Raw genomic sequence first — 106,111 nt, forward strand, 5'->3', positions numbered from 1 at the left:
GTTCTGGTCACTCATCTTTGCAGAATTGTTTTATTTCTTTGATTGAAGGTTTTCAACCACAAACAGTCTGTTTTAAGTTCGTGTCAAAGCATCTCAATCGGATTTAAGGCTGGACTCTGACTAGACCACTCCTTTTTTTTGTGTGTTTGTCCCATTTGGATCTTTAGCCATCAGAATTGTTGTCTTAAGGCCAAGAAAGATGCCAAGTGGATTTATTTTACAAAGTGGATCATCATGGCCTTGCCATATTGGTCCATTTGATTGACCTTCATTATAATTATGTATTTATTTTACAAATGGGACAGACATGACTGGGGGATAGGACAGGGAGAAAGAATGAAAGAAAGAGAGGGAGAGAAAGAAAACCAGAGGGGAGAAGAGACGGTGAGAAAGGGGGGAAGAAAGAAAGAAAAACAAACAAAACACCTGGATCACCTGTATGGAGAAAAAAAAACAGAAGAGAAAGCAAACAAAAAAAGAGCAACATAATAAATACAGCACCATCACAATAAACTAGCTAGTAGTAGATAACAGTAGATACTAAACATTAAACGATATTGTGCAGCACGCAAGATAGACAGCGCACAATGTGCTTTGAGGATGAGCAGCCAAGAAACGTGTAGTCCGCGTCTGTGAACACCCGTGTGTACACCTGTGTGCACACCTGTGTGGATCAGCATGCTTGTATTCCAAAGGTTTCTCCATGTAACGATCTGGTAGGGAGTGTGGGGAGCCATAGCCCCGTCCCCCAGGGCATGAAGCAGGTATGGAGGAGATCCAGGCCCCAGACATCCAGAGTGACTAGGCCACTCCTAAACCTTTATTTTGTGTTTAAGACATTCAGAGGTGGATTTGCTGGTGAGTTTCAGATAATTGTCTTGCTGCGTAGCCTGAGTGCCCTTGAGCTTCAGGTCAGAACTGATGGCCGGACATTCTCCTTTCTTCTCTTTCAAGATTTTCTGGTAAAGAGCAGAATTCATGGTTCCATCATTTACAGCTGCCGAAAGAGCAAAACAGCCCCAGACCATCGCACTACTTCCACCATGGTGGATTGTTGGTATGATGTTCTTTTTATGAAATGCTGTATTAGTTTAACACCAGCTATAACGGGACTCAAACGTTCCAACAAGTTCCGCTTTTGTGTTGTCAGTCCACAGAATATTGTCCCAAAAGTCTTGGGGATAACCAAAATGTTTTTTTGGCAAATGTGAGATGAAGATTTGTGTTTTAGTTCTTTGAGGGTTTCGCCTTGGAACTCTCCCATGGAGGTCATTTTTGGTCGGTCTCTTTCTAATTGTTGAATCATGAACTCTGATCTTAACTGAGGCAAATGAGCCCTGCAATTCTTTAGATATTGTGATTCTTTTGTGACCTTCTTGATGAGCCATTGATGCGCTTTTGGAGTAATTGTGGTTGGCTGGCCACTTCTGGGAAGCTTCACCGCTGTTCCATTTGTGGATAATGGCTCTCACTGTGGTTTATTGGAGTCCCAAAGCCTTAGAAATGGCTTTTTAACTCTTTCAGACTGATAGATGACAACGACTTTGTTTGTCACCTTTTCTTCAGTTTCTTTAGATCACAAGCTCATCAGCCTGCTTCACAGTCAGGTTCTACTACAGGTGTGGTAGAAATCAGGCCTGAGTATGGCCACTGAAACTGAACAAAAAAGAAAAACAAGTGGCAAATCATAGTTGATGACTTATTCAACAAAGGGCCAATTACTTTTCACATAGGTCCGGGTAGGTTTGGGTAGCTTTTTTCCCTTTGATAAATGAAACGTCATGGTTCTGTACTGCTCTGGGGCTCCTGCATCACACTTTTTACTGGCCTCAGACCCCAAACCAGTCGCTTGAGCCGCTGAGCTTCCTTTGGAAGGAGAAAGTAAGCACATTCCTCAGTCTCTCTGATAAATTACTCACTCCACACTTGGACTAACCTACTTCTCTCTCCCAGAGCAACTTACCTGCAGTGCAAGTCCCAGTTCCTGAGAATGCCCTTGCCTTCTTCAAAGTTTCATTTGTGTCTGATTCAGTAAACCATTTGAACTGTGCTCATCTGTTCCTCGGGTGCTGCTTTAGAGTCTCCCAAAACCTTGTATGTCTTATATTTGTCGCATCAAGTCATCATATAAAAACTACCTTTTGTATTTACTCGATTATCTTTGTATGTTAAAATCTGATGTTAAAATTTGATGATCTGAAACATTTAAGTGTGACAACCTTTAAATCGGGGAGTAGTCAAATACTTTCCAGTTCTGTACATGCACAGAATTTCTTCCAACTGAAATATATGCATTTCAAGGTCCTGCTGACTTAGATTGAAAATGGGACGTTTCATGTCCATGCAAACGGGCAAATAGATCTAGATAGATCTTGATAACTATTTAATGTTTTGAGAGGATATACATTCCTACTGCAGACATAAATGGCACAAATCTGATTTTATTTTATTTTTATTGTCCATATGAAAGCCCTGGAGATTCAGAAAAACTGTTTTAGTAAAGACATTCATGGCACAATGCTACCACTCCCGGCTGCCACTTATCCACAAAAAAACCCATGCTGAGGAGCTTTCTCTTAAACCTCACTGTCGTCTGTTCAAAAAAAGGAAAAAGAAAAAGAAACTGATGTTTGTGATGTCTTTGTTTTTGTTCTTTTGTGTGAATCAGTTCAGGCTCTATTAAAGAATACTCTCTGACCAAAACAAATCACCCACCTCCATACCATCCTCTTCCCCCACACTGACCCTCTGCATGTCCCCCTTCACTACATCCATGAACCCTCTTTGTTCTTGCCTGGCAGATCCATCTTTAATATCTTTTGTCCAATATATCCACTATCCCTCCTCTGCACAGCTGAAAAATTATATGATCCAAATAGGAAAAAAGTGACTCGATCAATAAATTGACTACTGACCTTGAAGAGTGAAGGCACAAAGCACGGAGAGAGAAAAACACAAGAACAAAGCTGTAGAGCTGCAGCTCACCCTAACGTAATGGTGGCAAAGACCCACTGAGAGACAGAACCTATAACTAATTTAGAATCAGCAATTAAACACAACATGAATGAGTCTGACTGGAAACACTGGGAGAGCAACAGTTATAGCATTAATTAAACTGTTTCAGAAAGGTCATGATTACACATGAAAAGATTGGCGAATATTTTAAGAATGTGTGCACACAGTATCCAGAGGTGCACATCTGTCACTGGATGCTGTGTGGTTATAGAGTTTAAAGCATCCAAGATGCAGAATATAGGCACATATATAATCATCTCCAAAAATCAGAAGTTTAAAGGGAAAATCAAAAGTCCACAAGCATAAGGAGCAAAAGTAATCCAAGGCACAGGGAGACTGAACACAGCAGCATAAGGAGAGGACGTGACAACGACAAGACACACAAGCTGAAGGCTGACTGGGGATGGGACACAGCTGGAAGAAACGAGACACATGTGCAAACAATCAAGGCAATCGGGAGGAAGTAAAACCAGCACTGGATGTGAAAATAAACAAGCCTTGAGACCGATACCAGCATGAATACTAACACCAAACAAGGTGTTCAGGACAAGGAATGGGCACAGGGACCTGACATGAAGCACAAGTTCAGAAAACACCAAGAAAGTGAAAGCAGGGATCCAAAACTTCAAACAAGAGAACAATAAAACCAAACACCTTATTACTAATTATGGAAATAAATGTGCTGGATGCTAATAAGAAACGACTTACTTTACCATTCAGATCTGGATCAGTAAGGTGATCAAAATACCCTTAAATTAAAAGTCAATTCTTCTTCTTCTTGTGCTTCTTCTGTCCGGTCACAGCCATGGTGGTGGTTATATATACAGTACATTATCATGGCTAATACAAAGGACCATAGAGATTATGGAGATTAATAGTTTTCCTCAGACAGTAGCAGTTTATAAATAATATATATGCAGTCATGAACTTGATCTGTGAAATGTAAAACATTAAAATATTACTTATTGAATACAAAAACTAAATTGCAAGTCTGTAACAATGATTTCTTATTCTAAAACAGTACCATACATGTAAATATTAAATTGGCCATTCAATTAGGCATTCACTTTCTTTCTATTATTCTTTCCTGACACTGTACGTGAAGCGAAGTAATTAACTGGACACCCTCTTACTTTCCTAAGTATGATTTCTTTGTGTTGAAGACTGATATTCCTCCTCCTTCCAAGAACTCGCTTCACTCGTGCCCAAATTATTGATGTCTTTCCAAATCAATTGTAGCAACAGCGTCCGAGGCTTTTCTCAACACGTTCGAAAAAAGGGGAAGAGAAATTGCTTTTCAGCCTCGGTGTGAATATAACAGATATGACAAGGAGAGAGGGGCATTTTTCTAGCAAACACAATAAATCTGCCGCTCTGTGTGCAGCAGTCACTTTCTCTCTTTACCTTTGAGTTTTTAGTTATTTTTTGTTTAATGTCTCTGTGAAATGAGTTTGCGGTGATCTTGACCCTTTTTCCCCCGTGACCTCATCGTTAACAGACCCCTGACTCGCTTTAATGATGTGTTAAAACTGAAGAGCGAGTAGAACTACCCTAATTGCATTATATACAATGGGATAATTAATGAGGCAATCTGTGCTGCCTTGTATTTTGGGGCGTTAGTGCAATTAATGAGACAGAGCTGTTGTTTCTGTCTTCCTCTGCTTTGAGAAGAGTGAATCACTTTTCTTTTGCAAACTCAAAGCACTCAGATTGGCACTCCTGGAGTCAAATCCCAAAAAGAAAGAAAAAAAGACCTCAAAGCTGCTAGTTTTCAAAGCATCTCATCTTTTTTCATGATGTATTATCTTTGACAAGGAGTGGATGGCTCTCTCAGTGGGCTTCCTGTTTGCTTCATAAAAGCTGTTTCTCTCCTCAGCCGTTTTAATGACAAACAACATGCATCCAGTCATATCCTGTTACCAGCCACGCTGATTATTCGAGATTACCCTGGCAACATAGGCGTGTGTATTTACACCAGATGCAAAGCAACCACTTCAGTCTGCGTGGAACACGTTTTAATCACCTCTTGGAAAACAGCGGTGTGTGTTTTGCACCCCAATCAAACTTTGTCTCTGCTTTACAGAAATGAGAACGGGCTCACAGTTTGTGATAAGAAATCCAGAGCCGGGCGCTGTCGGTAGTATAAGCGGTGACCGTGATTCACTTCTTCATTTCATTCACAGGGGTGCGCAGTATGACTCACTCAGGTCTCGACTCGTGTTACATATGTCTAAGATTTTCAGTTCATTTCTATTTTCAGCCTATATCTCTGCCTCCCTCCTCGCTCAGTCAGTGCAGAAACCAGTGGATGCAGTGGTGGAGCAAATCATAATATCATGTATTATAGATTGTTTTCTGTTGCTGTGTAATTTTAAACACTTCATTATACCACTGAGCACTGAATAAATAGAGTAATAGTACTGGAAGCATTAAATGAAAATACTCCCCTTACCTGATACAAAACATGACTATTAATATTGATATATTTATTAAATTTAAATCCTCATTTCTAATCTAGCTAATGATTTTATGTATGTGTGTCGCAAAGTAACTCAACTGTACTTACAGACCTTTGTAGTAGTTGTGTAGTAGTTTTGTACTCCCAGAACCTCTTAGGTGCCTCCATGGCTGATGGCAATGCCAAGGGTGCTCAGGTGAGAAAAAGCTCAGGCACTGACTTTATCTGTCAGTGCAGCGAGGCACAAAGTTTCAAAAATCTTCCAGTGGTGGAGACAGTATAAAGGATGTCACCAATTGGTTTTGGGATGTGCTTTTTGAAGCCTCAACTTCAGTGTTTTGTCTACCAACGTTCAGTTTTTTGTTTTTGGAGCAAAAAGTCACCGCATGCTAAGTCACCAGCTAACCCTAGTAAGCTACATTCATGAACTGTATGAGAGCAGTACACAGAGAAAGACATATGCAAAATATGGCTTAGTAATGACTGATAAATGCTACAAAAGGCACTACTGGGAAGAGGTCCAGTTCCAGAGAAGACCGGTTCAGGTCCAGTTAGCCAAGGTGAGGGCTAGCAGACACTGAAATGCTACAGCTGCCTGGAAGGATTCCTCTCAGTAAAAATTAAGGGCCCTAACACCAGAGGTGGGTGGATTGATACTGACAGTATTAATACCAGCGCTGGTATTGGTATCGGATCAAATAAAGTTTAACATTCAGCATCCATGAAAACAAGGATTTACAAGGCTGAACAGAATTAGCAGGAAGTTAGCTACAAAGTTTCCATTTAAGATGCTATACCATGTTCTGACTGAGGGATTTCTAAATGAAGTCAGAAAACTAAACAACAGCAATGTTTTTGTGGTTATTGAAATTTGGCTAGCAGGCTTATTATGGTTTTAGCTGGTGGCTACCTACAGAGCTATAGTTAAGATAATATTAACACATTAGCGCAGTGAAGAAAGCGGATGAGGGTTAACTTTCTTTCCCTCAATAAAAGTTAACGTGACGGTCCCCGATGGGCAGAGACAAATGCAATAATGTGGCAAGAAAACGACGCTGAAAACGAAGCAAAGTTCAGTCAAAATAACATCTGAGGTGATCCCTCCACATCACAAGGTTACTCACTGATATAATGTTCAGCACTGCAGCCCACACATTAAAGCCGAACACTCTCCCTATCCGGTGTTGTGTTTTCATAGTTTCACTACCACAAGCAGAGTAGTTGGAGTGTTTGCAGACAAGTTGTAAGAAAGAATATCACACCGTGGTCAGCTGTGTTACACCACTTTTCTATTGGACCATAAAGATGCTTTTAAATGCTTTAAAGCATTTTAACATGGGCCTCCACGTTGGAGCTAGCCCCTTTGTTAATACTATATTGGTGTTTGGCCTTGGAGGTTGAAGTGCAGGTGGAGCAAAACAATTTTCAAATGATTTTCCAGACTGAAACCACAACTTACATTGTTGTGACAGACCAACCGATGCCTTGTTTTCTGTTATATTTTGTTTCCAGTACCTCATTTATTTGGAGGCTCATTCTTAAAGCATGCTTATGTATGCATGACAGACACTTTGAGGATCCGTATTGGATAAACATAACCCAAATAAAAGCATCTGGAAGCACTGCTAAACTGATTCTTTTTAATTGCTTATAAAGCCCACAAAGTAAATACAGTTTAAAATGGTTGGCTGCACTTTTATAACATGACTGATGTTTGTTGTGTGGTTGTGTGGGGTGGCAGGAAGCATTGCTTTGTCTCCACCCTACTGCAGCAAGCCACTACTGAATAGGCTCAACCCTCTAGTGACAGGGTATACTGTAGCTGACAGTTATAAAAGAAGGAGGCCAGCAAAACAAATTGAAATCACTAACCTCCTGTATGGTCTGAGATCACTGCAGCTTCAGACAGCACAAAAAGTGAGGTAAAGAAAATGTGTGCTATTTGTAGAAAAGCCTGTTTTGCATACTGGACACTTCAAGTTAAAAAAAATAAGTTAAAATACACATTCAATACATGCCCGGGGCATAGATGTCAATCACGTGGTGCTCAGAAGTCAAGTGCAAGCTGTAAGTGTTTGTCCATAACTCTTCTTGGTGTCGTCTTCCACTCACTCCCATCCAATAATATAAAATAAATGCATTTTCAAACTTTATCCAAACCACCATAAGACCAAATTTTGCCTGCAGGTTAAAAAGAAGAAAACATAACACGAGAAAAACTAAAACAAGCAGATGTTTGATACTCAAGAAGAAAAAAACAGCTGAAAAAATGATATATTAATAGAATACAATTTGTTTCTTGCTTGTTTTTTAATTAAGTAATGCATAATTTAGTTATAATTTAGTTTCTCCCAGATTTGCATCTCAGTTTCACCCACTCCTTATGTAATCTACTGCCTGTGAGTCTAAACTGCTGAAGGGCCTCACTTGACACAAAGTAAACGGTCGTTGCTACAAAAGACGGCGTTGTGGCTCCAAATAAAACGGATTTATCGACATTACAAAAGAAAAGAAAAGTAACAAAACAAAGAACTGCAATGGATGAAAGGACCGAGGCTGGTTCTTTAATCGCAGCGTGGAGTGAGGGGACTTAGTGACGGGACGGGCTGTTTTGTCAATAATATAAAATCTATGCCCCAGCAGGTGTCTTAAATACCCTTCACACTAATCGAGATGCTGACTGGAGGGTGCTCACCGAGCAGGGCTGTAAACGAAAGCATTGATGGGAGCTGTTTCCTACGTTATTGTTGGTTGGTTGTTAAATGTCACGGCTATTAGGTGGGCAGCTTACGGCTTCCTGAAAGAACAGAGAGCATTGCACTGTTCTGTTTGTGATCTCAGAGAAGAAAATAATCTTTGCTCGTCTTAGCCAAATAAGGAACTATTAAAATGTTGCATTCGAGACAATGCAGGAAATCATCTCCCATGTCCACCTTGCAATGTTGATTTTGCTGCCTTCCTCTGTCAGTGAGTTTGCGGTGAACATGAATCATCTTTACAGAGCCGGTAGCTGTAATTCCTCTGTCACAGCTGCACCTCTTGTTTCCCCACTTATTACAGAAACTCATTAGCAGATAATTGAAAGTAACGACACTGATTATGAGAAGCGCTTGAACAGCATCCCCGGGGTCTTTGCAATTTACAAGCTGGCAATGACATGTACATGATTGCTGCCACAATCCAAAAGGGAGCACTGCTGTTTACAGGCAAGAGGGAAAAAATATGTTGGTTGTGATTAATAATTGTGTTTTGTTTCAGCATGTCTATCTCCATATCACCTCCCAAGACGAACCATGGACTTTGCTTTTCCCATGTTGATTAATAAACAAAAATACTAAGTGGCTGAGGGATTTAAATAAATAAAACTTCAATATTACAAAAGAAAAATCCCTCCAAAGGAGTTGAAATCAATTCAGTAAACAAATATCCCAGGTAATTTCAATGTCAATAAAGTTCAGAGCAGTAATATTCGAAGGAATATTATGAACTTTCTGTAGCAATTTGCCGAAAGTGTGCATTTGCTTGATTGTTCCTAAAGACCAAAATAACAGCCCACCTAGCAAAAAACCTTCCTACTGGGCAACCAGCAGAGATTTCTTGCATTCAAGAAATTTTAATAACTAAGACCAATCTGTAAAATTGAAATGTTAACACAATTAGTGGCACAGCCCATAAAATCTTGCATTCTGCTAATGCATGTTGATTGGGTGGCTTATGAAGGGCATAGTCCCTTGATGGCACGCTATTGTCACCCTATGACAGATGGCAAGAATGCAATTCCAAAACACAAACTTAGCTGTGAGTATGAGAAGCAGCTGGTTGTAGTGGTTCAAAGTGATTGCTATCAGATGGCTGCCACTAGAAATTCTGTGCTGCTGCTTGCCTGATGTATGAAATCAAAACGGCAAATGTCATGAAGTGTCTCACAGTGCTGTGCATAAACAGTAAAAGACACTAATGTGGCTCCCAGGTCTCAAAGCTGAAGCCAATATTTAAGTGCCTTAAGTCTCCATTCTATTTAATGGCCACCAGTGCACCACCCCTGGTTTTTCTGTTTATATAGAAGTCAATGGGAAAACATTCCTTGGTTCTTTTGTTCTGTGACCACGTCTGTAAACCCTTTCTTAAGGAATTTTCAATTATAATCATTATATGAGTCAAAAAGGAGGATCCAAGGATCCAAGGTATGCTAATTGGCTGACAACTTGCCACCCATATAATAAAATATTTATAAATATTATATAAATATATAATATAACTAAATATTACAAAACCTATAAGATTCAGTAGAATATAAACGGACTATAGAACATAATAAATGCCAAAGAAAACCTATGAGCAACACAAAGTCCTGGGTCCAAGACCCAAAGACCCTCACACAAAACGATTTCACTACAACTGAAAACCCCTGGGAAAAAATCAGCACCACCTATCAGAAGACAAGAATATGATCATGTGACTGACTGTTATTATCATAATGCCATTTGCCAGTTTCATACACTACGTGGTTTCTTACTTTTACATGATAACAATACACTGTTGTTATAGTTACTAATTTTTGGATTGTTTATTTATTTATTTTGATATATCATTTATATCATCAATTTTTCACAAGTTTCATAACTTATTTATCTTAGCAAAGTGTATGTTGCAGTTATTATGTCATGTTTCTATTTATCTTGATTTTGAACCTGTCATGGTTCTGGGTCGGTTTCGACCCAGTATTTTGAGTTTTGATTGTTAGTTTATTTTTGAATGATTGTTGTGGTTTTGGGTGCTATGAGTATTATTATTATGATGATGATGATGATGATTATTAGATTTCAATGTTTCTGTTTATTTGTGTTTAAGATTTGTGTTCTCATTTTTTGTGTGGGTTTAGTTCCATGTGTCATTTTCTGTCTGTCTCTCAGTGTCGAGTCTGCGTCTTTGTGTAGTGTTCTTGTTTCCTGTTTTATTGTGAAGGTCTGCGTCTCATGTGAGTGTGTTCAGTTTTACCTCTGTCTCGTCTTGTTGATTACTTCCAGCTGTGTTCCCCACCTGTGTGTAATCTCCCTGTGTTTCTCTGTGTGTATTTAAGTCGTGTCTTCTGTCATTGTAGTTGCTGGTCCTTCTGTGTATCCACCCTGCTTCATTCTGTGTGTTTCCCTGCTGTCAACCGCCATCTGTTTCTGCTCGTTCATGTTCATGTTCATGTTCAGGTTCAGGTTCGTGTTCTGTAGTCAGTTTGTTCCCAGTATAGTTTAGTCTTTGTTCCGTTCGCCTTTTGTCCATTTTTATTTTGTGCTTAATAAACCACCCTCACACCTTTACAAGTGCCTGCGTTTGGATCCTCCTTTATTTCCCACACGGCTCATCTCACTCGCCGTGACAGAACATTTGAATTGTTTCCAATCATACCTATTGTGATTTTGTAACCCCTTTCCTATAGTGTGCTAAAAGAGCTGGACTTGAAGGTTTCTGAAAAACAAGTGGGTTTAGCAGCAAAAGGTTTGTTAAAATTCAATGATCAGACTTAAGTTAAATTTTTGAAAGTAAAATGTTTCACTCAACAACTAATAAACTTATAATTGTAATTAAAATGAACGTATCAAAGCTGGACATAGAGGGTTTTCCACCTACACTCTCAATCCACCCTTTTGAAAAATAGTAAAAGCTGGCAAAGAAAGAAAAATACGATAACGCCACCGACACCCTTTTTTTTAAACTTCTCTATCTTACAAGCACCACCTATGAAAACAAACTCTTTGAGAAAATGAGCTCTTCTGTTAATTCTCTAATATTATACTTTTACAGTTTAAAATTCTGAAGTCATTAATAAATATGTTCTGACATTTGGTTAAGACACCGAGATATCCATCAAAATCCTGGTCCACACTCTTGGATGATGTACTGAGTCTGTAACACTGCCAACAGATAACAGAAAAAACAGCAGTTAGTCAATTAATGATTGCATCTGCAAGGTCGTGGAGCCATTGTCCCTTTTAAAAAAACAGTATTAAAAACCTGTGGTGTAGAAAAGAGAACAAAAAAGTCATGTTTTTCCTAGAGAAGGGACTGAGCGCCATGCATAGGAAGTATGGGAATGCTATAACTGTGTAAAGTGTACGGACAACATCAATTTGAAGTCACTGCAAATAGCACTTTATAAATAAATGTTACTTACTTAGGGATTAAGTCTTATTTTACATGAGAGCAGATATAGAAAATATATTCAGTCTATCATGACAGATCAAAGCATCAAGTAACAATGCCACAGGCTCAGCAATACTAATCATTTAAATCAGACCTTCTAAAAATATAAGCCACACTAGAGCTATATGTAATTTTACTGGCTTTAGGGTGGATGAAACAAAGTCGGGGAAGCAAAGCACTGGTAAACAGTGACACTGTTTGTGCACTGGGCAACTTTAAATCAGTCTCACATCATAATATCAGCGCTTATATGAGATAATGCTAATATATTCATGTCGGTTCATATAGGCAATAATAAGAGACAAAGGCTGGCCATGCAAACTGCTAAAAAAGGAGAGACAAAGAGAGAAAGTAGATATTAATATCAAATTCTCTATATCAGAGGCTAAAGGTAGCTGTGTGGAATCAAATTAATAAAAGCTAACATTAATACTGGGCTCAGCAGACAAAGGGAAGCAGTAGAAAAGAGACTAATACTAAGACTAATAATATGTCAGCTACCTTAACAGTACCTCTATTCCATAGAAAATTATGATTATGTGAAACAATAGAGCGTGTTCTCATACTTGCAGAAGAAATATGTGGTAGAGAGTATAGTAATGCTAACAGGAACTGGAAGTTTTATTTTCTTCATATAAGTGGTCTTCTAAGGAGAACTGGGGGGATTTCAGTCTGTGACTAAATACAGAAAAATGGCAGTGATTCAGCTCCATGGATGCAAACAGCTATGTAAAACAAAGAAGCTGAACTGTTAACTTTAGTCAGGCTACTCGGCTTGGTTGTCGAGCTAAGCTAAGATAGGATAAGCTAAGCTAACAGGTTAGCTGTAACCTCTATTTAGCAAGATTAGCATCAATCTTCTCATCAATCTCTTTGGTCAGAAAAATCTGTAGTTTTTCCTCAAAAACAAGTATTATTTCTTTAAAACAAGTCCTAACCAAGCACATTACTTTACATATGAGCAGCTTAAAACGCTATGCTGCTAATTAGCACTGCACAACTGATCAAATTTTAAACTCAATCTTGATGTTGCCATTGCACAATAAAATAGATATGATCAAATGATCTTGAAATAGCATGCTTCACAAAAAATAAAATCAAATTAAATCAAGCACTCCCTAAATCAACACCTGCCCTTACCTGCATTACCTTAATCACAGCAGTCCCTATATTAATCTGGAGGAAGAACCAGACATTAAATTAGATGTACATTAGATGTACCTGTTGTTTAGAAGTACTGTAGATTTAGGGTAGGTGATGTTAACCAAGAAGAAATCATATGGAAAGAGTGCTATGTGCCTACAACGCAAAGCAACTCAATTTATTCAATCACATTGAAACACACTACAAACTGCAACATAATTATTGAATGGAAGACAAGAAACACAAATTAATGGTTGCTAACAGGAAGCATCTGTAACAGTGATCCTGTATGGCACATCAGCATATCCATCCAACTCACTGAAACCAATGCAATCACATTCCAATGGGCCAAAGATATGTGCTCGTTAAACACAGTAGGTAACAAATGCTTTAGGGAAGTAGTGATAGGTTATTCCCTTGAACAGTTACATTTCCAGAGTGGCAATACCTGCACTGTATGCAAAATATGGCAGCAAGCACCTAGATATGCAGCTTACATCCATCATCCAGCTACAATGAATAGGGTGCTTCTAAGAGGTGAATTAGCACCTAATTGCCTGCAAAGGTTTTTAATTAAGAGGAATATAGCACAACTTAAAAGTGAGAACTGTGCTGTGTTGACTGTGAGTGCTAAATATCCTCAACATGTATGTTAATTTTTGAGTAGGGTCATGTTTTAAATCTTGCTACACAAGCTGACATAACCTCCTTTTAGTTTCAAAGAGTCATGAAGGGGAATTCCCAAAGTCTGGGTCGACCCATCCACTCAGTGTCCTCTTCAGTCAAGCTGCTTACTATGATTGCTGGAAACTCACTAAGGTACTTTGAACCAAATAATGAAACTGAGCTCGCTCTGCAATAACTTATGAGTGAAATGGGTGTTTTAGATTTTCATTACCAAATTGTATGAATTAGTGTAACTTATAGTTGAAGTGCATCACTAGAATTCAGTTGGACCCCCGAGGTCCATTCACAATTAAGTCATTTATTAACATTTATGTGACTTTCAGGCAATATTCTGAAAGCTGGAATTAATCATGTATTATTTAAGGTCTTATTATTATTCAAGGGAGCATAGAAAGAAAGCGACTGGACTTCTCTAAGTTTCTGGAAGACATTGCACCTCTCATCCGAGAAGCTTCTTTGGTTCTAAGACCAAATGATAGAGAGTCCCGTGCATATAAATCCTAGTGGGGGTTGTCCCTTAAGAAGGTCACTGACTCACTATTAATCCCGTGCATCATCACATGGCCCAAAGTGTGAAAAAAGGCGTGTGTCATTATCACCAGAGGTTTCAGGTAAAACCATTGAGACCTTGCCTCACCCTATCACATGACCCATTGAGGTCACCTGACGCAAGACCACCCCCTCTGTTCAAGATGGTCATTCACAGTAAGCATACATGGACCTCACAACCCTCTTAAGGGACAACCCCCACTATGGGAGCCACCATTCGGTTTTAGAACTGAAGAAGCTTCTCGGATGAGAGATGGTGAAACATCTTCACAAAACTTAAAGAAGTTCTTTCCTAGCTCCTTAGACTACCATGACCTGAATGACTGAGAACCTGTACAGTCTTATTATTATGACAATCGTACCACTTTTTTCCAGTTTATTCATAATAACAGGCATTATAGAAATAAAATGTCACAAAACTTATGATTACTGCTTCTCAAAGTAGAAGTGAGGGAGGCAAAAGTCTGGAGGCATTTTTGAACTTAAAGTTTTATAAGTGTGATTGCCTGATATTCATAAAACTAACAGTAAATTTCTCTGTTGTAAGCATGCGTGGTGGTATTTATCCTCTGGGCTGGGTGTGAAGAGATGGAAGAATCGAAGCGTGGAAGATGACAGATGTTGGTGGGTGGCACACTCAGGTCTCGTGGCAACTGACAGTACACATTCAGGCTTCAAAATGCAGGGAGAATTTCTGCCCTGAGAGTTGACAGCATGAATATGAATGAAAATATGCAGCTTATGAGGTTCTTCGACAAAGTGGAATGTTTAAAAAAAAACAGGACTCATTAATGACTGGCAATATTTGAATTCAGACAATTTGTGGCCATCGGGGCCCAGATGTGAGCACTTCATGTGATGATTTCATTGAACACACCAGCCTTCTTATCATTATGTTTACATCTTACCGTGGTTTGTCCCTGGGCTCACATAAACACCAGCTGTTGTGCAACTTTTCTGCCCTTTGATTTTGAGCTGTGTTTATTTTAGGATTTAATTAAATTACATTGTATTAGACTTCCACAGTGCATGTAAGATAAATCTAAAAAGCTATTAAACAAACACAATTTGCAATTTGACTGTTAGAATGTGATGGATTGTGTTGTGTTTGGAGATCTGAGGGTGCCGTGCAGACTTAATAACTGATGATAGAGTGTGCAATGTTTTTAGCTTCGGGGTGAGCATGGATGATTAATTTTATGGCAACCTTTCAATTAGATTAAGTCTGATAGTGCCACTGAGGGAAGATCAGGAGGTAGAGTCGGATCAAAATCTAGATGGAAAGTCAAAGGGTCACTAGATTCATTATGTTTCATACTTCCTTAGAAGTTTGTGAGATATTTGATTCACGGCATACTGTATAGGATATACCGAGACAGCACTGGATGCTTGCCTGCACCAGGGAAGCTAGTTGTGTATATGGGAAAATGCAGCACCAGCGGAAGCCCTCCAGCTTAACAATCCATCTGAGTGGGAGACAATACACTAACAGAAATAAACAAGATTTTTTAGTATCATAAACCGAGATAAAAATACACAATGAAAAGCGCCTTAAGTGCTCGCAGCACCTCCACAAGAAGAAATGTGCTGCGGGTTTCTAAAACAAGGAGACAATTTCAGAGCTCTTCTAAAACGGGATCATCTCAGTTGCTATAGCAATAGTGGCAGACGACCACACACTGAGAATTTATGTCTGGCACAAACAAAATTTAGTAGCACACCGCAATCAAAGCACATACCATATTCACAAATGGAAATATCCAAAAACATCTGACAAATTTAAGATAAACGTGGTGGTTACGCTTTATATTATTGGGCGGAAACTCCACTTTGTCCTCTAGCACACAAACACATTTCCTTTTTCTTTTTTTTTCCTCACACACTTGACACATCTCTTCCTGCTTGTAGCTCTCTGTCTTCTCTGCACTCTGACATTCTTTTCCTCCGCTGTCCTTTTTCATCCTGCTGTGATCAGACACTATTTCCACATCATGTTTGAGTGCAGATCTGAGGGAGTGGGTATCATCCCTTCGCACTCAACCCCTGCTGAGATCACTATCACAATCAGAGTTTTCCGACTTTCAAATCTACAGCTGCTTCTCCGGTGCGATGCCCGTGGCTGTTTTGGAAAATGCATCACGGGACGAAAGGAATAGGTAGCGGTGCAGCTGACAGTTTCAAAGTGAATCGTCTGTAAGGTGCAGAGGCAGGATGCTGAGGAGATACGGGAGGTTCAGCTCGGTACAGTGTGTTCCTCGTGGTGTTAAAATGAGAAGAAAACGATCCTACTCTGCAGCCTTCAATATGGAAAACTAAAAAAACACAATACCTCCCCTCATTGTTTACTATGCATTTAATATGCAGAGTGCTTCTCCTGTACTTGTTTGCAAACAGCTGAATTGAAGGAAATGGTGGCTAATGTAAAAATGTAACAGCTGAAGCAGAGAGTAATTATTCTTTGTACCTAAAGCCTCTGTCTGCACAATTGTTTATCTTTATTGAAACCAAGCACTATAAGTCACTGTCCCATCTCAGCTGTCACGGGGCAAGAGGTAGTGCCGTGCAATACTCCAGATTTTGGTATGATCCAATACCAAGTAAATATAGGTATACCAATGCTTTAACCTATAAGGTTTACAGTAGGGTACAGCAGTAGAGGTGGTGGGATCAATCCTAATATTGATAGTACACTTTTTATACTCTCTAAGTTGAGTATGTAGGCCACTGAATTTTGTTTAAAAAAAAAATTGGGGGGGGGGGGAATAGAATACTATCGATAGAATCAATATTTGGATCAATCTGCTCACTTTGAGCGATAGATGGTGCAACCTGGACAGGTCAGCAATCTAGTTGCATCCACCCACATGCAACTTTTAGGATTAACTTGTGCCGTGTTTTCTGTTTTTTATGTTAAGCCATTCAGCTGCACCTGGTTTACATGCTGCAAGTGCACCTGTCCAGCGCTTTGATTCAATGAAACTGCAAGGTTCTGCCAGCCTCTTTTTTTCTGAGAACCATTTCACGCTGTGATAACATAAAGCTGCCGACACTTTGAAATCTTGCCACGTCTGCTTGAGCGGTGTATAGAGGAGGTGAAACCTGGTAGTTAGTGGTTGAGATCCGGTATTCTGACACAAATCTGTGAATGGTCTCCTTGTCAGTCAAACGCACAGGCCCCTCACGCTGACATTAGCTCTTGCTGAGGAAGCATAACCAAAGAGGATTTAACACTTGATCTCACAGAGACAGCTGCATCCAGGGAAGATCACTTTCCTTTGTGAACTACCTACTGAAGGCTTAACATCCAGCCATCTCCAGCCCTGGGATTCAATTTAGTTTAGCTGGCAGTCTTTTAAAAAACTACAGTTAAGGAATAATCTGGAAAGAAAAAAATGCTTTTGGTATTTAGCCTCTCAGATTGTTGTGGAGACAGCTGATAATGAAAAAGTGCATGTCCTCAGAAAGCCCAGCAAGTCGCTGTGAGGGATAATGTCCTGTCTTGTGCATTACATTCTTCAACTTTGAGTCAGTTTGACTGTTGCAGGTAACACAATTACCACACCACCACTAGGGCTGCTGTAGGCTTTTACAGGTGGATAATAGGCCATCACAAAGGACAACCTTCCCCCTACTACACAGGCACAGTGTGCCAAGGCTGACCTTTCCTTTTTCTTGCAGTGTCTGAACTGATTAGCTTCGCTCTGTGACAGATATGCCACCCCTTGCCGCCCCACTGTCTAAAGTCAGCCTGATAACAACTTGAGCCAACTCCTCCACTCTGACACAACAGTTGAGATGCAGCATGGACGGCTGGTGGGCTGATAACGGTTCCCATCTTCATATTCTAACCGTCCTTGAACTCACTTGCTCTTTGAGGGCCGTAGATAGCTCCTATCTACTGATGTGTTAATTGAGCTTTTTCAGAATGAAGTCAGCATATTCAAGTAGTCTGGGGGGCTCGCTGGCAAACCAGACGAAAGCCAGAGCCTTGGGAAATCACATGATTGTAGCTGACCTTCATCTAATGGTCTTGGGACAACACAAAACTGCGGTGAATAAGCTTTGCCTGCAGTGACAGAAAAAAAAAACCCACAGTATTTTAAATTACCCTCAGAAATATCCAGCAGCCATTGCATGTGGTGCATAAATTTATTTCAACATATATTAACATTTTGTATATTCCTTTTTAAATTTTGTTAAAGACACAGTACATACAGTATTTACATGAGCTTCTACAATTTTTCAACAAAAAAACAAAAAACAGGCTAAGACGAAGGCTACTCTCTCTAGAGCTAAAATAAAACTCGATAGATTTTGACACCTCATCATTAAACTTGACAATTCCTGTCATAACAGTCCATGAGAAACAACAGTACACATTAGAACAATAGATAGCAGTTTGATGATGCTAATGGCTCTGATTTAAAACAAAGCAGCAGCTGCTCACGTCTGAAATTCGCCCCAGTTTACGCACTGTAATGCCGTGTTTCACTTTGCAATACACCTTACTCGGTGTTGTGCTGTTATACTACTACTTTACATTTCCTAATGCACACTGAAGGTCAGTCTAATCCCTGTCTTTTTCTTTTATGTAGATCCTACATAGAGTAAACAACAAGTTCTAAGGCAGAGCAAATTTACATTTCACTACCATCTACTCTAGGATTACCCTTTGATTAATTCTTTGAGGCAGCCAACATCTCAGTATACAGTACATCCTTCTGAGAGGCCTTGATATGGTCAACTCTACAGAACCACAAGTAAAGATGGAAAGAGACAAGGAAACTGATAGGGACCATCATCAGCTTTGATTATTTGCTGGAGGAAAATGTGTCATTCAGTACAATAAGTTAAGTCAGTGGTTCCCAACCCTGTTTCATATGACGTGACCCTATAGCCTCTGAAAAACACTTCAAATCCATAGCTTTCAAAATCAGTCCGCTTTTATATTTAAAGGTATTCACCTGAAATAAATGAAACTGGACAACTTTAGCTTGCTATACGCTCAGCTAGTCAGTTAGCTATTTTGGCCATCCATTACTACTATCGTCGTACTTTAATCCTACATTTCAGTACATTCATTTGCTACTTGTTTACTACTTTTAGCAAAACGATTTAAATGCTATTATCTACCAGTTTCACAAATTATCCATTATGTTTAAGTAACAATTTTGTTGCTACTTTTAGCTAACAGATTCAACTGTGAATTATACTTTCATCATGCTATTCCAGTTGATACTCAGTGCTGTTATCTAACAATATAACTGCTAGTAACAATTTTAGCATTGACAGTTTAAAAAATTAGCACAGCTTCTAAAAGCCTGCATTCTATCGGAACGCCAGCAGGTGGCGCTAGCCGTGGCTGCAAAAAGACTACCAGTCGTGTAGAAGTCTATTTACCTGCTGAGTTTAGGGACTCCATCATTTACTTTGGCTTATGCTGAACAAAAAATTAAGTCTGTTTTGTAAATCTTCCTCATACTATGTTTCAAAATTAAGATTAAGTTTGGCGTGAAACCGAAAACTTATTAGCTAGCGACCTGGCAATCACAAGTCACATCTGTTACTTTGCAACCAAGATGACAGCAGCTCAACTCGAGGCTTCAAAAAGGACTTCAGCAACCAGGAGGTGATGTAGCAATAACCACATCCATCATACACAGTTTTTAGTAATTTTTTAGAAGGTACTTTTTTGTTGTAATCTTGCTAGCTACTGTATTCATTAGCTAACTGATAAATTGTTATCCAATATACTTGGCAAAATATTTGTCTTTTTTTTACTTCTCTTAACTAATAATTCATCCCTTAGCTTTTTAAGCAATCTATTTTAATCATTTACTTTTCTATTTTTAGCTTATCTGGCCCAAGAACCACTGAGCTTATGTAATCCCCCAGGCCCTCCATAATTAACCAAAATTACTACTCCTCTTAAAGTATTGGTCAGGTTATAGTTAAACTTGTACATTGATGTGTTTTAACCCAAATTGTGCTCAAGACTAAATTAACAATTGTTGTTTGACATTCACTTATCCAGTTTAATAAGAATTGCGACTCCTCTTAGAGTAGTGGCCAGATTTTGTCCAGGATACGATTAATTGTGAGCCTTTTCAGATTATTTTAATTCATAGTGTGTGAAACACAACCAACAGATTAATTTAATGCATGATTTGTGATGGGTCATGGGCCGGATGAGCTACTATATCAATGATAATCTGGTGATAATTTATACATTCTGTTTGGTTTCCATTTACTTCTCAGTCCTCTTCAGCTTCTTCACCTAATATTTCTATGTACCCTGTGACTACCGCAGAAGTAGCCAGGGTTCATGAACTCAAGGTTGGGACTCACTGAGCTAAATCATTGTCATGAGGAGCTGTGGATGAGCACTTTTTTCCTCTTTTTTTTTTGTTCACTGGAGCTCAATTAGTCTTCGAGAAGCGGGCAGAAGCTATTAAACCTGAGGAGCGCTGGTACCGACATTACAGGGACAGAGGTGATGAGCTGTCACAGGAGGAGTCGTTACATGAGACAGAACACATTCGCACAAAGCTGAGGTGGATACACACACCTGACTGACATAAGAGTGAAGCAGTTCAAGCAGAGAGAAAAAAAGGTAATTAGCACGCAGTGAAGCGTAGAACACACTGCTCCTGTTAGATGCATTCCTAATAAGCAGTATCTCGATGGAAGCTGAAGCCGGGGCTCTGCTCCGGTCGGGAACAATCAACAGCTCGCTCATTGTTAATGGCTGAGACTTAGGTCATCCTTCCAGACAATGTTTAAGTAAGCAGAGGGGCTGCGGCGACATATACCGAGTAACAATTGCAAGGTGTCGACCTGCACAGGGGCTCTCGTTAGCCTTAACTGATCAAATTAAGACAGTCTGCTGCTGCAATTGACAAACGGGAAGCATAATGATTTTTTTTTACACAGGGAATGTGTGTTGCCCGTGATTAGGCTGGGGTGAAAGGACACGGCAGGAATAAATTAATTTGTGTGTCTGGCCAGGGTGAAGACCCAGTCAAATTAAAACCCAAAACAGTCAAAGAAAAAAAACAAAAAAGGGGACCAGCAGCTGCTACGATGATTTAGAAAGTGATATTTCTACATAGCACATCTATTTTTTTAATGATAGACTCTACACTCTGTCATGTTTTGATGCTACATATGATGCATTGACCCCGACAGTAACCGTAAAACCCTTTCTTGTTGTAGAAAATTAGTACAGCTACATCATTGAACTACCTGATATTACGGTGCGCTCCTATCAAATTATGTACAATATCGACTTTTTCTCCAAGAGTTCATTTACAAAAAAATCTTGTGCTTTTTTTCCTGTTGTTGTATTCATCCGAAACACACATACACGTCCAAAAACGCACACGGCTGGTAGAAAAGAAACAATAAAAAGCCTTTTCTCCTCCTCGCCTCCTGTGTTCGCCACCATTTTCACTCAGAAAATGCACAATCCCTGCATTCAGTTGCGTTTAATTGGAAATGAATCTCACTGAGAGCAGTTCAAGATGTGGCAGATGTGTCTTCCAGCCACTCAAAGGATTCTCGTTAATAATAAAACAGGAAGTGACCCACTGAAGTGTCCTGAGCTGATGCCTTTTCGCTGAGAGTCTGCCTCTCAGTCTAGACACCTACATGAAAAGATGCTTCATACAGACTGCTACATTTTTTTTTTTTTCATTTTTATCTTTGTAAAACTTTATCTTGAAAACATCTATGAGTTTTATGCACTGGAAGTTTGCGGGAAGTCCGAGAAATGGCAGTTGAATGTAATTGCGTAGATTGCCTTCTGATAACAAGCTTCCATCTGAAAAGGTCGCCTGTTCAGAAGAATTTGGGGGATCTCCTGGACATAAATAAACACTAAAGTAAAGAGACACGGAGTAAATCTCAATATAATATCATAAGCACCACCACAGTGTATGGGCAGGAGAACACAAATGTTAGGGTGGCAATAATGAGCTGCCTTGAGGAGTGACAACAGACTCTTAAACACGGCTTCTCAGCTTGGGAAGCAGTCTTTGGTCACAAATCAAAAGCTGAATAGTATTGAATGTCAGTGTAAGCTGTCCCAGTGTGCATCACTGACTGATGATGTCCATTTCCACTGCTTGGGATTGGATCCTGAGCTTCTCTTTCATGTCTAAATTCTCCTTTTTCACTGGGCTCTCTGTGCTAGTTATTAACACCTCTTCACAGCTTGTTATTACTGTGAAAAGCCCTCTAGTCTCCAGTGCTAGCGCTAGTGTGATCACACACAGATTTCTATGGCCGTTGCCATCACCATCTGGCTTTTGTTCTTGTCTCTTCCCGGAGACTGGTGCTGTCCGGACTCCTCTCTGGGAGACAACGGGTCGGAGAGGACGCTCCTTTTGAGGGGAGCCGGGCGCAGGCAGGATGTTCCCGGAGGCGTGGAAGGCTCGGGGTGTCTGTGGGAGGAACGCGAAGAAGTGGACGTCGAAGAGGTGCAGCTGCCAGTGCACACTCCAGAGCTTGACCTCTCACCTCTCTTGGCTCGGCAAGACGCTCTGCGCCTGAGCTCGCTGACCAGCTCGTACTTGACAAAACAGAAGACATCCTTGACGCCGCAGCGTTTTTCCGGCTCAGCAGCGAGCAGCCTCTGAAACATGCGCAGAGCATCGTCGGTGAAGCGGCGCCACTGAGACGGGTAAGTTCCCACGGGACACCCCGCTTTCTGCCAGCGTCGGAACTCCTCGTAGAAGGCGTCGGCGGGCATAGCTGCCTCCCAGGGGAAGTTGCCCGTCAGCATACAGAACACCAGCACGCCAAACGCCCACACATCCAGGCTGGTGGTCACCAAAAAACCCTCTGACCGGTTAGCGCGGCAAACCTCCGGAGCCGTGTAGGGGATGGTGCCACTCACCCGTTTCACACGGCAGCCCACACGTCGGGTCATGCCAAAGTCAGCCAGCTTGATGCGGCGACACTCGCGGTCAAACAGGAGCACGTTCTCGGGTTTGACGTCGCGGTGCACCAGGTTTTTACTGTGCATAAAGTCCAGGGCCAACCCCAGCTGCTGCATGCAGCGTTTGACCATTTCTTCTGGAAGACCCACCTAAGAGACACATACAGAAAAGAAAATCAGGCAACGTTGATTAATACAATCTGACGGGTGCATTACATGGAGGAGGTGAGAGGTGACAAAGAGAAAAGAGCCTTATGGTGAGAATACAGTACCAATAAAACATCGATGTTATATAAAGAAAAACTGAAACACGCAGAACCTCAGTTCTAAGTCCCGGTCCAGCCATTTTTAATGAGTCTTCAGAAGAACCTTGAAGTCGAGCATTCCCTGCACATCAGCCGGAAAAGCACTAAAGGAAAGTGAACCGCTTTGCACAGAGAGGAAACCGGGACAAAGACGAGGCTCCAACCCCAAGAGAGCTTGTTAAAACTGCCGTGACTGAACATCGTGACTGATTGGAGCAGCTCAGGCTGACTGTGAGGACAGTGATTGGTGGAAGGATGAATGATGGCGTTACCTGTGGGGGTATGATGTCGAAAAGGTCCCCGGCGGGGGCATACTCTTGTCCAAACACGTAGCTGTCCTCCGTTTCAAAAAGCACGTCCAGGACTTTGATGATAAAAGGACTGCAGCTAAGTGAGCCTGTTAGGCTGTATTCCCGCAGGAAACTTTTCAGCTTTGTCTTGTTCTTGGTAACAAACTTCAGGGCCATTTTGGTGCCTAAAAAATAAATGAAAAAAACAAAATCACACATTAACACAGAGAGCACACAAACACAGTTAAACTCTGGTGTACTAAACCTGTGTCTCACATAAGTACTGCCAACAATTTGCTGTCCAACACTGTCCATGTGTTACCCAAAAAGCACTTAATGTGAATTTGGAAATGTTTCCCGATACTCTCGGGGACTAGAAATATTTCTGACTACTCAACCCTTTCTTTGTGACAGCTGCTGTGTTCATTCATCATTCACGCAAACGGTGCACGGTGAAGGAAACTCACCTCCGTCACACACATAACCAGCTGTTCACAATCACAGCTGGAGGATCTCTTTAATACTCGCACAGCTCGATAAATCTCCGACACATTGTCATTCTGCTCCACGCCGCTTTAAACACTCCCTTATACTGCGCTTATACTGAGCCAATTCTCTAATCTTGGGTTTCTTACAACAAAAGATTAAAACCTAAACCTGAGAAATCCTCAACCAACCCTTCTAACTCTGCCGAAATTAATTCCTAGCAAAGTGCCTCGAGACTTTGCAGCGTGCTGATCAGCCTTAAGTGGTTATGCTCAACTGTGAGGCCTGCTGGCACACCGTGGATGCTGAGATTATAACAATCTGCTATCCTAAATTTCAATTTTTACGCTTGATTCGTTTGGAGACGGGAATGGCGGCTGGAAGAGCTTTTGCACCAACTCACCCTGCGTCCTGTGCACCACCAGGTCCACCTTCCCGTAGGTGCCCTTCCCCAGCTCACGGATGTGCTCGTACTGTTTGGTTACGTCTGCGGCTGATAGAGAAGTGATGGCCAGGGCCTGCATATCCTCCACGGGCACCCCTCCGCAGTAGCCCATTTTTGACGTAGGGGAGCCTCCGCCGCTGCCCACCCGCCCCGGTCCAGACGGAGAAAGAGACAGGCTCGCCTTGACGCTGTGGGACAGACTGATGGGAGAGGAGAAATCCGATTAGAATCAGATTACTATGATGATGCTTAGCACTTTATACATGTGCTATACTGCACGTGTTTATCCTTCTTCTTCATCCATGCATTACCCATCTAGACGGCCCATCCCAAGGGATGGTTAAATCAGGAACGCCTTAATGGACCTTAATTTCCATACAATCAATGCAGGGAAGGCATCTGAAGGGGGAAACTTTCAGTAAATGTATCGTACTTCCTGCTGTCTCTCTGGATCACTTTGTCCAGCTATCAAATGTGGCTGTACTCAGACAGCACTTACTGGCAGACAGCAATGGGAAAATCAATAACAACAGGTAGAAGGAAAAGGAAACATATCGAGAGGGCTGACAGCTTAAAGGTGTAAACATGCTGGTAAGACATGCATGCCTATCTGAGACGGCTCTGAACTGATCGTCGTCCGTATAAGTAATTAGCTTCGCCTCGACAACACATCTTACTTTTGCGCCACAGTCGCCCCGAGCATTTCTGTCAAACTGCTCAAAGTGAGGAATAAATGACTGCAACGGTGAAGTTTTGGCCGCTTTTCAAAAGCACTAAGTTTGAAATAGGTCAATGCGATCCTGCGAGAGTTAAAAAAAATATATAGGCGGTTTAATTGAGTGTTCAGACACACATCGCTGGTAACAAATTAAATATCAGGGATGAGTGGATGCACACGTATTGGTTACAAGGTTTGAGCGAATCAAAGGAAAGTGAAAGAAAACCGAAGCTATCAAATAAAGTACACAAAATTGAGCTTTTGGTGAAATGAAGCAGAACACCTTAATGAGCCCATCCATTGTCTCAGTCTCTGTTCAGCCCCCTCCTCCCGACACACACAATCAAATTTAATCATCCAATCATGCACAGTGAGCACACACACACACACACAAACACTAGTAGGAACCAAATCAGCACAAACAATTTTTGCTGATGGCCTTTTTCATCCGTCATTCAAAGCCAGCTGCCTTGCTCTTTGTTCTTTTTCCCCCTGCAGCCTGGTTTCTCAGCGCCGCTGCTTTAAAACCAGGCTCAGAATAAAGAGCATCAACTCTGTGTTTCCATTAACATTTTGGTACACTTTTGGTGAGAAACAAAAAAAAAGACTCTGACTTATTGCACAGTACTAGATGTTCAGCTGATGAAAATATGGCATGGGGTATATTTTTGAGGCATTTGGTTGGTGCTGCTCTTGTGGGTAGAATGTGATAAATATAGCTATTAGACAATGAAGCCTAAAATAAGATGCAGCCATTTGCAGCTTTGTGTTCTTGGCTCAACACCCTTTCTCAAAAGAAGAAGAAGAAAAAAAAACCAAGACTGCAAATAGAACGAGTGCCCTGTGTACCCCATGTACTGTGCAGATAACACTTGTTTCTTGATTTTATCATAACCGTGGAGACGGTTATATAAGAAGCTATGAATATTGTAGCCATCTCGTGCTGAGCGTCCTCGCCGCATGTAGCCTTCAGCAAGTCGACGCACGAGGCGATGACTTCCAGATCAGAGTGCAGTCCGGGTTTGGTGATACACAACACAGAACATTTCCTCTGACTGCCCACCCCACGTGGTCCCCACAGCCCTCGATCGGGGCTTGTTTACCCGCACCTTCCAGTCAGCTCCACAGGCCGAATGTGGAGCATTTCAGCATGGATCCATAATCGCGTTACTCAGCAGCTCCCACAAAGACATCTTCCCCCATCCTGCATTTCCCTTTGCAGTAGTGAATTAAGAAGCCTAAAAATGCGACGGTGGATGGTTGGAAGATGCCCCCCCCAACTGCGCTCTGCAGAGATGTTGTAAATGTGAACAACAGGAAAAAGGCAGTGCAGTGAAGCCGGAGGTGGAGGTGAGGTGTGGGGATGAGGCTGTGTGTTTTTTTTCCGTGTGAGTGTTTGCATGCGAGTGTCTGGGAGGGGAGGCAGGTGTATCAGTCCCACAGTGACACTCTATTAAAGGCTCTTTGTGTTCCTACCTCTGAGAGGGAGCAGCTGTCAGCCTCAGCACGACTCAGCGTTTGTGCCCGACCTACTGATCTGCCCCGCCGCCCTCTGCTCCCTCCTCGTCCTCTCAGGCGGCCACAGACAAGGTAACGCGCACATGCTCCACATACAGATGAAGATTGGGCTCGAGACGAATTTGCATATCTGGGGATTTTTGGAGCCAGTCTTATTCATTTCAATCAAAATAAAACAGCTCCCTAGATTGGCTGCTTGTTCTCATATTTGTGTTTCCGTTTTGTGAGAGGCCTAAAGACAACTGCAAAAAACAAATGATGTTTTTTATGTAAGAAACAATCTGTTTTCCAGATTTATTCTTATTCTGTTTGGGAGATATTGTACTGTAACAAGCTGTTTCCCCTTCTTACTGTTTTACTTCATTATCACCACAGCGATGGACTGACATTTCATGTCTCCTCATCCAAGATTAAAAAGGGAGCTGTTCACCTTTTGTTCTAGCTGGAGACAAACATAGTTGAACCCTGTGACAGATGCTCCTAGCTTTTTCTTCCACTGTCAAATGCTCAGAGGGTGTAGCCCTAAAAGCCAGGGTTGGCACTGTTAGTCCATCTGTAGGCCCACTGCATCAGATTAGACTGATGTCTCTCCTGTGTGCAATAATAGTGTAAATCCTACTGGGGTGATCCTTTGATTTTAGCTTTTAGCTCTCATATAGTACCTTCAGCAGGTCTTAAATCTTACCAGTCATTCCAAAGGAAGTACAGCCAGCTAACATTACAGCTCAGCTAAGGTGTCACACACAGGTAGATGCAGGCAATTTTTTTTCTTGGAGTATCCAAGTTGGAGCTCCTGACATTGATAAACACTGCTGGAGAGCTTTTCAAATATATTTTTATGGCACTTTGAGCACCGTCACGCAAGCAGGAAAGCAGACATCTCTACTCAGACGGAGTGACAAATTTCATATTAGGTTAAATCCCTGCAAAACTGAACTCCATCCTCTGCCTGCGTTTGTGTTTAGTGTCACCGTGCAAACAGGGTATGCCAGCAGGTCAACAGGGCAAACGTTTTGTTGGCGTTGATCTGAGCATTTCAGCGTTTGCTTCTTCAAGTGCAGCTTCACAGAGATGTCTGGAGACTCTTAACGGAGCGATTTGTCCTCCAAAGATAAACTGTAATAATGTCAACAATTCATTACCATAAGAAATCAGAGCTCGGAAGCAGACAAATCCTATCTGTCACATTAACATGGGGCTCATTAGGGAGAATTATTGTGTATTCAGTGAGCTACTGGGTCTCCTGGTGTGATGAGTGTGAACGGCACAGCTGCAATGAACTGTGGCCTGACTTTGATCAGGACATGGAGACTTTATGAAGGTAAGATTCAGATATAAATAGATATAAATAAACATCATATATTATATATAATAATAATAATGATATTTTTTAAGATGAAAATGTATTAATCAATCTCCAATTAATATGTTAATGTGCATAAAGCGTATATATTATGGAGAGCAGAAACAAATCCAGCAGCTTTACACACACACACACACACACACACACACACACACAGTTTGTGCTTTTAAGTCCGTCCCTGCTTCCTCCCTCCTCTCCTTCATCTCTTTTGTCTATTGATGAAAATGTAAACAAGGGGCTAATGAAAGAATAAATAGATTGCAGAGCCTGCCTCGCAGCTTTACCTCTCTGTGTTACTAATGGACTAGTTGCTTGGCTCTCGGCAGAAGAGTCATTATGGGTGAGGACTGATCTCTTGTGTCCAATTTACTGTCAAAATGCCCAACGTGCCTCGCCTCTGGGTCAAAGTGAAACCAGCGAGTGAAACGCGACGTGACTAATGCGGTTTCTCCTGCTGTCTGTCTGGGGAAAAAAAGCAACTGCACGCAGCGAACAACATGTACAATATCTGTTGGTCTGTCTGCATTTCCTTCCTCCTTGTCTCGCTATAGGTGGGCAGAATAAAAACACTGATCATTCAATCTAAACTAAATGGCTTCCTCCTGACAGCCACTTGCAGGGAGGACACTCTGTTCTTTGCCCAGACTTTTTTAAAAAAAGAAGCTGAATCTCCTTCGTCAGCAAAACAAAACTTCATGCCCAGTGAGTTGGTGGGTTTAGTGCCTCCGTCCTGCTGTGCTGTGATAGGTGAACCAGTATCCACAGACTGCAGACGCTCACTTTGACAAATCACCTGCTCTCAGCCCTGCACAGCTGCCCATATGGACGAACCCCTGCTGGGACCGAGCCTGCAGTAACCTGCTCCTGGCTTGCCTCGCTTCTGCCCTCTTTCCCCCATCATCCCTCCCTCCCTCTGCTGTATGTCACACAGCCTGGAACAAAAGCTGCCTCCTGCTGGAAAGACCAAAGACTCTGTATGGGATAACCCAAGGTTAAACCTTCCCTAACAAGAACTGAGAGCGGTGGTTAGCTGTGAGGGGTGACACTGCAAAGGACATGTCATTCAAAGACGACAACCAAGGCCTATCTGTGACATAAAAGGGCAAAAAATATGAAAAAAACAACCTTAAGAATAGCAGCTATCATTATTGCAGTTTACGATTAAGGCCTGAGGTATAAGAACTTGTAAACATCTGATTATAAACGCCAATCAAAAATCAACGTCACCCTCGCTGTGATGTCCGTCAGCGGTGCAATAAGCTGCCTATGGGAGAAGCTGTAAGCTACCCTCACTCTCTTACAGCCTCACAATCCAGTAACCTAAAGTGATGAGAATGAGAGAGAGAAAGATGGTGTGGAAATCCAGTGAGAGAACTGAAGCATTGCCTCCTCAGTAACCACACAGCTCGTGTCCCTGTGATGTCACAAAGATGGGGGAATGTGACTTTAATATGAGCTCGGTAAAATGGGGTTTAAACGGGGGTGTAGCTAAATGATGTAACAGCTCCGTTAAGGAGGATGTTGCTTTTTTTTCTCCCCCCAACCCTGAAAAAAACAACCTCTACTTCAAGGCAAGCTAACTGTATATGGTGCTTTGTTATCTTGCACAAACACAATAGCCTCTAAGCACAATTACTAATGCTGATTGCTCAGGCTGCATTCACTAACTCTGCTTTATCTCTCTCTAAATACATCGGTGACAGATTATTCGTTTAAATCTGAAGCTGAAGACAAGAACAGACACAATTCAAGAATTGACTGACCAGTTACTAGAATAACGCCATATTAACGCAAACTGAAAAAAGGCCTTAAATAACAGAGTCTATACAGTGTTATTCGCACAGGACGAAGAAGGAAAAGAAGCCAACAGAGAAAACACAAGCACATGTGTCACAATATGTGCACTAATTGGGTGTCATTAGATGTTCTAGGATGTAATCTGCATGTAATTGTTTTGTTTGTGTATTTTTTATACCCAGCAGGGGCCAGACATCTGAGCAAGGGGAGTAAAGAGCTTCATGTCTTCTATGCATTTTAATTGACAATCCATTTGCATTCTTTGTGTCCTCTGGGCAGCCATGTTTTACCGTGACAACCACTGCACAGGCAAACCGTGCCTGCTTAAACGGGATCTTTTGATAAAGAGATCTAAATCGGGCAAAACTTTATTAAAGACGGCGTATTAGTCACGTGCACGTGGGTGTCAATGGGCGGAGATGGGTTTAGTTGGAGCTGGAGCTGGTTATTGCCCATTATAGCCTAATGTAGCTATCTGTGGAAGCTGGAGAAGTTCTGCAGGGTTTGTTTGGAACATTTTGGGTGACTTCACGCTGCTTTTTCTGTTTCAGCTAAGAGCGTGGAGCCCAACTTTAAGATCACATCATCTCTGGGGTGTTTTGTTTTCACACCGTTCAGGTCAATAATGTGCATCTCCTACTTTACCAGAAAAAATTTAATAAATCTGCCAAAGCAGAAAGAAATCTCAGCCATTGCAGCTCCTTTATATACAACCGTTGGCTGCTGTTGTGTTTCAGTTAGAGTCCATTACCAGCCTCCAGCTTGTGCTTTATATGGGATTTTCAAGTCAGCTTCTCATTTAAATGCATTAGACAGCATTAAGGATGAGATATCACCTGTCTGCTCTGGACAAAGTCTGAAAGGGCCATTAAAGACCAGGATGCCCTCACATCCACAGTGCGACTGAATAACAAAAAGAAGGGGGGGGGGGGGGGGGGGGGGGGTAGATATATGCAGGTATCACAAATAATGTGGATAAAAACACAAATCGGGTCGCTTCTCAACCATTAATACCAGTTAGAGTGACTCATAGCCTGGTGGTGGGGAAAAGATAAAGCTGCTGTGCTGTATAATAAGTGCTGACACCGGGATATTTTTATGTGCTCCTGTATTATTCATGCACGGATATGTTGTGAGTGGGTCAAAGTTGAAAGTCGCTCAGAGTGGGGAGCACCAGATTTTAATTGCACGAGCGTTTTATTACATTTAAAGTATCGCAAATAAAAATTGGGACACTAAAAGGAAAAATAAAGATTTTCTACTTCAGCTGTTTCTTTCCTTCCTCTCTCATTTGCAGTGTCATGCATCATGCAGGCTGACCCGGTTTCAGGCACCTCGGGGTGCATGTAAGGTGTTACTCACTCACCTGCTGGCGACCTGTCTCTCTCCTCCATGGTCCTGCATCCGCTCGGCGAGCAGAGCCTCTGCGCTCTGCTCTGCTCAGCGCCGATCCGTTTGATCCGGTTCTCCTCGTTGTTATCGATCACTCAGAAGCGCCACAGAGTTCTTAAAAAACAACAACAACAAGAAAAAAAAAACACCTTAAAGCCTTCGCAGTTTCACAACGGGCAGCCTGCTGGCCAAAATAAGACGCCTTTCTGGAGATGCTCTTCAGTTTGAGACTTTCTTTGGAGGCGGATGGAATCAAAGCAGCATCTGATGCTCAGTGCTGAGATGGGGACACATGCTGGGATCCCTCCTCTGTGCGCCCACCATCTGAACCTGCCGTGCAGCGGGAGGATGAGGACGAGGAGAAGGATGAGGAGGGTGCGTGTTTATCTTTCGCTCCTCCAGCGGTCCGCATGACCCAGTTCAGCACCACACACACATACACACTCAGAGGCGAACCCATTCATTCGCATCCACGCAGGAACCTCAGCGCAGCTCCGCTCTGCACGCACGGACGCGTTTGCGTGCTTCCTGCGCTCCTCTCTGAACTCAGCCCAGCGGCCCCGCTGTCACTGACGGCCGGTCAGTCCGTACTGTCCGTCGCTCTAGACTTGGACAGTGGGTGTAGGGGAGTTGAGGGGAGGGGAGGGGGGTGTCTCAGATGTTTCTCCTTTGCAGGTCCTACCAGTCAGTTTCTTCATTGTTCGCCGTCTCCACCCCTCCGGCAAACTAATACGCTCACGTGTCCTAGGTCCTAGCGCCGGACGTGCCCACCCAACGAGCCTAAAATCACTCCAGAGGCTTCTTTAACTTTTGATTCATGCTTTGAACGAGCAGGCTTCTCCGCTCTTGCGTAATTCAACAGCTTATGGCCCTAATTGCGTGTACTTCACACGGTGACTTTGCCAACTGTCCTTATTAGGTAACAGCGAGGCAAGACTTTCGATTAATTCACTGCCCGGCAGCTCCCCCTTTACTGTACATGTTAATCAACAGGCCTCCCGCCACACTTGTTTGCCAACCACAACAGATTGGACTGAGGAAAACGCCGTGATGTAATGGGAATGACTTTAATGCATCATCAGGGAAGAGCAGACATAGCTGGGTTTGTTTGGAGAATGCAATGCTTTCACACGTTTATGATTTTTTAGTGACATCCACTATTGATCCATGGGGTTTAATTAGATGTTGGTGTTCTCTCAGGTTTAGGTCAGGACTCTCAAGTCAAGTTCTTCCAAACCAAATTAGCTCATCCATGTCTTTGTGGACCTTGCTTTGGGCACTGGTGCGTAGTCATGTTGGAACATGAAGGGGCCATCGGCAAACTGTTCCCGCAAAGTTGGGAGCTTGAAATAGTCCAAAAGTTCTTGATATACGGAGGCATTAAGAGTTCCTTTCGCTGGAATGAAGGGGCCGAGCCCAACCTCTAAAAAACAGCCCGACACCAAACTTTACACATGCCACAATGCAGTCAACTGCCAAACCCAGACTCATCCATCGGATTGGCAGACAGGAAAGTGTTATTCATCACTCCATAGAACACGTCGTCACGGCTCCAGAGTCCAGTGGTCATGTACTTTGCAACACTACAACCAACACTTTGCATTGGTGATGTAAGGTTTTCATGCAGCTGCTTGGCCATGGAAACATATTCCATGAAGCTCTCTATGTGCCATTCTTGATCTAATCTGAAGGCCACATGAAGTTTGGAGGTCTGTAGCCAAAGACTGCAGAAAGTTGTTGACCTCTCGGTATTATGTCCCTCAGCACACCGTGGCTGAGTTACTGTCGTTCCCAATCACTTCCACTTTGCTTTATACCACTAACAGTTGACTATAGGATATTTGGTATTAGGCATTCACTAAACTCCTTAATAGTGAGCTTTACAAGATTGATTTTCGTGCCAAAGGCTGGCTCGCTTATGACCACTAGAGCTCGAAACAAGACCTCAAGCAATTGCTAAGGCTAATTAGCATGGCTAGCATTTTAAAAACATTTGTTAAATGTTGTCATTGCTAACATATAACTGTTTAAAAGCATGGTGAGTAGCGAGAACGCTAAGTTATTGTTAGCTTTGAAAAGAAAAATGTGAAGATGTAATATTAGCATGAGCTATATGCTAATGTTAGTCACCAGATGTTTGCTTGAGCTTTCTAATATCTGTGTTTATTTCCTGGTATACCTACATGGTTAGTATACATGCTACATAAAGGCTGACAAAGGTAGTAAGTATAAATGATCATGAATTAACTGTGAATTACATTGCGGTGAGCTCCATTTATATAGTTGTATCACGTGCATGTGCACGCGCATGTTGGCAACCATAACCATGGCCTGCAGAGGGTATAAATGCTGCACAATGTTCCATTCGTCCCTTTACGCTTGCTATTGGACTTGTTTTGACTTGCTCCAACCTCAGCCTGTGGAAAGCTAAGTTTTAGAAAATATTTTTCTGAAAGCGGATTTTACTTGCAAGCGACAACAAGTACTTCATCTTTGGATCGTTTGTACTTGTTTTTCATCTCAGCAGCAAAGCCTGAAAATGGCTCGTCGTGGACCCCGACTTCTCGACAGTCCCCTGGACTTCGCTGCAGGTACTTTTAACATTTCTTCAGTTATTTTAAGAGTCACTAAATGACTGTAATAATGTAATAAGTTCCAGTGTGAATGTCACGTTTTAATGTTATCAAAATATGTGTATTCCAAGATTTTCCCCCGTAAATTGTTTGTATGCTTTAAGTTTTCCGGGAGAGGTGTAGAAATTATTAACGACTGGTGTATGAATTTGGGGAAAAAAAGGTGTTACTTTGATTTGAAGGCTTCAAATTTGGCACTATCTTAATGGACAAAAATTTGTAAAATGCCCCAAAATCAGTCTCTTTGGTAACAGCATCTTCAGGGTGTCATGACGTCAGAACACACAGGTGTAAACACACCAGATCCCGGTCTTCTCCTAACATCCTGTTCTTCTCTGGATCAAAGGCTTTATTGAAATAAACTATAACCTTTTCCCTGCTACAAAACGTGATGATAAAAAATAATAAAAATAAAAGAATATAAAAAAGAATATGAAAACAGTAATCATAGTATAGTAGTAATAATGGTATTAAGACCTATCTTATGTTATGGTAATACTTTATAATATATCTTATTATATAGCAGACTACGGTGGCTGGGAAGTGCAAATCGCAACAAATTAAAAAACCACAACAAATTAAAAACCCGCAACAAATTAAAAAAACCCACAACAAATTACAAAAACCCGCAACAAATTACAAAAACCCACAACAAATTAAAAAACCTCACAACAAATTACAAAAACCCGCAACAAATTACAAAAACCCGCAACAAATTAAAAAAACCCGCAACAAATTACAAAAACCCGCAACAAATTACAAAAACCCCACAACAAATTACAAAAACCCGCAACAAATTATAAAACCCCACAACAAATTAAAAAACCCCACAACAAATTACAAAAACCCACAACAAATTACAAAAACCCGCAACAAATTACAGAACCCCACAACAAATTACAAAAACCCACAACAAATTACAAAAACCCACAACAAATTACAAAAACCCGCAACAAATTACAAAACCCCACAACAAATTAAAAAACCCCACAACAAATTACAAAAACCCGCAACAAATTAAAAAACCCCACAACAAATTACAAAAACCCACAACAAATTAAAAAAACCCACAACAAATTACAAAAACCCACAACAAATTACAAAAACCCGCAACAAATTACAAAACCCCACAACAAATTAAAAAACCCCACAACAAATTACAAAAACCCGCAACAAATTAAAAAAACCCACAACAAATTACAAAAACCCACAACAAATTACAAAAACCCACAACAAATTACAAAAATCCACAACAAATTACAAAAACCCACAACAAATTAAAAATCCTTGACGGAAAGGGATTGTCTGAAATACCGGAAGTGCCGCAACGATTAGCCTAATAGGGCTTTTGGAGCGTGATGTCACGGGAGGGGGCGTGGCCATGATTTTTGGTTGAGGCGCCATGTTTCTGGACCAAACAAAGCGCTAGCGAAAGAGGAGCGAATGTACACGGATAACACCAGCTATGGTTCGTACTTGCTGTGCGGTCGGTTGTAAAGTTAGATCGCACGACCGGCAAGGGAATAAGGTTGAAAATGGTTTATCTTTTCATTCTTTCCCCACCTGGAAGCAACATGAGGCAGCTCTTGTATGGGATGTTACCAAAAGAAGGCGTCTAGTCTGGATAGCAGCTGTGAGGCGAGCTGATATCTCTTCTCTTCCATCTCCAAATATCTGTTGGTGTGCTCCAGACATTTTCATTCCGGTAAGTTATAGATATGTTCATATCGCTCTTTATCCGGTCTTTAAGTCTGACGTCACTAGCCATGTCTGGGGTCTAACGCTGCTGCAGGTCCATAAATCACTGAGAGTTGAAAAACTATTTAAAGTCTTTCATCTGTAATAAAATGATCAGCGTTCTGCTCTACCATGTGTAACAATTGAGTTTATCATCCAGGCAACCATGAAAACAAAACGTAATTTATGACATTTAACAGAGTTAGAAATTAGCAGGAAGTTAGCTCACTAGCTTCCATCTAAATGAGGGATTTTGGAAACAAATTCAAACGTACAGCTCTGCTATCACTTCCAACATAAATGAAGACAGAAAACTAAACAGCAGTGACGTTTGTAGGGTACTGTGAGTAAAATGTGTTTGATTTTCTCTTGAACATTCAAATTAGTGCAATCATAAATTCATTCATGAGGGGCAAATTACAGTGAGAACATGTGGAGGCTCTGGCTAAGTTCACACTGCACGCGAAAGCGCATCAAATCCGACTTTTTTTACCCTATGCGACCCACATCCAATCATGGTATGACAGTGTAAAAACAGCACAAATCCGATCTGGGTCACTTTCGTATGTGGTACTGAATCCGATACATATCTGATGTTTTAGAAAGCAATTGCTGTTTTAATGGTCATGTCGCATTAAATCTGTCTTTTATGTCACTGACACAAAACATATGCCAATTATCAGCGCTGGAGAAGCGCCCGAGAAGACATTGAGAACACTTGAGCGCTTTGTGTCCATCCCATGTAGATGTTAGTGAAACTGTTGGGAAGATAATGTGAACATTTATTTATACTGTATAATCTGCAGATTCTGACAGAAATCTGCAACTATCCTTTGAAGCACCGCTCCTCTCTAAAACAGCAATAAGGATAATTATTAGGCCATATATAAATAACAAAATAACTTAAAGCAAAGTCTGAAACAAGTCTTTATATTAAGGGCCATCAGTCACACAATACTGTTTGGTCTGGGTCTGAACAGAGCGTGTTGTGTGTGACGTCTGCTTTTGCGCATGCGGGCCACTTTGAGTGTTCACAAAGGAGCGCTTTTCACATTTTATTTGTAGTGTGAACAAGCAGACACAAAAAATCAGATTTAAATATAAAAATCGGAATTGAGCATTAAGACCTGCAGTGTGAACGTAGCCATAGTGAGTTCAGTGCACTGATGTGACATTGTCCTGAAGGATTTAGTTATTCTCAATGGTTAAAGAAATTGCAATTATTTATTCATATTTATTATAAATAATCCTAATTATATATCTTGCTTCCATGTTTGTGTCCTGTGTCACAAAAAATACATTTTTTACTATAATACATTGATTAATGACCTGCAGAATCTCCTTATCATATTACGTGTCCATAATTGTCACCTAGTCTTTATGCTTTCTCCATCTTGAAAGTGATGACATCCTTGCATTACATACTTTAGGTTCATTTTCTGAAGGCAGGTTTCTGAGAGAGAACAGGCAGATTTGGAATATAACATGCAACGTTCTATAGATGGATACATAAAAAAAATGAAAAATTACATGTATGTGCTAAGTTTCTAAATACTTTGTTACATTTATGATAAATGGATTTGAAAGTAGATAAAACACATTTATGTCGGCCTTGGCTCATTAGAGTCCTTGTCTTTAAATTAACTTTGTATGTTTCAGGTACTGCACTCTCAAAGACTGAATGAACCAGCATTGCAGCCATGGGTCACTGTGAGCATCACAGGGAAGGTTAAAGCCGCCCACTGCACCTGTAAGGCCGGAGTCGTGGAGACCTGCAGCCATGTCACTGTTCTTCTTTTTAAAGTAGAAGCAGCAGTGCGAATCCGTGACACAAGGACTGTTACAGATGAACCTGCATACCGGGTTTTGCTGGGTAATATGACCAAGATACAGCCAGAGGTTGGCCATAAGATAGACTTCTCCTCTTCAGCTGCCCAAAAACTGCTCTGGATCAAAACATAAACAGACCATCCATATTGAAAGGTAAAAGGAGCCGTCCCCAAAAACGAAGAATACCACCTGCTAATGTGGAGGAGTTGTCACTGCTATTGGATACTTTGCTGGAACACAGTAAAGCTGTGGGTTGTGGGAATGACCCATAATGTTTTATATATGGGTCTAGATTTATGCCTGTAGTGCACTGCCATGTAAAGAATTTGCATTTACTGAATATGTACTGACTGAGTACCACTGTTCAAAAGTTCAATAAAGAAACAATGTAATTTTTACCTCTTTTATTATAGAACATCACATCAGTTACAATGTAGAATCCATGTCATTTATAGTTTATAAAAGACAAAATGTTTACACAAAATCATGACAGCATTTACAAGATATCACCCACTACTAACATTACTTTATTTACTATCAATTACTTCAATTTATCTTTTGAAAAATTACCGCTATCTATACAGCACAAGACTTAATATTTAACAGGAGCAAATTTCACTTTTCCCTGGTTTTACTACCACACTGTTCACCAAAACGGCAGCAAACCTTCACCATCTTATCCAGAAGGGTCACCTCTTCACCCTCACATGGAAGAAGTAATCTGATTGGCATGGTGGTATGTCTGAAGCAGGTCCCTTGTGTAGCGCTGGAACCCAGTCACGATGTTTCATCCATTTCATAAGGTTGGTTTGCCTGCAATAATGCCACACAATTAGCAAGTCTATAAATAGAATTTTTTTTTTTCCTAATTTGATCTGACCTCAGAGTGCATCGAAAACAAAACTAATAGGCTATCTGGTCTTTAAGTGATGGCGTGACGAATCCTGCTTAGTCCTACACTTAAAGTAGTCTGCGTTTAATATGGGTTTTGTGTTGTTAACATGTTTAATGTTTTGTATTGTCTTCTCTTTAATCTCAAAAAGCTCCTAAAAGCAGTCAGTGATCACTGTTGGCCTCCCTCTGCTTTTATCACCACTAATCATTTGAAAGCTCAGTTTTTAAAACCTTACGATGTAGCTACAGCCCAGCCCATGCAGCAGTATATGAATGACTAATCCTATTCATCCTTGTGGATGAATTATCTCAGTTGTTCTCCTGGCTGAAGTTTGGTCCGTTTACAGCAACCTGCCATGAGATTATTTGTTCCAGACCACCGAGAATCCTCACGATAACTTTTATCAAGTGGAAAAAAGTTAGCCTGTTTATATTATGCTAACATAGCTGTGTCGCTAGCGGTCACGTAGCACATGTTATATACCAGCTAGCCAAACTTCAGTAACCCTACAAACGTCACTGCTGTTTAGTTTTCTGTCTTCATTTATGTTGGAAGTGATAGCAGAGCTGTACGTTTGAATTTGTTTCCAAAATCCCTCATTTAGATGGAAGCTAGTGAGCTAACTTCCTGCTAATTTCTAACTCTGATAAATGTCATAAATTACGTTTTGTTTTCATGGTTGCCTGGATGATAAACTCAATTGTTACACATGGTAGAGCAGAACGCTGATCATTTTATTACAGATGAAAGACTTTAGATAGCTTTTCAACTCTCAGTGATTTATGGACCTGCAGCAGCGTTAGACCCCAGACATGGCTAGTGACGTCAGACTTAAAGACCGGATAAAGAGTGATATGAACATATCTATAACTTACCGGAATGAAAATGTCTGGAGCACCAACAGATATTTGGAGATGGAAGAGAACTGGATATCAGCTCGCCTCACAGCTGCTATCCAGACTAGACGCCTTCTTTTGGTAACATCCCATACAAGAGCTGCCTCATGTTGCTTCCAGGTGGGGAAAGAATGAAAAGATAAACCATTTTCAACCTTATTCCCTTGCCGGTCGTGCGATCTAACTTTACAACCGACCGCACAGCAAGTACGAACCATAGCTGGTGTTATCCGTGTACATTCGCTCCTCTTTCGCTAGCGCTTTGTTCGGCCCAGAAACATGGCGCCTCAACCCAAAATCATGGCCACGCCCCCTCCCGTGACATCACGCTCCAAAAGCCCTATTAGGCTAATCGTTGCGGCACTTCCGGTATTTCAGACAATCCCTTTCCGTCAAGGATTTTTAATTTGTTGTGGATTTTTGTAATTTGTTGTGGGTTTTTGTAATTTGTTGTGGGGTTTTTTAATTTGTTGTGGGTTTTTGTAATTTGTTGTGGGGTTTTGTAATTTGTTGCGGGTTTTTGTAATTTGTTGTGGGGTTTTTGTAATTTGTTGTGGGTTTTTGTAATTTGTTGCGGGTTTTTTTAATTTGTTGCGGGTTTTTTTAATTTGTTGTGGGTTTTTGTAATTTGTTGCGGGTTTTTGTAATTTGTTGTGAGGTTTTTGTAATTTGTTGTGGGTTTTTTTAATTTGTTGCGGGTTTTTAATTTGTTGTGGTTTTTTAATTTGTTGCGATTTGCACTTCCCAGCCACCGTAGCAGACAGATATATTGTATTACACAGGGATAGCATGTGGTAAAAAGATTTCATGTATCTGTCCTTATGGCAGATACAGTCCTTGTGCACATTCCTAATAATGCAGATTTTGTATTAAGAGTTTTTATTTGTTTGTTTTTTGCTTGACCATGGTTTTGAGACATACCTGCACAGCTTTGTGTGTTTGCAATTTTTACTTCTGCCAAGGAGGTTATGTTTTTAGTAACTTTTGCTTGCCTGTTATTTGTTTTGTAAACATCATAGCTGAAAAAAATTTAATTAATCCTGATCAAACTTTGTAGGGGTGTAGAGTGGGGTTATGTAAATTTAGCTTACATCTACTTCAAGGTTAACTTTATTATTGGTCAAAAATGAACAAAAAACTTTATAATTTAGAAGCTATGATTCTTAAAAGTGTGGAGTCTGTGGTCAATATATAAAAGTACTGTGTAAAGATTTAAAATATCACATTACATCTGACCTCTGACCTCTCCTTCAAGGTCAAATAAAGTCAAACTTGTGTCATTCAGTCTGACATAAATGTAGCCTAAAATGCTTTTCTCTCATCATCTGCTGAAACTAACAGATGTAGCTCAGTTCCTTTAGCACTTGGTGTTTATTACATTCCTAATGTTATTTTAAACTTGTTTCCTCACATGTCGTCTTGACTACGTGGTTGAACGTCCCGCAGAAGAAGGCCTTCCTGAAGTCATCAGGATCCTGGATGACAGTCTCCCGAGCACCATCTCTTCTGATGAAGAACAGGACACTGATATCCAGCGTGTCAGTGAAGGTGAGTATGGTGAGTATATCCTTCTCTCATCCTCCCCCTCTTCTGATGAAGAACAGGGCACTGATACCCAGAGTGTCAGTGAAGGTGAGTATGGTGAGTATGTCCTTCTCTCATCCTCCCCCTCTTCTCACGAAGCTTCTCCTTCAACCTCAGTTCTCACCTCCTCAGCAAAGAGAAGCAGAGAAGACATCTGCACTGAAGAGGTAAGTGCAAAGAGGTGCAAGGTAAGTGATGACACGTTCTGTGGCCCTTCAACATCTTCGTTTGGTGTCAGACGCTTCTGGGAAAGGCCTTTTAACCTTTCACTTGATGACAATGACTCTGACTAGGTGATGTTAGAACTTGTTTTTAAACTTTAAACGTTTAAGTTGGCCTTTGCGTCTTGCAGTGTTTGTAAGACACTTTCTTGCTTTGAGGACAGCTTCTTGTAAATATCCTTTACTTTTTAATTAACTTTGTAATGTTTAAGTTAAGCCTTTGTGTCTTGTGATGTTTGTAACACAGCTAACTAAGAATATCTGACTTTTAAAGAATATTAACTAACACATGTGAAATGTATTGTTTTTTTCTTAATATGTGACATTGCCTGTGTGACTGTAAGGTAGTGTTTTAGGTGTTGTTACTTCTATTTTTGTTAATATCACAGGTAACTGTTTAAATGACTCACATATTTTTTTCTCAAGCTCTAGCTCACCATGCAGGACAAAGGTAAGTCCGTACTTAATGTCAACACAAATAAGTAGAAAAGGTTTAAAAATGATGTCGTGAACTGACTGTAGTCTCTTGTTTTTACATAAGGTATAGCCTGTGGCTAAGGGATCAGAGGTAAGGTAAAAACACATAACAGAAGAAAAGTAAATTGAACAAATCAGTGATCTGTGAATTCATCCTTTTCTCTTTGTCTTTTTGTCTTCAGGTGCTTTACACTTGTCCTCTCCCAACATTTCAGATGGTGCTAACACAGAGAGATGCTCCACCCAGAAGACAGCCTTACCCCAACCCGATGAGAAGGATGGATGACCAAATGACAAACTGGAGAGTGGTGCTGTGTTCCAGCTATGTAAGTTATCACCTCACATTGGCTACAAACTGTCTTGAAGACTAAATCCTTCCAATAGCTGGTATAAATCATCGTCCTACAGTACTGTAGGTCTAAGTTTATTTATAGTTATTGTGTGTATAGGTTGAGTTTAAAATAGAATTTTAAAAACATGTTGCAGCTACCTACTATGGAAATGTTTTGTGTTAAAATTACGTCTTTCTTGTGTTATTGCTTTGCAGGGCAGCTGAGAGTGGACAGAGCTGCACAGAGGACCAAAGATCCACTCTCAGCACTTCATACCTGACTGGCCACAGCACCACCCCTCTTCACCCAGGGTGAGGAGGGTCCTGACCCTGCCTGCACAGAGGGAGTTGTGAACATGCACTTCTGTGTCGGTGGGTTTAGGAGCCTCCTCACACTCACACGGATGAAGACTGTCACTGGAAGATGTCTCCATTGCATCAGCAGGACGGGACGTAAGCATTTGTATAATATTACAGTTTGTGATGTTTTATACATGTTTTTATTGCTTCATTTCAAACTAGGAGATATAAAATAAACCAGATTTCATAATAATTTCTGTCTCTTTAGTTGTTTTCTTAAAGCAATCCATTCTTTCACAAATGTTTGTAGAAGCAGTCTGCACGTCTAGGTGTTTGGTTTTATACACCCGCTTGTTTTTATGCGTGGAAGGGATTGGACTGTTAATTTATATCAGACCAGCAAACTGTGCTCCTTATACTTTTCCTTATTTTCCCTTTTCACCCAGCATCGAAATAACAAAGAGAGGCAAGTTAGACTCAGATTACATATTGACAGTGAAAAATAAGCTGTTATGGCAGCTAAGGTTTTAGGAAAAAGAAGAATGACTCGTATAAAAAGGGGCAGCACAGGGGAATGTGATCTTTAGTTTCCTGAAAGTGAGAAAATCTGACCCATGTTGTTTTAATCCTTGTTGGGGAAGTGCTGGATATTGAATAGCTGCTTCTTCAGCAGCTCTCGGAGGCATTCAGGTGTCTCACAGTGCGCTGCACCATTAGGCCAACAGGCAGCGAGGCGAAGACTTTCCTCGGGGTTATCGTGGGAACCGAGCTGTCATAAATCATCGTGAAGGTCAAGAACTGTGCGCCGACAGCAGAGAGCATGAAGGGTCAAATACACTGAGGACACAAACACACACACACACCTCCAAGCTGTGAACAACTAGGGCTGCTACTCCTCCCCTCCTCACTCCTTTTTTTTCCAGGCACAAAACTCACGTCCCAGTTTTCACTTTTTTGTGTGTCACCTAAAGTTTTCCGCCTCTTGAAAGATGATGGCCTTGTTTTTTTTTTCCATGTTCTCAAATTCATCTTCATGTAGTGTTTACTGCATTACTTTGTATCCTAGCTTCACTTCGAACCGCAGTGTCCTAAGAGGAATTTACACAAGGCCTCAAGAACCAGAAAAGCCTTCTTCCACCCACAATCCAAAGACAGTTGATTAGGTTAACTGGTGATTCTAAACTGACCATTGGTGTGGCCGCAAATGTTTTTTTTTTTTTTGCCTCTCTCTGTGAACCTTGTGACAGGCTGTTAACCTGTCCAGGATGTGCCCTCTCACCCAACAGCTAGAATAGGCTCCAGCCCCCCGTGACCCAAATTGGGTAATTGGATCAGCCAAGAAGAAGGAAAAGTACAAAAGCAGAAAGTTCCCTCAGAGATGGGAAAAACTGTTCTGGTTCCACATGAATATGAAGACTAGTTAGCGACCTTAACAACCCTTTCCGTCAACTAAATATCTGGGAACTGTTGCAACATTTGCTTTGAGTGGTAATAAAGTATTTTAAAGAAGAAGATTTTCTTATTTAATATCATACCCTATTAAAATGTTAGATGCTCATATATAAAACATGGACGTTTTAAATAATGACATCAGCATATGTCTTCTTAGGCAAAAGCACAGGTTTTAGACTCCTGCAAACATGTAATTTCAGATCTTTTTTTCTACTTTTGGTCCTGTGTGATGTCAAAGAAGTACAGCTGTTTGTGAGGAGCAGCCAATCAGAAGAAAGCTGGCTTAAAGGGAGTGTGGCCTTAAAATAAGAGAAGCCAAAGTGAGTAGCTGAAGACAAACTACTTTTTGGCTTCGTGTAGGTTAAAAGGGGATTATTTTGAACTGTGGAAAACCAAAACGTGTGGAAACTTGACCTTTAAATAAATACTGGAGAAAAGTACCCTACTGAATTGAAACTTAGGCTGGTGCATTCTTGCTGTCTGCTGACTCTTATTCCTTATATTCCCACTTTATGCCATTTCCCCAGTCTTTTATTTTGTCATCAGAAAGTACTATTTTATTTTTAAGCGAAATAAAACCGATCAATGTTGACTATTGACGCGTTCACAGACATTAAGAAGATTTTAATGTCATAATCAAAGTGATACAAACCAGACTGTCCAAGTTTCAAGCCGTTTCCTTGTCTCAGAAACTACATTTCCCACATTGCAACGGGCCCGTCACAGGGCGATGACGCAAAATTTACGCGCGTGTAACCTTGTCTTCCTACTCAGTAGTGTTTTTAAATCAGGCGTGGATACGTTAGTTCGTTTTTGATTGTTTTTTCTTATTCCGAAGTTATGAGCAGATATATTTTACCCGTGTCTGTCTTTGGAACAGTGTTTGGATGCGCTGTTTTACTGAAGTGAGTAACTAATCATCATCATGATGACACTGATGTTTCTGGGTGCTTAATTTACACTGGAAATGTGTCATTTGCTGCTCAAGTGCATTCAATTCAGTGACAGAGAGTCGTCGTACTGGGTATTGTCACGTTATTTAGTAGTTTTTGGAGTAACTGAAAGGGAAACACTTCACTCTTACACAACCCCACAAGGTACAGCCTTCTTGGCTAAATGGTATAGCTGAATATAGCAGATTTTACAGATTCAAAAGGTGTTAATGAAATTCTGTTCGCACATTAAAGAGTGTGAAGGCAGGGTGATTTTTCATTTTCTGCCTTACTTAGTTAGACAGAACAAAAACAAGAACATTTTGGGTAGTGCTGTGCAATACTTTTAACCTATGAAGGAAGCTTATTATAAGCAATTTATTTATCCAACACAATTCATCGGGCTATATACTGAACTTAGAGCGGCCAATAAAATATCAAGCCGATACCGGATCAGGTTCTTTTCTGGTTATGTGATGAAACACAAATAAAACTGGCAGAATGAACATTTCAGACACCGTGGTAATGCAGGCTCCCCTCTCAGACTGACACACTGTAAAGCCTCTCTGATTTCATTTCATTAACCTAACCCATGCATGTGTTTGGACTGTGGGAGGAAACCAGAGAAGCCAGAGAGCTTGTAAACTCCCCATTTCAACCCAGGACCTTCTCACTGTGAGGAACGTCCTGTTAAATAAGTACAAAGCACTTCACAGGCAATAATCCTGTGTGGTGGCATGTTCTCCCTGGGTACCCTGCCCTTCAGCCAGTTTAGAATCATAGATTAACATAAACCCATGCAGGTCTTGGGACTGAGGAAAGAACCCAGGGCAGGGTACCCTGCCCTGGGTTCTTTCCTCAGGTTTGAATGTCAGCATCTATGTTGGTCTATTTTTTTCTTTGTGTTTGATCAAATATAGCCTCATAGCTATGTCCAGAGTGTTCCTTACCTCTTGCACTATAACAGCTGGGATAGCCTCCAGCCCTCCCACGACCCTGACTTGCCCAGTGGTTAAGAAAATCGATGGCTGGATAGAAAAACAACAGTAATGCTGAGTTATAAAAGCAGCTGTGTAGATTAACTGCTGCAGGCCAATTAAGCTGTGAACTGAGATCTGAGGGTGGTTATGTAATGTTCACAGGTGTGACGACCTCTGGTTGTTTGCTCAAGTGAAATAAATCTCGCCGCTCTTCTCATTTCTTACTTTCTGCATGCCCTCGCCTCCTCTCCTTGTGTTTTAGGCTTACGATGTTGATTTATTCGCCTGAACTGAAGAAAAACCCACTTTAGGTCAAGTCTTGTTGTTTTTAAACGTGGCGTATCGATAAAATTGACTTGACTTAACCTCCCACCTGAGATGCAAGCAGAGCAGGCGAGAAAGGAGTCAGGGCCTTTAACAAACTTAGATGTTGCTTCAGAGCTGTCATTCTAAAGCAGTCCCAGCATAACGTGAGGTGCACCTGAATCATCTGCTCACTGTTTTGCTGATGCTGCCAGATGAGTTGGCAGAACGTTTTGACACTCAGTGATCTTTGTGTCATGCTCACGGCTTCTTTTTGCTCCTTCTCAAGATACATTTAAAGAACTGAGACATCCTTCAGGAGGGTGAGTGGCAGTCTCCAGTGTTTGAATAAGATACCAATAAACCTTTGTTTAATTATTTTTCATAGAGACCGTATGACTGGAGGCCGGTGTCCTAGTAAGGCTACCATTAATGAAAAGACTGTGGTTATAACAGGAGCTAACACAGGCATTGGGAAAGAGACTGCCCGAGAACTGGCTAGAAGAGGTATGGAGAACCTGATTCCCCTCTGATTTGGTGCAAAAAGGTGCAACTACTTCTCTCTCACTGACACACCTTGCTTTTTAAAAAAAAATTTAAAAAATAAAATTTCTCAACATCATCAGGTGGTCGGATTATTATGGGATGTCGCGATATGGAGAAGTGCGAAGCAGCTGCAAAGGAAATTCGGGGGAAAACCCTGAATCCCCACGTTTATGCACGTCGCCTCGACCTGGCCTCCATGAAGTCAATCCGAGAGTTTGCAGAGAGGATCAAACAAGGTGATGAACCCAGAACAGTTCAGTTTTAGGTACGGGAGTAAAGCCTGCTTCTGTAACACTGTTTCTACTGTAGAGGAGCCGCATGTGGACATACTGATAAACAATGCCGGGGTCATGAGGTGTCCACAGTGGAAGACAGAGGACGGCTTTGACATGCAGTTTGGAGTGAATCACTTAGGTACACACTAACCTCTGAAAATCACAAGCTAGACTGACTATCCGTCACGAGCTGATTCTGAGTTTGTCTCCCACCAGGCCATTTCTTACTGACGAATCTTCTGCTGGATAAGTTGAAAGAGTCCGCCCCCAGCAGAGTGATCAACCTGGCCTCTCTCGCCCACATTGTTGGAAAGCTTGACTTTGAGGACTTGAACTGGGAGAAAAAGAAGTTTGATACCAAGCAGGCGTACTGTCAGAGCAAGCTTGCCAATGTTCTGTTCACCAGAGAGCTCGCCAAGCGATTACAAGGCAAGTCTACTGGCTGCTGTATATGTGGGCATGAGTGGGAGAGAGTACGGCCTGTGTTCTTGTTTGTAATTGGCCAGTGGACACGTATATGTGCGGTATGTATTTTTAAACAGTGCTGTGTGCAACAGGCACAGGAGTCACAGTGAATGCGGTGCACCCGGGAGTTGTTGCCACGGAGCTCGGGAGGCACACTGGCCTTCACCAATCACAGTTCTCGAGCTCTCTGCTCAGTGAGTATCCCATTTTCTCACTGGATCCCGAATCAATAAAAGCTCACCACACTTAGCCCAGTCTGTGTAGACGCTAACACATCAGGAGAGTAACTTTTCTTTTTTTCTTATTAATTGGGGGAACATTTAAAATAATGTAACACACATCTAAAATAAGTTCTATTTAATTTTGGTTGCATAGCTCAACACTGTGACAAATGAATTTTAACTGTAACTCATGTTACCGCTCAAAGTCATGTAGTTTTTAATAGCACAATTACAGACAGTGTAAAACATGGTTGTAGCTTCTGGGTTGGAAAAATAAAGCTGATGCAGAAAGCTGATGCAATCTGTCTGAACACCACCAGATGGCGATAGATGTGGTTGCAAAAAGACATCTGAGGGAAATCTGCTTTCTGTCTTCACCTATGTAAATGCTTTCCTGCTAAATTCATGGGTTTAGTTATACTGAATACAAACTTAAATCTATTTTGTAAATCTTGGTCATGCCATGTTTCAAAAAGTAGGATTATCTGTGGTATTTTCCACTTGCTTATTGACTAACGACAAATTCATCATAAGCTGTTACCCAAAATGGGACTTTTGGATGTCACAGTAGCTATGTTCATCTTTTATACTGTTTAAAACTAAAATGCAGATGTTGCACATTTATTTCTGGTTCTCGACTTACAGTGCTGTGCAAAAGTCTTGAGCCACTTCCCATTTCTTTATATTTTGCTTTCAATGAGCCAGACTTGCTCTTTTATTATGGTGGTCTTGAGAAATACTTCCCGAGGATTTCTAAAAGACTTCTTTGAACACAGAAAAGTGCCATCAGATTTCAATCCACCACGCAATACCATCTGGAAAACATCTGAGTGGTAATGGCTTTGTTTTTCAGCACAGCAGTGATCCTAAACACACCGCCAATGCAGTAAAAGCATAGCTGGATAGAAAAACACACAGGGGAACACAATCGGTCGTGGATTGGCCTCAGCAGAGCCCGGACCTCAACGTTATTGAGCTAGTGTGAGATCATCCTGACAGAGAACAGAACCAAAGCAGCCAACATCCAAGAAAATTATGTTTGCAGGTGTTTCAATAAGTCGCTGCACATATTTCACATTTTCCAGCAAAATATAAAGAAGTGAAGGCTTGCTCAAGACTTTTTCACAGTACTGTAAAATAATCTGAAATATTAATCAACAAAGAAATGACATCCCAGTTCTATTCAAGCCTCTTAAATCAAACACCAGCAGTGTGGCAATGTTGTTCACTTACACTGTATATAAAACACTGACGCAGCCCCCTCCCTATATTCTTTCTAAGTGTATAGTGTTACCCTGGCAACTCCAACATAGGAGATGAGGATTTCAGTGCTCACATTAAAGTGGTAAATTAGCATACCTCATGTCTTATCAGAACATGTGCTAATTATTTGAGTAAAAGACTGAGGTGAAGGAGTTTCTTGCAGCTACTCATTGTCTGCTCCCCAAAGCCTTCCCTACTACCTCTTCATTTTCACTCTTATTAGCCAACCTGAAGAATACCAAATGAAAAGATTTTGGTTAACGACAACTTCCTTCTATATTTTTAACTGCTGGATATTTTTTAAAGCTGTGAATGTACTTTACAGCTAAGGGAATGCAAATTAAAGCCCTTATCTGTGGATAAGGGTTAGGCTACAATACTAATACTTCAAAAATAAATAAATAAAAATAAAAACACCTTAAAACCTAAGAAAGAGGGCCTGCAAGTTCCCGGTTGCAAGTTGCATCTGATAGAGGATGATGTTGTAGGAGGATAAAGCGGCGTGTGTTTAAAGCTAATGTTACTCAGTCAGATCCACCTCCTGCTTTTTTACATCTGGTTTGAATCTCCTTGGCTACATAAACATTTTCTACTGTGGAAAGCAAAGTTTTTGGTGTTGAATTAAAATGAACCTTTCCTCCCAGGTCCCTTTTTCTCATTGTTGGTGAAAAGCCCAGAGCACGGGGCCCAGCCCAGCGTCTACCTGGCCGTGTCTGAGGAGCTGGAGGGGGTGACGGGGCGGTACTATGATGTTATGACTGAAAAGGAACCAGCGCCCCAGGCCCTGGACGATGAGGCAGCTTGTAGGCTGTGGGAAGTCAGCAGCAGGCTGGTGGGTCTGGAGCACGAAGGACAGCCCAGCGTGTCAAACCCATCAGCGGAAGGCCAGAACAAAGCTGCACAGACAAACCCAGCGCAGACACTCGGGCAGAATGTAGGAGCAGCTGTCAGCACTGTAGGCCTGTAGGTCCTCTGAGCCAGCAGGAAATAATGGACCTTTATCACTTGAGCTGTGCCAGACACAGGAACAATTCTCTGTCTCAGACTTTGAGTCTGAGTGTCTCTATAATGGCAGTTCATTTATGTTCCTGCCTCAGGATGTTCTCTCTTTTAAAGAGAATCTAACTTTGAAACACACTTACGGATTCAAAGTTATATCCAGTTTGTATTTCTGACTTTTCTCTGCTTGTTCTAGTGATAAAATGCAAGAAGTGCTAAAATAAAGTGCTACCATGTCATTATGAGCAAGAAAGTGAAAGAGGGTTTTCAACATACTCCTAAAAACCTACCATAAAACATGTTGTTTTGTGTTTTTATGTCAAAATCACACCAACTTCCTGCTTTTTGTGGAGTTGAAACCTTGCACATTAAAATACACACCAGCAGAGGCTGTGTTTGGTATGCTTTCTTTCACAAAGAGAGCACAAAATCAAATCTCCTTTGGTTGAATCATGTCTGTAATTGGAGAAGAAAGCATTGTTATGCAGTCTTACTGGAGGACTGGAGCTTTGAAACTTTTTTTTTTTGTGAATTCCGTCATGAAAAGTTGAAATAAAGCGCCATCTGCCTGCTTAAGATTAAAATACATGTGCTGAAATCCACATGAAACCCTATTTAAGAGTTTGTGTTTTTTCTTTTTTTTATTCATACATGCAGATTTGGCAATAATTTCTTCAGCTGTACAGCTGTGTTAATTATTTTTCCTTCAAATTAATTTGGCTTAGAAAGCATTTTTTTGTGCACTGAAACTTTATATTAAAAGAACTTTAAAAACGTAACTGACGGATTTACATACTAACCTTAAATGGTTCCAATTTATTATTGGAAGTATTAGAAAATATCTAAAAATACAAAGTATGGCACTAAAGTTAAATGCAGGATCGCTTATTTTAATGCAAACTCTTATGAGTTCTGCTTCATCGTCCTCACAAAAACAAATCAAGTTACCAAAGAACTCACAGTGCAGGTCTGATCCTCTCAGACATGCAGCCTGAGTGCAAAGAAAAATATCCATCCCTTAAGTATTTAGAGGATCCATTGCACGGGGTCCTCTCCAACAGTGTTTTCCAAAGTAAAGATCAATAGGGGGTGAGGGAGGAGGACACTGCACTAATGCACACTGATCAGCATCAGCCGTGAAACCGTAAACCCTCGATCGTTTAATTCGGGGTTGGTTTACAGATGGAAACCCTCGCTGGTGCCATCCTAGAAGCTGATGGCGATTGTAGACGAGCAGCAGAATAATAACAGGGTTTTCCTTTGCTGGGGAGGAGACTGCCTCCAGAGGATGGTGCCATCTGAATCAAACCAGCTTTGACCTCTAAAGTTTAGGACTCACAGCAGCTTTTGAATTTTAACTTTGCTTTATTTGTATATTCATATATATATCCCCCCTGTCTACCGTTTTTAACGTGTTTCGACCGGGATGTATTCATTGTCTTGAATGCACCCTTGTCGGACTTCATTGCCCACAATGCACCACTAAAGTAAACGTCCAAGGTACAAATCGTTCCTACCAGAGAAAAAGTGCTAATGAGTGAACTATAAATGCAGATACGGGTGGGCCTGGTTGTGTGTTAGTGTTTCGTGTTCCAGTCCGGGTTCAGCACAGAGGCATTGGACTGTTGTTCTGTCAGCGCTACTAACCAGCTCGTCGTCTTCTTCAGGTAACACGACGAAGTGCTGCAAGTACACGGAGCCATACTGTTAATTAAAGGTGTTGGCAAAAACAACAACAATAGTAAACTCTATTTTAAAGAGACGAACAGCTCACAGTACTCTGGGGCAGAGGTAGACCACTGTTTTGACAGAGGCATGTTATTTTGCAAGTCCTCGGCTTGCCGTTTTTTTTCTTTTTTTAAATGACAGTATTTTATTAAAAACGTTTATTAGTGACTTTAAATGACAGCCTGCTTCAAAATTTTCACTGTTCCGCTTTGGTAATGCAGTTTTCTTCTAGTATGACCTCTCACCTTGCCAGGAATTACGCAAACGTGTGTTTAAATATGCTACTAACTAGCATTAAAGTCTCTGAACTCTGCAAGAGCGTGAAAAGATTTCAAAATAAGAGCGCCATACTGGATAAAACTCGTTTGAATACATGACAGTCCCAATTTTTAAAAAAAATATATATTATTTGTTTTTATTTTGCATTTCTTTTCGCTATTTATCTTACAGACAATCAGCATGGCAGAGTCGAAAAGAAAGGCAGAGTTGCTGCCTGAAGATGTTGACACAGATGACTGTCTGACTTCATACACTTACATCTACAGTCCGGATTTACTGAAGTAAGCATTAAAATATGCGTTTCCATCAGCACGTGTGATTTTGTCTCTTTCCTGACCGTTACATGGGATGTACTGTATTTTACAGAGACCAGGTTGCTTTTATCACAGGTGGAGGATCTGGAATCGGTCTGCGCATAGCTGAAATCTTCATGAGGTGAGAACATCTGCCTGCTCATCTCCGTAACAGCCAATCCTGTTGCAGTCAGTAAAATATCACATTGAATTCTAACAACATTTTAATTATTGATCTGTGCATGGTAATGTGCAGAGGTCTCGAGCAAACCCTCAATTTGTTATATTTTGCTTAGTTTACTCACAGTTCTCCAGGCTTTCTGAAGGTCTTTGAAAGGTTTTCTTTGGACATTGGCTCCTGTCTCACTCATTTTCAGTCCACTCCTTGCACCAGGCCATTTTCTGAAGGATGTTTTTAAGTGTTTAAGCCACTTAACACTAACCAAAGGTGGTGATGGGGTTTTTTTTGTTTGTTTGTTTTTTTGCTTTAATGATTCAGACTAAAGCAATGAAAGTTGTTTATACATAAAATAAAACTGTGCAAAGAAGCAACTTTAAATTGCATCTTTAAGGGTGGTAGACAAAAACCCTGTCTACAGCAGATGAACGGTATCTAAAAATCCAGCAAAGAACTGACAAAGCACCAGAGAGATGACCCTTCAGTTCATTCTTCTACTGTTTACTTGAGCCTCAGTTGAAGGTTCAGTGGTCTCAGTGAAAGGGTGACTTATAAGGAAGGGCAACTGGGCGAAAACACCAAGGTATTCCTGATTACACAAGAACTAGACTGAAAATCAGGTGCATTTTCATAGCAAAATACACAGAAATGAGAGGGGGCCCAAATGAAGCTCACACCATGATGAAGCTACATTTGCCTAACCTTGTGCTCTTGTACCCTTTGTTACCTTACTTTCCATCCTGCCTGCCTCATATCTACCTTCTTTCTTTATGGATTGATGATCTTTTCCGGTTCTGATCGGCACAATGCAGCATGTGTTCTCTCTGCAGTGTTATACATTTTCTGTCTTCCAGGCATGGCTGTGACACAGTGATTGCCAGCAGGAACTTAGACAAGCTCAATGAGGTTCCCTTTTCCTACTCTTTCCGCAATCATAGAAGATCATTATATAACACCAAGACGCCAGTGTTAATGAATATTTATCCCTAGGCTGCTAAAAAGCTGTCAGCTGTATCAGGGCGGCGCTGTCTTCCACTGTGTATCGACGTGAGGCAGCCCGACAGCATCATGGCTGCTGTGGATGAGATCCTGAAAGAGTTTGGCCGTGTGGACATCCTTGTTAACAGTATGTGATGCCTCGTGCACAAAGACCAGCTTTATATATCTCATGCATCTTATGGAAAAAAACACACACAAAAAAAGGCGGGGTACCCTGCCACAAACAATTCCTGACCTTTGCAATCCGACCACTGAAGGTCCAAATGGTTTTTAAAGCCAAAATAAGTGCAAATGTACTCTGTTCAAAGGTCAAGTGTGAAAGGTTTTTGTTTAATCATCAACCTTCCTGATACTTCATCTCTTTATCTTGTATTTTTCCCCTGTTGCATCACTGTAGCATGATTAAGTGTTAGATACAGGTCGTCTGTGCAAACTGATCTTTATGTCAGCAATTAGGCACTGCAGAGTTCTTTGCCTTGGAGTTGTCATAATTACTGTGCTGGTTTCAATCACAGATGCTGCTGGGAACTTCCTCTGCCCTGCTACCGCACTCTCCTTCAATGCCTTCAAGACCGTTCTGGAAATAGACACGTTGGGTACATTCAACACCAGCAAGGTGGTTTATGAGAAGTGGTTCAAGGTACGGCGCTCGTTCTGTTTGTGTGATGCAGCGTTTCTGAGCACTGCTTAAAGAGCCACAAGTGCAGTTGTTGATAATGCTTTATCTGCCACAACATCAAAGCCTTCAATAAGATTGTTTTCCTGCAATACGTGCTAGTCACCAGAAGAGGGCAGTGCACATTAAATTACTTATTGCATTACGATTCACTCAGGATCATGGTGGCAGCGTAGTCAACATCTCTGCAACGCTTGGATACAGAGGACAGGCCCTGCAGGTGCACGCTGGCTCTGCCAAAGCAGCAAATGGTGAGGTGTTTTGTGTGTGTGTGTGTGTGTTGTGTAGTGATATTAAAATGCAAATCTAATATCTCCATGCTGTCTTACTTGTACCCAGATGCCATGACCAAGCACCTGGCTGTGGAGTGGGGGCCCAGTGGAGTGAGAGTCAATGCTGTGGCTCCAGGTCCCATCTCTGGGACAGAGGGCTACCGCAGGCTGGGTAAACACTGAGCTTAAATAATGATCCGTCAGTTTAAGGGATCTGTATTTGATCTTATAAAGTCTAAAACGACTTCAGGCAAAGCATTGATACTGTTGCCACTGTGCAGGCTTCTGCTGGAAACAAGCATTTATTCTTGATTTTGTCCATTTTCCACTATAGAAAGTTTTTGTACAAAGCCACTCTTTGGGATGAGCTGCCTCTGCAGTGTTAAATCTACAGCATTGATTCTCATGGGTACTTCAGATTAAAAGCCCTGAAGAATTTCATTTGGCTAGAAACGCTCTGTGAATCACGTGCACCAGCATGATCAATTTAATTTTTAGTTAAGGGAGTATGATGTTTATTATGGTGTGATGCTATGTTTGCTGTATCCAGTTAAAGGAATTCTAGGAAGTGTCAGAAATTGCTAATTAGAGTAAAGCATATTCAGGCACATTTTTATAACAGATTTTATCTTAGAATTCTTTAAAGAAATCACTACCTCATGATGATGATATCAATCTTTACAAAATTATTTAAAAGCATGAGCTCTTGAGGTCACTTAAGGGCTGTTGGGTCAACACAAACATAAAAATACTGTAACCTTGGTGTATAAGTGTAGCTTACATCATCTGAGGATGCTCGTTTCTTCTTAAAACTTTCAGGTGGTCTTAGCAGGGAAGCTGCTGTTGCTTTGCAGTCCATTCCTTTGCAGCGAGCTGGCAACAAGACAGAAATGGCCCACTGCGCTCTCTTCCTGGCGAGCCGGGCGTCGTCTTACACGACTGGAGCCATCCTGGTGGCGGATGGTGGGGCCTGGCTGACCTCAGCCAACGATGTCTCCATGCTGTTGGGTATAGCTTCCTCTAAATCTGCTAGACTCTGAACGGGGGCTCTCCTTTCCTCCTCCTGACGATTCTCTCCCCAGGTGTGTGGGAGGAGGTGAAGAGAGAGTACAACTAGGAATGTGATTGTGTTGTTTTCTGTTGCAGGAATGCAGTGAAACCTGTAATAATTGATGTGTATGTTATTGTCTTTCAGGTTATTGGTCAGCTGAACAGAAAAGAGACAAGTAATTGCTGAAACAAAGAAATATTGCAGCCATCTGTAGTACTGAAATGCTACGTGTACAGTATTTGTAGTTCATGTAATCTACTGGTGCCTTAAGTCAGTATTGAGACTCATGGAGTTGAACACTAATGTACTATATTTGCTGTACTATAGTAGTTTACAGTCTTAGAAATTAAAAAAATACTTTATTACAAATAACCAACTTTGTTTCTCTCCATTCCACTGCTGTAAGTGTGCATTTAATGAAATCATGTTAAATAAAATATTAACCTAATATCTAAGGGTGCTGTTTGTATTTGTGGTCAAAAATCTGGTAACTGTATCACTCTGTCAGATTGTGCCTGCACCATGGAGCAAACTTTTAATTTTAAGTTACAACTGTTTAAGTTTGGGTCTTCGTGGCTGATTCAAGGGGGACAAAAACTATGCTCATACAATGATTTTTATTTCTTTAAAGTCTTACATGGCTCTAAAGGCTTATCCAACAGGTGCCCAACGCAAGAGTGAACACAAGGTCAGTAGGTGGGGAAAGAGTTTCTGAAGCACTCTGTTTAGTAAGATTTTTTATTTATTATTATTATTATTATTAATGTTATTATCTGCAATCCATCTGCAGATGGATTCTAAACTTCCTCACAAACAGGCCCCAGATGGTGAGAGTTGGTAAGCACACCTCCTCATCACTCATCTTAAACACAGGTACGCCACAGGGTTGTGTGCTTAGCCCCCTCCTATATTCCCTGTTCACACACGACTGTGTTGCTAAACACGAGTCCAACACCATCATCGAGTTTGCTGATGACACAACCATCATAGGCCTCATCACAGACAATGATGAGACGGCCTATAGAGAGGAGGTGATGGCACTGTACGAGTGGTGCCTGGAAAATAACCTGACTCTCAACATCAGCAAAACTAGAGAGATGATAGTGGACTACCAGAAACGACCAGTCAGAGAACACCAGCCCATCCACATCAACAGTGTCAAGGTCGAAAGGGTCAGCAGCTTCAAGTTCCTTGGAGTCAACATCACCGAGGACTTCTCCTGGACCCTTCACACAGACACTGCTATCAGGAAAGCTCGCCAGCGGCTTTACTTCCTGAGGAGGCTGAGGAAGTTTAGCATGAACGCCAACATCACCTCAAATTTTTACAGGTGTGCAATTGAGAGCTTGCTGACGAGCTGCATCACAGTTTGGTACGGAAGCTGCTCTGCCAGCAGCCATAAAGAACTACAGAGGGTGGTGAAGGCAGCAGAGCACATCACTGGCACGAGGCTTCCTGCCATTCAGGTCATTTACCTCCAGCGATGCCTCCGTAAAGCACACAGCATCATCAAGGACCACAGCCACCCAGCACATCAGCTGTTCTCCTTGTTACCATCTGGCAGACGTTACAGGAGTCTGTCTGCTCGGACTACAAGACTTAAAAACAGTTTTTACCACCAAGCCGTACGACACCTCAACCACAACACTTAAACACACACAACACAGCACTCAGAAGCTACCCTGCAGCTTCACAAGTACTCTGTTTAATCTGCACTGGTCATTTCACTTTATTGTCATTGATATTTATATTTAAAGTGCAATACTGTAATTTTCTGCTGCTCATTCCTGTGCAATATCCCATCTGCCCTCCCGTCATATTTCTTTTCAAGATTTTCTTATTTAATCACTAGTGTACATATATTTATATTTATAGATACATATATATTTAGTCATCTTTTCTCTTTTACCATGTCTCTCTAATATTTAGCTCCTTACTATTTTTATATTTTTATATTTTATTTTATTATATTTTACTATATTTTCTGTACTGTATCATGCTGCTGAGTGACTGCTGCTCGTCAAACACATTTCATTGCAATGTTGACCCTGTGCTAACTTGCATATGACAAATAAACTTGAAACTTGAAACTTGAAACTATTATTGCTGGAGCAGTTCTGCAAGTAAAACTGACCAATGTGTAATGACTTAAAGTCTTCATCAAGGCCTGACAAATGCACCATACCAGCTCTGGGACGTTATGTGTGTGTGTGTGTGTGTGTGTGCGAATATATATTTCATACACAAATTTAACCAGTTTGACAGGGATTCACAGTACCGCTGAGAGTCAGATGGGGGCGCCAAAACATTACTTTACATCCAATAAACAATTCTCCACAATCGTTTGTAATTTATAAACATATGGGTTAATATGTTATATGAGGAATATTTGTTTTACCCAGACAACCGTGCAGCCTGCTGACTCTCGCTGATCACGGCACTCTGATCTATGTATAATGTGGAAGCTCCTCTGCTGAACCTTAACTTTGACCTCCGTGTAAATAAACATGAGTGCGGACCAGTGTTTTGAAAACTGGCTGTGGGCTTTCCAAGCAACGAGAAGACAGAAAAATAAATCCCAGTTGGTGGCTGCTCATGATGCCAGTGATACTGCGGGGTGTTTAGTACGCGTGCGTGAAACGTCAGTGGTGTGTATGCGGCTGGAGGAGGAGGATGGGACACTGCTGATGCTGATGCGAGAGCTTTCGGCGTCTGTAATCAACATCGGTGGCCTGACTGCCAAAACGATGGAGTTTCTTGGCCTCATTTGACACCCTGTTGGTTTCACTGTGGTCATCAGCGGGGGACGCTAGCGCAGGTGTGCTTTTGAGGACAGCGGAGGGATTTGATGAGGGAAAGAAAACGGTTTCGTCTCGTCACTCGTCTGGCCTGGCTTCTGAGGGACACAGGTGGACCGCCGCTGGAAAACGGCATCAGAATTAGGCAGTGATATTTTACTGCGAAGAGGACGATACTTCGCGTAATTACCTTTTGAACCCCGAAGCTAGCATTTTGGTATTGTTTTATCAAGAGAGGAAGAGAGTTAAGCTTGAGGGTTTTTTTGGTGTGTTAGCCAGCTAATAGGCTAATTTCGTTAGCAAGCCTGTTAGCAGCTTCCCCGACCAATGGCACGGGAGAAGTGGGATGCTCGAAGGAGGAGTTAACGGTAGTTGCTGGCTTAAATTCATTCGAAGGAAAGACAGTCGGTGACACATGTGGGAAGCCGCTTTGCAACAACAGATTTGGCGTTAACGTTTTACAGCTTGGTGTTAATTCAGCTTCGAGTAACGCTGCTTACGTCGCTTCCCTCCGAGGCGATTGATAAGATTAGATAATCGGCTAATAAGGCTAATGTTGACAAACACTCTTGACCTAACGCGTTAATTCGTAACTCTAGTGTTTCATATCACTTCGTTGTCAGAGATGCTGTAAAGTCGTGTGCTTGTCGGTTCAGTTTTGAGACGTTATTGAGCAACTTTCAGGCCGCAAGTGAAGCATGCTGAAGCTGGAACATCTGACAACTACCAGGAGCGGACCTGCCATGGCAGAAAGGGATATAGTGAGTCCAGACGCATTTCCATCAGCACCATATTCAGTATGGCCAGGAAATCAGTATGATTTCTAGATTTAGGTAATGCTGTTCTCGAGATGTGGGGGGCAACCACTGAATTTAAAGTCAGAAATAGAGTCTTAGGCGTTTTTTCTAAACCTGCATATCTTCTTAAAACTATTGTAGTTTGTACTTCGTAAAATCCCAATATCTGATAGCATCTTTTAAATGATAAATGTGGAGAGCGCTTGTGGGGGCTCTCCACACTTGACTCACAATTTCACTAGAGATGTGCTGTGCCATATAGAAGCATGGCATTAAAATTGAAGGATTGGATCTTGACAGTAGTGAGATAAAAATAAATAAATAAATAGATACAAATCAGCAGCTTTCATAGGTTTCCAAAGGTGAACAGCCAGCATAAATGGAGCCGACAGTTGTGTCTGGCCCTTTGGGGCACACACAGTGGGAGCCAGATCAGCCATTTCCTCTTGGATTTGAGACACTGGATTCAGACAATGCAGGTGTGCCCTGTCAAAACAAGAGTGAACAGACGGGTTTGGACTTCAGGAATGGCGACCAGAACAACATATCCCAACAGAGTCAGAAGGAAAAGGATTTAGTGGACAACCACCTGAATGTCTCAAATCTTTCTTTTGGAGATTTGCAGTTTGAGGGAGATCACACCACTATCTCCCAAACCTTTCTCCACAGTACTCACATTAAGGATTTGTCTTGCACAGAAAAAACAGAGGGACTTGATGAAATTAGTGACTGCACATTGTCCTGGCTATTTTCTCCCAACTTCGCTGATGTGATTGGAAAAAACTCTGCTCAAAAGCAGCTGACTCTTAAACGGGATTCCCCTCTGGAGGACTTAGAAGTCCTCAGTAGTCAGGTTGCGCTAATAACCCTCAGCGTGCCATCATCTCCAGTGAAGACCGATACAGGGGATCCATTTTTGCTTGTAGATCTCTCCAATGAACATCCTGCTCCCAACTCAGAGTCTTCAGGCGAGTTAAACCCACAGGGTGTCAGTGAGGAGCTGGTAAAGGTGCCATGTAAGGAGCAGGCCGACCTCCCTCCCTTACAGAGCAGGGAGACTTTGTCACCTGAAATTGGAGACAAAGGTTTATTCCCTGATCAAGTGACCGATCTGCCTGTAACCAGTAGCGCTACCCTACAAGGTTTACCTGAGAACTGCCTCCTTCATAACACACACAGCACACCGCTGGAGTGTTTTGAAGGATCTGTGCCTTTGTTGGATTTAAACGTTCCAGATTTTGACAGCAGCCTAAGCCTGTGGCCTGCCAGTGCTGCCTCTGTTATCTACACAGGAACTCCATTAGATGTATCATCAGAGGAGTCAGAAGTGGTACATGAAGAAGCTGCTGTTATTAGGAATCTTTCTTTGGAGCAACAAGGTGAGAATGACCTGCTTGCTCTGGGTTTATTAAACGAACCTTCATCACTGACACTGCCTCTGGTTGAAGATGCCCTCATCCAGGGTGATCTCAGCAGTCAGAGTTCCTCTGTGGAAAACACGCCTAAGGATTTGATGGAAGACAAAATCTGTTCTGAAGTCAAAAATCAGGGAAATGAGGCAATGGCTTTGGATCCGTGCTTGACTGTTGAAGAGGTCCACGATGACGAATCTTGGGACTTGAAACCCCAGGAGGGTGTGCGGAATGAAAACAGTCCAGCAGCTGAGGAGAGGGTGGCTGACGCTACACAGCTCCAGGGTTCAGGCTGTGACGAAGTGGCCTCTTTTGATTTTTCAGTTCAGGATTTAAATACAACTTCTTCTGAGCCTGAGTGGACTAGTGAGCAGGCCGTGGAGACGATCTCCCTCTCCAACATGGTGGTAGATGACTCACTGCCGATGGTCTCAGCTGTGAGTGCAGGGGAGGAAGACGTCTCCCCTCTGAAAGCTGTGTTCGATGCTTTAGACCAAGATGGTGATGGCTTCGTCCGCATTGAGGAGTTCATGGAGTTCGCCGCTGCCTATGGGGCCGATCAGGTGAGAAGCTTGGTTTTTTTTTTTTTTTATTTATTTTTTTAGTCTTGCCATTTTTGAGCAGGCAGCTTCTTTGTACCGTATGTTGGGTAAGATTCAGTGTAACACAATAAACGGCTCCATATGTGTAAACTCTTTAGTATTGATTTTTAGCAGGAACTTGGAGTGCTTCCTGTAAAACACTGGTAATTAAATCAACTAAAATCCATCTACTGAAGACTGTCTCATGTCTGTGTTTTAGAATGTGTATGATCCAGATTTATTTCAGATAAAACAAGTCTTCTGTCAAAATGGGGTCATTTCTCTGATAGGTTTTTGGGTGAATGTTTAAAACCTTCATACAGACATGAAAGCTGGCTCAGGTGATGTTACAGTGTCACGTAATGGAGTGGTAACTTAACCCCTGCTGAGGTGCTGGTATGTTTCTCTGCAGTTTCCAACACTTAGTGTAACAGACTGAACAATACTAAAATAATATAATACTAAAATAATAACAATACTGAAAGTGCAACTTCTTATGAAAACCATGCCTGGATTAGTTTGTCTCTCTCTGCCCTGATAAATCTGTTAAACATGCTGTCTGTAATGAGTTATGTCAGGCCTGAAACTCCATATGTCAAATGACAGAATGCTCACTTCTTCATTTGTACACTCTGTGGCTAGGGGATTACCCCTTGTGGTATAGCTGCTGTGTGTCTCTGTACCCATTAGCCTCACTGGTTTGATGGTATCTTCCCCTTTACATCAGGTATTCAGTTTTATTTCCACAAAAATAGGCCTGTCTGTCAGGGGTACCTAAGTGAGTATACATTAATATTAGAATTTTAACATGATCTTCTTTAGCAGTTTTTGATATGTATATATCAGCATGAAAATAGCCAGCTCAAAAGATGTAGGTCAAAAAATTTGGGCAATAAGTTAATTTCCGCTACTTTAACCAGCTTGTTTTTAACACTGTGAACCTTTGGTTCACTCACACACACACACACACACACACACACACACACACACACACACACACACACACACACACAACGTAATGCGTGCTCACTAATGCTTTTTAATCCCTTCTTTCTCAGTTCAAAGCACCTCTATTGCTGCTGCTCTGTCCCGTGTCTAGCCATAGGTATCTGCAGCTCTCCAGGCAGGGAATTGTGAAGGATTAAGAATTAAATGTATTTTCCTGAGTCGGAGGGACTTCGTGCTTTGTGTGCAGTTCACCAGCCGCCGATGACCTTGTTTCGAGTGACACAGGAGCACAAGGTCTCATGTTTGGTGTAATTTAAATAAGTTGCACCTGCTGATTGAGAGAGTGCTAAAGTTGACACATCTATGACACTGAGAGTTAATTTTTTTCCCAGAGGTGTGGTCTGTTTGACTGTTATTTCCTGCCAAAAGGTGCTATCCAGATTGTGCAGATGGATTACTTTTTTGTTTTTTTTTGTTTTTTCATTGTGTTAGCTATCCAATATCTGGTTTGTAAGAGCTCCATGAGCTAAATGTGCCCTCACAGGGAGCTCCTCTCAGATTTCTGTCCTTTCCTGAGACCAAGGAGACAAACGTTTAGGCGCGCTTGTTATTTCTGACCTTATTTTTTTTATTTACAGTTGTCGAGCAGTCAGCAGACAGACTTATCTATAGAATTTGTGGAATGTTTTAAGCATGTTACCTTTAGGTGAGTTTATCATTCAGTAGCTCACACAAGGATCTGTAGAAAAGTCAGCTCTGCTTCAACAAGGCAAACATATTCACTTTATAATTGTTTCTTTGCTGAGTGTTGAAAGTGTTTTTCTCCTCCCATATCAGTGCGAACCACATATAAATGTGCTGTTAATATTTGACTAAGCCTTTCCCTGATATGTCCTTGTATTTCAGCTATCTGGAGATAAAAGCAGTTTGAATAAGCTGTATACCTGACCGAGTCCAAATGGGGAAATTATGACCTGGGCCTTGGTGGTAACAGAAGTGTTTTAATATGTTGGTTCAAAAACCACAAGGCAAAAAGTTATACAGATCCATAAAAAAATGCCCATTGAGAATTTATGATAAGCTCATCATGTCATGTTTGTTATGTCATAGTTTAGCTGGCAGCTAGGACTGCAACTTGGGTTTCTCTTTGCAAATACCCCCGACACCTGATAAACACCAGGAAGGTATTCATAAGACATTTGCATGAATGTTCAGATGGCGTTCGTATGCTAAGCATGCAAATGTTTCCTCTAGAATTATTCCAGGATGTGATACCGACCATAATCGCACACAAATGTAGTGTGTTGTGAATAACATGAAAATATGGCGGGGGAAACACTGAGCACCAAATGTCTCTCTGCAGTAGTGAATCCACTCTGAAACCTTTTTGACTATTTAAAAAAATTAAAAATAAATGTCCTGTCTATCAGGTCTTAGTATGGTGCTATTGAAAAGACTTTTCTAACTCCCACTCACTCTCTGGTTTTGACCCTGATTCTGCACAAAAGCCACACTGAACCTCATTGAGTTTGGGACTCTCTTCTGAGTCGACATCACCAAACCTACTTTGGTCAGCCTCCCTCCCATCACCCACTGCTGTTATGCACCACCCCTCTAATCCTCAGTGGAATGCCCCAAGCCCTGAAACATCCCCTCTCTTTAGTTCCCTTTTGTTTTCATCTGTGTTTTATTTACAAAGACTACTTATTTATTTTCATCCGAACCTGCCAAACTTATGATTATGGCTATCAAAGTTTCGTTTGGCAACTGACTATTGCGAAATGCCCTTTAGGAAACGCTCTCACCAAAGGGTATTCTTCTCAGCGGGGTTATGCACAAAAGTGGTCTGTGTGGAGGCGGTCAGGCGTGCCCCGGCACTGATTAGACACAAATGGAGGAAAGAGAAAAACCACAGTGCTTTGCTCCGCTGAGCAGTGGAACCGTTGAGCTGCATCTGACTTTTTATCTCAGTCTTTCCTCTGGGTCTCAGGGCTGTACATCTGTCTAAAAAAAGACACTGTAAAAGCTAAAAATGTAAGTTACCTTTTAGAAACGGAAGAAAGGATTAACACAGACACAAATAAACATGAAAAGTGCTTAAATCTATTTAATATAAAATCTTTCTGGAAAATAAGTGTTTAAAGAAATTACTTTTCAGAGAGATTTTGTATTAAATAGATTTATCAAGTTGTATGAAATGCTTGTTCCATGTAAATAAACTATGTTATTGTTTAATATGTTATTGTATCAGGCTTAAAATAGTAAAACAGGTCATATAGAGAACATAGCAACAGTCAAAACAAGGACAATGATAAAAGTTATGTGAGTCTTAGAAGAGGATAATCTGATTTCTTTGCCCGGTTAATAGGTTGATGCAAAAATGAAATCACATTCACCTTTCAGTTTTTAGGTTAGACCTAGGAATAGCCAGCAGGCTCCACTAACAAGACCTGAGGGGCCTGGCACTGCTGTACAGACTTAACAGCTGAAATGTAGGCCATGGACACTTTCCACAGGATAGTAGCTTAAAACTGATCTGGGAGCTTTGGCACTGGAGGTTTTTACAGTAGCGTATCCTACTCGGCTCAGTGGTGCATTTTTTTTTTTCTCTTCTTTCTAATGCTACAGAAACGATACCCAGAAGCTGTTCTTTGCTTTTTATATCAGACGTGCAAAAAAACGTCACTGAAACCACTGATGCTCGTTAACTCCCCGCTCACACCTCAGTTTTCTCGCCTTGCCCAGAAAGAGGTGTTTGTGAAGAGCTGCGTGGAATAAACCCGTTTCCTCTGAGCTGTGATGTTCTGTGATGTTGGGATGTGGAAAAAGCTTCAGTAAAACACCTTACGCTGACCTAAAGCACACTTTGTTTTTCTTCTTCCGTGGACTTGCATACATGAAATCACTTGCTGTTTTGTGGTTGTGTTTTGAAGCCCCAGTTTTTACACTACAGCTGTCACAGTCTTGGTTTTGTTTAGTTAGAAGTGTTCGAGAGTGTGTAGAGTGTCAATTTATCAGGTAATTCAGATAACTTCTAATTTGGGCCCGATAGCATGCAAATAAAATGGTAGAATTTCTACCATCAAAGGAGTATTTTTGCATGGTCTGTTAGAACAACCAGCGGGCATTACAACCTACAGCCTTTCTGTCAGTTAAAGCAGTCACTACTGTAAAATGTGTAAATGGATACAATGTAAATGGATGAAGTTATAAACCAAGTTCTCCCTTATGAAAGGAGTAATAACCTATGGAACCTAAAAGCAGCAGGCTGGTTATTTATGCTGTAGAGATGGGAAAGTTAATCTCATGCATTGTAGGTACTTTGTCCATGTTGTTGTTTTTTTGTTTGTTTGTTTTTTTTAATGCACAAAGCCACTGTGATGCCTGAGGTTTTGGATTCTACATTTTGAAGCGTCAATGTTAGCATTTTAGCTGTTGTAGCACATAGATGTTACTATATATGGATGAAAGGTTGCTAAGCTATCAGCTAACTCTAGCAGTCTTGGTTAGAAAGCTGTATTCATTAACTGTGCAGGGTGCAGTGAAGACAGTCTGTGTGGATTGATTTTTGGTCATTTAAGGAACGGCAGTTTTTCGCACTTATGCTTCGGCCCTTGGGGTCCTATTGATCAGCATTTCTGACAAACAATACTTTGATGTATTTAGTGAGGATTGGCCCTGCTTTCATGTGACTGTGCATAGTTGTAGCACACATGTGTTATGCTAGCTATACCCAGTATTTTTTGCCTTTGCATGTTTGTCTTGTTTGAACAGAGCATTTAATCACGCATGATTTGCCTGGGAAGTTGGTAATCTATCCTTCTGTTTTTTGTTATTGTCCAATAACTTTTTAGTGCATAAGTACCAAAGAGGCACGGATAAAAACTTTTTTTTTAAATTAATGTAAGGGGGGAAACCTAACGATTCCTAGTTGCTAGGGTTCAATACTAGAAAACTATGTCTTCATCTGTGCTCTTTTTAAACCTAGAAAATGGTGAGCGTATCAAATCTGCTGTAAGAAAAAGGTTTCACCATAGCAGACATGCTTGCTGGATGAGCTGGATGCTTGAACTCAACATTGCTGCATGAACTCTTATTTAGCGATACCACTCACTCCCCTTCTCTCACCCAGTACAGCTGGATTTAATTCATCAAACCCAGATCATAAGCCACAGGCTTGACAGAGTCAGTTTATGAGTAGTTTCAGCCTTCTCAGCCTCTTGAGTAGGAGCTCAGTATTGCTAAGAAGATCAAGTTATTTTTACGTGTAACTGATATAAAAAGTGTTCCAGAGACGCCACGCACAGAACAGCAATCCCTTTAACATGTTCACACTCTGTGCTGACGTTCTCAGAGAAGAAGTGATCCCAAACCACAGAAACCTCACGTCGCTGGTGCTCCCACCCAGCTGCTCTAATTCTGTTACATGCTTGAAAGTATGCTGTAATCATGTGTTAGTCATTTTTTTCCCCATGTGTGACATTTTATGCTCAGAGGGTGAGATACTTTTGCTGATAGCTAGTTCCCAAGTTAAATCTCTGGAAGCCAGATAACCTATTCAAACAAGCCCTCTTGGTAAATTAAAAAGATTTTTTTTTTTTTTAAAAAGAAGAAGAAGCTATAAAGCTAACATCCTTATAAACTTGTCCAGAATTCAATAAAGTGAAGCTCTTTACATCTGCAAAAGTTGATTTTTCTTCTCAAGCTCTAAAGTGTTTTATTGGTGACTTTCTGCTCCTGTAATCAAAAATGGAGCTTGTGTAATTGTGCAATTAAACTGTCAAATGAGTTGAATGATCCTGAGTATGACTTCTTAACAGTTTTATGAAGCCCAAAGCAAAAATACTGTCCTGTTATTTTGAATGCAGTGTGCTTTTCCCACTGAAGTCAGTATGCAAACATTGTAGCTAAGTAGTTTGTCGTTCTTTGTGGAAAACTTCCCCTTATGTCAGTCATTACATCTCCCTGAAGCATCTATGCTGAACAAATGGTAGGTTTATGAAAGAGCCTTTATGATGTCAGTGTAGTGAAATCTTTCTTGTTTGTGTCCCTCTTTAGGTGAAGGATCTGACAAAGTTTTTGGATCCAAGTGGGCTCGGTGTCATCAGCTTTGAAGATTTCCACCGTGGAATCTCTGCCATTAGCAATGGAGGTGAGTCATCGCGCATCTCCTTTTATTGTTTTCCTTGTAAACTTGTTCCTTAGTACCCTCTTTTTGTGGACCCACTACATCTGTTTGTTTCAGACACTTGTGGTACAAAAATCTCTTGAGCTACCCCTTGCCCCCATTTCTTTACATTTTGTTTCCAAAGAGGCAGACTTGTCCATTTCAGTCCAGTCTGACCTTTATTTTGTGTGTATGTGTGAAGCCACTTAACAATAATCTATGAATTATTCAAGCATTAAAAAAACCTGCTTCATACCTGGGCACACATCATTAGAGATGGCATGTTGCATCCTGAGTTTCTCATTCAGATCAGACACAGCTCCTAATCCTCTCTTTGTGGGTTTGTTATAACATCAAAATCAAATCTTATCCAAATATTGAATTAACGTTCACATTTGCTCAAAAGTGGACATCAATTCAAAGAAAGAGTGCTGGGTGTGTGGTGATGTCATTGCAGCAGTGAAACTGATGCCTCAATCTGCCCGGCCTATTGATTTGAAGAACTCATTCCCAAGGCTTTCTAGGTTGCACATATCCAGTTTCTCAAACCATTAATAAGTCATGCACTGGAAAGTGTTAGATGCACAGACACATGGGCTGACTGGTGAGGTTTCAGAGCGGGATTGGCAGAGAGAGAGATGAGGTTTGGGCAGAGCGTCCTGTTCATCTTAATTATTTACCGTCTTCTCTCTCTGCCCTGTCCTCTCAGTTTTCTCCCACTAGTCACTACTGTTGATGCAGAGTACAGTGATGAAAACACAAAGAAAGGACAGATACTGCCTATATTTGCATGCAAGGATAAATATCTCAACGTAAACTCTGCTTTTGTGTACATTTTCTTACTAGATGCTCTTATTTCACTGCTCAAGCAGTCTCAAGTAACTGGTTTAATAGGCAGTTTTTGTGCTCCTGTCATTTGAGCAGAGTCGTTCTGGTTTGTTTTGGTGTTTTTGTTTGATTAGTGCACATAGGGTATTCAAGGAACAAGGATGATATTGTTGAAACTGGCCACTAGTATTGTCCTGTGTTTCCCTTACTGCCTCTCCATTACTTTAGGTGCGTCTAGCTCTGTGGTTAATGAATCAGTTTTTTCCTCCTAGGAGAAAGTTTCTCATTGGTGTGTGAAGATCTAACTTCCCAAGTTGCTCACACACTGCTAACAAAATCACAGTGTGCTTGTCATTTTTCAGCTAAACTATTCCTATTTAGAGCCACTGCATCCATGTCGTATTCATTACCCCAGCAGTGACCTCCTCTTGTTGTAAACAGAGGCCAAAATCTGCTCCCTCGGGTCCCAGCCTGGAGTATACGTTCATCATAAGCTTCACTCAACTTTCTTCTTTTGTTTCCACCTCATTTTTGGATCACTCCTCACGGAAAATTGTACCTTTTTAATAAAGGGAAGTCTGCAGGCTATGGAAATGCTTTGTATCCGAGTGGCTGTGGCATGTCTGGAACAACAAAACATTGCCTAGAAATATTTGTGCTCTGAAATTTTTACATGATGCCAAGAGACTACAGGTGGGCAGCCAGCTTCTCAGGCCCATTCTTTGTGCACTCCTTTCGCTTCAATAGCCCACAATGTCTGAGTCTCCAAGAGCAAAGGGTTGCATAAAAACCCTTGGGTCTACTGCCAGGACACTGTTTGTGTTCTGTTCTCCCAGCAGGGCGCTATTCATTCCTCTGTTTACTAGATACGAGAGCTGCAATGGCTGATGGGACTGTCGTTGGTCGGTCTCAGGTTGCACTGTTGGTGCTTTCAGTGGAGGGTTTTATTGACAAATATAAAGTGGATATGGTTGCTTGTTGCCCTTTTTACAGTTTTATTGTACCAGTCGCTTGACATTCTGTAGCCCCTCGAACATCTGTAAAAGTTACATAATGTTTGCTGTCACATCACTCTTAGATTGCTGACTGTAAATATACAAGTAGGGCAGCTAAGGTGTAGACTCTGAAATGTGCTGATTAAAATGCTTAAGTCAGCACAACTTTTTTCTCCCCCCTCTAAAAGTCAACATTTAAAATGAATCTTTGTTAACGGTGACACCTTTACTCATTTGCAAATTGAGGCTAATAATTTCATTAAATGGAGGTTTGTTCTTTTTACCACTGGTAGGGAATAACAGGTTTCATGGTTTATTTAAAAAAAAAAAAAAAAAAAAAAAGAGTGTTAATGTAAACTGAAGACTGACATTTTTAATAGAACCAAAGTAAGGCATGAATAGATTAAATAAATGCAGTTTTGTTATCGTGCTGTGCATGTAAGGGGAAACAAAACAAATGCTGACAGGCTCTTCAATTTTAATGCCAAATTGTGCACAACATATGTTACATAAACACCTGAATCCCTTGGTGATAATTTATCTGCACACTTGCAGGTATTTAGTATAATGTCTTTTTTTTTTTTTTTTTTTTTTTTTTGGATGATATATTCCTTCAGTTGTTTCATACACCTGCAGAGACATAATCCTGCATCCTGGCTCTCTGCTTCCTCATGGACATTGTACTGTGCAGACCTGTCTCGTGTTTGTTGAGCCTTCTTTTCTGTTTGGCTTTGTTTGTTCTGTACACATTAAACCTGTCTTCCTCCTGTCACATCTGCAGGCCCGGAGCCACAGCTATACAGTGTAAACTACAGTCCAGGGGATGGAGCTGTCGGCTGTCAAGAGGAGTACGATGAGGTGAGGAGCCATACAGGGAGGCTTAGTTGCTCTCAACTTGTACATGCGGTCCAGCTGTTGTGCTGTCAGTTCCTGGTGGTGCATGCAGCAGCACAGTGTGAAGCTTGCAGGCTGAACTCCCTGTGCACTCTCACGCTTCCCACTGTAATTCACCAAGTGGCTTGCAGAGCTATCATTACTGCTCTATGAATGCTCCACGGGTTGAACACCCTGGTTTGGCTGACACTAAATAGCATCTGGCAGACGAGGCTTTTGAGTATTCTTTGACAAATATTGAATTAGCTGGAATGTGAGTTTGTTTTCATGTCTCTGGAGACTTTTTTTTTACTGTTGTGGGCAGCATATCTAGAATTCCTGTCTTCTCTGGTGTATGAAACTTGTATATTTAACGATCATTTTTGCTGGCCTCTGCAGAATTGAAAGGTTTCTGCTATTATGTGTGCCTCGAGCTGTGCTGGAGGACGACTGTTGTTTTAGTGGCTTCACAATGCATGGTATCGGCGCCCTCTCTTGATGTTGTGTAGAAGTGCAGTCACGTATGTGAGAGACTGATTGAATAAATATTTAAGCATTATTCACAAATACTAGGATATAAAAAAATAATAAAAACAGAATGGATCTTTGTGTACTTTTTGTTTTGGCTAATCTAATTTGAGCACAATAACTGTTATAGAGCTTCACTTGATTGACAGCTGAGGCTTAAAATTACAGTCATGGCCTTGTTGCAAACTACATTTAAATGCATTAAATGAATCCACTAGGTTGACAAGTTGCTCTGCACAGTAAGGGCTTTACATGTGAAAGCTCTCAAAAGCTTGGTTTTCACCTGAGTTGCTTAAGGTTTATTTTCAGATGAGGTTTTGCTTTTCGTAGATGTGAGACTTCTCTATAGATGACAAGAATTGCCAGCCAGTCAAAGGGAAGGAAGCGAGAGGGCTCTACATGTTTGCAAAGAGAGGGGGGGAAAAGATAAGAGATACTGCTGGTGGGAGCAGTGTTTTATTGTCTGGCCATCTGTGAGTCTAGATGGATTCACACTTGTTGGAAAGCTTTTAGTTGTAGTTAAGAAAGCAACTTGTTATATACTTTAAGGAAATGAGTGCACATAAACTGGGTAGGTGACATACTTGCATGTGAATTATACTTCTGCATCAGGTCTACACTGTGACTTAAGCCATAACCAGAACCACATTTTAATCCCACACCACAACCTTCTCTAAACCTGATGTGGACATCCTGAGAAATGCAACTACACGTCAGGTCGACATATACCAGAACAACTTGAGTAAAAGGTTGCAGTGTAAGGATAAGAGGAGTTTCTGGTTGCTACATTAGTTATGACATAGATTTCCAACAGAAGTCTTATCAAGCTTCAAAGTACTTTTTTAACAGGGACAAAGCCTGTTATGAATTGTATTATTTCTCAGTGTTTTTGTTGATTCCTTGGATGTTTATGGGTGATTTCTTTTTATTATTTTACAAAAATAGCCATTTGAATTACTTATTACCTAATTACTACCAATAGATGCGACTATTTGAAAATAACTGCAAATTATCATCACCGAGGTGACTATATCCTAGCTGTAGCAGTCCACACAGTGTTAACTGTTTTGTTTTATTCTCTTTAGACTTTGGTTCCTTGTTTTTATCCTTGATGCAATTATCTATAATATTTTTTCTACTTAAAATATCCCAGCCGCTTTGGCTGCAAGTTTCTGGAACCCATAAGCAGAGTCTGGGGGTTTATTCTGTGAATGTTTGAAGGCGACGCCACACCTGTGTCCATGGCCTTCTTTTTTTTCCTCGAGTTTCTGGCAGGAAAAAGTTCCCCTTGCTCTCGCTCTCTGTCAATGGCCGTGCTGTTCTGTCCCTGTTTGCTTTCAAAACAGGCAAGGTGAGGCTGTTCAACTCGAGCCTGGCATGAGAGAAAAATGCAACACCCAGTCCACCACATTTTTCCTTTATTAAATAACTTCTGCCCTTGCTGATGTTCACATTTCCACCTCAGCTTTAATTGCTTTACAGTGACAATGACAGGTGTTGTTGAGCTGAAACTCACTGCCCCCTCAGTGTTTGCACACAAACTGTTTAATGTAGGTGGTTGTAATGTGGAGACATCGTTCGCTGTACAGTCTTAGACATGCAGAACGTGGCGTGATCATTTAAACTTTAACACTGTGGCACTAAGTGAAGTTCAGAGGGTCGAGCCGGGAATGATTAAATTGTTAATCTTAACTGTTAGCTGATTGTGTGGCATTTTCACTCAGAGCTGTTAGCAGCTGATTGAGCATTACAGCTGACTTCTGTTGCTCTTTGGACTTTGTCACTGTCTCCACCCCTCTGACCACCCAGTGTGCAACAGTATTATTATTTTTTTCCATTCCCTGACGCTCTCTGCACTCTCTCTGAGAGTGAAGGTGAGGAAGGAATAGTAGGAGTTATAAGTGGGCTCTTATGGCAGGCCAGCTTTTCCGTGAGTGAGCCTGGGCAGGAAAAAATGGTTTTTGGCATGGTGGATACCCCTCAGGGTCCCTCATCTTCTGACACTCCATGTAGACTGGTATGTTAAATTTTCCAACATGACTCACCTTTTGCCTTATTATCGCTTAACAGCTCTGATACCTGGTGAGTCTCTGGTTGCTGATGACTTCAGATGTCTATTTTCTGGCGTGTATCAGTTTTAAGCAGTTGGTATTTGTTGTTTGCAAAGCATTTTGTTTGAACATGTTGCTTAGAGGTGTTGATGCAGCAGGTTTTGCTTGGAACTGCCATCAGAAGCACAGAAAACTGTCTCTGAAGTCTGTTTATGTGCTGAGATTTATTTGCTCGCTGCTTTAATTGGCATCAGTACCTGCTGGCTAGACAGGAATATTCCAGATTAGGTTATCTTCAAAATGACTGCCTTGTTGACAGCTGTAGTTTGTGTGTGTCAAATAAACAACAACTGACAATCTTATTCATCTTCCCCAAAACAACCAAACCACCATGGTGGTTAGTCTCATTAAAATTCATAATCATAACAAATGTGTAGAGCACTGTGAGTGCTTTGTATTGGTGCAGTGGGGCAGTGTTTGCTCGATGTTAATACTTACATTCGGCCAACTAAAATAATATTTGCGCATATTAAATTCCATCCATAAATATACCTAGCTAGTACTCCGGTAAATTATTAAAATTGTGATGGATGTGGAAGTTTACTGCCTGAGTGCTTTCCTGTAATGCAACCTTATTCTGTTTTTGTGACTGCAGCAAAATGAGGTGACAGACAGTGCATACCTGGGCTCCGAGAGCACTTACAGTGAGTGCGAGACCTTCACTGATGAGGACACGGGGGCACTCGTAGCTCCTGAGATGCACGAGGATGTGGAGACGGACAGTGGCATTGAGGCCACGCTACACGACCCTGAAGATGGCAGCAACAGGTTGGTATATAAATTTCATGTCAGTGTTGGCTGCTTTGCCTTTATTTCCTGGAAAAAAAATAAAAACTTTTGTGTTTGTTCAAGGCTGAGAAAATTGGATTGTAAACTTCAGTGTCTTGAGTCATACATCATCCCTTTATTCCACTTGTCATGAGATGTAGAAATCATGTTTGTAATGGCTCCTGGCTACAGAAATCTCCCCCAGAAATGTGTGTTAAATCTCTAGCTGAGGGTTAGCCCTGGAGCTGCCCTGCACTGCCCTTTTACACTGATCATGTGGTTTATGGGTCTTTCGTGCGTGACACTGGATCACTTGGGTTCTATGTGGGTCAGCAGACAGGCAGATTAAAGAGAGGCAGTAGACTGCCACCACTAACTTAATGCCTTCAGTTCCCCTGAGGTCATCCATGCGTTACTGTGTTTGTTGTCCTTAATGGAGACACCTGTATTTCAGCAAAATATCAGTATAGATGTCAGTGGTTGATTTACTTGCTATGACATAAATTATGTGTTGGTAAATTTCAAAAATGGTTTCATCCATACAGGAGACAAAAGGTTAGTTAATAACTCTCTGTAATAAAGACTTTTGTTGTTTTGGCCAAATTGTTGTTCTAAGCTTCGGTATTGCCTCAAAACTCCACCGGGAGAACATCAGTAATGTTCTTTAGCTTTTTTCTTTCTTTCTTTTATTTTTCCTAGTGAAATCATACATGCTATAGAGTATTTGGGGCAAAAGTTCATAATCAGTGAGAACATTCACTGTTAGTGTTTTTAGTATGACTGAACCGGAAAGCTTATTCAGAGATAACTTGGAATCTGCACAGTGTAAGCACAAGAAACCTTGAACACAGAAAGCCCTTCTGCTATTCTTTACCTACGGTGGTCAGAGTGAGGGAGTCTTTTTACTGACCTGAAAAGAGGCTGAGATCCACTCCTCTTCTCTGGTTATTTAGTAAAGCTGTTTCTAATAACAGCAGGTGAGTTGTTTTAAAAGTTCTCTTTGCTAAAATTGGTCATTGTGTGTTTTCAAAAATAGTTTTTTCATTTTTTTAAAATCCATTCATGGTGAATGTGGGTTTAATCGTTTTGCTCTGTGGACTTTCTTTTAATTGGTTTTACTGTTAAATTTGAGGTTGTGCTCTGTAAAGCGTTCAGTTATCTCAGCACCAGTGCAGCCCACTCACAGTTGACAAAATTAGTAAAGTCTGCATTCCAGATCTACAGACTAGCGGGAGGTGAGGGTTGGTGTCTGATTCTCACATTAATATCGTCAGTAGTCCGTGTTTAATTGAATTAAAGACTGTAAGATCAGTTTTTTTGTCTCAAACAGTCAGACACTTCAAATGACGGCCCACATAAATAACAGTGCCGGTGGCAGATGAAATTTGTCGGCATGCAAGCGTTCTTGTTGATACAGTTTTTAGGGTAAACACGAGAGAGGAAGTGCACAGCTATGTGGCTTCATCTGCTGACTGTGTGACCTGTCTGTCCGGCTTGGTGACGGATCGGAGTGGACTGCCTGACATGGATGTGTTTGGACTTCCCATTCCATGTGTGAACCTTGAATTCCAGGAAGTGTTGAGTTGGCTCTTTTTTTTTGTGTTGTTTCCCCTCCATTTTTTTTTCTTTAGCAAGGCTAATCTGATTCTCCCTCTCCATTTACTCAAGTCATCACCCACACCTCTAAAATGTAACTTTGAGTCAGACTTAAAGTGTTTCTATTCACTCACCTGCTTACTAAAAACTGGAAATGCATTAATTGCCAAAAAAAAGGACCCTTCTGTAATACCAGTGATATCATCAATCCTGTGAAAGGAGATTAGGTCCTATTTAAAATGTTATTACTGTCCAACACTGATGTCTATATAAGCTTTTTTTTAATACAGCTTCCTTGTCAAATACAATCTTTGGCTTACTGTGAGCATTACTGATGAAATGAAATGAAGTGGACGCTACATCAGCTGAGGTTTTGCCATGTAGCATGGTTAGCTGAGCAAACCCTAGCTCGGCTATGCATTCAAAAGAGATTTTAGGATAGGAGTATATGCACTGAAGTGGGGATTAAGAATCTAACAGGATTAGCCACCTCCTCCCTTCTCTGTCCTACCCCTGTGTCCCCCACACACATTTGGCCCTTGGACAGTCAGCAGGGCTGTCTGTTGGTCATTGCTTAGCTTCAAATCTGATTAAGCCACTCACAGTCAGCCCTTAAGTCTTTGCGGCAGAAGCATCCATCATGTAGCGCTGGCAACTTGCAGCTCCGCAGGATTTGTTTTCTCCACACTGGAGAGTGGTGGTTGTTGTTTTTAGATTGAGGTAAACTGTGAAAATTCAGGATTCCACTCTGGTTGTCAGGGGTTTTAACTCCAGTTGCTCCGAGGCTTTCACGCCAGGGCAGCGGAGGGCGTTTAAAAATGCGTTCTCTCTCGTCACCGTCTCTCTGTGCGAGGGACCTCAATATGGGGCCAAGTAGCAAGAGCCTGAATAAAGGGTGAGTAACAATAACATTGGTTTTGTTAAAATTTAATCCGTTCAGCCCGATGCGTTTTTGTTTTGTTGTTTTCGCTAAAACTGAATTATTACTTCTTAAGAGTGCTTAGGAGTGTTGGCTTTGAATTAGACAATAAGCAAAACAAATCATGTCACGATGCGCTGAAAAAGCAGAGATTTCTGCTGATTTAGGCATCCTCTTCCTGTAAGAGTGTGTTTGTGCACATTTAAGACATCCAACATCCTGCTGGACTACAGGAAAGCCCTTCTCTGAACCTTTCCTGGTACATGAAACTAAATCTTGTTTTGTAACTCAAATTTACTATAAAGTCCTCAAGACCAGCCCTCCAGCTGAATTATGTTTTGCTGCACACAACAGCCAGAGCAGTCATGTGGGTGAAAGTCTCAGGTTTTTCAGTAAGCTTGACCCACATTAAACACTACAAAGACTCCAGTCACGTCTCAGGTGTTGCCCTTGAGGTTTTCCATTAACAGAGTACAAGACATGTTGTTTCAGCCGAAAGCAGGCCTCGGGATTAATGTGAATTAACAGATTACCTTTGAAGACGAGCGATCGAACTCGTCCAGACTGTTGCTCTTCTCGGGGAAAGATTAATTGTGCTTGTTTTGATCTGGTTAGATCCAAGATTCTGAGCTTTAGAGATTAAGGTTTGTTAAGTTTATGGAAGTGTGGCTATTTATGCTCAGACAGATGTTACTTATTTAATCTGTCTTAACCTTTTTTTTTTTTCCTCTTTTCTCTTTTTTTAACTTGGACTTGACATTAACAGTGTTGTTGTTTACGCCTGTGGGCACGCTCAGCAACTCTTCCACTGTGTGTTTCAGGTTTTCCCTGAACTCAGAGCTCCATAATCACTCCCTGGTGACGGTCATTGGTGGAGAGGAGGAGCACTTTGAGGACTTTGGGGAAAGTAACACTTCAGAGTTGCTGCTGGAGAGCACCACAGAAGGGCCTGAGGGAGAGGGCGACTCCCATCTCACACAGACCCCTGAGCAAGTCAATGGCTCAGCATTGCGCTCCCCCAGGTATGAGCTTGTCTTCCCTACACAACTCAACTCAGGCTTAAGAAATGTAAGTTATTTGTAGTGCAAGTTATTTCAAATTTTAACCCAAAGTCTGTAGAACTGAGATCCATTAATAAGTGTAACCTGCACAAAGGTTATTTCTAAATGACATGAATCTATGAGAATTTAGGCTGTGAAATCATGGCTTTATTTTTATCAGCCCTTCCTGATAAGAGGTGTGAGACTGTCACATTCTCAGATGTGCTGTCCAGGCCCTGATGCGTATCTTTACATTCTTCAGAGAAAATGTTTCTCTTTTAACAAAGACACTGAGGTCAAGCATTGATAAGACATATCTGGAGACATCCTTGCCACCACTGTCTGCCTTCTTTTCTTGCCAAGGGAAAGATAAGATGGCCTGAACACAAAGTTCATTCTGGTTTAACTCTGCTTGTTGTAACAAAACTGAAAATGTGGATTTATTTCTCTTTTGGATGCTTCTTGGTATCCTTGGACTAAATGTGTTTTCAGTCAGTGTGTCTTAAAGGTGGCATCTGTTAGTGCAGGTCAGACAAAGATGGATGTTTTTGTTGCACTGAGTTTAGACGTCTTTAAGAGGCTCCAGCTGTGTAAAGTGCCCATTTAAAAACAGAAACGGCACCAGACACAAACGTATTCACGCTCTGCACCTTTATGTTGAATAAAGCTCCTGTTTTAGCCTTTTCCCGCTCATTTGTTCCCTTCCCCCCTCCTCTTTTTCTCATCAGAGACTCTAAGCCGGATAATGTGTAATATCCGCTTGGGTGATATTTCAGTGACTTGACTTGCCAGGAAGCTCTTAACAGCCAACTGCCTCGTTGTTGTAGCCTACTGACAATGCAGAAATAAGATGGGGTAACTGGATTGGCACTAATAATACCATTTCAGTTATCACTATTAAAGACATCAAGTACAGCCTCACTTAGTTCCTGCTGTTTTAGTAAAGCCTTTGTTAACATTAGAGGAAGGCTACATCACTATAGATGTATTATAATTCTTAGATTTTTGTTAAGTATATAAGCTCTAAAGAAATATTATATAATATTTTTAAACAGAAAGTGCATCTTTCCCTTACAAGTTGAGCAAAAATCTGTTTAGTGGATAGACTCGAATCTCATACACAGAAAATAACTGCATCCCACAAGCTTCACCCACTCGGTGTGAATGCGTCACCGTGTTTTGAGCAAATCATGCTCATTGTTGGCGCATGTATCACTGCTGCCTACACACACACACGCCCCCACATTTATCTACATATTACCGTACTGAGTACATGTGCACACTCTGTCGGGTTTGTCCTGTTCTGCACAAACACACATCGCTGTGGGCATCGTTTAACACGCTGTCAGGAGAAAATTGCTCAGTATGATGCTGCATATGGCCATCGAGTGACTCTCAGTCTGTCGTGTAACGCAGCCTCTCTGCCTCCAGGAACCGAAACAGGTGCCAGTTTATTAGGTAATTCAGGTCTGACTCTCCCTGAATAAACAGCAGCTGGTAGACGTGATGTGAAGAGAGCAGCAGAGAGCAGCAAGGAAATAAAATTCAGGCAGGCGACAAATTAATGGAAAAACTGTGTATTATTAGGGTGTTGGATCAGATTTGTGAATCTCTGATTCGATGTGTTTTGAAGTTGCATCGGGGGGGGGGGATCTAATCACTCAATAAAGATAAGCACAGTCGTTATCTAAGAGATGTTTTGTTTCCTTACACTATCCAGAGCACGAGTCACAGCCACACTGCAGTCTGTCTCACGTCTCCTCTCAGCACTGCAGCCTTCACTCGTCACTCTTTTCAAACTCTTCTGTGGATTTCTCTGATACCCCAGTGGTGTCCCTTCCCACCTGTTCACCCCCTTACTTGTCCAGCACTCACCACATCCTCCCCTTCCTTTTCTTCCTCCTTGTTTCCTCTTTCCAGTGCACCCACTTCTCCCCCTGGCTGCTTTCAGAGCTTCCTCAGGGAGGAGGCGCTGGACTTTTTCTGTAGCCAGTGTCACAAACAAATAAGTCGTCTCGAGGACCTCTCCACTCGCCTCAGTTTCCTAGAGATGACTAGGTAACACGTCATTCACAACCTCCTCTGGGTATAAGCTGTGTGACTGTGTGTGCAGTGCTGATTAGATGCAGTGTCACGCATGTCGTCATGATGTTGCATGACATTGGCATGATAGATAGCAGCGTTAGCATGTAGTATATATTAATGGAATAACATTGCTGATTTCTTTTTCTTTTTTTTCCATCGTTGCCATCTTAACAAATGATTTGTGACTCTTAAAGAATGCTCATTTGAAAATAAGCATCATAGTCTGATTTTCACGTTTCATTCATTTGATTGAGACATTAGCAGTATGAAATAATAATCACAGGTGAGTGGTGTCTGTTTCAGAGTTTCTTTTTGTTCCTCACATCATTGACTTCATGCTTCATTTGACTTTGTACTGAATCCTTCTGCTAGTCAAGTGAAAGATCCTGCTTTTATTCCGACTTACTCGGATCCATATTACAGAAACACAGTAATTCCCAAACTTGGTTTATTTACAAACTGTAAATTCACAAGTATGTAATTCATTTTTGCCAAGTGCTGAAATTGATATTTTATTTTAAAGGTTTCTGTAATACTCACATGGGTGTGTGTTAATCTGTTTGATCCTACATCAGCACCTGTTGGGTACGATTGATACATGCTGGTTTGTTGGTGTTCAGCGTGCTGTGGTGTGTGAATGCCTTGTAGCTTTAGTTATTATTCATCAACATGTTTTGTTTTGCTAGTAGATCTGCTAGTAGACAGAGGGATGAGGGGTTGGATAGGGATACCAAGCTGCGGTGTCTCTTTCCTTTTCATCGTTTTCTCTTCCTGACCATTTTTCCTGTTGTTCTGTCTCCCCATCCAGCGCTGGCAAGCGGCTATCCAGCAAGAAAGTGGCGAGGTAAGCCAAACTTTAGCTCTGTATTCTGTAGATATCAGCTTGTTTTTCTAGTATTATTGTAATTAATGGTTGTTTTTGGAAGCAGTTGTTTACCAAATATGAGTGGATAAGATGGAGTGACGTTTTTGACCTTTACATGCAGACACCTCCTCCAGAACAGCTCGATGACTCTGGACACCATGAGCGACTTGACGCGGGACATCCTGGAGCTGGCTGACAACGACATCACAGACAAGGTGACAGTTGTGGTTACGCCGAGTGAGCTGCAACAGTTTTCACCTGTTACAGTTGTTGTGAAAGAAAGGAGGAAATTTTTTTATTGGCAGCCAGATCGATAGGTGTAATTGTTAATAAGTCAAAACAAGTGTTTTTAATTTTTAATAACTGTGAAATGTGTATACTGTCCAGGTGCTCCTCCTTGAGCGCCGAGTGGCAGAGCTGGAGAAGGAGTCCGAGGCTTCAGGGGAGCAGCACGCACGCTTGCGCCAGGAGAACCTTCAGCTGGTGCATCGGGCCAATGCCTTTGAGGAGCAGCTTAAGGAGCAGGAGCTCGAAGCTGACGAGGAACTGCAGCAGGAAACCCGGCGTCACAAGGAGGCCCTCAGCAAGCTGGAGAGAGAGAGAGGGTTGGAGATCGAAAACATGCAGGCGAGGTGAGGAGACTGCGAGGGGGGGAAATGGGTGTTTTTTACACCTTTGTGGCTCCACGAAATATCAAAATATAGATTTTTACTGTATTTAATTTACTGCTTGTAATTATAATTATAAATTCACTTTGATCCCTTGTGCCTGCAACAGATGGGTTTTTGCGTCATTTATATTTAATGGTGTTTTATAACAGCCTTGCTCGTTGTGAGAAGAGGTTGTCTTTTTTTATTGGAGGACTCATGGCTCTGCACTGCCACCATATGGCAATAATCTTCCACTGACGCTACTTTTTTTTTTTCTTTTTTTTTTTTTCCCCCTTGTGCAGTCAGATTGTTAAATATTAATCAACTGAGCTGTTGTGGAGTTTTTGGTTTTGGTGTGTACTTTTGACAGATCTGTGCTTGCTCCTCAGGCTTCAGCAGATGGACGAGGAGAACAGTGAGCTGAGGTCCTGCGTTCCTTGTCTTCGAGCAAACATCGAGAGACTAGAGGAGGTGATGACATCATAGTCACGTTGCTTTGTCTTTTCTCTTTTGTGCTCCTATCATAATCTTATCTCCCTGTAGGGACCGTAGCTCCAAAATGACAACACAGGCACGGCTTCCTCAAGACAGGCGCTTTGCTTCTATTTATTGAACGCTGTGAAAACTATAAACATAAAACACAAAGGCTGTAGGCATTTCAGTCACTTAAAAGTAACACATGTGCTTTAACAAAAATTACCTTGTGGCCTCCTGTCACTTCAGATGTCCTGCACGAATAACCTTATAGTCTTGTGCTTTCTAAATTAAATAAATAATTAGAACACCATACATTACAAATTTGTACAATATTACAATACACTTATAACAAATACCTTGTACAGCTAGTAGACAAGCCAGACTTCTGCAGATGGCTCACTAAAATCCTTTGTGTGATTATCAAACCCAGGCCTCACAGCGATCACACCCAAACCTCGTGATAATAGCGGCGCAACACAAAATTGTTCTTTGTGCCAAGACAACTCATACACCAGATAAAACACACCTTCACAATATGTTCCACAGAAATTTACAAGCAAAAACATTTTAACTGCTGGAACCAACTATTAACCTCTTTTATGCATAAGCCATTTCTGTGACACTTGCAGGGAATTATTTTATAATTGTTTTTGTCTCTTCTTGCTAACACTTCCCCACATCTTTATTTTTTATTTTATTTCCTTCTCCAGGAGAAGCAGAAGCTGCAAGATGAGGCCGAAGCCATGGCCGACAGGCTGATGGACGAGACAGAGTCTCGCAGGAAGATGGCCGACAAGCTGAGCCATGAGCGCCACCAGAACCAGAAGGAGAAGGAGTCCACGCAGGAGGTCAGACATGTTTTGTTTCTTTTCTCTGTTTGAAATACGTAGCACAAAAATATAAAAAACAGAATACAGCTAGATCACATCCATATTAAAATTTTACATCATCTAGTTTTTTTGTCATTAACATCATTTTTCCTCACATCCTTGATCTGTTTGTGCCACAGCTGATTGAAGATCTGCGAAAACAGCTTGAGCACCTACAGCTGTACAAATTGGAGGCTGAGGCAAAGAGAGGACGTTCACCTGGAGCAGGGCTGCAGGAGTACCAGACCCGCACCCGTGAAGCCGAGCTGGAGCAAGAGATAAAACGACTCAAACAGGTAGCAAAAGAATCCTCATTCTGCTGTTTTTGTCGTCTTTGCGGTTTTGAGATGGAGAGGGGAATAATTTGGCAGCTGCATGGATTCACAGTGTGATACGTCTGACTTAATCTCTGCAGGACAACCGTACTCTTAAGGAGCAGAATGACGAATTAAACGGCCAGATTATCAACCTGAGCATCCAAGGAGCAAAGAATTTGATGTCTGCATCCTTCTCTGACTCCCTGGCTGCAGAGATCAACTCTGTGTCTCGCACAGAGGTAGGTTGAGGAAATGGGGAAAGAAGTCATGAACCGCATTCGCTGTCGGCTTTTCCCTCACTTCTGCTTCTCTCTGTTTCCAGCTGATGGAGGCCATTCACAAGCAGGAGGAGATCAACTACAGGCTCCAGGACTATATTGACAAAATCATCGTGGCCATCATGGAGTCCAACCCCTCCATCCTCGAGGTCAAATAAACAGCCAGAGGAACTCTACGGACTGCAATTAAGAAAATTGGAGATATTTCTAATAGAGGATATAAAAATATTCTGGAAGGAGAAAATAAACAGTAACGCCCAACTCCCCCCATCAGAGAGGATTTGACAAACAGTTCATGGCTGTCGTTGACAAATAAGCTAGTTTATTTTTGGTTAAGTACCCATCGAGTCTGTGCTTTTTGTGAGCGTCTGTGTCGGCCTTCCTGATAACACTTGGGTTCTGATGACGTCCATGTTCGTGGCTAGAGGGACCCAAGATTCCCCGTTTGAGTGAATGAATGTGTAAATGTGTGTGAGAGGGAAATATCCTACAAAGTAGAAACCCCTTTTCCAAACGATGCTAGAGCTAAAACCTGATCAGTTATACCTGAAGGCCTTAAGTAAAAGGCGATCAAAGTCTTCATTAGTTATGCCTCAGTTCAGTCAGCAAAGGCTTGCTGGGATGGTGGCAGCATGATGGCTCAGATCATCTGAGCCGCGCTGAATCGTGTTTTTAAACAAAAGCCGTATGAAGCGCCGCTCAGGAGCCGAGTAGAATCTGTCCTTAACATTTTAAAAGTTTGCAGTGCTTCGTAGCCCCGCGCGCTTCTCTCCTTTAACAGAGTTCAGCCGTCTTTTCCAGGGAACTTCTGCTGGGTCGCAGACAAGGAATGCCTCAAGGGGTTTTGTGTGTGTGTGTGTGTGTGTGTGTGTGTATTTGATGTGTTCACCATTCCCCTTTTTTGCTCTGGTTTTGGAAGAAGCTTGGCAACACTAGGAGTGGAAAACATTCTTGAAACCTTTAAGTAAAGGATCTGTGTGCTTTATAAGTTGCTTAATCATTTATTTTTACAATGAAACAGGGTCCTGCGGGTCTTCAGGTGGGCTGGAAACACTACATTTCCCCTCACTCACTGGCACAAACATTTAGATATCTCCCATTTATTGCACAAAGTATAGGCTGGGTATACTGACTTTAACTCTCCAGACACTTGAACTGAACTTGAAGGGAAGCTGGCGAGTGATGGTGGAAACTGTAGTTTGGCTTCAGTGAAGTCCAGCCCACCTGACCTCTGCGTTCTCTTGCTGAGTGAAAGCGACAGGGAAGCTTATCAGTTTTTGTTTTTCCTTCACGAGCGATTTGTTGTCAGTGGAAATGTCGTTGTGACTGAAACGCTTACAAATGACAACTGAGAAGAATCCAGACTTTGTCTTTTGCACTACATTTTGATTTAAATATTGTTTTTGTTGATGGAATAGAAAAAAAAATTATTGTAAAGGGATGAAATCATAAATGAAGATTGTTAAGTGTGGGATTTGTTCCTGAAGGAATCTCACTCGTGCTGTATTGGGGGAGGGTGTTACATTGCTCTAATATAATTACATTAAATTGAGTTTATTTAGGAAAAATCCTGCAGCCATGACTTCAGATTAGTTTGTCATTGAGAGCTCAGATGAGCTTTCTGTTGACTGTCAGCCAGACCTAATCTGCATATAACATTGAGGAGAAGTGGCAGACCTTGGTAGCAATAATGCTGGCCCATGAAGTGGACATTGATGGGTGGGTTGAAGGGACAGGATAAAGAAAAGCTGCTCTCCATTTCCTCTGCTTAAAACGTTTCTCCTTATTGCTGTAAATGAGAAGGACGGCAAGAAGGAACAAGGACTGATTCTGTGCTCATCGGTACTCTGCAGCCATCTTCAAACACATGGACATTTTTTTCCCCCTCTGACCTGGAAAGTGGATGTTTAAGTTGGATTTACATGCCAGGCATCTTGTTGGACTCGTATCATGAAGACTGGGGGGAGGGGGTTATTTTTGTCCAAACAGCATGGCGTTCTGCACACACACATGCTAAAATGAATTCCTGTTTTTCACACGTTCACCTCTGAAGTCTATCTCACCGCTCCTCTTCTTCACCTGCCACTCCATGAAAAATGGCCTTGGATGTAAATGACTTGTACATGTAAAGTTTTTTCTACACTCATTCTAGATTCTAGGTATTTTTATAGTCAGGAGAAAAAAAATAAGAGCGTTTCTTTTTCTTGTCTTATGCTGAGAGACAGCTGCCTGTACTCTTCTCTAGCATGTAGCGTGTACAGTATCGTTTGGGTTTCTCTTTTCTCTCATTTTAAATCACATGCAGATATTTATTCGACTTACACTCTGATCTGTGATCTGTTCTGCTGAAAATATATTTGTACATTTTTGAATTCATGAGGGGAGGTGATTAATTCACAGTGAATGAATCTGTGGGCGAATTTACCGAATTCAGAGAGTTTAAAGCAAAGTTATATAATGTTTGGGGCAGTCAGCAAACACACAAAACAAAGCTTGAATGTGACCTGCTCAGTGCGGTGATCTGTTGAGGTCTGGGCTCTCTTCCATTGTGCTGATGCTGCTCTGACCTCTTGGGTGTTGTGATTTAGATACGGCTGAGTCTGCAGTTTTCTACTGTCGTCTTCCCAGATGGAGTCAGGTACTGCATGGAAACACAGATTTCTTAATGTATATTTTACTTGTTTGACTTGTTCTCACTGAAGAATCATACGCTGAAACATCGGTCGGCAGAGCTGTAGGTTGAGACCTCGACGTGACACACAAAACCTCGTATCCAGGCTCTCTGTTCAGCTTCCTGCCCTTTTTTTTTTCTTTCTTTTTCTGTGGTTCTGGTTTTTTGTTTCTTTTGGGGGGGGTTTCCACAACAGATTCTTTATAATACTGAACCATTATTATGCTATAATGTAGAAACAGGACGACAACTGCGCACAGCGGGATACATGACACTCGATTGGTGTTTTATTGTCTTTCTGACAGACAGTTTGATGACTGGCGACAGTTTGATTAGTCGGTGAAGCCACAGAGCTGACAAAATCTTTTCTTTCAGCAGAGCTGAAGGTGATTGCACTTTAACCAGATCTCTCTTCATTTTACTCCTGCCTTTTAAAAATGACCAAAGACATATTTAAACATTGACAGATCAAGTTATCCATTAGGATTCACTTTTATTAACACTTCTCCTGTTCTAGTAAATGATCAAAACAAGCTCTCGGCTTGGAAAGGAAAGAAGAAGAAACTGGCCTGCTAGTCTAAACACTGTGCCTCTGTCTCAAACTTTGCCTCTAAACAAACCTGATCATGAGCCCTGGGGAAAGCACTGACCACGTGACTGTCAGTTTGTTAAATTATAATGATGAAATCTAAACTGTAAATATGAATTGTCTTTTTTTTTTTCTCCTCTTTTTGTGGATTTCTTTTATTTTTGTTTCTTTCATCTCACGCTCACTTCCAGTGTCCAAAGAAAGTTTGCTCAAGGCACAAACGTCACTACTGGAGTAGTGCATGGCTTACCATTATGTGACATGGGAAGATTAAAAGAGAATATTGTAGAGGAAAAGAATAAACTGTAAAACTATTTTCGAAGATAAATGTATAAATTATAACAGTATTGGTTACAGCTGTATTTTTTTTTTTTTTTTTTTTTTTCTGAGATCCCCAAAATGATCTAATCCTAATTGTTCTTGGGGAGCTATAATTCAGTCATTGTAAACAGAGAAAATTTAAAGGTAAAGGTGAAAGTAAGATTAGAAAATAAAGGAATAAAATGATCTGTGTGGTATTGGCTCATTTTGTTCGCAGACTCGATGCCTTGTCTGATCAACACACCACAGACGCCTCCAACCGGCCATTCACCCCCAGCTGCTGGAGTCGGACTCCTCCTCACCTTTCAGCACCATCTGCTGGTTATGCTCAAAACAACACAAATCTCTCATGCTCAGTGTTTACAAACTGCCCAAACTCAGTGTGTCTGTTTTATTGTATTTTACACTGCTCAAAAATATTTGAGTACTTGATCACCACAGTATAGCATAAATCAGTTAAACTCCATGTAGGTGGTATGAGGTGCCAATGTCCTGTGCTGACACCCCAACACCATTTCTCTCAGAACACACCAAAATTGGAGCGGTTGTCTCCTTGTTCCCCCAAATAGCGACCAAGACACCAACAAAGAGACCTGTACAAACATAAAATTGTCCAGTTCTAATGAAAGTCTGTATTTGACATGACCACCTTTACTCAGCACAGCGAAAGGTCACGCTTAGCTTAATTTGTCGTTTCTTTAAGTAGTCTTCAGAAATGGTTCTCCAGGCTTCTTGAGACCATTTCTGAAGATGTGATGAACCGTAATGATCAACTGAAAGTCCAGATGCTTGGTTTAACTACAGATACAATTTAAAACTCGTTTGCTGACCACAAATCTTTTGCAGTTTTCAATAATACTTGTGTACTATTACTTATGTAGCATAAAGACTTTTACTTAGATAAATTACGTGAAGATTCGTCAGTTTCCTACACAATATTTATCTCGGATCAGATACTCTAGTTACCAGCTGCTGAAACGTCAGTAATGTTGAAATGTACTTTTATATCTTCGCCTTTTGCTGTTGGCATTAAGGCACGAAGTCATAGTTTCTTTTCTTGTTATATTTACAATAAATTATGCGTATCCAAGTGTGTTGTTAATCGATATGAGGGAGGTTATCCACTGATTAGACAATCTGCAACGTTACCAAAATAGATTAAATAAATCGTAGGTTTCTTGAACGCCACATCGGACTGTTTATACCCGGAACCAATTCTATCCTGCTCACCACGAGCGTATTTTGGTGCTGCACTCTCGGAGTCACAAACAGCTGCGGCGGCATGATTCTCTCGCTGAATCCACAGCTGTCCGTGGGGACGGATAATTTCCCCTGAAAATAAAGTCCTCATTTTACTGTGAGTGTAAATCGTGCTCATGAAAGCTCGTGTCGTTATAAAAATGTGCGGCTGCACATCAGCTTGACAGGCTAACAGCTGAAGCTAACCCATTCAACATATGGGACTCGAGTAGACTTCATTCTTTGTAGCACAAGTTTTTATTTCTCTACTTTTCTTCGTAAGTTGGAGGCTAGACCTTTGTAGAAACACTGCTGCTTGTCATTATAATACAGTTAAAAAATAAATAAATGGAGTCGCTAACTACAAATACTGACGTGCGACTAACGGTGACCCGGTGTTTCCGCACACTCAAGTCATCCACGGACAGCTCAGACATCATTACGGCTCTTCGGACACTCCACTCCTACTTGGATGAAGGACCGGACAGCACAGCCACCTCAGCTGAGCGTGCAGAGTTCAGGAGAGCTCACTACTCTTCCGCTCTGCAGCTGCTGGTCAGCAACATTCAGGCTGACTGGTTACACCAGCTGACAGCAGCCCAGCGCGCAGAGCTGTGGGACGGCCTCTTCCTCGCAGGACCTCCAGAGCAGGCGCTCCTGGTGCTGATGGATGCAATAGGAGAGCTGAGGTGGGTGGTGCTGGGTGTGACGTGCTTATCATCATCTTGTTTAATAACCTTAATGCCTGTGTCTCGCCCCTGCAGACCCACCTCAAATCTGGACCACGTGGTCAGCATCACTGAGAAGTTCCTTCAGCGTGGTCGCCTGGCTGAGCTGCTCTGGTCCTACTGTCTGGAGGCAGCGCCCTCTGACTCGCCACAGCTCAGAGAGACGCTGCTGGGGCGTATTAGCGCGTTGCCAGACATTACCGCCAACAAGCTACAGCTAAACAACAGAGCTCTTTTCCGTCCTCAGCAGTACTACCCACTGCTGGCCACAGAAATGCTCACGGCCCTGGAGCACACCTGCCAGGCACTCAGAGGTGAGGGGCATCTGTAAAGCAATGATGACACATTATTAGGAATACTACAGTGTGTGCCAGGAGACATCGTAATCTCTCATTCTGTGTGTTTGTAATTTGTAGCTGGAACGGACTGTAATTTGACTTTTGTGGCTCAAACACTTGGAAAAGTGTGTATCCAGGGGCACAGCGGTGAGTTTAAGGATGTATTTGGTTATAGTTGTTTGTCTCTGTACTGCAGGAGTCCTTAAGCTTTTTCGGGTTGAAAGCCAGCCTTCAGAACCTGAAAAAAATTCATACTCCCGCTAAATTAAATAAAGATCAGCGCATTAGAAAACATGTTTTTCCTAAAATAAACATATCAGTTTATTTTTCACCTGGTTTTCCAGTGGCTCTGCTCCCCACACTTTGCTCAGTGTGTCCTCCCATTGTTCCACAACCTCCTGCATGTCTTTTGCTGTCAGAACATCCTATTATTACTTATTCTCCCCCAGCTACTTTATTAAATGCACCTTGCTACTACTCGCTTTGCTCTCTTTTGCCATCAGAACTTGTATAAATTCTGACCATTCTCATTTTTTTTCTTCACTTTTGTCCTGCTGCAGGTTTGGTCTTGGCTGTGATGGCTCCTCGTCTGTCCGCGTGCACGCGCTCAGACATGGTGTGGCAGAGGGTTTGCTGGAAGCTGCTGGAAAATGTTCCCCAGCGATGGATGGAGAGCGTGCTCACTGGGCTGGTGCAGGCTATTAGTGGGTGAGACTGTTGCAGATTCGGAGAATCTGGGAAAGTCTTTTTAATTTATCCAGCTGTCAGATCTGTGTTTAATGGCGCACGTTTGTTGTGTTTTTGTTTCTTCAGGCCGGACGCACTGGGCAGGATCATCGGAAACCTAGTGCTGACAAATAAAAAGGCTCAGTTTGTCATCACTCATAAACTTCTGTTACTGCAATATAAGTATGAGGTACTACAGTAACTTCCTCCCTGACAGTTATACGTGTTATGAATATCGTGCTTTAATCTGCGGCTCTTTTCCTAGACTCGTGTTCTGAGAATTATTCTTGGTTACCTCGCAGCAGACAGGGATCGCAGACCTCTTCTTATCCAGGTGGGTGGATGGGAAGTTAAGCAGCCTAATATTATAAACATATTAGAATATAAATAACCACTTCACACCCTCACTCAGCAGTGCTAATGTGTTAGTTAATGATTTTGGTATATGTGCGTTTTCAGGTTTTACGGTCTGTGTCCCAGGCCTGGTCTAACTCCAGCGCAGTGAAACACACGCCTCTGGAGCAGCAGTTATACGTCAGCAAAGCCCTCCTGCTGAGTGTGAGCCTGCTGAAAGACTCTGAGATACAGGAGCTACGCTCAGGTATAACAAAGCCTCCTGCTTTGTGACTCTGAGGACGATGAAATTAAACCATGAATGTTGGTCTGTTTTTGTTTATTTGTTTTTTAATTAAGAAAGACCTCACGGAGCATAAGATCACTTCAAACTCCATTATTAACTATTCTGGAGCTTCTGCATGACCCTTACTAGATAATTTATTGGTTATATTTTTACATCTTCATATTTGTGTACATTAAATAAAAATCAGTCAGAGTTTTCAGCAGTAAAATTACTACTGATACTAATCAGATACTACAAAACAGCTACTGAAGTAATAAAATACTTGATTAAACTGAAGTCAGTTACACTGACCGGTTGAATCCGTCTCTCTCAGAGTTACTTCAGTGTATGCTTGGCGGCATGCAGACCCACCTTGACAGCAACGTGGTGCGGATCAGGCATATGGGGATGGTGATTGGAGAGTACCTGAGCTCCCGCATGGATATCAATGGAACCAAGCTTAAATTTGAGGTACGGTTAATTTATAGCAGAAGCAAATATAACAAGCCACCACGAGGCAGCCTGTCATTGTTTGTACTGGACTGTGAGGCTTGTGTGTGAGGTGATGCGGTGTCGTGTTCTAGTACGATCAGGACGAAGAGACTCGTGAGCTGCTGTCTGTATTGGCTCCCGGCGCCTGTGACGAACCAGAGGCTGAGCCCGTAAATAGGTAGGTCATACTCTGTCTGTCACTTCTGCTTAAAGATGTAAAAAGATGAAACTGCCAATTAGCTGACTTGCTAAGTGATGAGAATATTATTTTTTAAGGATCCTGAAATTTTTTACCTAAAATTTTAAAAATGATCTGATTCATCTTAAATGTATGCAATATGTATTAAATACAAATACATAAATATTGTGTCATCTGTCATCTGCAGAGCTGACGGTCCTCAAGAGACCGCTGAAACAGCTGAGTCAGCTCAGAATGCATCGCAAACTACATCAGGAGCTCAGGCATTAAAAACGGATCCAGACTCTGATCTCGATAGGTATGTCAAGTAGGGCTGTGCGATATGACCAAAATCTCATATCCCGATATAAGAATTCTATCGTCCTGATAACGAAATAAATCACAAAAATGTAACATTTTCTGTAAATTCTGTGAATCAGCTCGTCTTGCGGGAAGTGTTTCCAGCTGCGCGTCATGTAGCTGGAGTCGAGTGTTTTAACAGATGCATGAAACTATACATTTTTAGACATAAGTTGTAACGTCCGCCGTTTTCTTTGTGAGTATTTATTACACGGCGTGCTGCGGGGAAAATCCTGTTCTAATGTTTCAGTCTAAGGTTTATTTTTTAGTACCTGACGGCTCTTTTGATTCAGTTTATTTTGAAAAGTCTCAACAGGTTCTTGAGCTTTATTGTGAAAGGTTTATGTGGAACATAAACAAGCGGACACGCGATGCTGTTACCGTCATTGTTGCTAACCACAATGCATAAAAACAGGCGCTTGTACGTCTGTAGTGTGGTTATATTGAATATAAGAGAAAGAGAGAACTTTAAGAAATAAATATAGCCACTACAGTGACCATCAAAATGATTAAAAAATATTGCCGTAAACAGTTTATTTTGCGACACCACGAAACAAACAATAGCGTAAAATGAAACCATAGACGTTTTTATATCGTCATCCGATATATATCGTTATATCGAACAGCCCTAATGTCAAGCATTCAATAAGAATAACATCCTTTAAAGATTTTTTTTTTTAAAACAACTTTTACATGTTTAGAGCATATATAAAAGTGCACGATTAACCTTTTATCACTCCAGTGACGATGAGCTCACTCCATATGATATGTCTGGAGATCAGGAGATCAGTAAGGCGTCCCCGCCTCGCTACCTACGAGACTGCCTGGAAAGTATGGCTTCACCCATCTCATCCCTGTTTGTCTTATGTGATCACCTGTGTCATATTCTCACTCCAGCATGTCCTCATATTTCAAACTTATCTAGTTTTAATATCCTCTGAGGACCCAGTGCGCGTGGAGCTCGCTTTGAAAGCTGCTGAAAGTTTGGTGCGGAAGAACAGTTTTGCAGCCAGAGAGGTACGACGGGAATAACAGAGGCTCTAAGATTTGAATATTTCCTCTGGAAGATAGGGGTAAAATTAATTGATGTTATAATGTAGGTGTTTTCATTCTTGTTTTCAGATCAGTGTCCAGATGTCCAAAGTCCTCCTTCATATGGACGACAAATACAACATTAACGGCTTCCTGTACCTCAGGCAGGCGACGATGGTGGCTCTCACTGTCACTGACTGTATTCCTGTATGTTTGCCTTCTCTTAACAAACTACACACAGCTCCACAAACTTTCATTCATAACCAAACTGTATTTCTGTGTCCTTTGGTAGGTGGCTCACTATTTAACTACAGAGTTTTACTCCTTGAACTACAGTCTGCGCCAGAGACTTGATATCTTGGAGGTAAAACGAGAGGTCATAGTGGTTATCTGAGTGATGGTCTTTGATCATTGCTACATATCATGTAATTATGGCCTCTATTATTTGATATCACAGGTTCTTGCCTTAGCAGCTCAGGAGCTCTCTAAACCAGTCACTGAAAAGAAAGCTGCAACCATAAGCTCTGCTACAACAGCTGAGTCGACTCCATACCCCGGTGACAACCCTGTTCACTGGCAACAGGTGGTAGAAAAGCGAATCCAAAGCAAGACAAAACGCCTCACTAAGGTACTTCCAGACTTCCAGTCTCTCTTGTGATTTGGAATTTGAGTGCAAGCTCACTCTGAAAAGTAATTTTGTGTGTTTTTGACACAGAAAGCCGTCCAACCTGTTACTAAGGCAACACCAAACCGCTATGCCCCTGTTGCCGGGCACTTCTTTTTCCCTCTGCTTAAAAACTATGACAAGTAAGCATGATCCTTTTTTTCAAATCCATGAACTCAGCTGTAAGAGAACATTTGTTTAATACATGATACCTTCCTGCTAGGCCTCAGGTGACCTTTGACCTGTTGGGCAGTGACCACCTGGTACTGGGCAGGCTGATCCACACTTTGGGCCTCTTTATGCATCTAGCAGTCAATGCACCGGTACATGAATTTCTCCTTCTCTGGCCTATTATAGATGCTGTATTTGTTTTACAATGCCTCTGTTATTTTGCTTCAGATAGCCGCACAGATGGGCTGCGCTTTGCTGGACTTTGTGTGGGCAGTGCGGTACCATGCTGACCAGTATGTGTGATTCATTATCTCTGTTTGTCTCTGTTGTGTAACACAGAAAAATATCTGTGGACCTTTGTTCTCATCTAACCTGAATTCTGTGTGTTAAAGGATGGTGAGACGAGGCGTCCTCTTCGCTGTTTGCTCTGTGTTTCTGAGCATGCCCAGTCAGAACCTGCTGGTGGACATCGGTGATCAGCTGTTTGAGACTAGGTCTTGGCTGGCAGGTATTAAAAAAATGTTAAAGAAAATTGTGGTGTGACTTTTTAATGACAGAAAAGAAAAAGCCCAATGCCGCACCTGCACCTGATAACTGTCAGCAATCTGTCTTTACAAACACACAAAAAGATACTGCACAGTCATTCACAGCTGGACTGGACATTTCTGGGAAGCCGATGAGGAACCAGGATGTCCTGTAATACAGGGGTGTCCTGTATTACAGGACACCCCTGATTTGATTGGCTATATATATATATTTTTTTTTTATCCCAATGGGAAAAAAACTCAGAGCTGAGTGATACAGGTCAGAGGGGTCACAACTTCCGTTTTACAGGTTGCAAATTGTTTGGGAAAAATGCTGAAAGCTATCAATACTACTACTACTAATAATAATGTTACTGTCCACAGATGTTGCTGAAGGAGACCCGGATGCAGATTGCAGGAGTCTGGCGGTGCAGAGCCTGGTGCTGCTGGATAAGAGCTTGAAGAAGCAGCTACAGGATCCACAAGCGCCGACTGTGGAGACGTGACACAATGTCAGCAATGTACAATGACATTCTGGGTGTGTGAATACCCACACATGAAGAGAAATGCGTCTTTAATGTAGATATGGATATTTGGTGGCCCAAGGGGCCAGCCTAAGGGAAATGGCTGATCCCAATGGTCCAGTGGATGTTAAAGGATGTTCCTTTAGCTCAGGCATGAATCCTACTTACTGCAGGTGCTGCTTCTTTAAAATATCCTGCAGCATAGTTCCACTCAGAAAACATCTTCTCACACATGCACTAATGGCACATACACTGGTTTGTGTATTCAGTGTCCGATTTACAAACCAAATGAAATATTAGATTGAAGATGAAGTTTTCCTTAAATAAAAAAATGTTTAAAATGTATTAAAATATTTTGTTATGAGGATATCCTTTCTCTGCTTCTTTCCTGTACGGGTACTCTCTGTACTTTGGTTGTTTGTTTGCAGAGGACATCCTGTGAACATTCACATGAATATCACACTGACAAATAATGGAAATACTATTAGTACTTCCTGTTGTCATGGTCAGAGGAAAGTCCACCTCTGCATTGTCTGATAAAATGAAACTACGTCTTTTTTTATTAGTCTGTAATCATAAGATTCTTAAATTCATCAAGTCTCTCTGTGCCTGGGTCCTCGTCACAAAACATGACATCACTGTTTTGTACATTTTAACACAATTTAATCCCACATGTGTGGAAAAAAAGAAAAACACTTTTTTGAAAAGTCTGTAACAAAACCATCAAATCTGATAAAGGTTATTTAAATGCTGCTAAAGAAGAATGGATTGGAAAAGAAAAACATATCCTAACCTTAATTACTGCGGGAGAATGATGAATGATGCTCACAGTGAGTAAAAAGTAAACTGAGTGCATTTTTTGGACAGAGATTCTCTTTTAAAGTGTATGTATAATATAATACAGATACATAAAAAATACACTCCAAAAATAGAAGAGTCCTTGAAATATACAAAATATTATTAAAAAATGAGAAAAATGGAGACACCTTGGCCTTTGGTACAATGTATGAAAAGATCTTTACTGCAGATACTATGGCTTTGCAGATTTTTTTCTTTTCTTTTATCCTATGTCGCCTCACCTTGAGGTTGGTAAATCTGTCTATCACATTTTGGTGGTCAAGTCTCTCAAGCATCTCTTTCTCAACTGACATCACAGCCAGGTGCTGGAGTCTGCTTTGACCCATGGTCCTTCTCAGCCAGGCATGGAGCTGACTCAAGACACTAAAAGACCTTTCACAGCTACAGCTGCTAGCTGGGTTTGTTAGGGCAACCTGAATAACAGTTTTCAGTGTGGGGAAGATCTGATTATCCAGAAGATTGTACAATGTTAACATATCTGGAATGGCACCAGCCTCACTCTTGAGCTTCAAAACTTTTTTGGCAACTGTGACTTCCTCTGACTGAAGCTCAACATGGTAATGCAGCGCCAGGGCTGACAACCCAGTTTGTTTAGCAGATTCTGTATAGCAGCTTTAATATAGGGAGAACACAACTTTCAGATTGTATGAATAAAATTAGTTGTTTTTTTTTTTCTTTGCCAGTTTAACAGTTTGTGTTGTGCCTGTTAGTACTCCCTGTCTGTTTTCTTACCTGGTTCTTCCTGAACTTGTACTTTCTCCTCATGTTCTCCTCTTTCCTCTCTCCCTCTTTGGACTGACAATCATACACAAATAGATTGTATTCAATTAGATTAAAAAATACTATTAAGATCACTAATAAAAAAGTCTTCTCTCAGTTTACTTTTAATCAAAAAAAAAAAAAAAATCAGCCTGGGCATTTTGACTAGAGACCGGCCCACCAGGTATTATAGGAAAAACCATAAAGCCTTTGAATGAAAACAAATGTTGTTGTGACAATGATGTACACTGTCTTGTTGGTATATATGTATCAATCTAATAAACTTAAACCTACACCATCCTCCCTATTCTGGTATTCTAAACAGTACTTAGCCGAAACCCAAAGACTGCTTGGTTGAGTTAACTTCCTGAACTATCTACAACATATGGTGGAAACCTGAAATGAAGACAGAGAAGACTAGAGGTAAGACATGACCATTACTGAATATTAAAAATAATAAATGACAGATTTAGTGATATTTTCATAAACTATTTATTTACCACATCAATAAACAGCATGGCAGGGCAAAGTATTTTTTCCTAACATGGCAACCTTTTAAAAGTGAAAGGAGACAGAAAGACAGGTGAGAAAGAATAAAACTTAACTGACTTTTTGATGGCATTTTACACAAAGTACTAGTACAGTATCTAGAAAATGTGGGAAAATACTGGCATCATGTACAGTACTTTCTTCTGAAGAAATTATGTTGGGACCCTGAAAAAAATTACTATGTACAATAATGGATTTCTATAAATTTGACATCAGATGAAAACTTTGGTTGTAAGATTTGGATAATTATTTGTTAAAAGCTAGAAATTTTAAATGAGAATAAGAAAGAAAAGTATTTCTTTGTGCCCCCCTTTCCCTGTTAATGCTCTACCTGGCCCCCTGGCAACACTTTGCTAGACCCGCCCCTGCACAGTTACCAGCTGTCAGCTACATAGAAAAGGATCCTGGTGTAAGTTGTCTCTCAGAAACAGTTTATAGCTTTCCTTCAACCCATTCATGTCACCTAAAAGGTCAACCTGTTTCTCCATCACCTGTTCAGCTCTGATGATTCAGTAAGGATCATCTCCTGGTTTCATCTTCATGTTTCCCTCTCACCAGATAACCAAACCGATATCATGACCAGCAGCTTTTACAGCTGTGGCTCCAACAAACATCAGCTGATACTAGAAAGTAATATTAAATAAATTCTAACAACAGCTGATCAAGCTTAAAGGCGCTTCTGCTGTTTAACGCGACCTCCGCTAGTTTCCTCTTTCTGGCGCAAAGCGGGAGATAAACAAGGAAGAGAGGCAGAAACGGCAATCAGCTGATCATTGATCAGTTTCATGATTGAAGTAGCAGCAGGAGAGGGAGGGGGGAGAATGAGAGAAGAAGAGGCATAACATACTGCACAGTTCATGAACAAGATTTTTTAAAAATTTTCATTGTAAGTGGGCTGAAGCAGTTAATTAAAAGTAGTCTAACATAAATGCTGTAATTTGATTATTTTAATAAACCATGTAACTTGGATGCTGGCGTGACTACAGTGCACACATCTGCTGTTGCTCACAGTGTCCAAGGGACCACTCAGGGAGTTTGTGTGTTCGCTCGGACACATGAAAAATTAGAGGGAACATTGCTGCTAACTGGATAAAAAACTGCATATTTAACGCTAAAGTTGTTTGAACTACAGATGTCATCATCTTGGGGCCTTCAGCCTGTTTTTGCTTTCTGAACCATGACAAATGGAGCTGAATATGCATTAGAAGTTCATATTTGCAATGCTCTCATGGTTGATGATTCTCAATTGTAGAGTAACCAGGAATGGGGAAGTGTTAAAGATCATCTTCTTGAGCATAAGTCGTATTCAAACGAATAAAAACCACATCTGTGTATTCAAATGTCGACTGAGTTGTAGCTCGGTGAAGGAGACAGACTTTGGCGAGCCTTACACGATCCTCCCTGCTTTGCATTCAGACAGCTGAGGTGCAGACACGTGCTATCTTGTGCTTGATCAGATGAGAATCTAAAGTCGTGGCGGCCCAGGAAAGCTGCGGTGGAGCACTTCCTGCGACCATCTGTAGACCATTTGCATGACTCAGCAATGAAGGGGGTAATTCAGCAGAATTCTACCATGTCCAGTTGATACAAGTCTGCCTTACACTTTTATTTTAATTGGAGATTGACAGTAACAACACTGTTTTTCTTTGAGCCAAAATTTCATTGAAGGAAATTTCAATGCAGCTTTGATGCTGGATGGAGACAGCAACGCATTCTAAAACCCCTTTTAAACCCATTTTTAAGTCTTTACAATACACACACACACACACACACCATATAGTGCTACATAGGGTGTATGCTGAAAATAGAGGGTGATACACTGGGAAGGTGAAAACTAGTGAGTGAGTGACAATGAAAAGGCAGTTTTCATACCGCTGTAGCTATAATGGAGCAGACTAACAGAACTAATATTTCTATTGTTGTCCTCCTGTTTCATATTGTGCTGAGTGAGCATGCTGTCAGCCTGACCAATAAGAGCCAAGAGTTGCAGTGATAGGCAGGCTGAACCAGCAAATAGCCAGAAACAACTGGTCAGTGCAGCACCGCCTCAGGTACCACGTACAGATTTTAACTGGCTTCTGACTTTGTGTGGTGTGGAGTATGCTAGATTTTATATAAATATGGATGAGATCAGCTGGGGATGAACAGAATCTCCTTCAGCAACTATTAAATAGCCAGAAGGGGCCAGACAGTCAATATATTAATTCAGCGTTCCTACAGAACAGACCATAAAGCATTCCCAACACCAAAAGTTAAAAAAATTATTTTAGCAGCTGATTTCTGTACTTAAAAAAACCCCAAACAAACATTTGTTATCGCTCTATTATGTAGGAAATGTAGGCGACGCGGACACAAATACACAGAGGGTTAACGAGGGAAGTGGGAGCACACGGGGGACACAGGTGACACTGATAATTATAATGAGACACGGCAGGAGTAACACAACACTGACGGGAGACTATCAAAGTAAAACAGGAAGTACAGAGACGCAGACCAGATTGGAAGAGAACACAGACATAGCGGGCTGGGAAAACATGGAATAAAACACAAGGAGGAGAAACGCGGCATGGGGACTGGCAGATACACAGAGGGGGCACACAGGGGGTAAAGTCACGAGGGGAAATCAAATAAGCAACATCTTAACAGAACAACCTAGGGACCCTAAAACTGACATCAAACAACAACAATACAAGACACACAAAAAACCAGGTAGAAGTCCCGGGACCATGACATGCAGGTGGTTACATATGGTTAAAATGATTCAAATGCAGTAAGTATGCACGTTTCTCATATCAATATAGTCCATAACTTGATTACTGTCTGTAGCCCACATGATTAAACACTTTAGTTACATAAAACATGTGAGTTTAGATTTTATCTACTGTATAGCCTGTATAGTAAATTAATATGTAGCCCAATAAGTATAAAAACCAGAAAGCTACACTACATGAGGTTATAAGGTTCATTTACAAACACAGGTCTAACTTGAGTTTCACACAGTTTTTATTAGAAAACAATCAAATTGTTAAATGCTTAAAGTACACAAAATGTCAGAAATCTGCACCGTCATGAACACAAATTTAAACCTAATTTTTCGTGATTTGTTGATTAACCCTCCGAGGTCTAAATCCCACGTTGTGCACATCAACATCACAGATTTGTACAAATAAAGTTCATAACAAAGACATATTAAATATTAAGCACTGGAAACAGCTTGGTTATTGTTGTTTGGAACATGTCGTTTTGTTGCCATAGCAATGCCTCCAGGGAAAAATTAGGGAGCAGAGCAAGAATGAGACCATGTTAGTGGATATATGCTTTGATAACTTTGCCTAACAATCATAAAGAAATGTTTTATATTTTGTGCATGAATCCTGCATGAAGGCCAAGATGAATCTCTTAGAGTAGAACTATTAGAATAAATAAAAATAATAACACATTGACTGCTTTAGTCTTTTAGATTCACTTCTGTCTGTTTTGTTTTTGTCTCCGTTTAAAAGATATCAAAATCTGAGCAAACAACTTGATGTAAAAAGAATCTCTGCACATTCCGCAGTCTTTGCTGCTAAAGTGACATCACAGCATTTAAGCATGTTTTGAATGAAAACAGCAGCATATGAACACAAAACTGAAGAGACACTGCAACCGAATGAAAGCAGACCACTATTTAGTGACATTTCGACGTTTCCCTGAGGATTAACTGCTCTGTAATTTACCAAGAACTAAAGTAAGCTCAAATTTCAGTTTATAAACTTAAGATCATTTACTTAAATATATAAAGCCTGATTTTCCTGCTTGCCAGGACAGTATTTATATACTTTACATTGTGCAAGACTAGACTATATTTTCCATCATAGAGAGGATGATGTGGATCTATTATTCAGGAAAACAAATGAAGACTTAACTATTTGTCAGCTGATGTAATATTTGACAAATTATACATAAATGAGAAAATGTTCTTAATCATATCTTAGAGTGACAGAAGCTCTTTTTAACACGATTATTTCTGAGATTATTTTGTTCATTTAGGAAAATAGAGAAGACTTAAGTTTTGTTCTCAAACAAACTATTAGAATTTCTGAGAAACTGAGGCTGCGTCCACATTTTTGAAAGCGCAGCTTTGTCTCTGCATTTGGGCCTTTCGTCCACACCTAAACAGCAGATTGAGTCACTGAAAGGTGAGATTTTTGAAAATGACGTTTTTGTGTTTAGGTGTGGACAAGGAAAACGGACATTTACTCAGGCAATGTCAAAAGCGTGCGCCGCTGTTGACATCACGCTGTGGCCACGTTAGTGTTTACATGAGATCAGTTTCTACAATGGCGGATGTAGACAACATACTGTGTCTGTTAATCTCAGTATCTGCAGTTTTTACACGCTTACATATACACACACAGTTACTGTGCCTCCATTTAGAAACACAGAGGCATCAGACGTGGATTCTACATTCAACACAGACGCTCTCCCAACCCAAATCCTGACGTCGGTTTGGAATAAATGCAATTTTAAAAAATGACATTCATGTATGCTGTATGCATTTTGTCCATTCCAAAGTTGTGAGTCTGTTCCAGCCAAAAAGCTGTCTTTAGTTATTAACATTTAAAACGATGAAGGCACGTGAAAGTAACACAAAATTAGCTGCTTTTCCAGAAAAAGACAAAAACTTCTCAGAAGTACATAAGGTTTTATGAGGTTTTCCCACCCAGGCTTCTAGACTTCTGATTGGCCAACATTTCTACACAGTTAAGATTTGGCGTGTTCTTGACAGCGTTTCACTTTGTTTTTAGCGTTTAGATGTGGAAGGAGATATTTTTTCTAAACTGCACATGTGGACTGGATTTATTTTATTTTTTTTAAACAAAAAAGGAAAACGTCCGTTTTCAAACATAGCCGTGTACGTTCGGACGCAGCCTAAAGTCATCACAAAAAAAGCAAATTCTCTGAACATTCTGAGTTGAGGTTTAGTGATCATTGTTGTTTTGTGTTCCTTGTAGTCAAAATGAATGCAAGAGGAGATGGACCACAAAATAACCAAAACGGTAAGCACATGTACTCAGTCTTGAAATTGATGAAAAACAGATTTTCAGCAGATAGTTATGGATGTTAATTAAAAGATTTAATGATCTTGCAGGCCACCAGGTTAACCCACAAAGGTTTGCAAATGGAGATCAGCAACCTGCTTATGAACCAGTTAATGGAGGCTTCGTGAACAATCTGTATCTTGCTCTTCGTGATATTTGTTGGTTGCTGGATGAGCTAATAGCTTCAGTACTGCGACAATATGACAATTACCTTTACGGTGACGATGACTATGATGATGATGACGATGACAATGATGATGACGATGACAATGATGATGACAATGACAATGACAACAATGTCAACGTTCAAAATAATAATGTGAGGGACAATAATGCCAATGCTGACAACAATGAACAGCACGAGGATCATAATGCTGTGGTTGTTGTTGGCATTGAAAATGAGGAGGCATTTGAAGACCGTGTGGATGTTCACCAGTACATCCTAGAAGAGGACCCTCAGCCAGGTGTTTCCAGGAGGAGGTCTAGAGAGATGGATGATGAAGATTTGGAAACAAACAAAAGAATGAGATGGAGCGATGATGACTCTGACTACTTCTCTGCTTCTGACACTGACAGCGTGGGCTGTCCTCATGTTGGTAATATTGCCGATGAGGACATCAATCAGCAGGTAACAGAAGAAGAACCGCAGCCTGGTGGATCCACGAAAAGGTCCAGAGAGGAAGATGTTGACGAAAAAGAGCGTAATGGCAAAAAATCCAGGCTTGCACACTCTGATTCGGGGACCAGCTCAACTATGTACGACCACTCTGAGAGCAGCGGCGATGAACTTTTTGAAGATGCGCACGAATAACTTGACAACAATGAAACTGGAGGCTCGAGGAAATGTTCCCGACAGGATTTTGAGGAAGAAGAGGAATACTTGCCTGTGTGCAAATTTCGGAGGTGTTCAATTGAGTCGACCAGCAGCAATGAAGACTAAGACTACTTGGACGGGTTTTTTCAGTATCCTTTTAGTAGGCTGATGGCCTACTCATTTGACCCTGAATCCTCCATGCTGCAATAATCTGGGCATACACTGTGCTGCGATTTTTTTCAGTCGCGTTATTCAGCTCCTCATCAAACTGTACAATTGACTCGCAGGGGTGACAAGTTTGTGCCATGGCTTGTGTCCAGATCACACGCCGCACCGCCGTTCTACTCCGTCTTTTCACTCTCATTTCTGCGTTTGCGCGTGCAAGATGCTGCGGTGACACCCTCAGGACGACCCACAGGATTTCAAACAGGTTTGATTTTCTTACGATTTCTTACGACCAGCTCCCGATTGATGATCGGGAGCTGGTCGTGAGGTGTTAATCGCTTCTCGTTACCCTCGTTATGTAGACGCACCACCGTTCTACTCCGTCTTTTCACTCTCATTTCTGTGTTTGCGCGTGCAAGACGCTGCGGTGACACCCTCAGGACGACCCACAGGATTTCAAACAGGTTTGATTTTCTTACGATTTCTTACGACCAGCTCCCGATTGATGATCGGGAGCTGGTCGTGAGGTGTTAATCGCTTCTCGTTACCCTCGTTATGTAGACGATGCACGACACACGATCAAGGCCAAACTCGGGACGATGCCCAAAACGGTCGCACGACTGAAAAATTGGCTCAAAATGGGCCAAAAATCGCACAGTGTATGCCCAGCATTAGGCTGCCGGGGGATTCCCATGATGCACTGGGTGCTTCTTCTTCACCCACTATGTTTAATAGACCTCTCTGCACTGAATGGTACTTGTTATTAACCTCTGGTTCTCTTCCACAGCATGTCTTTATCCTGTTTTCCTTGCCCCTCCCCAACCGGTCGCAGCAGATGGCCGCCCCTCCCTGAGCCTGGTTCTGCTGGAGGTTTCTTCCTGTTAAAAGGGAGTTTTTCCTTCCCACTGTCGCCAAAGTGCTTGCTCATAGGGGGTCATATGATTGTTGGGGTTTTCTTTGTAAGTATACCTTACAATATAAAGCGCCTTCAGGTGACTGTTGCTGTCATTTGGCGCTCTTTAAATAAAATTGAATTGAAATTTGAATAGATGTCACTGTGATGATTTCTTCCCTCCATAGAAAGCTTAGACCCAAATGCAGATTCAATGCACATGGTTAAACTATTTATGAGACTTTGTTTAAAGAGAGGGAATGGAGAACGTGGCTCGAGCTAGGAGTGTCAGCAGAGAGCAGGAACCAGAGGAAAAGCTATCAAGAGACTGAACACCTGGCTCCTGATGGGAACAATCCAACGGGAATTCTGCAACAGAGGGAGAAGAAGTTGCTGGACGGTAAGGGAGTTTGAGGGTAGGATGAGTATGTTGGCAGAGGAGACCTAAACACAGGGAAAACAAGGTTAAACACAGGGAAGGAGCAAGCCAGAACTGGAGCAGAGGTGAAGCCTAGTTACCACTGGAGATGGCAGAACAAACTGGCGAGGAGTAGCAGGCAGCGCTGGTTTAAGAAGCCCTCCTGCTGATTGTTTGCAGATGAGGCCCAGGTGAGATGCTGGAAACTCCACCTCTGAAGTGTGGACACAGTATCCCGATTCCAAGTGGAAAAGCCCTCAGACACTTCCATGGTGCATGACAAGAAGGATGAGAAAGCATTCATTGTCCATCCGTCCGTCCGTCAGCGTAATGCCTAAAAGTTTATTCAGATGTAAATGTATTACATATTTAAATAAAGATCATCAGTGTTTTTAATGATGCTGCATTTCATTCATGCGTCTCTATTGGACAGTGTTGTAGAAGTTACAGAAGACAGGAATCAGTTCCAGCTTGGCCTGACATTTGATCACTAGTGATGTGTGATACCACTGATTTCCTTTCCGATCCGATACCAAGTAAAATTCAGGGTGCTATCAATGATACTGATCCGATACTTTGTACAAAAACTTTACTCTTTTATTGTATCTCAAATTATAGCATCATAATCATTACAGGACATCAGATTACTTGTTCTTATCACTTAATAATGCAGAATTCATCATATAGAAATAAAAAACCTGAAGTTGTGCACTATGTGAACACCTTGCCTGCCTGCAGCACTAAAGGACTCCCTGAGAGACGTCTGTCTCACCCTAGCAGCACCTGTCCTTCTCCTCTTCAGTTCGCCTCAACATAAGCTCGTCATATTCTGTGATATGATTTACTCTGAGGTGTTTGACAAGGTTAGTGGTGTTGCCACAACACCTCACTTTCTTGCCACATGTATCGCAAACCACGTCTCGGCTGTTTGTGGATGTAAAATACATGACTCCAGTTACGCTCAGCCCAGGGGCGATTCTAGGATCAGAGCTTTGGGGGTGCTGAGCACCCAGAGAGCTGCCCAGCCAGCCAAGATACGCTTTACTCATCACAATGAGACTTCTTCCCTGTCTCTTTCGGTCCCTGCATCCTCCCTGTCCTCATCGTCTGTTGTATTCATCTCCGTTATCAGTCATCATAATTTTACCATCTCTGTGCAAGTCTGCAAATTTCTTTATTAAATCATAAGATTCTTAAATTCATCAAGTCTCTCTGTGCCTGGGTCCTCGTCACAAAACATGACATCACTGTTTTGTACATTTTAACAATTTAATCCCACATTTGTGAAAGAAAAGCAAAACACTTTTTTGAAAAGTCTGTAACAAAACCATCAAATCTGATAAAGGTCATTTAAATGCTGCTAAAGAAGAATGGATTGGAATAAAAAAATACATATCCTAACCTTAATTACTGGGGGGGAATAATAAATGATGCTCATAGTGAGTAAAAAGTAAACTGAGTGCATTTTTTGGACAGAGATTCACTTTTAATGTGTATGTATAATATAATACAGATACATTAAAAAAACACTCCCGAAACATAATAAATTATTACAAAATATAAAAAAAAAAATCATATAAAAATGGAGGCAACTTTGCCTGTGGTAGAATGTATACAATGCATGAAAAAATCTTTACTGCAGATACTAATTTTGTGTTGTAAGATTTACGAGTTTCATGCTTTCATAGTGGTCCTTAGGAGAGCTTGACATTTTTATCAGGTGGTACACACTGTAAAAAGTTTGAGAAACACTGATAAGTGTATGTGTGCTTTTGGAAAACATTTGAAGCTGCATTACAGAATCTTTGAAACAAGCTTAAAACTTTTTTAGAATATAAACAAAGCACTCTTCTCTTTACAGCTCCTCACTCCACCAGGGCTGTTTGGCACCTTCTGATACTGTGCAAATGTGATGTAGGTACTGCGGCAGTCATACAGACAAGTGGACGGTCCAAAAGTTGGCCTACCTATTACTGGCTGAGGTTTTAGTAGAGTTGTGGCTGAACCACATAAAAATATATCGTTAATTTTAATCTCCCCAATCCATTATAATGTTATATGAGTATGAGTAAAATCAGGTTTTTTCTCTTTGTCAGTTTAACAGTTTCTGTTTTGCCTGTCACTGTCCCCTGTCTGTTTTCTTACCTGGTTCTTCCTGACCTTGTACTTTCTCCTCACGTTCCCCTCTTTCCTCTCTCCTTCTTCAGACTGACAATCATACACAAATTGATTGTATTCAATTAGATGATAAATTACATTAATATAAAAAAATACTATTTAGATCACTAACAAAAAGTCCTCTCTCAGTGTAGTTTCAACCAAAAGGCAAATAACCAAACCACATGAACATCTAATAAAATATATAAATATTGAAACACTGATCCAACATTATTCTTGATTAACAGATCATTTGATTTTACACTTTTACCTGAATGTGACTCCTTTTTTTGAAAAAACCTCCTTATATCCATTATGAACCTGGCTGTCTCTCTGCACGCACGCACGCACACACACACACACACACACACCAGGAGTTATAAGGTTAATGGGCATTCAGTCAGTTAGCTAGTTAGTTTCCATTTCAAACAGGACAGTGGTAACAACAGCAGGCTAGGACAATTATAAGTTTTAGATTTTAAATACGCTGTATAAATTTCAATGGGAGCAACAGGACGGTCAAGTATCGCTGATTTTACTACAGAGCAGGACGGATTGTAGGGTAGCAAACATCATCGGAAAACGTGTTTTCAACACTGCAGGTTACCTGGTGTAATGTTTTTCAGCTAAAAAGAAACATGGTCTGACTCCTACCTAACTATATAAAGAGTAGCTGAAGGTTAAATGCAGCCAACATGTCCTGTTTTAAGCCAGGCACTTACACCTCCGCTCTGCTGAGTCTCAGACACCATCGCTCTGGCAGAAAGGGGCGGGCGCCAGAGCCAGAGCAGGGGAGAGGCGAGCTGGAACAAACCATTTTGGGAGGGGGGGAGGTTATCTATAATTTCGTTGCTAAAGTGTTACGTCTCAACCAAGTACTGTATGCTTTTATATTTTTAGTAGTGTGTCACACAAACAGCTGAAGCACCCCGAAAATGGGCTAAAATCGCCCCTGGTTGAGATCATGTGACTGATCGGCCAGTTGAAGAATATTCCATTTCTTTGCCTTGAGAAACTCTTTGCATTTGCAGTTTGCTTTGGGGGGCTGCTATCCATTTGCACTGTCAACTGCCTGCCGAGCAGTTTTGCAGCATTTGGCTGAATATGAGCTGAGAGCATAGCCCTGTACAGTCACATCACCAATAAACACTAGTGACCTGGTTCTATTGGCAGCAAACTCTAATCTGTCCTTGCTAATTGTGAGTGAACCAGTGGTTTGCAC

At 41.3% G+C, this 106,111-nt stretch overlaps 6 protein-coding genes across 11 annotated transcripts; 5 read left to right on the forward strand and 1 right to left on the reverse strand.

The window, feature by feature from the left end:
* Positions 1-18,188: 18,188 nt before the first annotated feature.
* On the reverse strand, positions 18,189-40,835 carry sbk1 (SH3 domain binding kinase 1). Of its 2 annotated transcripts, XM_006801066.3 has the most exons (5): positions 40,705-40,835; positions 31,277-31,416; positions 24,473-24,714; positions 23,566-23,768; positions 18,189-23,138 (listed from the first exon to the last, which is right to left on the reverse strand). In XM_006801066.3, exons 2-5 carry the CDS (start codon positions 31,312-31,314, stop codon positions 22,314-22,316), a joined length of 1,308 nt encoding a protein of 435 aa, XP_006801129.1. In that variant the 5' UTR covers positions 31,315-31,416; positions 40,705-40,835; the 3' UTR covers positions 18,189-22,313. The 2 variants fall into 2 exon arrangements, with proteins under 2 accessions (XP_006801129.1, XP_006801128.1); XM_006801065.2 differs by lacking the exon at positions 40,705-40,835 and having other exon boundaries at positions 31,277-31,886.
* A 3,564-nt stretch (positions 40,836-44,399) lies between these two features.
* Positions 44,400-50,250, forward strand: LOC102793793 (retinol dehydrogenase 13-like). Its single transcript, XM_006801067.2, has 7 exons — positions 44,400-44,563; positions 46,262-46,380; positions 46,500-46,655; positions 46,729-46,833; positions 46,911-47,123; positions 47,252-47,353; positions 49,288-50,250. The coding sequence occupies exons 1-7, from the start codon at positions 44,499-44,501 to the stop codon at positions 49,608-49,610; spliced, it is 1,083 nt and encodes a 360-aa protein (XP_006801130.1). The 5' UTR covers positions 44,400-44,498; the 3' UTR covers positions 49,611-50,250.
* Positions 50,251-51,128: 878 nt separating this feature from the next.
* decr2 (2,4-dienoyl CoA reductase 2, peroxisomal) lies at positions 51,129-55,566 on the forward strand. 2 transcript variants are annotated; one of them, XM_035912129.2, is made up of 10 exons: positions 51,129-51,309; positions 51,821-51,930; positions 52,016-52,084; positions 52,975-53,026; positions 53,111-53,246; positions 53,635-53,759; positions 53,953-54,046; positions 54,135-54,239; positions 54,887-55,149; positions 55,263-55,566. In XM_035912129.2, the coding sequence occupies exons 2-9, from the start codon at positions 51,830-51,832 to the stop codon at positions 55,105-55,107; spliced, it is 903 nt and encodes a 300-aa protein (XP_035768022.1). In that variant the 5' UTR covers positions 51,129-51,309; positions 51,821-51,829; the 3' UTR covers positions 55,108-55,149; positions 55,263-55,566. The 2 variants fall into 2 exon arrangements, with proteins under 2 accessions (XP_035768022.1, XP_006801131.1); XM_006801068.3 differs by having other exon boundaries at positions 54,887-55,075.
* A 2,214-nt stretch (positions 55,567-57,780) lies between these two features.
* rab11fip3 (RAB11 family interacting protein 3 (class II)) lies at positions 57,781-85,780 on the forward strand. 2 transcript variants are annotated; one of them, XM_006801069.2, is made up of 14 exons: positions 57,781-60,688; positions 66,713-66,806; positions 69,426-69,502; positions 72,752-72,924; positions 76,261-76,461; positions 78,400-78,537; positions 79,373-79,408; positions 79,551-79,644; positions 79,817-80,061; positions 80,469-80,550; positions 81,267-81,404; positions 81,566-81,721; positions 81,841-81,981; positions 82,065-85,780. In XM_006801069.2, exons 1-14 carry the CDS (start codon positions 59,093-59,095, stop codon positions 82,176-82,178), a joined length of 3,285 nt encoding a protein of 1,094 aa, XP_006801132.2. In that variant the 5' UTR covers positions 57,781-59,092; the 3' UTR covers positions 82,179-85,780. The 2 variants fall into 2 exon arrangements, with proteins under 2 accessions (XP_006801132.2, XP_006801133.2); XM_006801070.2 differs by lacking the exon at positions 78,400-78,537.
* A 1,068-nt stretch (positions 85,781-86,848) lies between these two features.
* telo2 (TEL2, telomere maintenance 2, homolog (S. cerevisiae)) lies at positions 86,849-93,555 on the forward strand. Of its 3 annotated transcripts, XM_006801072.3 has the most exons (20): positions 86,849-87,529; positions 87,605-87,882; positions 87,985-88,053; positions 88,467-88,614; positions 88,720-88,822; positions 88,898-88,966; positions 89,092-89,233; positions 89,586-89,722; positions 89,836-89,921; positions 90,130-90,240; positions 91,024-91,112; positions 91,207-91,298; positions 91,404-91,520; positions 91,606-91,677; positions 91,771-91,941; positions 92,029-92,120; positions 92,201-92,300; positions 92,377-92,441; positions 92,541-92,656; positions 93,057-93,555. In XM_006801072.3, exons 1-20 carry the CDS (start codon positions 87,189-87,191, stop codon positions 93,176-93,178), a joined length of 2,520 nt encoding a protein of 839 aa, XP_006801135.1. In that variant the 5' UTR covers positions 86,849-87,188; the 3' UTR covers positions 93,179-93,555. The 3 variants fall into 3 exon arrangements, 2 of the variants coding, with proteins under 2 accessions (XP_006801135.1, XP_006801134.1); XR_004843951.2 differs by having other exon boundaries at positions 86,849-87,882; positions 92,381-92,441; positions 93,057-93,073; XM_006801071.3 differs by having other exon boundaries at positions 86,849-87,882.
* A 5,143-nt stretch (positions 93,556-98,698) lies between these two features.
* Positions 98,699-102,468, forward strand: LOC148101740 (uncharacterized). Its single transcript, XM_087845409.1, has 3 exons — positions 98,699-99,089; positions 100,357-100,401; positions 100,494-102,468. The coding sequence occupies exons 2-3, from the start codon at positions 100,362-100,364 to the stop codon at positions 101,252-101,254; spliced, it is 801 nt and encodes a 266-aa protein (XP_087701535.1). The 5' UTR covers positions 98,699-99,089; positions 100,357-100,361; the 3' UTR covers positions 101,255-102,468.
* The last annotated feature ends 3,643 nt before the right edge of the window (positions 102,469-106,111 follow it).

The sequence above is a fragment of the Neolamprologus brichardi genome, chromosome 8 (assembly GCF_056152115.1).
Source record: "Neolamprologus brichardi isolate AB-2024 chromosome 8, ASM5615211v1, whole genome shotgun sequence".
NCBI classification, from domain to species: Eukaryota; Metazoa; Chordata; class Actinopteri; order Cichliformes; family Cichlidae; genus Neolamprologus; species Neolamprologus brichardi.

What these genes read in the sequence shown, in the direction of transcription:
- sbk1 (XM_006801066.3), bottom strand. Translation starts at nt 31,314, where the DNA reads ATGCAGGACCATGGAGGAGAGAGACAGGTCGCCAGCAG. An exon ending in GAGAGACAGGTCGCCAGCAG is followed by an intron (nt 24,715 to 31,276) that starts GTGAGTGAGTAA and finishes CTCTCCCATCAG; the next exon opens with TCTGTCCCACAGCGTCAAGG. An exon ending in TCGACATCATACCCCCACAG is followed by an intron (nt 23,139 to 23,565) that starts GTAACGCCATCA and finishes TGTGTCTCTTAG; the next exon opens with GTGGGTCTTCCAGAAGAAAT.
- LOC102793793 (XM_006801067.2), top strand. Translation starts at nt 44,499, where the DNA reads ATGAGCAGATATATTTTACCCGTGTCTGTCTTTGGAACAGTGTTTGGA. An exon ending in GGATGCGCTGTTTTACTGAA is followed by an intron (nt 44,564 to 46,261) that starts GTGAGTAACTAA and finishes TATTTTTCATAG; the next exon opens with AGACCGTATGACTGGAGGCC. An exon ending in GTTTGGAGTGAATCACTTAG is followed by an intron (nt 46,834 to 46,910) that starts GTACACACTAAC and finishes GTCTCCCACCAG; the next exon opens with GCCATTTCTTACTGACGAAT.
- decr2 (XM_006801068.3), top strand. Translation starts at nt 51,830, where the DNA reads ATGGCAGAGTCGAAAAGAAAGGCAGAGTTGCTGCCTGAAGATGTTGAC. An exon ending in ATAGCTGAAATCTTCATGAG is followed by an intron (nt 52,085 to 52,974) that starts GTGAGAACATCT and finishes TCTGTCTTCCAG; the next exon opens with GCATGGCTGTGACACAGTGA. An exon ending in ACTTAGACAAGCTCAATGAG is followed by an intron (nt 53,027 to 53,110) that starts GTTCCCTTTTCC and finishes ATTTATCCCTAG; the next exon opens with GCTGCTAAAAAGCTGTCAGC.
- rab11fip3 (XM_006801069.2), top strand. Translation starts at nt 59,093, where the DNA reads ATGGAGCCGACAGTTGTGTCTGGCCCTTTGGGGCACACACAGTGGGAG. An exon ending in TCCAGCAAGAAAGTGGCGAG is followed by an intron (nt 79,409 to 79,550) that starts GTAAGCCAAACT and finishes CTTTACATGCAG; the next exon opens with ACACCTCCTCCAGAACAGCT. An exon ending in ACATCGAGAGACTAGAGGAG is followed by an intron (nt 80,551 to 81,266) that starts GTGATGACATCA and finishes TTCCTTCTCCAG; the next exon opens with GAGAAGCAGAAGCTGCAAGA.
- telo2 (XM_006801071.3), top strand. Translation starts at nt 87,189, where the DNA reads ATGGAGTCGCTAACTACAAATACTGACGTGCGACTAACGGTGACCCGG. An exon ending in CTGGTGCAGGCTATTAGTGG is followed by an intron (nt 88,615 to 88,719) that starts GTGAGACTGTTG and finishes TTGTTTCTTCAG; the next exon opens with GCCGGACGCACTGGGCAGGA. An exon ending in GACTAGGTCTTGGCTGGCAG is followed by an intron (nt 92,657 to 93,056) that starts GTATTAAAAAAA and finishes TACTGTCCACAG; the next exon opens with ATGTTGCTGAAGGAGACCCG.
- LOC148101740 (XM_087845409.1), top strand. Translation starts at nt 100,362, where the DNA reads ATGAATGCAAGAGGAGATGGACCACAAAATAACCAAAACG. An exon ending in ACCACAAAATAACCAAAACG is followed by an intron (nt 100,402 to 100,493) that starts GTAAGCACATGT and finishes ATGATCTTGCAG; the next exon opens with GCCACCAGGTTAACCCACAA.